The sequence below is a fragment of the Coloeus monedula genome, assembly GCF_965178545.1.
Source record: "Coloeus monedula genome assembly, chromosome: 7".
NCBI classification, from domain to species: Eukaryota; Metazoa; Chordata; class Aves; order Passeriformes; family Corvidae; genus Coloeus; species Coloeus monedula.
The window spans coordinates 33,931,187-34,075,365 of record NC_138787.1 but is presented as its reverse complement, the minus strand read 5'-3'; the positions used below and the strand labels follow the sequence as shown (position 1 = coordinate 34,075,365).

General features: G+C 39.0%; 3 protein-coding genes across 5 annotated transcripts in view; 1 reads left to right on the top strand and 2 right to left on the bottom strand.

Annotated features, from left to right (window-relative positions):
- Positions 1-12,484, bottom strand: part of CCNT2 (cyclin T2) — a 22,966-nt gene extending 10,482 nt beyond the window's left edge. The window contains exons 1-5 of one of the 3 annotated variants that reach the window (XM_082284621.1): positions 12,252-12,484; positions 11,412-11,493; positions 4,834-4,962; positions 4,273-4,333; positions 3,125-3,187 (exon numbers count right to left, since the gene is read on the bottom strand). In XM_082284621.1, the coding sequence (XP_082140747.1) occupies positions 3,125-3,187; positions 4,273-4,333; positions 4,834-4,962; positions 11,412-11,493; positions 12,252-12,451 (535 nt within the window). In that variant the 5' untranslated portion in view covers positions 12,452-12,484. Of the gene's footprint in view, positions 1-3,124; positions 3,188-4,272; positions 4,334-4,833; positions 4,963-6,854; positions 7,040-11,411; positions 11,494-12,251 lie in introns of those variants that run through there. The other 2 variants (XM_082284622.1, XM_082284620.1) reach the window with 2 other exon arrangements.
- A 3,114-nt stretch (positions 12,485-15,598) lies between these two features.
- Positions 15,599-37,627, bottom strand: ACMSD (aminocarboxymuconate semialdehyde decarboxylase; the record flags this gene model as incomplete). The annotated part of the gene is made up of 10 exons (XM_082285581.1): positions 15,599-15,661; positions 15,881-15,979; positions 22,008-22,180; positions 22,648-22,743; positions 24,314-24,407; positions 26,498-26,734; positions 28,047-28,096; positions 31,956-32,052; positions 34,659-34,703; positions 37,571-37,627. The coding sequence occupies 10 exons, from the start codon at positions 37,625-37,627 to the stop codon at positions 15,599-15,601; spliced, it is 1,011 nt and encodes a 336-aa protein (XP_082141707.1).
- Positions 37,628-54,843: 17,216 nt separating this feature from the next.
- Positions 54,844-143,746, top strand: TMEM163 (transmembrane protein 163; the record flags this gene model as incomplete). The annotated part of the gene is made up of 8 exons (XM_082284830.1): positions 54,844-54,997; positions 60,046-60,165; positions 109,557-109,600; positions 110,753-110,844; positions 125,523-125,619; positions 139,212-139,323; positions 142,619-142,760; positions 143,686-143,746. 8 exons carry the CDS (start codon positions 54,844-54,846, stop codon positions 143,744-143,746), a joined length of 822 nt encoding a protein of 273 aa, XP_082140956.1.
- Positions 143,747-144,179: the final 433 nt, after the last annotated feature.

The following is a 144,179-nucleotide window of genomic DNA, read 5'->3' as shown; positions in this document are numbered from 1 at the left end:
GTTTCCCCCCCCTTTTCTTTTTTTCCTTTCTTCTCTTCACTCCTGGAGCATTCTTGGAATGGGCACTGAAGCTTGCTGACAGGCCCTCACATATCCACTGCCTTCAGATTCCTTGGACCTGTGGGATCCTAAGGAATGATGGTCCTGTCTCCTCTTCTCAGTCTCTTGACACTGAGGAAGAATGGTGCAGAAAAAATACTAAGCCCACACCATTTTCCTTGTCTGCTATACTGACCAAACTGCAAAGATGGAACAATTTCATTAACCCATAAGCCTCTGAACACCAGAAGGAATAACTAGATATTGTATGCCTGAACATCATGAGTCATTATGTATCCATCCAGTCACCCCTTCTCTGCAAGGATCTGTGTTGTCTAATAATACCTTCAAAAAGGCTTTCAATCTTAGAGAAGAATTCATTTTTTCTTTAGTTGTATGTTGAAGCAATTATATTTATTTGCACCAATTCCCACTTACTAGTTCATCTTCAGCTTCCAGTAATTGATTCTGCTGTGCCATTGCCAGACTAGACAGTCTTCTGACAAATGACTTGGCTGAATTTTTTGGGCATCATCAACACAACCTGGGTGTTATTTTTATTTTTTTCATTTTGTTTTTAAAGCAGATAGCTTACAGCTTATTAACAGGTAACAGTGACTGCATAAAACACATTACCCTGGATGCAGGACAGCAAAGTGATGGAGAAAATCAGCCATCCTCTGAGGCACTGCAGTTTAGCCAGCAAAAGGGCCCTTTCTCACCATATGACAATGCAGTGCACAAACCCTAAGCCAAATTCTGAAGTACACTCACAGACCTCAGCTAACTTTGCAGCCTCTTTTTTGATACAGTCAGACATTACATTCCTGCCTTCCTCTTCTCCCCAAACACACAGCTGGAGGTTTTAATCCTACCAGTCTTGGTAAAGTTAATCATCCTAATCAAGAAAGGTATCTCTGCCTTCTGAAATGGTGCTTTTTGTCCAAGACGACGTTACAAGAACTGGATGAAGTAACCTTGGATTTCTTTAACTTCTCAGTCAATCCCTTTAGCAGTAAAGGTTTAACACTGAGAAATCTTAGGTGTATTTTGAAAGCTTCAGGACTCAGATATCTGAGTGTTGCATCTACTGACACTGAAAACCCACACTGTCCAATAAATAAATAAATGTTCAGGGATAGAGAACTAAACTCCCACCACTGTGTCTTTGAAGATAATCACTGTGCCCACAGGCCCGTATCTTTGTCCTCTCAATACATAAAACCAATGTTCCACGGCAATTATTCTGTCCTTGCTTGACTTGCACGCATGACTTCAGGTGTCATGCCTGATGTTTTAAATGAATTAGTTAATTAGTTTCCTTTTTCTTATTTTAATATAAGATACTCAAATCATGTGTTCACAGTCTACACCATTCCTAGGGACACGTGCTCCCAAGGATTCCACTTGCATGCACACACACTAAGGAGCACACCTCCTTGAATGAGCAGTTTTCAAACATCAGAGACATTACATGCACTTTGCACCAGTCCTTGAGCTACATGGATTTTCAGCCCTCACTGAAGTCTTCAGATTTCAAGACTTGATATCACTTTAGACTTCTAAGTATTTTTTCAAGTCTGCTGGCATTAAATATTAGTTTTAAGATGTCAAATTTAAAAATTCACAGTATCTTCAAAGTATGAATTTTGTCAGTACAAAAAATTAGCACACAAAACACAAAGGGAAAAGCTGAACTGCCTTAGACTGGTATCTACCCTTGACTAAAGGAAATCCAGTTTGTGTAGCAGTGTGCCTATAGGCTTGAGTGACACACATTGATGTGGAAATCCTGAGGCAATACAACATTGCCCCCACCCCTCCCCACAGCCCCAAACACCAAGCAGAAGTACAGGGGCTCCCCAAGACAGTAAAACGTGTTCACATTCACAGTGAGCAACAGCTAAGAAAACCCAAAGCAAAGCCCTACAGAGCTGCTGGTGCAGACTCCTGAGACTTCAGGTGCAACTGGACTCATGCACCAAGTCACAACCAAATCTGGGCAGAAAGCAGAGAATCATTACCTTACAGCAAGAATAGCAATAAAACTACTTTATATGCAAATAATTTACAGCAGCAGTCCCACTCAGTGTCTGAAGACACTACACCAGTAAGCTACAGCAAATAAGAGACACTCTTCCTTGAAAGAACACCATTAATTCCAGTATTACTACAAAACAAATCTAGTTAACAGGATTAGGCTGTACCTAACTTTCATATATTTTATAGAGAGAAAAGAAAAACCACCAAAAACTTTGAAGCACTTAACTTTGCATTTTTCACTGCAAAACCAGCTAATGACTAAAGACTAACAACCATGGTCTAATAATTTCAAAACAATTATTGCTTAAGAAACGCAAAGTGAAAAGCTTATTTTAGATGCTTTTACAACTGATTCCTAATGTTTTTCATCCTACATCTTATAAGAGGGTGTTTTAATCTCTTTTTAAAGCTCCAAAAGAAACCAGTTTAAGAATTAAAGACATGCCAAAATGCCACAAAAATATAAAGAACAAATCAGGTTTCTAGCCAGTCACATTAATGAGCTGCATACAAGTTACAGGGTATATTTAACTAAAGGTTTGGGCTTTTGTGCTACCATCCAAAACAAGTAAGCACACACTGCTCCAGAAAAACAATTAGTCACACCTATTTGCATGTGACAGCAGACTTGCTATGCACTCTCTTTATCCCTCAGTCCATTACCTGAAAAGATTGGCTAAGACAAAAAGCTGGCATTAGCCATAAATCGGCAAAACTACTTCAGAGTGAAAATCAGCAACTCAGAATGATACTGTGTATCTGGCCAATCAGTTTGCAACTGCTGACTGCTTCTGCCATTCCAGAACACATGGAACAGGTATTATTAAATTAAAGCTAACAAGAAAACAAAAAAATTATGAAGGACAGAGGACTGGACTCTTTATGAATCTCTAAAGGTTAAGGTCAAGGTTTTAATAATTAATTTTAAACACACTCCTTAGATAACATCGTTGGTAAAGATCATATTAGACAAAGAACATTACTTTAAAATTTTACTAGAAAGGTAAAAAAGGACTTACAGAAGTGGTTAAAAGTCACTGACCTCTCACTAATTGTGTACATTTCACAACATCTGTGTGTGGATGTTCAATGGTAATCTCAAAACCTGAAGAGTTACAAATACATTTCAGAATTACACATTTGCATCTGTAAAATAAAAAGCAAACCCCTTATGTTTCCCCACAGACCTAAAATACTTGCTAAACCTTTGCACCGCAGAATAAGTAACACTATTTAACTGCCTTTTGTTCTTTACCTTTCCATACTTCTGAATGGCAGATGGTAAACCCACTCTGTGATCCATTATTAAAATATTCCTCCAGTAATCTCAAATCCTGTACATACATAACCTGGGAAATTACTTATTTTTAAAAGCTGAATATATCTGAACAATTTCTAGCGAGTTAATAAGTCAGTAAAAACTGTACTGCAAACACACTGAAATGTGTGTGTGCATGTGTACTTCTACTAATTGATTTCTAGCACTTAAACATGCTGCATGTATGAAAATACAAATTAAGTCAATTTGTAGATCAGTGACTTAAGAAACCTTTCTTGGCTTATGACATTGTTTTAAGAATTAGGTCACTACTGTGAGCTTTTTTTTTTTAACAATATACCCCAAGTGGTATTTAAGAATATCTGAGCAAGTCACTGTTCTCAGGCCTGCTGGCTGTAATTGTCTCCACAGTATTTTAAAGCCAGAAGAGTTTCTTGACAGAACATTCCACTTCAAATTTTGGAATCATCTGAATCCATTAAATGGTTACATACAACTTGTGTTGTTCAGACTCACACCTGCTCAATTATGTAATGTTTTTCTACAGAAAGGCATTTGGTACAAAGCTCTTTCCAACTGCTTCACGACACACAGAGCCAGCCTACTACACCATGTTACCTTATGGAAGAAATGTCAATGTAATTACTACTCAGAGCAAAATCAGTTTGGAAGCCTACACATTTCGAACTCAAACTGTCAGAAACATCTCTTTCACAAGTACAGACACACCTTTTTTCTCCACAGTGAACACAGCAGAACTGCTAACACGAAACTAAGTTCACAGGTCAGAAGTTATACATGGAAACAGTTAAATTCTAGTGTACCAATAGCACATCAAAAATCCAGTTACTTGGGTCCCACTACCTCTTCATGTCAAGTTGGCTGCACAGCAGGTATTTAGAAATACATACCTAAAGTCTGAAGCATTATTGTTTCAAGTATAACCAGCTCTTGGGCTTGTTGAAGGTATGCCTGAAACAAACAAGCAGACAGGTGAAGACACAGAAATCAATTGCCTCAGAACTTTATTCACACACTGCCTCTTTGACACCAGCACTGGCAACACAAGACCAGTACGCAAGCCAGTGAGCACTGACAATTCTTAACACTTCACAGTGGGGTTACTATCTTCCTCCAATACAAGCATTGCTACAAAATTCAGTTACAGCTGCCTGTCACTCACAGGAAGATTAACTTAGTCTGGATCTCACACAATCTATTGCAGCAAAGCATTTTTGGGAAGTCAGGTGGGTGCTATAAGAATTTCAAGATGGAGCAATCTCTTCAAGTTTCATAACAAATAAGTGAGTCTAAGAAATTACATTAAGCAACAGAAAGATTTAAATGGCGTAAAAACAAAGGCTTTTTTCTAGGCTGCAGACAGCAAAAACCCAGTAAGACAGTGTAACAAATCATTAGATGAAATGTCATCTTTCAAGCCATGTATCTTTGAAACCATAACTTCCACCTACATCACTCTTTGTATCCAGTTGTGGCTCTTGAGGATGAAGACAGGCATTTGCTACTTTAATAACATGTTCAAGTTTCCGTGGCTGTTCTTCCACTTTTGCAGCCAAAAACAATGCCGTGGGAGACATTATCTGAAGAAGAAAAACATGTGTACTTTTAAACTTTTTACAAGCAGGACTCAAATTTTTATGGAGTCTAAACTAGCACAGAAAAGGTTTAAAAAGTTGGATTTGTGGCTTTTTTTTCAGTTTTGAAGTCATGTGAAGCAACAAAAATGTAACTAGTCATGTTTTATTTTCTAACTGATGCAATCCTCTCAGCAGCACAGGGAAAGAGCAGCATAATGTTAAATTACATTTGTGAGTAAAATGTCTGAGGTCAAACTAATTCTAGTTCAACATAAAAAAAAAATATTTTGGCCCAGAAGACTTAGTCACAGTAGAACAGGCTGTTTCAAGTTAAATATACTTTGTGAGAAGGTTCATCCAATTTCTTGCACAGAGCGAGTCACTACACCATCTTTTCAGTAAAACAGCTGATCACAAGTTCTGCTAGCATTTGATTCTCCCAAAGAGTGAGAAACTTCGCAGAGAACTTTAATAAAAACAGCTTGTTATATAAACATAGGCTCTATAAGTAAAAGAAACTTTACCCTATATATACATATATATTCTTAGAAACTTTACTATAAGCCCAGCAGTATCTGGAGAACAAAGCATAAGGATTTGTAAAACACCATTTATATCAAATGTTAGTAAAGGCTACATATTACATTTAAAGATGAAAATTTATATAAAGCTCTATGTGTCATAAGGTGGCAGTTTGGTATCACCTAAGAGTTAGCTGTGAATTAGAATTTTGTTGCCTTTTGTCAGCTAGAATGACTGATGTGTGCAGACAGAACACAGCAAACAACAAATCACTGATGAATTAGGTCCTCTTTGCATGCAAAAACTGCCCATGTTAACCAGGAATTAAAATGGCACTAGAAATCATCTAGACATAATCTGATTAAAATGGTTAAAATTAAGCCAGCATAAAGTATTTACTCAGAGACTGAAATACATGCTTGCTGAGTACTTAATTAATGCATGGTGCAAATAGTGCAAGTATTAGATTTCCCTTTCAATGCCCAAACAGAACTAGACTAAACAGGAGGCATAGCCCCCTAAAGTCAGGTTTGCTTTTTTTTTGTCAGTTAGCAGCCCTTTCTTAGGCAAAAATAAAACACTTGGTATAAAAATTTGCAATATATGCAAAACTGCAACAAACTAATAAGAATTAAACATTTAAGGGATTAAATTTCAAATGTACTGAAGGAGTACTTTTTGCATCCTTAAATCACTTCAAAATGTCTACTTGGATCTTAAGTAAAACTTTAAAGTTGGCAGACTTGAAAACTGACACCCTGGGAAAGCAATACCCTTTGATGAGTAGAAGTGTGCCATGAGAAATCTAGCAAAAACCTCAATCTAAAAAACCAACTACCCAAAACAAGTCAAGGGGAGCAAATTCTTTTACAAGGGAGACAAAATCCCATTTTCTTTTTAAGAATCTTGTAACCTAAGCCTGATGAACAAATGAAATAAAAACCCAAAGTGAAGTGTTGCTGAACAAGGCCGTATTAGCACGTCATTTAATACTTCTGATGATTCTGTAGAAGTTCCTGTACCCACAGCTTGATGTAACAACTGGAAATTCTGGAAGGAATTTCCTTTGCCAGGGACATACGACTTGAAATGTCTCATACTGGGAGATAAAACTTTTAAATAGTAAATGTAATGGAAAGACTTCCTGGAGCTCAGAAAGTGAGAGTATCAACAACTCTGAAGTGGCAGAAAACACCGAAGATGTCAGGCAGCACACACATGTATAACCCAACACACACATCATATAAGGGTATTTTACAGAACTCAATTTCCAACAGCTGCTATGGCTGAAAACATTTCCATTCCACAGAGGCTTTCTTTGAACCAAGGCACCAATGACCACACAATTAAATCATCAGCAAATTCTCACTCACTGTTACTCTCTGTCTGACTGCACCAAAGTTCTACTTCTTTCCAAAAAAGCACCATCAGGCTGACTTCAGGATATCTTCTCATTTACTGAAACAGATCAGACCTGGTCAAGAAGTCTCCACACAACTCCTGATCTCCCAACACCTTACACGAAACACAGTTGTGGAAGCTGATTAAGTCAAGCTGATTAACTGTCATTTAACTCTGGTTCATCAGAAATCTATGTCCAGCCCAATTAACTGTTTCCTTCAAAAAGAAGTGCTGGCTTCTGGCCAAAGAACTTCAGGTCCTTCCATCTAGGACAAGGGTTCTCCCTCCCAGTTTAGAGTAGGTCAGTATTTTTAGCTCCCTTGGTATTGATTCAGAAAAATAGACATCCTAGTAAAATTCCAGACTTGGCACACATGTAGTCTTCAGTGAACATACCCTGCTAAGTGTATAACTGGCAAAGTTACTCAAATGCTTTCATTCATTTCCAATTACCAAAAATGGCAAAAAACCCAAGCAAAGTAGAACAAAAAAGCAAAATTAAAGAAACATACGTGACAAAGCAATAAGCTTCCTATATATATCTTAATTTGATATCAACCAAAATAATTTAGAGCAATTACATACTATGCATCCAAAATAGTCTTAAAGACTTTGAGAAATCTTCAGAACACCTGTGATACATGACATTAAACCCCACTTTATTACTAGCTGAGAAGCTCAGAAACCAAGTCCTATGGAAATACAAAAAAAACCCCCAAAACATAAGAGCCCTGTTAACACAATCCAAAAACATTACACAGCAAGTTTCACTGGGAAATGTGGTACAAGTCCTTTTTCACTTAAAAAGTGCAAGACAGTGTAAAGACAAAGGCATTCAGAAAAATCTCAGAACACATAGGCAGCATGCACGTAGTTTTCTGAGATCTCCCTCTCTTCTAATGCCAATATTAGTATGTTTTTAGATTTGATACAGTTTAGGCTAAGACATTAAGTGCTTCCAGTCTATGAGAGGGTTTTCAAGTTTGAACACAAAGAGCTATGGGGAATTTTTTCTTATTATAACCAGGAGCTCACATTGCATAAAAGCAGCAAATATGTTAAATTGCAATATTAAAACCAGAACTGAAGTACCCAAAACAGCCTCACTAGAGCTTGAAGCGTATTATGAAAGTTTTAAGAACTTCGCAAAACTGCAAAGTCAACTGTTTAATACTGTGATTTGGACAAGGCATAAGGAAGGGAATGCAGAAGGACTGAAAACAAAATACCCTCCACACAACTCACCTACCTTGCACTAGAAGGAAAAAAATTCCTCATGCAGGTTCTTTAGGTTCTTCACTAAGTTCCACTGCATGTAACAAAAACCCCTTGATATCATCATGTCTATTTTCAACTGGTTGTTTGGTATTCCACATGGCGTTTCTACGGATTCTATTTAAAAACTACAGCTACCATTTGGATGCCTTACCTCTCATTGCCAGCATATGAAGGATTTTTCCCCCTTTCTGTTCTTCGAATCAGAGTGTACTGAAGAGTAAGCACCTTAAAGAACTATTTGCTATGTAACAATGTAACACACCAAGTACTATAGAAACAGTATTTGCAGAAGAATTTTAATTTGGAAGATATTTTAAAGTGTAATAGTGAGGCTAGTACTGCCTATAAAAAGCCAGCAAGCTCCCTCCCCATCCCAATATTAGCACAGACTAATTTTATACTCAGCAACCCAAAGTTCCCATGCCCTGGTCAGCAACGTAGAAAGAATAATTTGTACTGAGGAGAACCACAGTAGCTCCAGTCATTTGCACAGCCAGGGAAATTAGTAGTCAGGGCATCCAACTCTGCTTCCCAGAATTGGTGAAGCAAGTTTCCATCCTCACTGGGGCACTGCAACCTTGCAAGGACTTAACCTGCCTTGACTGCAACATCAAAACCTCAATACTTTCTTCTTTGTACCTAAACGTATGTACTCTGCAGGTAATCCAGAGCAACTCATGAGTGACTTGCTAGCTCACAGTAACTCCACCAAAAAAGGTATTTGGCCACTTGGGTAGTATGTGTAATATATTCCCAACGAACCAAGACTACATGAACTGGTACATGCCACCCCCGTGGCTCTACAGATTGAAGATACTGTTGGGAATTCTGTTCCCTACTCACAGATAACTCAAACTCCTGAAAGCCTATAAAACTGTTTAGCAGCAACTTTTACTTAAGAAAAAAAAAAAATTAAGGCAACATCTATTCAGCAACTGAGCTTCCACTAGAAGCCCTGTTTATTAACAATTAAGCGCATGTGACATACATGACATACATGTATATTTGTATAACCTGGCAGTTATACATGATCATAAATGTGCAAGTGCTTATTACCAGACTAAAAACATTAATCTACCAATAAAACAAGACAACACAGGCCACATTTTTTCAGCTGAAGATTGTAAGGCATTCTGATTAATGGCCATCTAATTTTCTAGCCCCAGCCTTCAGATTCCTTCCTGCCATGGATAAACAGCACCACGTGCACACAACAAAGAAATATTAGAGATATTAGAGATATAGCATATGCTGTAGGACAGCTTATCTAGGTCTTAGCTTTAAGACTGCCTCTACTATTCATTTCTAAGGGTCACTTTCTTCTTGCAGTGATGAATACTGCTACATTTTTTAGCTTGCCAAGCACTCTGGAGATTTGATATTAAGTATTTACTAGAGTTCACTGCTTTTGCTTTCTCTACAGAGAACCTAATGGATGGTATTTTAAAAGTCCATTCACTGAGACCCTCTTTACCCTACAGAACTGTAATAAGAAAATGCTCTTGCCCGTGAGCCCACATACAAAGCCAATCTCTGGCCTTACACTCGTTAAGGAATTCAGCAAAAATCAGTATTACTGAGGTACAACCTGCAGTGGACTTGCCTTTAACTTTGAACACTATTACCTGAGAATTAATTAAACAGTACACTCCCCTCCCCTGTAAGAGCTGCAGTGTCCATGGCATTCTGCCCTTACATAGCTAACTTGTGAATTTTAAGATTCATAACTTAAGCCATAGTTTTCATATAAAGAGCAATATACATTCAAACACTACTGTGCTGCCAGTTCCAAGTGACTGTCATTTGCCAGTATCCAGTGAAAACCCAAACACAGCAGCTGAAGCTTCTTGCTGCCTAAACCTAGCCTAGATTACAGCTGACAGTACAAACAGTACTCCAGCAGGTGATATAACAGGTATGTGGGTCTATATATAAATACAGCAGCTCTACACTGAGCCATCTCTCCATTCCAAGCAGCTCTAGTTTATCAAGCCCACAACCCATCCACAGTCCCAGAACACTTTGGATGCCTCACCAGCTCCTCTTCCACCAGCTACAGATTACTGCTACATGGGCAGAATAGCAGCAGGAGGGGAGAAAGAGGAACTTGTATGGATGAACACTGCAGTTTTGGTAACAAGCTGCTGGAAGTTTATCTCAGGTTTTGCACAAAAAATAATAAAATACACTTCTGAAATATACCTACAAACAAGTACATATTTCCAGCCAAATAGGCACCAAATAAGATGCCCATTTGCTTAGCCAACAATAATAAACAAACTCGTGACAGAAAGAAGAGTTGGCTCTCCCTGTACCCCACTGTACACCTCCCCCAAATGCAGTGCAAGGTTTGCAAGATTCTACCCCTTGGTAGATCAAGGTCTACTCTGGCCTAGACTTAACATCTGTCACAGTCTCAATCTGTTTGTCATTAAAAGATCTAAGAAAACCCATCCTTAACATTTAGTGACAAACTACCATCACTATTAACTGCTCTTGCTTAAAACAAACAAGCAAACCCCAAGAATACCTAGACTATTATGTTATTATTTTCCCACCTATTGCATCCAGTAGTGGACATAAAAAACAAACAAACTGACATTTCCATGTTGTTATCTCCAGCTCCATACCTGTTCCAATATTCCTCAATAACAGCTAGCATTTTTACTGAAAATTTCTGTTCTTAACAACACATTCCGTGTTCAGAGTCAGCATGATCAGGTTATTAGGTAAAACAAGATTTACCTCATCAGATGGAAAAATTTTTCTTGTCTCATATGACTTACCACACCACTTAAGACTAGACTAGCTAGAAAATTTACACTGCTTCAGGAACAGCTACATAATCCATATGGAAACACACATAACCACACTATCACTGTCAGACACACCATGCCAGAACTTCCACTGACTTCACCAAGAAAAATGTGTGTTCCTACACATTAGCCTTTCAAACTACAGCACATAAGCACCAGCCACATTTGAAACATCTAAATGTATTCCTCACACATCTGAGATGTGCTTGCTCATGGTGCCTATTTATTTATTTCTATGGCAGAAGACAAAATCTAATTGCCTCTAGTTAAAGTAATCCAAAGTTGAAAACAAGTATCATTAAAGCTTCTAAACCACTGATAAGAAGCTAGAATTCCTAAAAACAAATCGCACTTCACATTGCTGCATGTAACACTTCTCAGCCAGAAGTGACAAAATTATGGGCATATTATTACCACACATAAAATCATACTTACATTTCGATTAAATTTTGTGAAGGAATGATGCATATAAAACCTGTGCATGTAAACAATTGCAGTATTTATGGTAAGCTGAGATCTGGAAGATTAAATGAAGGAAACACTACATATTAAGAAAATTGCCTACAAGAACTGAAAGCAATGCGCTTTCCACATCAATCACTGCTCTACACATCCCATCTTCAGCCGAAAATGGATTAGGGACGTGACACTTCAGAACTTAGCTGATATTAACACATCCTTAACTGATATTAACACGTATCGTTCCCATCTGTTTCGCAGACCATGTGGAGATTCCTACGCCAGGCTCCCCACAGTCACCCACGGAATGAAAACTCCTCAATGGGCGACATACAGTGTAACATTCTCTCAAGTGCTTTTGTTTTGTTCCAATTCAACTATTTCAGTAGGGGATTTGAGGGTTTGGCCTTGCTCTGACCTATTTTTTTTTTTTCCCTTTAAAAAAAATCACATTAAAGAATGACTAAAGAGGAGTTGCCCGTTTCGGGAAAAACGGGTCTGCGGGGAACTGGGATTTTCTTTAGAAGTGCCCCAAGCCGCAGCTACGGACACAAACGCGGCTGAAAGGGCAGGTGGGAACCCGAGTCCCTCACCCGCCGACAAAGAGCGCGGCGCGGGGGCTTCGCCAGGCTCCTCCTCCCATTCTGTGCCTCCAGGCCACGGCTCCATCCCGCGGGAGCGCCGGCTGCGGAGGAGCGGGAGGGGTCCCGGGGAGCGTTCCCACACGGGGGAAAGGATCTCCCGCCGCCCCTCCACACGCGGCCCCCGCCGCCCTCATGCCCGTCCCGCCCGGCCCCGCCGGCCCCTCTCGGATACACGTTGAGGCGCTGGCCCATGTCTTGGATGAGGTTGGCCGCCTGCTGCCGGTACGAGAGCTCCTTGTCGGCCTCCACGCCGCAGCGCCGAGAGGGCGTGTTCTCCAGCTGCTCGCGGCTGAAGAACCAGCGCGACGCGGCCGAGGAGCCGCCGCCGCCCCGCGCCGCGGACCCCGCGGAGCCCGCGCCCGCCGCCGCCATGACACCTCCTCCTCCTCCGGCACCTCCTCCCGCCGCCTCCATCGCGGCTCTCGCGAGAGCTCCCGGGCCCGCGCGCGCCCTCCGCCATAGAGTCTCGCGGCGGGGCGGCCGCGCGCCGGGTGGGGTCACGTGGCCTGCAGGGGAGGTGGGGGTGTGGCCATGGCGGCGGCGGCTGTGGGCTCCTGAGGGGTGGACTCGTGGAGCCGTGGAGTCATGGAGCCGTGGAGGCTGCAAGGGACCTCTGAGGTCATGCAGTCCGACCGTCAGCCCAGCACCGCCACCGTAACCGCTAGAAACCACTAAACCCCATCGCCCAGTGCCAGATCCAAATGTCCCTTGAACACCTCCAGGGATGCTGACTCCACCACCTCCCTGGAAGACCTATCCCAATGCCTGACCACCATTTAACTGGGTTTCTATTTCATAAGATAGTTAAAATATCTAATCTGAGTCTGGATACCTCTATACTTAAAACAACGAAGTGTAAAAAAGATTAAAAAAATGATAGAAGTAAGGATTCCTTTCTTAATGTAAGCAAATTGCCGAACAGCATACTTGGAGGAGGATGTGGAAAGGGAGAAAAGGAGGAAAGGTTTAGAATGCACAACTAGTTCTTAGAAAATTCCTGTCTGCTGGCAGTATCACCATGTAGACACTTGAGAAATGCACAAGAAAGTGACGGACCTTGTGTCCTTCCAGATGAGCAGCTCCAGCATGGGAGTGATTCTCCTGCAGTGTTCAGGTTGTTCTCACTGCACACTCCAAACTCAGTTATGGATTTTCAGCAGCGGCCTGAGCTTATGGATTCAGGGTTCAAAGGGAGCAAAAAGGTAAAGTTCTGATCATCACGGATGAAAATGACAGCTCCAAGTGTTCTGCTCCTATTCAGTACATGCCACTACCAGTCTGCAGTGGTTTTGTTCACCTGATGTTACATCACAATGAGTTCTTTTACACCTTCAGTGCCAATTTTATAGCAGTTGTAATTTTATAACTAGACCCAACAGAATACTGATGAAATATACAGATGTAATGCAGCACAGTCACAAATTACTTGCCTGATCTTCCAAAATGTACATCATCTTTAAGATCCTGCATGTGCAGAGGAAATTTAACCTCAAAGACTTCTCATGTAATTAGCTATCTTTGACTTCATATTTTTCTGTCTGTAACAATCGAGGTACAGTGTTTTACCTCATGGTTTAAATCACTGTGTAAAGCTCATGGAGTTTGGGTGTTCAACTTAGATTTTTTATTCCTGCAGTAATTGGTGGAGGAGTATTAAGAATGTTCTCGTCTGACTGCAATTAGAATTTTACATTAGCTTTGTTAATGAAATGTAAAGGAAGATGGAGGGAAGATTATATATATCCCTCTTTAAAATCTTAACATATCAAGAATAGGTAGACTATCATTACATAATGACAGTGCATAATGAATATGATTTATGCAGGGTATGCACATTAATTAACTCCCATGCAGAGTACTGCAATCACCCATTTAGTCACAGGTTAAGGTAATTAAATACTGTTCTTGCTATTGGAGAGATTCCAGACCTTGGTCCCCAAAGATGTGACATTGCATTTGCACTAATTTAACTGGTTTCATTCATAAAAAATTGAAGAATTAGTCCAATTAAAATGTATTGGAGGAATCACAATGTATTTTCCTCTTAAATCCATTTAAACATCTGTGAGAATCACGTATGCTGAAGGGAAATATATGAGAATGAAGTTGCCTTTCAACTTTGAAATTTAATTAAAACAATCTGGTTGAAAAATTATACATGCTCAAAACTCAATACTTCCAATGTGGATATTGAAATAAAAAAGATTAACAGAAGTCTTGGAAACTGAGGACAATAAATATTGTTAAAGCTATTTTCTGTCTCTTCATTTCCTCTTACATAAAAACTTGATATTCTAAACCTCTTGAGCTGCTGACTGCTTCAGCTCCAACTACTGCACAGACCACTTTTCTTTTTTTTTTTTTTTGGGCGAGTTTGACTCTGTAAAGAAGGACAGAGCTTTCTTTGTAGTCCAATGGAGGCTGGGATCATCAGGAACTGCTGATGCTCAACATCCTTCAGGTTCAGTTTGTGACAGCTATGGCCAGAGCTAAAAACAACTTCTGTCTAATACTGTTTGGCCTGGAATGTTCCAAGACTGAACAGAAGAATGGTGACACCACACATAGCCAGCAAATGTTCCCATGAGAACAAAGACTGTAAATGCTAATCTGCATTTTTCTGACTGGTACAAAATCCTCTCGGGAGGAGGATGCCTTTGCACTCACTGGATAATAATGAAAACTTGTTTCAATCAATAGTCTATAAAGCAAACCATCTTTCCATTCCTATAGCAGGACTCAAGCTAGATAGGGCATTAACACTTCAACATTTAAAGTATCCAACCTTACTTTTAGGAAGCATTATGTAAGGAATGGAACATTAACCCCTACTGTTGGTAAACACTAGTATTTATTGTGACAGTGACACACCAAGTATTACCCACACAAATACATTATTTCTGCACCTACAACCATATTGCTCAAATTGTTTCTGATGAATAAGTTCCCAGTGGTGTAGGTGGCAGCTAAAATGTAAAGTCCCGACACAGACCTTCTCCATCCTATCACAACATTGACAAAGCATGAGTGCACCTGCAGTGCTGAGCTGTGTGGTGTGCTGCATTTTCCAGCAGTAGATAAAGGTGAATGTTGCCTTTTATTGGGCATCAACATTGTTTAAATTCTGTTTTAAGATTCTTTCAAATTCTGTTTGTCTGTTATAACAAAGACAGAAATATAGTGGGTATATAATTTTCTCAGTTCTTTCCTTCCTAAGAATCAAGTCCTAGTAACATGGCATTAATTATAATTCAGAGATTCTTATTACAACTGCAAAAGATGAAATCTCTCCTTTGTTATGAAAGCAGGGATTTCAGAATTGTTTAAAGACAGCCTAAATCCTCAGGCAATACCTGTGCATACTCATTTCCAGTATCCTGGCTTTTGTTTTGGAAATAACAGGAGACCGTCAGATAATTGTCGGTTTTATTTTTCATGTGTACAATTGCCCATGCCAGTAGAAATATCCCAAAGGATTCAGTGTTATTTCCGAAGTTTAGCCTCTTTAGGACTTCATGATTATTCAAATTGTTTTCTGCTAAGACCCAAAAATTCCAGAGCATTTCCAGCCTTGAGTTTCTCCTGTAAAAACAAAACATGTATATATGTTTGCGCTTAACTCATATTTAACTCAAATGCATTTACTCGTGCTTTAAAAGGAACTACTGCAAAGACTCTAAAGGGTCTCTTCCAGTCTTTGCAGAAATCAGTGTACTACATCGATTTTTCAGTGTTTGACCTCATGTCTCAATCCAGAGACTTAAAAAGGAGGGAAAACCCCCTCAAATATAAAAACCATACCTTCAGTTTATGGTCAAAATCATCCATTGAATCAATTAATTTTCCAGGTTCCAGTTCCCCAAGTGGAAAAGGGTAATCTGTCCCCAAAATAACTTTGTCCTGGCAACAAAAAAAATTGTACATTTTTAGTAACATTAAACAATACCATTTAAATAATATTAATATTAACACGATACAATATTAAGTTAACATGAATATTATATTTTAAACTCGTAAATGTTAATTTTTTCAGATTTTAAATTTTTTAAAAATTAATGTTAAACAATAGAGCACATGCTTTTTGAAATGTATAATGAACTACAAGAAGTTGTATGTCTGTATTGGACTGATTAATTATGAAAGTGAATACAAAGATAATATTTTCCACTAGGAAAAGAACAAAGCTTGAAAACAAAGACTCAAGAGTTTATTGGATGAATTTGTGTTGAGTATCTATTGCTTGGGTGAATAAAGCACAATTAGGATTTTTGTACTCTGATTTTCTGTACTGTGGTCCTGGTTTGAAAGGTAACAGCCCCTGCAAGTGGTCTGCCTAAAATGCAGTGATTAATCTTGGTTAAGTGTTGCCATAATTAAATGGCCAATAAAGGATACACAGAATTCTTCCTTCTGAGTTTTGATTTACTCATTCCATGCTCTGCACTGGTGTGTGGAGTACAAAATTTGTATAAGACTTTTTGGATACATTTCTTTAAGAATCTCAGGAAGTTCTCCACCAAACTCAGAAAAGATGCTTGGATTTGCAGTCCTGAATTTGAAATTTTTGGCTAAATACATGCACACAAATTAAAGTTATCTATGGGTGAGAATAATGTAATAAGTGTAATAAGAAATAGAAAACAATAAAAATTATCTTCCCTGTGATACTTTCAAAGATGTAATAATGGCAACAGGGGACTACTGAAAACCTGATACAGTGTAGAATTACTACAAACACTGATTTTTTTTCTTTAAGAATTTAATTTAATTTAATTTAACTGATATTCAACTTCGGATAACAAAACCTAGATCTTATTTACAAAATTTCATATATTTCTGAAAGTCTGCAGCTTTTTTAAAATGTCATTGTCTTTGAGTGGGACTGGATATTAACTGCGGGTTTGAAACACGTACCTGAAGATCTGGGTGACATGATATGCCTTGTTTCTGAATGCAAGCCAGTGAAAAGAAAATTCAATAAAAATCTGTGTGCAGAATCCCTGTTATCAGAGATGAAAAGAAATGGGCAGATCCTCAATAGGACCACATTGTTTATAGGCTCATTTTCTCTCTGGAAGGATATTTCCCCATTTTATCTGCCTTGGAGAGTGCATACTGCCAACTCTCTCGATTTTATCAAAAGTCTGTTTTCTTTTAGGCGTCATCTCCTGCAGACAGGAGTATTTGAAAACCCACAGTTTTCATTCAAAATGTATGTTTTTAAATGTCTCATGGATTTGAAGTCAAAATGATGAATTTTGGGCACTTGTTATAATGTTTGAGCTCAGTTACCAGAGTTCAATACTGAAACAGGGTGAAGGAAACACCATTCATTTATTTTCTGAAATGGTTTGTTTTTCTTAGTTGTCAAATGCTTTTAAAATTTTTTTTTTATCTCCACTAGATGTCACCCAAAAGTCTCTGAAAGAACCTACACAAACCTTTAGCCAAAATCTAAACAGAAGAGACACATTCTATTGTTCTATCCCATACTGTTGTGTTCTAATTTATTATAGAAGACTTGCCACAAGATTAGCATAGGAGAATTTATACCCTCTGTCTAATAAATCGACTTCTAAGCATAGATTAAACAAAATAGATTTGGATGTGTGCACTTCTGAGCAGCTAAATATTTTCTTTTATTTATAATATTCAATTAAATGCCAAGATGCTTTATTCAGGTAAGAAAAACAAATGTCATATATTTTATGATTAAAAAAACCCAACTGAAAAACATACCAGGTTTACATGAGAAAATGGATTTTTAAGTAAAGCAGAAGAAAACAGAATTTGTCCAGCTGTTTACTAGGGAAAGTCAGGAAAATCAGGTAAGAAAGGTTTGTACATCCTTATTTACATCTCTTGTATACTAAACCAGAAAGAAATCCCACACCCTCACAGGAAAAATATAGATACATTTTTCTTTCCCTCTATGTGGAAGTATTTCACAGCTAATCATGGGCTCTATTCATTAGTAGTAAAAAGCTGTAAATCAGTAAGAAAAATTTGGGAGCAGCATTCTTGCTGTGCTCCCAGTGATCTTAGGCTGTTCATTTGTACTCTTTGAGCTTCAGTTTTGCACCCATCTGTAAAATGGGGGTTGCAATATCTGTCTTTAGCAATCAGCTAAAGAGAATCAGCTTCAGAGAAGTGCTGTGAAGCCTCTGCAGATGAATAATGCTCCTAGCATAAGGGATGTACTGTTATATTATTCCAAAGAATATCAACAAAGTCAATTTTCCCTGGAAGACTTGGAGATCGATTCCTTAATTAGCACATCTCTCCTATTAGAGAGGTACATGGGGCTAATGATTAACCTCAGTGGACCCTGCTACTCAGCACAACTTTTTTCACAGTAATAGGGACCAAAATCTGAAAATGAATCTCAAAAAGCTTTAAGTATGACTTCATCCTCTTACATAAGGAAAAATTGTATTTGCCTTGAATTTCACCTTCTTTCCTACTACCATGATACACCTGAAAAAAAGTCCAGAAGACTATAACCAGTTCAGCTCCAACTGCTGGCCAGAGAGTGCTTTGCCTTTGGCTGATGGCTCTGGAGGAATCACCATGGGGAAGTTTTTGCAGAGATGCACTGAATCATTTAATCCCATGTCAACCCAGTTCTTCACTTTTTATAGCCAGCAACGTTGGGGATTTTGTGTTTATTTGTATTCCCCTCATGCTACCTCATCACGGGGAGAGCAAAGGACTGCAGTGATTCTGCACTCTTACAAAATTCTTTCTCAGAAATGTGTATTTCTGCTTCCATCCCCAGTTAACCTGCACCCCAAACTAAGAAGGGATGAGCTTAAGTGGACACGACTCATCGCAGCTGTCAGTGGATTTTAACATTGATCAGCTCAAGGCCAGCACGCCACACGCTGGTGCCAGGCAGTGGCTGCTCCCCAGGGACCCAAAGCCATGGCCAAGCACATCTTCACACACGCTGATGCCCTTCCTGCACAGCTCTGAGCTGCTCTCTGGAGAGCTGGCCTATTTCAAACCTCCAGCTCACGAAGTTACAGTGTCAGCCTCGAGACTCCATCACATCATTTTTAGCCCAGCATTTATTAATCTTATATGTGTTACTCTGCCAACACATGACTGCACTAAAAGTGCTGAGATATTTGGTGTTTCTTTAAGCATTTGACTCATGGAACGGTGTTACGTGAGAATGTAAACTTTCCTTAGAAAAAGAGGGAACTTTTTAATCTTCGTGGCTATAAAGTAAAGTTTGAGATCGTGATGTGAATGTTTTTATTTTCAAGGATAAGATGCCCTAGGCTATGAAAAAGAGAAAGAAAGTTCTCATGTGTGCTAAAACATGAGTAAAAGGTAAAGATATCTTTTGGGTATCTAACTCATGATTTTTCAGCATTGGGATTCCACCCAATGCCATACTGTTAAGGGCTCAAATATCTCAGAGGAGAATTAAAGAAGATGCCAACATCCTGTGTACTATGCTGGCCAAAGTTATTGTGTTAAGACTCTTAATTTTAAAAGTCTATTGACAAAATAAACAAGACACCAGAGAGGCTAATGCTGAGTGACTTTTAGATTATCAAATTACAGTCCATAATCTCTTTCTCCTCTAAGAACTGAATTCCAGTTGCAAAGACTAATCATGATTAAGGACCAGAGTCTATGTGTAGCTTCTTAGGATGAAAGGTAAAGAAAAACAAAGTGTGGTGCAAAGCCAGCAGCTTTCCCACAACAGCAATAGTTTAGAGCAGCCTTGAGATGCAAAGCTGACTCTAAAGCAGAAGTGCCCTGAGACTTGTGCTCTACACAAGTTCAAACAGAAAAAAAGTTCAATTCTTCAGCAATGGATTCAGCATCCTGTTGTACTTTCTCTCCTGCTTTGCTCTTGACATCTACAGTTCAGCTTAACAGATTCAGATCACAAAATGAATCTGTGGTCTCAGCCAAGCTGAGTCACACAGCTGCTAATTTACCAAGGTCTTTTCAACAATGGCAAAACATGTCTCCCAGCATTTAAAAATGGGTAAAAAGAAACAAGTGAGTGATCTTTTCTCCTTGCACTGGCAATTTAAAATTCAAGAGCTAGACTCATCCTTGTGTACTGGAACTGCATGTGGAACAAAAATATACTTAGAATGAACATGGTCTGGATTTGGGAGATTTCTCAGAAAAGGAGGTAACAGAGACAAATGTTGGACTGTTATTCCATAAGCCTTTGGGTATCTTGTAAAATGAATGTGCACATCACACAGAGAAAAATTTTAAAATCTATTGTAAAAAAACACCTTAAAGCCACTTGCTTACTCTAAGCTACAGTTAGATTCAAAAGATAATGCATAGCAAAAACTCCTGAGCTATGGACCATGATATATTTGCTGTTTAGAGGTTGGCAACAGAAATTAAAAGAAATCAGTATGGGGCTGGAGCCCTAGTCTTTTATTAGCAACCCATTTGGTGCCTAGAACTTCACCCCTGGCACAGAGATGGCCACCTGAGTTAATGTTCTAAGAACTTTCCAATACTAACTGCTTATTAGCAGATCTTTTTAAAGTAAATTGACCTGGGTTTTATCTTACCATTTCTAATGGAATTAGGCTCCATGGCAGTTTCTTTGCACATTTTATGGGGCTCTTCCATAAACCTATTTTTGGTTCAAGGTGGGTTTAAGAAAAGAGATATTCTGTCTCCACTCCTTAGAGCTGCAGTGTTACTGTATTGTACATACATACACACTTCACAAAAGTTTCCATACTATTGTTTCAAGCTGTAGTTTGCTGTCACATGGTTGAATTTTCCATGACTCTTCAAATGCAAAGTTTTCCTAAAAGGCACAAGTCCTGCAGGGGAGCTGCAGGCAGAAGCCCAGCCACAAAGCTACAGACTTCCTGTGCAGCACGAACTGAAAACCCACAGATTTTACAGTGCGATACCTGAGCTCAAAGTACCACAATAAAGAAAGCAATAGTGCTGCACTGTTATTTTTGTCTGGCCTAGGCAAGTCACTTTGTACCAGTTCTAGTACAGGTTTATTGCAGTAACCTTTTCATGGTATTAGAGATGAAAATGGGAAATCAACAGATTCTTTTCTGTAGAAAAAAGCCAATCAGCTGAGTGGTGTTTGTAAACTTCAGTCACACAAGAGGCCTTGATGACAGCAAGAGCTCCATACCATGTGAACCTAGACACTGATGTACAGGAAACAGGACTGCAGCTGTTGAGACAAGAAAATCCCTGTCAGAGCTTGTATTTCTGATTTGACATCTGGAAGGTATCTGCCTCTGGCTGCAGATACTCCGTGAGGGGCAGAGATCAAAGCACAACAACAGGTCTCATTGATTTGCAGTGATCCATTGGAAGCTGGCATGGTTCCATCTTCAACCCCTTCCTGAGCATTTACTAAATGAGAAGGGATTATTTGAATGTTTTAGGATTTTTCTGCCCCATGTTGTACCTCATTTAAATGGTTTGCTAACCTACAAAGATTTCTCTACAAACAACTAAAATACTTTTGCAAACCCATAATGGTTCTCTCTGACATACTCACAGAAGCTTTCCTTATGACTGATTTTTTTTTTGTCTATAACTTCCCAAGTGGAAATACACTTTGATTTCTTCAAGCATGCACTTGAATTTGAAAATTAAGCCATTTGAAAACCAGGCTCCAAACTGAAGCAGTCTCTGCTTGAAGTCCTGTCCTGAACAAGCTTAGAGAAGGAACCAGCCTCATGGAACTAAGGTTGACAATGCATGATTTCCTGGATTAAACCTACCATTTCAATAAAACCACATAGTAAAAACATTATCACCATGGCAGAAGCCCATCAGTTTATTTCACTGGGTGAAGATGTCTTGTTCCTGCTTTCTTCTTCTCTTCTCCTTTTGCTCTTTCCTAGAAAATTAACTGAAGAATGACTCACCCACTTCTGGAAGCATTAAAACTCACCTCTCCTACTACATTTGTGAGCAGCCTTAGTGCCCCACGGTCATGGACAAGAGAGTCTGTGTAAAATGAGCCAAGGTATTTTCTTGGATCCACCTTATTATCCATGGCGCACAAATCAGGGCGCACATTGAATCCATGGGAGATTCGCCCCACTGTGTATGGAAAAGCTCCACCTGCAAGAAGGAATTTTTCATAACAGCAGCTGAAACTGTGTAGGAGGGGAAAAAAGCCACATTATGACCACAGATCCATAAGTTTTACCATCAGCTCTTTAGAAAGAAAGTGCTCTGCACCAGCAGCTTTTTATTCCTTTACCTTCATTAGCTTCTTTCTCTGTTTTTCTCACTTCTTCACTACTTTGATGCCCAAATTCCTCCTGCTGCTTCCTTGTCCCTTTCCTTAAACCACCTGCTGCCTCCCCTTCCTCCTTGTTTCCCTTAAAGGCTGTTGTACCAGTTCAAACCCTGCAGGCTAGAGAGTGTTCATAAAAGCAGCTGATCTATGAGATTGTCTTCTTTGGGGTAATAGTGCTCAGCTAGTGGCAGGCTTCATATGGTGACCCCATTAGTTGGGATACCAGAAAATACAACTGTGCCATGCTCAGCCGAAGAACAGGAGTTTCACATGGTACATTACTCACCTCCATGTGCAAAGCAAACTTTCAGCCTAGGGAATTTTTCAAAAATTCCTCCCATAATCATGGAGCAAATGGCCATGGTTGTTTCTGTTGGCATGCCTAAGAAGAAAAACAGCTTAATTATATAAAGCTTTACTTTTTAAACTTCCTATTTGATTTTTAAATGTTATTTTAATTTTCTTCCATTAGCCTTGAGCCTACTGAAAAAGTAATAGTTTCAGGGCAGCTGCCAAAGGTTATGCATTATTTCTGCTGGAGGGACACTGAGTTGAACTGTAATTAACTGAAATGAAGACACAGGCCTGGAAGTGAAGATCTTCTGAATTCTAAGTCCAGTTTTTACTCTATACCATTAGGACAGATGACAGGCAGGTTGGGTATGTCCCGAAATACCCAGTACAGGCGTGATTCCTGTTATCCTTGCTCAAAGACGAGTCTGGAATATGCCAGGTTGCCTTCTCACCTGTGCTTGTGGGTTTCTTTTGCGTGTAAAGTGGGGCAGATATGTTGATGGATATTCCAACATGGATTTGGGGTTCAGTTATGATGTGATGCCAGATCCTACAATTTATAAATAACCTGTCTCTCTCTTTGCTACTGGCTGAGTTGGATGCCCAGAGTTAGGAACAGAACAGGAATTTATGTTCCTGTAGCAGGCCTCAGCTTCTGATCACACCCAACATATTTAGAATATCATGCCATTTTAAACACCCAACTTCAGACATCTGGCTTGAAATTAGGAACTGAGTTCCCCTCATTTATGGGGGGAAACAACACCTATCCACCTCTAAAGGTAATTTTTATTGATGTTTTACCATATGCTCAGATGCAAAGCCTTATTAGGCTTAGTGGGAAAGTATTCAATTTACACTTTGTTGAGTAAATGCAGTAATTTTATTTTCTTCTTAAATCTGTGTTGTTGAGCCTGTTCTGATTAAGGCTAACTGATATTGTTGTCAGATAATGCACTGGTGATTGGGACAGCAAGATTTTCCAAGCAGAACGTGCATTATATGTATATTGTGTATGTGTTTCAGAACTGGTGGCAGTATGAAACCATGCAAAACAAACCAATGCAGAATGAAATACATGAGGGTAGAATTATATCTAAGCATTTCTGGGTGGCAGAGTTCTTCTGCTGTTATTCAGTGTTATGATTTGCCGATCAGATGGGGAAAAACCAGAAGCTAGACAATATCCTACATCTACTGAGAGCTTTTAAAGTACACATTGTTTCAGCTACAGTTGAAAGATTTATTTCCTCTCTGATCAACCTGTTTCTAAGAGATAACCCAAGAGATTCTAGGGAGTAATGTTTGGTTTTGCTTACTCCTTCATTTACTCCTGTTATTTTTGAGGAGCTCATTTCTGAGATGATTCACTTCTCCCTAGTTATCTGTTCTTTGTATTTGGGACAAAAGAGAATACTATATTCTGTTGCTAGTGTGAATAATTTTAATTCTAAGTATTTAAAAGAGAAATTAAACAAGTTTAGAAACAAATGGCTGCTGAATTTACACAACAGACTTAATCATAATACTAGATGTAAAAAAAAAGTTTGACAAAAAAAGATGTAATTTTTCTCTCTACTTGCGTTTTACTTGGCAACAATCTCCTGGGCATAATCCAATTCATAAATGTAGGTTAGGAAAAGTAAATAGACACTTACCTATTAGCCAGGGAAACCAATATTTGGACATCCTGCCATCTATCTGCATGTCCCAGGGATGCACAAAGAGACAGCAATTTAATTTCTCAGCAGCCTGCAGCAAAAAGAAAAAGTCTAAATCTTGACTAATCTTACCAAAATGCATCTTAGATCTTAGTCATGCTTTTAAATGACCTGGAAATCTGTACTGAGCAGTAGCACTAGTAATGAAAATAGGCTCACAAGCAAGAACTATAAACAATAGTTGGCTATATTTACTCCTTTGGGCCATATTCTGAACTCCTCACCCAGTTTCACAGCTCTTCCTGTGACTACAGGACTGGAAGCATAGATGATATCATCTGTTTATTAAGCCAAGTGTTTCTCAGAATAATGCAGTACAAAAATGCTTTTCCAGTTATGTTTTTCAGCCATCCTGTAGTATAGAACTCAGTTTAAGCAAACATTCTTTTGTTTACATTACACATATGGGATGAATACTTGTAATGTCTTATAGAATCATTTTAGGCTGGTTTTGCAGAATTGTTCCAGCTGCATTCAGAAATTTTCATTGAGTTGCCCTACATTTGTCTCCTTTGGTCCTCTACCTGACTTAAAAAAAGTAAAAAATATTCCTAATCCTTCCTAAGAGTTCAAAATCTGGCTGTATTCTGAACAATAATCCATCTCTACGCAAGTATGGTAATTTTTACAAAACTACTGACATCTTTGGAAAGGAAAACAGAAGAACAGTGTTGGATGCTGACTCTGACTGTGTAATTTAACTGTATGCTTAAATTTAAATACACAGTCATCAGAGTCATTCATATGCTTAACCAGGATTTAACAGCTTCATTTTGTCAGATGTATTTCTGGACATGCTCTTGTTGCTAAGGAGATTATCACACATTTGAAAAATTTGAGTTTATTTACCCATACATGCATAAATAAAAGCTGCAACTTTCGGATCGTGGAGAATAATTTCCATCTACATTTGTAAAGTAAAAATAGCAATTCAATAACTGGCCTGGTAGTTTGGTGAAGTTCGTTATCCAATATGGCTTAATTTCATAATCTGTATTATCCACAGATATTTCTAAAAATGATAGTGGTTACTTCCTACATGTGTGAATCATAAGCTGAAAGATGTACAGTATAAGAGAGAGATCCCAGAACAAGAGGGGGATCTCAGCAGCAGAGAGACATGGAGTTACTGCAGAGAGTCCAAAGATGATGAAGGGACTGAGCATCTCTCCTGTGAGGAAGGGCAGAGAGAACTGGGACTGTTTGGCCCCGAGAAGAGAAGGTTCGGTGGAGATCAGGAAACATCAGGTTGCCCAGAGGGATTGTGGAGTTTCCATCCTTGGAGGTATTTAAAAGCCACCTGGGCATGGTCCTGGGATCTGGCTGTAGGTGGCCCTGCTTGAGCAAGGGGTTGGTCCAGGTGGCCACCAGAGACCTTTCCCAACCTCAGCCATGCTGTGATTCCATGGATGTGGGCATCTCCAAGAGCAGATGCTGATACCTGACTGTATGTGGCCATAAGAACAAATAATCCAGGTGCTGCACCAACAGAGCTTTTGAATAAATTGAGCATCCTGCAAAATAAGCTCTGTGAATCAATTCCAAGGTGACAGCGCTAATAACTTGAGAAACAGATTCAGAATGTGCATGGATTAAGCCCCTAATTTAGACAAATGACCACCCTCATCTGGACCTCAGGCTATTTAAGAAATGTAATCTATTAATTCATTTGATAATCAATACATTCAGTTTGGAACTTTTGGTCCTGTTTACATAGTTCTGTGTGGTACTTTGGTGTTATAAGTATCTCTGATAATCTCAAGGAGTTTTATCAATTATTTCAATAGGATTGGATACAGTAACTTGAACAAATGCAAACAGTGCAAAAATGCTTTGTTACTGCACTTATCCTCACAAATCAAGAAGGCAGATCTACAGTGAGAACTCATACAATAAACCAAAATTTGTTATTCATTATTTTAAAATATATTCCAGAACGTTTATGTTACATTATTGTCATTATGTTCTATAATGAACTATTATTTACAATTAAAGCTGAGTGTCTCTGATCACTGAGCAGATTGGAAGGCTCAAATTATGACTAAATGTGTTCCAAGGTATTTTTAGACAGAATTCCATATCACAGTATTCCCCCAAAGAAGGAAAGCAACAGCTACTCACAGCATAAATATCGTACAGCTCTGGGGCATTCAGGTCCCACTCATTGACATGAGATCCTATCTGCACTCCTGGAAATCCAAGTTCATTCACACAGCGATGCATTTCCTTCACAGCCAGGTCTGGAGCTTGCAGAGGCAACGTGCCCAGCCCAATAAACCTCTTGGGGTACTTTTTTACCGTAGCTGCTAAGTCATTATTTAATATCTGGGCGAGATCTAAAGTATCCTGAGGTTTGGCCTGGTAAGATATGAAGCAGAACAGTACATTTAAATATAGTTCTCAAATGTTATCACCTTTGGAAGACATTGGATAAATGTCACTGCAAACAACTGATAGACAGGGTTTGAACCCAAATTTACTTTACAGTTCTGAATAGCGAAAAACCAGTAGGGCTAAATTCTGCCTCACTTAAAAACCTCTGGGTGCAGTTCTGCTTTTTCTCTTGAATATTTTATCAGCTGCTGTTGCCTTTACTGCTCAGGATGAATGTAATAAAGCCCAGGGTGCTGATGCACATAAGTACCTGGTCTTCTGTGTAAAGCAGTCCCCTGGTTTTGTTTATCCAAGTGCAAAAGCCTCAGTATATAATTTTTTTACATAGCAATGAATATTTACTCTCCTATTACTGGAGCTGAGGAAAAATAAGAAATGTGAGATGCTGGAGCATGCAAATGCTACAGAGAAAGCTTGAGCAAACTTCTCTAGCATTTAGAAGGAGATAACAGCCATAATTCTAATAAGAAACTGCAATATCCACACAATCAATCTCTGGTCTTCCCCCCCCCCCCCCCCCCCCCCCGAATACATATTTAATGGAAAATATTTCCTTAGATACTAGAATAAAATTTTGAAGAGATGTCACTAACAAGAAATTCTGAATATCAATGGTACTTCTTTTATGTGGGCTTAACACAATGGTTCTTAATGCACATATCCATATAAACATCTTGACCTGTACACATTGCTAAATAGTCACATTGAGAATGTATTTAGAACTGCATTTTGCTGTGATTTATCTCCTCAGCCTGTTTTTATTTCTTTGAAGCATTCAAGATCACCATGTGAGGATCATAGGAACTTAAATTTGCTCCTGAATTTTAAGATTCAAAGCATTCTAGGTTAATGAGTCCTACGCCACATTTAAAATAAAGTGGGACAAAGCCAGAAATACATCTTTTATGTCTTTTTTTTTTTATGAGAAAATACTGATTGATGTCTAGCTTTCATGGAATCTGTACATATATGTTTGCCTGCTAACCATGGATAATGGTTATAAATTTTTTTCTCTCCATTTCCAGCTGCCCCCATAAGGCCCCCAAAAGAAATTCAGCTGTTGTCATCTCCTTTCTCACTGCGTGTGCTCCAGTGTGGAGCTTTGCCAGGACATCCTGCATACGTCTTCTCATACCTGCACTCCTTTCTTGCCTTTTCTTTTTCACAGCAGAACAATTCTAGGGACTCCTTCAAACACCTAATTTGTAGGAGGATGCATTTGTGTTTTAAAAATGTTGCCACATATGAATTATGAAATATGTTAGTAGGAACCTACCCAGTAGCTGAACATCACAGGGACTGTGGACAGGACTTGGACTGTGACTCCTGAGTAAGAAAAAGCAAATATTAATGTTTCCTTTTTTGTTGTCTGTTTTTGGTAAAATGTTACAATTTAAAAAGTACTTTGGTTTGAGAGGCAGAATGTAAAGCTTTACTAATGAGAAAGACTGATTTAACAGTGACATGGATCGATTCTTTATCTTTTTAATTAAGGATCATAGCAATGAATCTCATAGTGCATCACTTTATTAGGAGTTGAATATTTTTGCTAAGCAGACAGAAAAAAGCACTTCCATACTCCTGCTAGATTATTTTTGAAATAAAGTTTTTTGATTTTAGAAGTATTTAGTATGCACATGCACAAACAAAATAGCTATTTAACATTATTCTCAAAGTGACATTAAACCAACAGAATTCACTAACTTGAGTTTACTTTGGGGTCACATTTGTCATATATATTAAATAAAGAAATGAATTAGCTCAAAGATAAATAACATTATGTTAACAATGGTTATTAAACAATGCTTTTCTAAGTACTCCCAAAGCTGTATTGTGTTAGGTTTCATTAGTCTTGTGTCTGGACTACTGAGGTTGTAAACATAAGAAAATCTGCCTGTTTTCAGAAATAACTTTGATGTTAAAAATAAAAATAATTAAGTCCATGTTGTTTTGTTTCTGTTCAAACACAAATCTGTACCATAACTTTGTGTGTGACAGGTTACAGGAGTGAAAACAACAAACCTGGCAGACAAACAAAATAAACAATAAACAATAATTAGGGCTTCACAAAATGGTTACATGCAAAAATGTATTTTTGTTTTTAATTTTAGGTCTGTTTGTAGTATTTTTGCACATATCTTGTCATGCTTTAAAAAATTTAACTTGGTTGTTAGTAGTGAAACTACTAGAAAAAAGATGGCAGAAAAAAACTCTAGGAGAATGAACTCTAGGAGAACTCTAAGACAATGACTTGCCAAAGCATTTGAATGATTAACAAAATGTTTTATCCTCCTTCTCAGAAGTTTAAGTAGGAAACAAGAGGAGAGGCTGACTCAAATTGCTACAAGATCTGATTAATTATATTGTGTACAGCAGCAACAGGTTTTAGGGGTAAGGATTAGGCCTGCAAAATTACATAAATACTGAAGTACAGCCCAAGTTGGATTATCCACCAATATGGACACTTGATTAGTCTGTTGAGAACATTCTCCATGTTTTCCACAACAAGCCTTGTATCTGCTTTCAATCCATTTTTACACTTCTGAGCAAACTTAATATAAACCTTAAAGGTACATTTCCAAGGTGACTGTTCCTAGACATTAGCTTTAGGAAGAAGAATCAGCACAGAAAAGCCTGTACTTTTTTACCCTCTTCAGAGGGTTTTACAAAGGAGAAAATAACAAGGAAAGACAGTTAGGGTGAACTGATACATTTTGTCAAACGAAATTGTGATGATTTGTGTCACAGAACTGTGATGTTAATTACTTTTACAGCTTGTTTTATTGAGTTACATGGATAGCTTGTTTTATTGAGTGGATGAAGACAGAAGTATGTACATCAATTAGACCTAGGACATATGATTAGGAGAACTAATTGAGTCTCTTTGGTCCATTGGAGACCATTTCTTATTACTGGCAAGATTTCTTGGGCATTGCACAAACAAAGCCTTTTAGCAACCAAGCTATAAGTTTTCTCTGAGTTAACAATACCTTTCAATGACTGATTCAAATTTTGTTCAGCTGGGAGACTCCTTGCATCTTTGTCCCAAAATTACACCGTGTTTGGAGGTTAAATTTTTGGGTATAATCTATCTCAGCCTGTGTTACAGAAAGCAGTCTCTGGACTAAGTAGCTACAGCTTTCTAAACCAAAAAGGAAAAAATGTGGTCCATAGTCTTTATCATTAGCTGAGCAGTAAGAATAAAAGAATGAAAAACATCAAGGCTTTTTTTCCCCCCCCCCACATAATTAATTGGCTGATGCCTGTATGTCTGGAGTGCTGTAATAAAAAGGGACATTTTTAGGGCACAAGTCACCAGATGGTGCTGTAACATACAGGTTTAGATTTTTTTTTTAACCAAGCGAGCACTGTTTAGTTCATGGAGAAATGTTGCAGTGTTGCTTTTATGATACATTTTCTTTTCTGGAGAGCTGCTGCAAAAATTTGAAAAAAAAAAAAAAAATCCTCCTGTGTTTTCCCTTTGTCTACAACAAATATATGAAGCACAACTGTTTTGTAGAAACTTGCCATTAGTGCTGAGGGAAATATCTGAAAGAGAAAGATGCCCAAAGGCTATTTATGAACCACTCTGTAGTTGAGTAATTCAGTAATCCCCAAAATCCCTGAGCTAACTCAGAGAAACATTGCAGTCTAGTCAAAGCATGATTCTATGATTCTGTGACAAGGCAGCGTATTTCAGAGTTTGCAAAGACTTTCTGGCATTCCCATTAAATGTCTAATGGTTGGAGTTTGAAATACTGCTTTTCCAGGGTGAAAATGAAGTAGGTGAAAATGAAGTAGATGAAAATTATCTAAGTTGTGTTTACATAAATTGCCCACTACCTGGTGAGTTCCCAAGCTGGCCTATGTGTTGCACTAAACCTCCCTAAGAAGAATGACCCAGAGTATCTCCTTACACAGAATACAGAGTAATTTAGGTTGGAAAAGACCTCTAAGATCATTAAGTCCAACCATTAATCCAGCACTGCCAAGCCCACCACTGAACCATGTCCCCAAGTGCCACATCTACACATCTTTTAAATCCCTCCGGGGATGGGGACTCCACAAGGGCTGTTCCAGGGCTTGACAACACTTTTAGTGAAGACATTTTTCCTAATATCCAAACTAAACCTTCCTTGGTACAATTTCAGGCCATTTCTTCTTGTTTATCACTTGTTATCTTGGAGAAGAGACCAACTCCCAGCTGGCTACAACCTCTTTCATGTACTTGTAGAGGGTGATAAGGCCTGAGAGGGGGAAACAATAATCATAAAGATGCTACTTATACAATATCTCCTCTTCTAAGCAATTCAGGTGTTTGTTCCTTATGAAAAGTTGGAGAAGATATTCAAGTTATGTCTACTGATGTAGGAACTATTCAGGCCTCAATCTAAGAAAAAATAATCTTTAGTAACTTAATATTTCTCTTACAAGAGTGATGTGGAGTTACAGTGTTAATAAGAACTAGCAAAAATAATTGAACAGACTAGAAGTTCCTTCCCTCATCCTCAGTCTCCCATCTTACCAGCCTTATTTAGTAATTGCATGTATGTAATTTTAGTAATTGCTTGCATGTAACATGATGGAAAATAAATTTGCAAATTTGGCATCTGGTTAAATTTCTAAATGAGGAAAGCTGCCTTTTCTGACAAGTAATTGTACCAGTTCTCTAGGCTCAGAGTCCTCCAGCAAAAACACAGAATGAAGCTGCAACATGGCTAAACAGAAAAAATGTATTAGAAAAGGAAACAAGAAATACAAGAAATCCTATGTGTAAGAAGAATATTTTTAACATATGGAACAAAAATGAAAGGGTTCCCTCCTCCTTTATGTGAATCACTTTTTAACTATAGGGTATGGTACCTTTTCAAGTCCATGGTCAGTCATCCTTACTTATGCCAGTAAGTTCCTTATGGCCTTAAATCCCACCAAAATTAATAAAGTCATGTGGGGAATAAATTTCTCCTGAAAATGAGGAAAGTTATGGGAACAGGTGCCATCTGAGCATAAAACGTATCAGTTTCCAATGACTTTCAAGAGATTCAAGCTAATGAATCAGTATGCTAACCCTTTTTTTGATATTGTTGTTGAGCTTTCAGATGTTGTTGAGCACTTTCAGATGCACTGACAGAGAAGTTGTTACTCTAAATGATGCACAATGATTTGAATTCCTTCATGGAGGTACCTGACTGGTCCATCTCTTTAATCCGTACTTCTGGGTCCCAGCAGTTCTCTTGAATAACTCTAAAAACCTTTCCATCCTTCATCATCTTTGCCTGTCCCTGTGAAATGACATTTTCATATATTATAATTGTGACAAAGTAGTACCTGCTAATTTACAGTCTCTTGAGTATATTGTGCTCCTTACAGGAATTCAGTGGCAAAATTTTGATCTTTTTTTTTTTCAGTAGGTATTTTTAAACAAAAACTATTTTAAAAATAGACATGAATAAGACAGTCATTTATAGTTCAGATTTAATTCTTCAGAATAATTTTAAAAATCCCCTTTCTTCTGCAATGTACATCACTCTATTTGGAAAAGATATCAGGTACCTTAATCCAAGTTTATCCTCAAACCAAATTGTGACCTCAAAACAATGCTCTAATTAAATCTGTGCTAAATTTTCCCTTTGGGTATGTATGTGTTCTTTTAAAGTCAATAGCACCACAATGATTCCAGTAACTACAGAAATAATTGTGCAACTCAGTTAATTTCAGTCCAGTTATTTCTTATCATCAGTGATACTGAGACAAAAGGGGACCTATTGTGTTGTCTTCAGATTACATTTTCTCCTTCGGAAGAAGAAAAATATTGAAGAATTTGGGGAAAAAATCTCAAACAAAACTTAAACACAGTATAAGCCCATGACCTGAATTAGTGTAAAACCTTTCTCATATGCCACCAATTTCCAGACTTAGGAAGTTCAAAATGTTATCACAGTCATGAAATTTAATACTGTTCCTTTATCAGCATGGACAATTTTAAAATTTCATATTTGCTTGGTGTGTGAATTGTTCAAAGAGACTGAGTAGGCACAGTGTCACCACATTAAGCAAATTGTCTGTTACAATGAGGGGTACCCACATGCTGCTACAGACTTGTAGAGACACAACAGGACTTCTGTTGGCACAAATGGGTGAGATACAATTCACCAACACCTGCCAGCCCTGCGTATTTCTTGTTGTTTTCATCTACTGTAGGGGTAAATGGAAAGTCAGGTGATGCCCTGATGCTGTGCACGTGGAGTGGGTGAGGGCAGTCATGCAGCAGATGCACTGGGCAGAGAACAAACTCCATCTGCAGTTAAAAACTGAAAATCACACGAGAAAACACAGTAGCTCTTCCTTCACCTTCCCAGTAAACAGGAGCTAAGTGAAAGTTTTTGGGCCCTTTGAGAGAGAGAATTTGCTCTCTCTCCAAAGGCCACTTTATTTTTCCTCACAAAATTGGTCTTACTTAGGATTCTGCAATTTTTCTAAAGAAAAGAATCTGTTAAATCAGAATATTTACTACTGGTATGCTCAACCAGAGGGGTTTCTGTCCCCTTCTTCTGAGAACTCAAACTGTTCTTAACCTTGAATTTGTTATTAACTTCATACATCATTCACAAATATACTGCCCTAATGAATATTTTAAAGCCCTCCTCAACAAATCTATGTGTGCTGCCTTGGCAAACTGTCAAGTTACTTGTTAGCTGTATCACAGGCTGTAAAAATTACTTGAAATATTACAACTACAGGGTCCTGATCCCCATGTGAAATACCAGGTTCTTATAAAATTTGTTTTCCAACCTGAGAGAAAGGTTTACTGTAGCCATGCACTCAAATACATTAAGAAAAGTTTAGTGCATTGATGCAGGTTGTCCAATAAACAAAAAATTATTTGGGGTGTGAGAAAAAAGCAGAGTAGAACCAAGCACTACACTACATCACATATGAATAGATTACATGGACTTTACTGTTCCATTCTGTTCTACATTTCTCTATCCTGTTCTAAAAATTATCCAATATTTAATGTTTTAATTAATTTATGTGGAAATTAAGGTTTGGCAAACCACATTTAAAATTCTCCCATCACTAAACTACTCAGTCACATCCCAAATTGCACTTTTCAAACATGCACAAAATTATTTTCTTCCAGTTTGACCCTGATGCTTCTTAACAGAATGATATGAGAAGCCTTTGGGTTTTATTTAATCTTGAGAGTTAACATCCCCAGCTCCATGTCTGAACAGGATTTTATTTTGCCATGCACTTTTTGTTATGCAAAATTTCCAGATGGAAGTAGGCCAGACAGAATTCTCTGCAGAGCATGTAAGGCCATTATTGACCTGCCACAAACTTCCTCTGCAAACTATTTTTAGCACAGAATTTTAGCATCAGACCTGTAACACAATCGCCAGAAATGTGTCCAATCATTGTCTCCCTCCTGCAGCTGCCATGTATCCCAAAAAGCTGTGCCATCCATGCTTTGGTTCCACAGATGGCTTGTTCTTGTTTATTAAAATACCAGCTCCTTTTGGGTTTGCCTCTCATACAGATGACTGCATTTTACTAAAAACAAATCTACATGTAATCTGCTTTAGCCTGACCTATCTTATTGAAAGAAATTCTCAGAGCTATCCATTCCAAGTGTTAAAACGAGATGATGAAGAAGAATGGATGCTGGTTCATACAAGAGAGTGTGAGTTTCATCTTTCAGGCAAAAGGTTCTGCTGAGGTATGGTAGGACTGGATACTACTTCATAGAAAATAGACCTCTAGGGAAATCTGTATCAGAGACTAAGCCAATCTTATTGCCACTTGAATTGCTTCTTAACAGATCTACTGTGAGTTTGTGTTCCTGATGACAACACAAGATCAGCTCTGAGCACCAAACAGCCCAAACCTTGCAGTGATGATCCAGCTGCACCCATCCACCGTACCCATATCTCTGTGGAGGAAAGAAGAGAAAGCCAGTGCTAGTTAGCTCTCTGCAGTAGTAATAGTAATAATAGTAATAATTGCAATAGTAATAATAATAATAATAATAAAAATTGTAGCTCTTACAAAAATACCTAATTCAGGAGAAACACTTATACATGCTCAGCTTTGAGCCATAGTAGCCTCACTGACTTCAGAAGTGCTGAAGTGTAGCTGGACTGGACTAATAGTGTTTGTAGATCTGGAATTTTAGCTCCCAGTTCAACATCATTTTAAAACAACTGCTTTAAAAATGCTTAAAGTTGCTTACTACATTGAGGTTCCAACTGAAATAATTTTGACACAGAAAATATTAAATTAAGCATCTGGCAGTGTGGAAATTGAGCTGATAACTTTCCAATCTGTGATCAGTTAATCATTAGCACAAAGATGCATTGATTCCACTCTTCAGCTTCCATGATTCAGCAGCAGGAGTGAAGGTCAGCCTCTTATCTATTAATATTTAAACAGCAAGAGAAGCTAAAAAGGAGAAGCTTAGATGCTCATTGATTCTTCTAGAGAGATTCAGAATTGTTCATGCAAAAAACACAAAACCTACATAAGAAGCTGATTTCCTTTTACTTTCATAAATTATCCATTAGGACTGAACTCTTGAAATCTCTGAGTGAAAACAATGCTCAGAATTCCCATTCCTCCAAAAAAGAAACATTTAGAAGGAAACTAAGTAAGAGCAGGCATTTCTTTCACTGAAGTGTAAACAATTTGGATACAGTCCTGAATTTCCTGTGATACCAAATCATCACTTAATGCCACTGTGAGCTTTCCTCATGTGGCTGTGCAGAGCCAAACCTCGTGACGTCAGCCAGAGATGCAGCCACTGGGGCTGTGTTCTCTACTTAATTATGTAGCTATGTAGATTTTATTTAAATGTGTACATTTATAGGTTTATACATATATATAAATACTGAAATTTAGGGAAAATTTAATGAGTGACAATTAAAGAGGACTTTAAACTAGAACCATGCTAACTGCAATTGTAAGCTGAGGAGAAAACTAATACCTTAAATGGGTAATGAAGGAGCACATATGCAATAGAGAAACTCAATGGTCTGGTTTTGAACTTATTTTATTCTTTCTTCCCCTCAGGTATTAGTTGTAGGTATTGACAGTTCTTATCTGTTCTTTTCTATGATTTTTTATACTTGTGATAGTTTCCTAGGCTGTTAAACCGGTATCTTGACAATAGAATTTTCTAGGTTGAAGGTCCACTACTTAAAAAGCTGGAAACAACACAGAGAAGTTTAGCACTAACTAAAAGTGTGCATGTTAAGATGCCTCATTGGTTTTCCTTGCATGAAATGGAGAGATCTGTGTTAATGACTTGAATCTCCAGAGGACTCCAGGGAATTCTGAGAGTTGTTTTCTACTCTGAGCCCATTAATAAACCATTGAATCACTCAGAACAGAGGGAAAAAAACCTAGCAGGTGGAAATTAAATTTTAAAAATTTGGTATTTGCCTCTTTATCTGTGTTTAAAGAAATGCAGTGCTGGTCCACAGCATCTAGCATTAGTGAATTTAGAACATCAAGGAATTCTTGGAGTTATTTTATCTCAGTGAATGTATTGCCCTTTAAAAGTACATACAGACAAAGATATTTAAAAACATTTTAAAAACCATATAAAATCAGAATGAAGGAACTTATGGGTGTTTTTATGAAGTTACTGCACAAACAAATACAACAAAATCTGCAACAAGCAAAAGTAACCTGTCTTTGTAGTCTGGATATTTAAACTCCTATCCATTTTAGACAGACATAATTATTCTAAAAGTATCTGTAGCCTATATACATATGCAGTGCATATGTGTTTTTCATCAGGAGCTCTTATTATTACAAATAGAAGGTTCAAATAGATTTTAATAAACACCTTCATAGATAAACAAGGAAACAAACATTCCTTTCCAGGAGGGTTTATGCATAATGATGTTTTTCATGACTAATGAAGAAATAATCCTATGTATATTTTTAATGCCAGGTTTTCTCATTACTTTTTTTCTAATATGCTGTTTATGTTTCCCAGCTGCTCTCTCTATAATATTGACTGAAACGGGACTGCTTAAATCACAGAAGTATAGAGATAATAGATATGAAACCCTTTCAGATTTATTACATTAAAACTTAAATGACATTTTTCATTCTCAAATACATTTCACAGGATCATGAAAAATATTGAGGACAAGAATAAATTTACATCACTGAATACTACTACTACTAAAATAATAATAAGTTAACACTTATAGCTTTAGTATTCTGACAACTGAGGTTTTCTATTTTAAATACAATAAGCTACTTCTTTCCAGTAACTGAAGAAATAACAGATATTAGTAAAATTACCATCATCAATTAGCTGTACTTAGAGTGACCCCACTCCAACTGAAGTTAATGACTCTCATGCCTCTGGGTGTAAGATGGGAATGAATTTGTCTTAGTTAACATTAATCTTGTCTAATATTTGACTATTTATTTTATTTAAAACAAAAGTGAATACCATTTAGAAACAGAACAGCTCTATTTTTATCAAGAAAGTGGAAGTTATACCTTATCATTTGCAAATTTTGGGTCTCAAAAAACCCAAGGAAAATGGTAAGAATTGCTTCAGAATAAATAAAAAGTCCAGTTTTACATCCCTTTCTGACTGGGACTCTTGCTTTGCAAAACAGTGCAATACAAATATTTTACAGCTGGAAAAAAAAAAAAGCCAGACTAAAACCTAGAGATATTTACCACAGAAACCTTCATTCATTTTCCTTTCAAAAATCACATTGGTAGAAATGGTTGCTGATAACATAAGGCACTGAATATCTAAACTCTTATTACCTTTTTTAGGTCAGGCCATTCCTTAGGTAGAATGTGGCTATGAATATCAATTTTCATTTTTGAAGTGCCAGAGGAGAAATACTCCTTCAATGCTAATGTTTTCTGTGTCAGTGCTGCAATCATTCCTGTCCCTGGGTCACAGGTTATTAGCTTTGGCTGCTGTCCAGATCCACCTGCTGTCCTATCAGGAGAACGAGGTACAGTGGCCAACCAAGAAGCCTAATTCCAGAGGGGTGGTTCCCCAAAAGAACAAAGATTTCGAGCAGAAGAGTCCCTGTTAATGCATAAACTGCAGCTGACCGAGGGCAAAGGGAAAATACTTGTTTATATTGGCACCATGAAGGGATTTATTTCACACTGAATCTAAAATGTTGAAAGTAATTCAATAAAATTGAGCTAGAATAAATACATTAAAAGTTCTGATTTGAATTTCCTTCTTTCTCCATCTTAGGTTGTGAAATAATTTGTAGAGGGGATATAATATGCCCTTGGCAGAGTCACACATCCTCATCTATTCTTTTTCTCTTGCATTTTCTTTAAAGTTGTATTAAGCCCCCTCCAAAATACTGAATTGTAGCCAAATCTATGCTCTGCATTTTATATTCCCCCTCCTCATCACTGGTTCACTCAGGATATTTACACAAGCTACTGCATAATGGTGCTTACAGCCTCTCAAGATGCCTCAATTATAGATACATAGATGTATTTCAAATATAACAGCTTCTGCATCCTAAGTTAAGCTTAACTGGAGCTATTTCAGATTTCCTGTGAAACTACATCTCATCTTTTGCCCTTTACTCAATTTAGAATTACACTTCTTTGCTCAAGATACCCTTGCTCTTTATTTTTGCTGTATTTTTGTCTGTAATTTATTCCCCCTGTAGTTTTATTTCAGTGTATGTTACTCACACAACGTCCTCTTGTGAGTGTTTGTTACCATTCCCTGATTATTTTTTTTGTGAAAAATGCTGATTTTTTTCCCAAAATGAAATGCTGTTGCAAATCTTTCAACTTGAAATCAAGTATCTTGAAAAATAAGTGGCCCTTTTTGTGTTATCCTTTTCCTGACTTCCCTATTTTATTTGGGCTTGACAGAAACCCCCAGACCCTTGTATTTCTGCACTTGTTCAATCATTAAGCAAGTCTGCTTTGGATTTGGTCAGATAACTTTCTTAAGAGTTATTTTTCGTGCCAGCTTCTTGTGCCAGGGTTGGTTGGTTGATCTTGTACTTCTCTGCAGCAAGAGGTCACTGAAGACTGAATGTTCGAAAGAAATAGGAAGCAGCAGTTTTGGGGAAGTATTCCCCAAATAAAGCAAGACAGCCAACAATTTACTTTAACAGATCAAAACTCTGGGATTGAAAATAGCTATTATTTCTGTGTCAAAACCAAAATCAATCTGTTCGTGACCAGGCTGCCAGGTTAAGCAGCAAATTTGCTCTCCTGCTCCCAAATGTGACAGCCACGCTGTGTGATGTGGCACTGCAATGTCAGCCTGTTGACAGCAGTGTTCCTGCATGGACTAGAGCTGACAGAAGAAAGAAATATTGATTCAGCTCTGGGAACTCCGCATCACGAATCCATGGATGGGAGGCAAACGCCTAAAGTGAGTCCTCCAATAAAGGGATGTCTGGAAGACAATTCCCTGCTTTAGCATAGAAAGCAGAGTGAAGTGAAGGAGAGGGGCAGGGAGAGATTTGTGCACCTGACTAGTCTAAGACACCAACATTCTTCAGTCACCAAAGCTGCAGGATTCCATGCAGAGCTCAGCTGCATTTCTTCAACATTGAGCTTAATTTTCCTCAGCTCTAAAAAAAGCCTTAGTTGTTAGTTAGTGCTCCCAAGACACAGCTTAGCTTGCAAACACTGTAGTACTCCCACGCTGCATTTCGTTTAACAAAACACATCGTTTGGAAACCATACCAGTTGAAGGCAAAATGTGGATCCATGTCACTTGATCGAAGGGCACTGAGATAGCTGTCTATATCCAACATGATCCATTGGGTCAGCAGCAGAAAGACCTTCACTGGCTAGGAACAAAAACCTCTTCAGCTACGCAGGCATCCAACCTACTCTAAACTGAAAAACATGACTAACAACTCTTTCAAGGACAATCCAGCTATAGACTGTTCAGCCAAGGCTGATTTCAGATACACACACACAAGCCTAGCGGATCTGTAGGGTTCTATTTCACTGAAGGGACAAGCACTAAAGTGAAAATTGTGTTAATTTTAGGGCATTAAGTGCTTTTTTCTGAAGCTATTTAGCTGCTTTTCTGAAACAAGTGCAGAATCTGAGATTTGGAGTCTTTAGGATGGAAATTTGTTGTCCAGTTCTGGCCTTTGTTTATCGGGGTGAAAAGTATTTTCTTGTATCAGTGAGAAAACCCTGACGTCTTCAAAAGAGGCTGCATCAACAAACACTGGTAAGCTCTGCAGAGAGCTCTGCCACATCCATGCTCTGAGGCAGCCCATTTTCAAGTAGGATGAACAAAGACACAAAGAGGCAAATTCAGGATGCTGATCTCAGAAAGGGCTAAAGTACTCATGCCAGGTTTTTATACCTTCCATTTTTCATGTTCCTCTCTGGCCCCTGTTCTTGGAATTGCACGTTTGATTGTGCAAATTGGCTGTTTTACACATGTGCACAGCTACAGAAAAACAAGAGGAAAACTCTTTGTGCTTAGTAGCTAAGATGAAGTACTTAAAGAATACGTTCCTTTCCAAATGAAATAAATGTTGAGCAGCACACTTATATTGGTTGCTTAGCAACAGGTTATCCTTTGGCTGTGCTGGGGACTGCACAGGTCCTTTGAGACTGCCATTACAGACCTGCTTGGAAATGTCAGATTTGGAAAGGATGCAAAAGTCAATAATTCTATTTTTTTTTTCCTCTGGTATCAAATAATTAAACCTCTCCTATTAAATTAGCCCGATCACAGAACTTAGACCTCTTCTGGGACTCCAAAGAACACAGACTTCAATGGGAGTGGTGTGGTCTGAGTTCTGTGGGGAGTAACAACAATGGTATGGTTTCCCTCCTAATGAGGAATAACATCATGCAGTTCCCATGCAGCAGTCTCCATGCATAGCTCTCAAGTGCCATCTTTGACAGGAAGACATCATTTCACCAGTAGAGCTACACCAGGAGGACATGTCCAGCTGCAGCTACACCAGTAAAGTCTTTAACCAAGATGTGTTCCAGAGAGTGGGTGGTGTTATGATTCTCCAATGCCATGAACCAAACACTCCAGCTTTTTCTGCCTAAGGTCCTGGTGATTTGCACAGCCAGCTAGACTGCAATGCCAGGGTTTCCTTTATACACATTTATGCAACAGAAAAGGCACCCTCACCTCCAATCCAGAGCCAGCTAAACCAGCTCAAGGCGGCAGCAGTGCAGGTGTAGTCATCATTAAATGCTGAAGAGTAGTAGGTTTTTCACTTTGTTATTAAAAAGCCTTTGCAGAAACAAACAACTGTAAGAGCCTCTGTTTAGACAGACATCAGAGCTGCTGCTCTGTATCTTGAGCCCGTTTAGCCTTGCAGAGAAGTTGGGCTTTTTAGCTCAGGTGTGACTCTGTACTGATGCTTCCAAGATCTCAGCTATTAACTCTGCATAGTGAAGCTTCACAGTTGCACAAACTCAGGGTGATGCTCCTCAGGTGGGCTCTGTATTAGACCTGCCACAGCCTTTTTGTGTCCCTAGAACTTATAGTGGAAAGGTGTCCAAGGTTGCTGACGCCTGTGGCAGCCCCGCACTGCTCTGTGACCACCATCTGAGCAAGAGTTTTGATGAATCACACAGTCGTGAAGGCAAACAGTGTCCTCTGCCAGATTCGTGACCATTACTGTGTGTTCTGCTGCCTAAGTTAAGCCATAAAAGAATCCTTATTTCTAGAACATATTACATTGTTGAAAGTCAACTGCCATTCTAAGAGAATAAAAGAAAATTATGTGCCTATCTTTCAAATAACATAATTATTTTCTTAATACACTACAATTGCAATTCTGCAATTTACACTTACCATGCATTTATCTTGTATAGAAATCTTCTACCAAAAATATTAAATAGATTTTTTTAAAAATGTCAGTATGAGAAAAATAGGACTTTATTTTTTTTTCCATTGTAGAGACTTAAGCAAAAAAAAATATTCTATTTAAGCATGTACCAGGCCAAGTGTCACTCCTGTGCAGTGGGAGTAACCAGACTGATACCACAGCATAAACATAGAAAGAACAGATGGAATGAAGCTTACAGATACCAAGAAGTCATAATTTCCAAGTTAATACCCCATGGTAGCATCTGAAATTTTTTCAATTATTTAGAAAGCTGGTGCCTAAAATAAATAAATAGTAACTCCTGCTATATGTTATCTGAACAACTTTTTTTCCTGTGTACTAGATAGTCAAATCCTCACTTTTCCCTCTTTGCAGAGGCCTCTCTGTGCCACTCTTTGGGTGCATCTGAATTTTGGGGACAAGGACAGTCTTCTCAGAGCTTTCACTGCTTCAGAAAGAAAGTGAGTGCCAAAGCAAAGACCTCTCCAGCTCTGCAGATGTTTACAATGTAAATGTTTGGGGTTTTATTCATTCATCTGGAGGAGGGAGCTTGGCAGAGGAATACTTCCACAGAACATTTCTGGAGCCTGCTTTCACTTGCTGAGTTCAACTATGAACAGGCAGGTACTGCTTTTTCTTTTTTTATTCCGACATTTGGAATTTAATAACATCCTCTGAGGAAGAGCCACCTTCTTCACAATTACTAAAATAGATCCACGATTTCCTGGCTGTGTTTAAATGTGTTTTACTAATTTGCTTGATTTTTTTTTTCTTTATTTGCTGAAAAAGATTAAGAAATTGGCACTTTCTTGGTCACAACTACAGGCAAGACTGTATTGCAGATACATCAAAACATCTGTGTTCATTTCTGAGTGTGGAGATCATAAAAAAAGTCACTCCTAAATAAGATCTGTTTTCTTCTTCAGGACGTTGCCACTCATTCTCATCTAGTGTTTCATGTAAGCTTTTTAATAATATAAAAAAATGCAGGTGTTTTAGAAGAACTCTATGGTAATTAATCATTTCAGACCCAACAGAAAGGCCCCTTAAGTCACCAGGAAACCAAATTGTTGTAGAAGAGATCAATCAAGTGGAGATTCAAAAAGTAATTTTGAGCCCCTGGAAAGACAGACCCATTTCAATGAGGAATCACAAGTAAACCTTGCCTGGAGCTCATTAATTAAACACCAGACTTCTGGTTTTGGGCTAGGTCTGATGGCCCGTGCCAGCTTGGTGCCTCAAAAGAAAGATCTGCATAATAAATTACAGATTTGTTAGTAATGTTTGTGCAGCTCCCTGTGAATAGTGCAGGCTGCAGTTTGTAGAGCAGCAAACAGTGATTGCAGAGTTCACAGAGAGCACTGATCTCCTATTGATGGCCGTGGATTTTGCCTGTGGGAAGTGATGCAGGCTGGCGCTGCCTTGTCGTGGCCGACGCTGCAATGTCAGAGCAGGACTGGGCTGAGCTGCTTCTGAGCACTGTGGTCATTTGTAATCAGTGTTTTACACATTCATGTAATGCACTGGCTGGTGAATGGGTGTTTTAAAATCCCTTTGTCTCTAGTAATTCAGCCTTTTTACGAACAGAAAGAAAACACGTGCCTCCAAATATCCATTTTTCTGACATGCTGGCTCATCTCTGCTCTATATTCTTGAACAACTGGTGTATTAATATCCCTTGGGGGCTTGGGGCACAACCATTAGGATCACAATGTAAAATACACACTTCAAAAACCAGGATCTGGATGTCGATTTTCAGTAAGTGCTCACCATTGACTAAATAATAAAGGAAATTCTTGTCACTAACCTTTTCATATGAAAATCTGTTAATTAGCAGTAAGATTTCATACCATTTGTGAAACTCTCAAGTTTTGGATCCTAGTAATGAAATATGTGTATTTATTAAAATTAGCCAATAATATAATTAACAATAATTAGTGTCTACTAATTTCTAATATTACTAACCAACTAAAAGCTTCATTCAATCTCTTCATCTTAAGTGACAAGAGGCAACCAGTTGCTCTAATTCAGTGGATCTATATCCTACTTCATATCTGCAGTTTGTAGGTACTTGAACAATTTAGTTGAAGGCAGCTCTGATGAGGTATTTTTTGTAGCAGGGTTACAAAAGGGTTGAATCCCATTGACCACCATAGGCAAATACAAACCATAAACATTTCTATGTCAAGGAATCATACACTGCATTATCTACAGCCATGCACTGCACAGAACAATTAAAATTATAGTTTGTTGTAGCTCAGGGGGTAGCATAAGTAAAATAAAGTTTTAAACAGAAAACACAAACAGTTTAACAGCCTGAATTCATGGCAATGTTTTGGTAAATTTTTCAAGCTGGCATTGTGTCCTTTTCACAAAAATCAATTTAGAAACAACCTTAAGCACAAGTTCTACTTTTCTATTATGTGTTCCAACAGCATGAGGATTTAAAGGATCTTTTTAATACTAAGCTAATATTTACTTGATTTTTTGTCCTTTTCTATTACTGGCCCAGGTTAACTGAACTGGTTCATCCAGCTCATATTCTACACCCTTCTTACAGTAAGATGTTGTAATACTGGATTACTGCTTTCCAGCCTGGAGCCTCTTTCATTCTACATGAAGAATAAAGAAAAATCACAGCTCAGAATACAGAATACAGAATACAGGGAAGTGTGCCCTGGGTAACACATATCTGATCAGTTCTTCTGAAGGGATTAGACTTCTGCTCCATCTCAGAGGGTGCTTCACTGGTCAGGACCTTCAGTTCTAGAAGCCTCACTCTTGGGCACCACATAATTTTGTAAGGAAATTGCTAGTAGTTCACTTCACCTGGGTGGAGGAAAAAACCAGCATCTCTATATTTAAACTCGAAGTGATAAATTATTCTGATTACCTATCCTGAATTAGCTACTAAATAAAAAAAAAGCTCATGTGGGGCTCTTTATTTAAAAGCAATCTTCAGCACTGCAGCTTTACTTAGGACACTTCCTATCATTCCAGTTGAATGCAGCCAGAAAGGAAGCAATTTGCAGCATTGAAGTCAGTCTTTAAATGGTAAATGCAGAAATGGTTGGACAAGTTTTATTCTAAAAAGCACATTGCACACATGATCAGATATTGTTGCCATGGCTGACTTCCTTTATTGCTTTGAGTAAATCCATACTTGATGCATTAAGCATGGATTGGGTTGCTGTTAGGTAGAATTAGGTCAAGAGATTTTTAAGCCACAGTTCTAAGCATAGACTAAGAGCAAACACAATAGGTAATTTATTATTTTTTAAATCTTTAGCATGTGCAACTATAGTCAAGCTATAAATTAACTTGCACTTAATGCATAATGCCATCTAGTGGGAAAATCAACAAGTCTACATGCAACAAGTCTGGCTATCCCATGCAATATCAATCCAATTAGTGCTGCAACCACTGGACAGTTTTAATAGGGAAGTAAGTTTAAAGCAAAAGAACTATAACTTAATTTTCCAAACCTCCACAAAAACAGATCTTCACAGATGATCTTTAATGTCCCTTCCAACTCAAATTGTTCTATGATGCCATGAAAATTTAAATATTTTCCAAGCCTGTTTTATCCTAAAAGTTAAGATAAGCAAAAAAATCTCAACGAACATCTATTTAAAATGATTATGGGATGTGAAGCAGACCTTGGTAGCTTCTTGATTTTATTTCCTGATTAAATTTTATTTAGAAATGGAATTTTTGGTCAACACGATTACACAAACTTCAGGCTGATAAAGGAGACAATTCAAAGTTTACTGATACATCAGCCAGAACAACCTGTAATTCCAGAGAGTTTCACAATTAATGATCTTCATAAGTATGGGGTCACTTTTCTGTACCCACAAATAAAAAAGGAAACAAAGTGACCAAAATTCAAAGTTATATAGGGTAAAGGAAATAGGCTTATTGTAAAAAGATAGAGTAGAATAAGGGGCTTAGATAGACTATCAGTATCAGATAAGTAGTTTACTTCATTGACAGCCCTTCTAAAATCAACAGCAAGGGAACAATCTAAGAGAAGTAAGTCATCAATATTTTATCCTCCAGGAAAACACAGCACTTGTCCTTTATTGGTAAATTAACCTGTTCTTAGGCCTGAATTATCACTTTCTCTACCTTGGCACATTTTGTGTCAACCTGCTTTGATATTACTTTATTTATCCTTTACAAAGTTAAACCTTACAGCAACGTGACCCCTGATGTTTATACTGGTTAAATCAAAGAGCTTTGGCCCTGAAGGACCCTGTGGAGATAATTTAGTCCAACTCTTTTCTCTGAGGAGGACCATAAGCACCACTATACCAGGTCAGCTGTGGTTACCTGTGGCTTTTTTGGTAGCTGAACTCAGAAATCCTCCAAGGGGCAAGATTCCACCACCTCTCTCAGTGACCTCTTTTGGTGACACACTAACATCATAGTAAAGAACATTTTCCTAATGTCCCATCTGAACCTCTCATGACACAGTTTGTGACTGGCTCAGGCCATTCATTCTCATTCTTCCTCTCCAGTTTTGAAAAGGCAAGAAGAACAAACGAGATTTTGCACAGGAGAATAATGGAAAAAAAATTATCTTATGTGCATGAACTCACTGTGTCACCCCAATTTCTCAGCCTGCAAGTAAGTCTCAAATGAATAAGCCAAGAAGGTGCTATCCAGAGGAAAGTCAGAGAAGTCAAGAAACACAAAGCAAAAATCCAGATCTATCTTATACCTAAATAACAACTACACCCAAACACTACTAATCTCTTACAAGTATTGTCTGGTGCAAGAAGTGTGCTCAGCTACTCCAAGAGCAGAAACTGGACTCCTTTTGTACATGAAATGTGCAGTGGATCTGTAAGAGTATTTTGAGGCTGTGATTGCTACGATGAGACCTTTATCTGCTTCACAAGTCTGTGTTACAATACTGGTCCACTTGTTTAAAGTCCAACTAATTAAAAAACACATCATCTTGCCTCCATTAGATGAATTTCAAACTTTATATGAAGCTTTTTTTCTTGTGATACACACAAAAAAAATCCTGTCTGACCCAAATATGGCTTGTAGTTGACCTGAAAAACCACTTTGTGATGCATCTCCTGCTAACAAATTATACATTGATATCCTAAATGTGACAAAACCCAGACATGTGAAATGTAGACACTTTGCTACAAAGATAAGGCAGAGTCTGTGGTTAGGTTTTTAATTAAAGAAAAAAGTGAAGAAAGCAGGTACTTTTGGACACACAAACCCTGAAGGCAGGAAGACTGTACACCTAGCTACACTTTCTGAGCATATTAATTGGAAATCAATTAAACCAGTTGGTTTAATAACACGTTTTACTTGTATTTACAGATATTGCCTCTGTTTGCCTAAATACATAACTATAATCAATTTGTACAGTCCAGTATCAGCCGTGCTAATCAGTGGATAGAACAAAATATAATCAAACTATATAAATCCTGTCAGTAAAATACAACCTCTTGAAACACGCATTTCTTATAGAAGAATGTGAAAATTAAGTGAAACTTCTGTGGTTATTAAGGCATCCCAGCCCCCCAACACCAAAAATATCAGTGGTCTTGATGATGTTGATGATGGAGAGGGGGCTGTGTGCATTACTCTGTGACTGCCTGTCCCTTGTTAACTTTTAGGCATCATCAAAAGCTTTAGACAGAATCTGAAAGAGGCAGAAATTGACTTTTATCATAGTCTGATTAAATTATATGACTGACATTGTCATCTTTCTTCTTGGTTACAGGACAATTTTATTGCAGCAGAGGTTCAAAATTTCACTGACATTCTGAGCTTCAAACTTCAATTGCCTTTAAATTTGAATTTTACTGGTTGTTTAAAAAGACATTCATAGGTGAAGTGGGTTTAACACTCTTCATTCTACGGAGGAAAGTTCTTCAATTTCCTAAAGATGCTCCTCTCCCTTGTAAAATTGGCAAATGCTAACAGCCATGCACAACTCTATCACTGCTAATATAATATAAATGTTTTAGTGGGGCTTTTAATCTTATCCATCTTCCATAAATCCAGATCTGACAATGTTCACTATGGATAGACAAATGTCAATATTCACAGCGTATTTCCCTGTGCAAGATCAAAAGGAGCCATTGCTTTTCCTTCTGCTGCACACAGAGAAGGGCCTGGCTTTTGGGTTCAAACTTCTGGGTTTGAATTCCACAAAAAATGGCCCTCATTTATTTTTGAAAGAAGGATGACATGAATTATGTGACTCACTCTAAGAGGATGAGAAACAATCAATATATCATGAGAATAAAGAATGCAGAAATCTGTTATAACTCCTCTATATGTTGACAATACTTCTGCCTCTTCCAAAAATTTATTATCTAAAGAATTTAATTATTTTATCTACACCATCTCCCTTCATTAAAATGAAGTATTCAGACCCAAATTGTACGTCAGGACTCAGGAAACTAACTCTATTTCTTTCAGAAAAAAACCAAAAAACAAACCAGTAACAAAATCAAACAGGCAAAAAACATTAAGTGGGTAACAGATTCCTCTAGGTACTAGAAATCTGATGTCCATCAAGACCTAGCAGAGTTTGATTTAAAGTGTCAAACATCTGCTTGAGAAGGTGTCAAAAAGCCCCCAAAACTGGCACACAGAGAAATATGTATAGTTTCCAGGCTATGAAGAACATGTTTTACAAAATACTCATTTTGGCGGTGGCTATCAGGCTTTTTCCAAATGCTTTCTATAGTAATCCTTGCTAAATTCTCAAGTAGGAATGTGCAGAATCCTAGCTACAGTTCATTTGGCATCAGAAAAGGATAAAATACTCTTCAATAAAAAGCAGAAATATTATCATCTCATAGAGTTTATCAAACAACTTAGAGCAAAAGTGAGCTGTGGAGCAGAGAAGAAGCAATCTAAGTATTATTGCTATAGAGGAGTAGAAGGGTAATTCCCTCAAGCACTCAACACAGGGTCCTTTGATAAAGATAAAAATACAGCAAGAAAAAAAACCCGTGTTGCTGATGACACAAGGAGTAACATACCAACCCAAATCACAAATTAGAGTTTAAAATATCAGGAAAGATGTGAGTTGGGCTCTATTCCCCATAAAACCTATTACATCTCTTTTCTGACACAGGCAAATCCCATTAGGAAATGCAACTACTCCCTTTTCCCATTAGATCTTTACCTTCAAGGTAGGGATTACAACTCTCAATTTTTTAAAAAATGCATAGGGTAAAATTTATAAACTATAAATGTTTCATACATGCATGGGGAGAATCTGAGTAGGAAGTAAATGGGTATCTACCTTTTCAAGCAGCCTTTTTAACAAAACCTGGGTCTGGCATGGTGGGAATTGGGCATGGTAGACAGGTGCATCAGGAGGAATGGACTTAGCAAGAGGAAAATGACCCAATCTGTATATGATAAAAAGGATGTTTTGTGATTTCTATAGTTCACTTACCTCATGTTTAACCATATGAACTTAATGGAAAATTGTGTAGAAATTTTTAGAAGATACGTGAGGAAACATGAAGTTATGCAAATATGTTGGAAGTGTCTGGTTATTCAGATGCCTTAGGATGGGAATTATCATCAAGTAATTATAAGCAATTGGATAAGTTTATTACTAAATTATATTATTTTGCTTCCCAGGAATTTCCTAGCTTCCTTTTTTTCTTTTCTTTGATCAAAAAGGAAATCTCAGCTGCTTAATTCACATCATCCATTAGGCTATGGTTAGAGTTTCATTGGAAGAAGAAAGATCTCTCTGCATAATGTGAAAAACAGATAAAAGTAAAAAAGAGGAAGATTATGACTAAAGTAACAGGTTGCTACCTCTTGAAAATGAATTTTTCCTTCCATTTCTCTTCTATACTTGTGAATATTAACAATTAAATATAACCCCTGTCAAATAAGCCATTTTTGTTCAGTTACATAAAACCTGGAAACAGGATGTCTACAGTGATATAAAGAAATAACGTGTTTTGGAATAGACACATTTAGCCTTGCTTAACTGCAAAATATTTCTCTGAACAAAACAGATTAGTTTTTATGGTTTCCCATATTTACACAGCAGTTTTATCTTGAATTAAGAAGAGCTTTTAAAATAGTTGGAAAATGCTCACTGTAAAGAATCTTTTCCAAGATTTTCTGCTCATTTTTAGATGACTTATTTTGCAGCCTCTGTTTTTATTCCTCCTTTGTTGCCACAATGAAATCTATCAATGCTTGTGGCTCGTGCTGGCTGTGGCATTTTTTGCAAATATGATCCTGCAACAACATTGTGTAGGGAAAGGGTAGGTGCTTATGTGAGGTGTCATCAATTACTTACCAAGGTCACTGCATGCTGTATTCTCTGGGAATTATATTATGGGCACTCTTTCACAGTCTGAAGGAAAAGGTACTGAATTATCATATTCGTTTTCCAAAATAACATTCTGATTATTTTTGACCCAAGTTAATATTCAGTCTAAAAATGCCAAGAAGAGAGACGATTTCAATTTAAACTCTACTTAGCCCAGCGCAAGAGAAAAAGACTACATACATTGGATAATAATTTAAGCATGCTCTGCAGTTTAAAAATTAATGCAGTGTTGTGTACTAACATCAACATTATCTTTTATTTTAAATTAAAAAACCAAGGTGACTAATACTAGGCTTAGAGGTATTTAGACCAGGTTAAAAGAACCTGGTGTCCTCATCCTGTTGACCACTGACAATGCTGTGGGGCTATAGGTGAGCTACAGAACAAGAGCAAGATCTGTGTCTGCCTCTGCCTGCATGCCACCAAATAAACTAGCAAACAAACAGAGTTAAAAAAAACATCCTAACTTGTTTGTAGAAGAAAACTATTTGTTTGTAGGAGAAAAGAAAACTATGGCAGCCAACCTCGCACAAGACAATTAAGGGACTATTGAAAGAAATTATTGGGTTCATGAAAAAAAGTGAAATACAGAATCTAGAGGTTTTCATAACTAAAGAGACATATTTAATCTAGTCATTAGAGGAGGACATGTCTAAATGGCCAAGGATGATCTTACCATCTCATCCACAAACAGACATGACAAGGGAGCTGTAGTGCAAAATTGCAGAACATTTCAGCACCATAAACACTTACTGAAGGTGTTGCTTTCTGGAATATCAGGCTAACTCAAGAGTTGGTCCTAGAGGAGTGACACTGAAGATGAGCTACAGTGACGACCTCTGTGGGACTGATGGCTGCCTATGCCTTTAGAACAGGATGGGTTCTGGGTTGTTTGAGATGTGTCCCCCGAAGAACTGGTCCTGTGGTAGGGCCATGAAAGGCATATTGATCAAGTAAGAAGTGAGCATTTTCTTTTGACTCTCAGCCATGAAATGTCTGATAGACTGAACTAAAAACCATCCTGGCTGACACTTGCACTTCCTGATACTGCAATACAATGCCACTGACAAACACAGTATTTTGTTGCCAAAAAAGGGCAGTTTTGTGTTTAGTATGTGTGTGACATGCAACCCAGCAAACAAAATGGTGAATGACATTATCTTGCTCTTATGCTTTTAAGCATAATAAAAAATAATCACCAGGTCAGCTGACCAGCTCTTTCCAAATACACAGCAGTGCTTTTAGTTTAAGTGCTGTACTTAAGATGTTGGTCAATATGGAACATGGACAAGTTAACATCAATGAAACCAAGCAAAGTTCCTTCTCTGGAGCCTTTGAGTGCACCACTGTGTCCTGCTAATTCAAGTGAAAACATTGCAGTCAGTAGCACTAAAATGAAAAGGAAAACCAGAAATTCAAATCTGATTGATATTATTCATGGGAAAAGAAGGAAGGAAGGAAGGAAGCAAGGAAGCAAGGAAGCAAGGAAGCAAGGAAGGACCACAAGAAAAGCAGACCACAGACAATACAGATAAGGAAGTTCTTTTTGTTGTTGCTCTTTGCTGTGATGCATAAGACTTTCATCTCATCTGAAATCTCCTTTCTCTAAATGTCAAAATATTGTAGAAATTACAGGCAGCTCCAGCTGGGAACAAAGTTCTACAAGTATGTATTAATCTTGCAGCAGCTACAGAAGATAAGATGGTGTCAGTCTAGTTAGACTGCATCCAGAGATACGGCCTTTTTTTTTTTTTTTTTAAATTGATTTTGGCTTTCCATTTTTCATATCCAACAGAGGGAGGTTTGAGGGGCCAAGAAATAAAATCATATGGCTATTAGACTGAGGCCTTTTTTTATTGTCATTGACTTTGCCTACAGGTTTCCTACACAAGAACTCCAACAGGGCTGGAAAACAGGATCCATGTCTATAAAAATCTAGCCCTAAATGTTTATCCAATGGAATACACTTCATGTGAATGAGTGTCATGAGAAATAACAGGCAATGCTGGAAAGCAGCTTCCAGCAGCTATGATGTGACAGTCTTTCTGCTTCTTAGTAGCTAGTCTGTATAGACAATGGTGTGATCTGAAGGGCCCTTCATTGTGGATCTGCTTAATGTTTTGAATTTGTATTTGCTAAATGCAGTGTATGACCCTTCTCATGCGAGGCTGTGTTTGAAAGCACTGAATAGAGACATTTAAAAAACCTATAATACTCTTTGCAGGCTTCATATTCTTTGCTATAGCCTGAACACCACAGCAATTATACAATTAGAGACAGCTCCAGTCCCCGCCACACACAGTTTTATGTAAGAGCAGCAATTGAGGACAACCAAAAAAGGAGAAAGAAACACATTAAAGTTTAAAACTTGTGCTTTGGTGTTCTTAGTTCCTATTTTTCTCTAAATCATTTGGAAACCTACCCCTAGGACCTCCTTTTAAAGAAATGGAATTAGGAATCTACAGACACTTTCCTCTTGGTTTGATTTGTGGAAGTTATAAGAATACCAAAATAGCTTGGAGAGACCAAGAGAAAGGAGGTAGTGTTCAAGGAAAATCACTAGTCAGTTTTCCATTTATGCAAGGAATAAGAAAGTTCTTACTGGAATGGATCAGATACGGATTTATCTCTATAAAAGAGGAGGGATCCTGCAGTAATTGCATTAGGGAACATTGTATCTGTTGCAGCAATTTCAAGGGACTCTTTATGGCTTGTCCTGGCTGCACTCTGCATGGGATGGTGTCTCCCCAACCTGACTCACCAAAGGTTTCTGTATCCTTGCAAGGTCTTGAAAAGTGGTTGGTCCCCATTTCTTGTCTCTGACCAGGTTACAAAACTGATTCTATTCATTTAAGGATTTTCACTTTACAGACACATTTTAAGTTATAGAGACATCTATTTTTATGGTAAACAACAAAAGGTGAGCCTTTTCTACTTTTCATTCACCTCTCATGGGCATACATCCATCTGCTCTAGCATCTCGCAGGTTCAAGGTAACCAGAGCTTAATAAACAGCCTTTAAAAAAAAATCACAGTTTTTTTTTTTTTTTAAATTTGAGTTGCTAGTTTTCAACCCCTCACAACTCAGCCCATACCTCAAAATAACACATCCCTCAAAATAACTCACTTGTGTTAACTTATGCACGTGAGAACAAACCTCTTTTGACATTAATATCAAATAGGCACGTTGTAATTTACTATCCATTTCATCAGGAAAAAGCAATTAATTTTGGCATTGCTTATATTCATATTAATGCTGATCCAACTAGAAGAGAAAGAGCTGTGGGATCGCAAAGCAGGCTAGACTAGCTAGGGGTGAAGGTGAAATTTAGGTGGAAGACATGAAGACATCAAAATATTTCATATAGTAGGTATGACAGACTATACACAAAGAAATCATAAGATTAGGTAAAAACACCAATCCCTCACATTGCAACAGCCATCTTCATTCCACAAGATTGTCAAAATGCCAATCAGTTTCTAAACCAGTATTTTATGCCACTTAACATTTACTTTTACTTATACTTTTTCAAATAATTAATGATTTAAAATTCAGATGAAAAGATTTTGAAGATTAGCACACAGTTGCAAGAAGTATTTTTTAAAATTAAGACATTTTGATAATAACGTTGCACTGACCATTTTTAGACAGATATTACTAAACTGCTACAAAACTTTTTGTAAGGCTGACATCAGCAGGATTCTGACAGTTTATAAACTCATGTCCCTATGTTGGCATAAATATTAATTTCCTGCTGGCCTTTGTAGACTGTCCAAATTCACTAGTTTCTCAAAGGAGAAAGGCAACTTCATCTTCATGTAACTTAAATGGGGATCGTATCCTTATGTATCACCTAAGGACCAGGGCTACAATGTCTTCTGATATTTTCCTAGAAAAATTTTTCAAGTCAAAACATGATGCAGCTTCAAAATATCTGCATGCGAGTAAGCATGCAGCTGGGAGACTGTGCTTGCACAAAGAATGCTTTGTTTGTTTGCACCTCTCCATCTAGTCATTAGAAACCAGCAGAGAAGAAGCAAGCAGCCCTGGCACAGATTTATCTGTAAAATTTTACATTTTAAAAAAACATTTCTGTGCTCCTGAGATTTTAGTTTTGTTCCTATGTTCTTCTGCAGCCCTAAGAAAGGCAGGTGAGCAATCTGAGGACAGCTCTGAACGCCAGCGAGTCTAACCCCATGCTTCAGCATGAGATTGCTGTATGTTCGAGGGCAGTTTTAAGGCAACTCTGAGTGTGTGACAGAACGTTAGTGCTGCGGGGTCTGAGAGGTGCCGGTGTGAGGCGATTCTACTCTGATCCCGGAAAAGGGCAAAGGCAGACGGAGGATGAGCAAATCCCCAGCAAAGGGGAGCTGGGTCTTTACCTGTGTGAGGGGAGGCGAGGCGGACGGGGCCTCGCTGCGCAGGGCCGGCATCCGCAGCCCTCGGGAGCGGCGGGAGCGCTCCTGCTTTGGACAGTCCCTGGACAGCTCTTCCCCCTGAGGCTCGGCTCCGGGAGAAGGAGGAGGCAGAGCTCGCCATGGCGAGGGGAGGCTGAGGAGGCTCCCGCTTCCTGAGCAGCTCCCGCCGCCGGCGGAGCTCGGCGGGGCGGGGAGGGGACGGGCAGCGCCGGGAGGCGGCACCGCGCTCCCACCTGCCCCTCTCCGCCGCGGGCAGTGATGAGGCGGCCGCGGGCAGCGGCTGGCGAGGAGCGCCCGGAGTTTGTTCGCTGTCCGTCCGCGTCTCCCTGATGCTCTGAGCCGAAGTCTCCTCCTCTCCCCGGGCTCGCACCCGGGCTGGATGCTCCGCTCGCTCCTCGCTTCCCTGCCACAGCCGCCGGCCGCTTCCCGCCGCCCCGCAAGAAATGGAGCCGCCCGCTGCCCCCCTGGACACCACTCCGGACCCCGCCATCGTGCAGCCCCCCGGGGCCAACCCGCCGGCGGCTCCCCGGGAGCAGCAGCAGGAGCAGCTGCGGATCGGGGAGAGCGGGCAGTTCAGCGAGGGGCCGGAGGACAGAGGTGAGCGTCCGTCCGTCCGTCCCCCGCCTTCCCGCACGCTGCCCTCCGCTGGGGCGAGCCCCACCACCTCTCCTGCGTCCCGAGGCGCCTGACACCCACCCCGACGGCTCCTCCGACTCCCTCCCGCAGCATCCTCTCACTCGCTCTCCTGGACCCGTACCCTCTCCCTGCCGCCGCAGCAGCCCTGCCCCCTCCCCTCCAGCCCTGGCAGCCGCACACCGGCTCTTGCCGCCCGAACTGCCCCCTCCAGCCCCCCTCGCCTACCCCTCATCCCGCCGCTGGCACCCGCTGAACATTCCCCCGCGCCGCCCTCGAAGCTCTTCCCCGTTTTAGCTCCCGTGCGAGCGCTCCGCGACAGCTTTGAAGTATTTTTATAAACTCTATTCGTGGCTGTTCCCACCTCGCCCGAGAACTTGCCTGCCTGGCGGGGGAACGGCTGCCGGCGGCACATGGCTCCAGAGGCAGCGCCCGGGCGAGGGGCGCGGGTGCCGGCGGGGCTCCCGGGTCCCCCGGGAGGGCCAGGCAGGGCCGGAGGCTTCCTCGGGAGGCCGCTGAGGTGCCCAAGCCGGCGGGGTGGTCGCAGCCGCCCCCCGAGCAGGGGCACATCGGGGCGTTTCTGGGGGGTCCGCCCCAGCCAGGCTGGGGGTTGAAGTCGGGGCACTTGTCTCACGCCTTGTCTCCCTTCCCCCACCGAACTGTGCACTTCCACACCGCTCCTTTTTTTTTTTTTTTTTTTTTTTTTTTTTTTGGTTATTTACTTAAATACCTGACCAGGAATGGAAAGCTGCCTCTTCCAAACCGCCATACGCTTTAGTGCGAAGCACATCCATTTCGGACATCTGTTCAGGGTGTGTGAGGCACTCGCTCACCTGCCGCCCACAAAGGCAGCTGCCATTTTAACCCTCCCCACTGCCCTGTCCTCCACAACGCCTCCAGGCTCCTCTTCCACGCAATTTGTCTCCGTCTTTTAATTTCATGTACTGATTTCCCTTAGCCTCCCTGTTGCCTTTTCTTCCTTTTCCATTTTGTTTTCAGCATCCAGGAGTCCCTTTTGTGCTCTCGGTCTTCATCCACATAACCCGTTTGCATGTACTCTCCTCTATCTCCTGTTCTTTGCCCAGCTTCCCAAAACCTCTGCCTGCTCACAAATCGTAGACACAAAGTAGAGAAGTGGGGGGAAGAGCATTCACCACCTTTCTCACAGGTTCCAGTTGTGTTGGGGCAGGGGACACCCCTTATTCAAGGGGTACCCTCACTGTCACTGCCAGTGGCTGAGGACAGACATTGTGCCTGCCTGACGGCAATCTGAGGCTTCAGCTCTCTTTTAAATGAGTGAGGAATTTTCATTGTTGTTCAAACACAGAAGTTTGATTACAGAAATTTTAATTTCGTGCCCAGTATGACAGAGATAAAGGTGAAAGCTGTCCCTTTTTGGCATTAAGGGTAACTCCAAAGATAGTGTCTGTTGTACCTAACCTATCTCTTTCTATGAGGGAGATGAAGCTAAAGCTGCTGATTTTCTTTTCTTCCTTACCTTCATGCTCTTTCTATGGCCCTTGCAGTGCCTTTCTTTTAGCCTGTCCTGTAGTTACTGATTCCATCTATACCAGGATAATTCCCAGTCATTGTAGAGGGAAATCTGGTATGCTTTTTGCAGGTTGTCCCCGTTGAAAATGTTAACAGTCTGTCCTTTTAGATTGTACTTTTGCCTACAGTCCTTTCCAATGAATCACACCAGATGCAGTTATAGAGATGATGCTTCCATGTTTGCTAAAAATAAATGCTAACCCTAAATTTTGGAATAAGATATTTGCTCTTTAAGAGCCAGATCCAAAATAAGTGATAATTTTGTGGATTGGATCCCTAAATTAACATCCTTAGGTGAACAGGTTTTTTTATTAGCCTTGTCTCTTCCACAATTTCTAACTTGACATTTTAAAATGATCCCTAAGCCAAACAGAAAAGTACTTCTGGTAAGTCAGCATATGGTAAAGAATATCCTAGAATCACTTCACAAATATGCCAAGCTTGTGTTCTGCAACTGTTAGGCAGGTTTTTTTCTCCTTCTGATTTTTTATGGGAAGAAAATCTGTTAATATGTGAAGATACTGAAAGATAAATTAAAAATCCAGTGGATTTAGCCAGTTCATCATGTTTTCTAAACCTTAAGGATATCCATGTGTTAAATAAATTATTGACAATAAAATTACTCAGTATGTTAATTTCAGGGCGGAGGAATTCCATTTGTAGATGCTAGCTTTTTATTTTTGTAGCAGTGCAAAACATTCTGTAACAGATGAAAGATTAACTTTCATCCTCCTGTGGATGCTTAAAACTTGCTTTCTTATGGTCAGTGAAAAAAATATGGAGGTTTACCTTGTGACTTTTGTTCTTGTGTGTAAATTAATGAGCTGTCTTTTCGCCTAAATAATTTTTGTTCTATGGGCTTGGTAGTCATGTGAATGAGTTTGTATTTTTTCCATGCTGGCCCCAGGACACTCATAACAATTTTATGATCTTTCTTGGGGGTGAAAATTTTGAATACAGAGGATGTATTTGAATTATTTCAGGAAGGAGGGGATCACATCGCTGACAGCCAGAATATGCCAGCCATTTTGAGAGACAGAGGAACACACACGCGCACACACACACACACACACACACACACACGGCAGAAGTGGTTGAGTTTTATAGAGATCTCAGTCTCTGTCATACTGGACACGTGCTTGACATGTGAATAGTAATCAGGAGTGCTGCACTAGCTCTGGGGCTTATTATTCATTCCTCAGTTTAATTAGGATATTGCTTGATTTGTAAGTATCAGCTATGTATGTTGGACTTCCCAGGTACTAGTGAGCTGTAGCCATGAATTAAAAGATGTCTTTAAATAAAGAAACAGGTGCGGATATGTGTCATCCTGATCTATGTTTATTTGAGGTTTGAAATATTGAGAACCAAAACTGGCTGAGAAAAACCTTTGCTTTACATTCCAACAAGATGTGGGCCATAATTTAAAATCCTTGGTTTGGGGAGGGGACAGGAGGGGTGAGTACACAAAACATGAGAAGATGTGTTTTCTCTATGGTTATATTAGTAGAAATCCCTCCCATGTTTCAAGATGTGTTGTTAAATTACCTCATACCAGACAGCAATTAAACTGTACATCTTTATATATAGTAGCAGAAGATAGGCCAAACATTTGTGGAAAAAAAAATCACACAAGTGAAAGCAGGCATGTGAGAAATAACTGTGCAGCACTATGAGTAAAAGACTCAAACCTTTTGGAGTTGTCATCTATCAGTTTTCATGTATTAGACAAATAATGCATGTAATAAGAAATAGACATAATAATTTTTGTATAGGGCCTGGTCCATGCAAGTTTGTAGATTCTTTCCCGTTCATAAAGCAGGGAGAATGCAGCAGCACAAAGTGTGATAATATTTTAAATTTTCTAAAAATACGGTACAAGCATGAAATTCTCAGAGTGGCTTTCTGAACTCCTATAAAGAAACCCTCTGTGCTTTATTGTAACTGAGGTGTAAAAAGCAGGCAGAATTTTTCCAAGACAGCATGAATCCCACCAATTATGCCAGGATTAGAACCTGTAATTTTAACAGACTCCAAGTGGCAGAATAAAATCTGATGGCTCAAATTTCACCACCTCTGGATGCCTGCCCCTCTGCTGACACAATGCTGCCCCCAGGGCAGAGATGTCTGATTCAGTTCTGAATTGATTCCAAAACCATTGCAGTTTTCAGCCAGTATATTACAGTCAGTTGAAATTAATATCTGTTAAAGGTTAATAAACTTGGTTAAACATCGTGTGGATTCATGAGAACCAGATCAGATGTCCCTGCCTTGAAAGTGGCAATAGCCATCAGAGGGAAAACTGGGGAAGGTAAGGATAGTAACAGCTTCAACTCTTATGTTTTAATGTGGTGCTGAGTCTTACAGAACCCCTGTTCTCCACCCTTTGTCTAAGACCTCAGACCAGCTACTGAAAGTTGTGCTGTTAAACCTCTGTCTCAGTTCAATGCATTCAGGGCAGGCAAATCTCTCAGAAAAGTGCTCATAATCTGAGAGGAACCACCCACATCTTCTGGAGTAACTCATTAAGAAATTTAAAACCATCAGGTTTTCTCTCCTGTTAAGCAGATTTGAGCTGAAACTTGATGGTAAAAAAGAATGTATGTGTCAAGTTCTATTAAGCATAAAATAATCAGAATGGGATATACAGAATGGAAATACATAAAATTCTGAAGACATTTTAAGAGTGGCTTAAGACTCAGACTGAGAGAATAAAAACCAAAGGATGTCGTTAATTTATGTTTAACCTGCATTCTCTGTGATTTAAGATCAGTGGACAAAAGACTGCCACAGATTGAAAGCATCAAAAAACAGAAAAAGCAATAGCATTTCCTTGTGTTCAACAGACTTCTGCACTGATTGCAGCAAGGGCAGAATTGCTTCTTCAGTTGGTTCTAGATGGGAGTGTGTTCTTAACCCAGATGAGGGACAAGATGCTTCAAGAGGCTTTTTCAGCTGCGATAGCTTTGATTCTGAGGCATGCCTGCTTGTCCTTTGATGATCAATATGTGTGGTGTATCCCTGTGCATTGGGAGGTTATTCCACAGGGACTGGTGAGCACAAGTTTTTCTCCTATGTTAATTATCCCCAGGATCCTCAAGTTCTGAAACAAGTTTTAATCTGAGGGAGTAGAAGACTGAGCCATTTCTTGTGTAAAGGTGCAGGTGGAAGTCATAATGATTTGTGAATTTCCATAACTGGAATGCAGTGCTCTTTTTAAGGGATTCATCTGTGGGTCTTTCTGTGTGGAATCAAAACAGCTTGTGTGTGCTCTTCTTGCTTACTCACATGTTTCTGGTGGCCTCATTCACCTAACCTTAATAATGTGAGCAGTTTTGGGCCTGTATTGCTTCTGTGTGTAACATAGAATGTAAATGTGTTTTCTAGGGCTGAACTAACACAGCTGTTTTTTTAAAAGGGGCAATGCATTGCTCATACATTCTTTGCTTATTGCTTATCAGGTTTACTAGAAAGCAGTACGAGGCTAAAACCTCATGAAGCTCAAAGCTACAGAAAGAAGGCATTGTGGGTTTCCTGGGTCTCCATTATTGTCACACTGGCTCTTGCAGTGGCTGCTTTCAGTGAGTATTGGGAATATTTTCAATCTTCACACCTCTTCCCTTCTGTTTTTCTTTTGGTCTCTTAGAATTTCTTTGTGGAAGCTTTCTCATGTTTTTTTCTTTGCAACTGCTAAAGAGGTTTCTCTCTAGGCTGCCTGTGTCTGCATGGTGCTTATAAATTAGTAAAACTGTTGGGTTTTTTTCTGCAGAACAGAGGGTTGTTGAAGGTCGGAGAAAGAAACAGGAGATGTTGGTTCCTGCTAGCATTTATACATGTGGAACTGTTCATTTTGGAGAGTAGTGTAAAAATCCTTATGCAGTGGGTTGCCTTTTACCAAAGAGGTCAAATAAGCCAAGTTTTAATCTGTTTGGGATTTGTAGTGGGAAGGCTATAATAAAGAATAGTGAATTGTAAGGGAGAAATACATAATTTATCTGTATTACGCTGACAGATAACCTAAGACAATGCTAATCTGGAAGAGATTAGACCAGTGCTTTTCTATAAATTTCATGACATTTTTCTCATTTACCTTTAAACAAAGAATTTGAGCAGGAAAAAAAAAATCCAAACTAAACCCCAAACACTTTTATATGGAAAAAAAAAGGAAATATATTTCTTTTATTTCAAAACGGCAGGAAATGCAACATTGTGTAAATACAAATTTTAGTTCAATGCAAATTTGCAAAATAGAAGCTTTCTATATTGGGCAATTAAGTAAAACATTAAAGACAAAAAGAAAGAAGGAATCTGAAACAAAATCTTTGCAGTGGCACATTCTCTGTTTTAGAGAAAGAAAAAGCAGAACTGATTGAATTTATGCTTTTATACAAACAAAAGGAGGGCTCTGTCTAGGAGATATCAAAGAAGTCTCAAAACACCATTCTTAAGCTTGATAAAGACAGACTTGTATTATTTTTTCCCGTTTTTTTTGGAATCACAGCGGCATGTCTTTTGTTATTCTAATCTCCATTGTATGACCTGCTGCTGGAAGTTGGTGTCAGCTCCCAGGAGAGGTGATTAAAATCTGACCAAATGGTCTCTGAAAACTTAACATATATTACTCAGAGCAGTTTATATGGAAACACAGGTACAATACCTTGGTTCAGAAATAAGAAAAAAGAGAAGGAACACTTAAAAGCAGAATCTGACACTGTAAAGAATTTGAATGTTAACAAGAGAGTGAAACAAGTTTCCATTTTGTTCTGCTTCATGGAAATACAGTGGTCTGTCTTTGCTACTGAAGCAACCTAAAGGTAATGCTATGTTACAGAATAACTTTGTTACCTATTAGCACTATAGTTTTAGGGAGTATTGTGATATGGCTTAATTTTATTTTATGTGTTCATTTGTCAGGGTTGCAAGAATTAAATGTAATAAAGATAACTAAAACTGTGTCTTTTAAAAGGATAATATAAAACATTTTTAAAGATTATTTAGGCTGATTTTTTTTTCTTTCCTTATTTTTGTCACTCTGGTAGTGTTTAGAGAAACAAACAAACAAACAGCAGCAAAAAATGTAGTCCCTGTCTGGATATACTGTGGCTGCATATTCAGCTGGAGGGGACAGGCACTGAAATACTGAAATCAGTAGCAGACTATTTATATGTTTTTGGAATGTATCTTTCCTCATGGTTTGCTGAGGCTAAATTTATAAAGAATGAAAGAGGAATCACCACGCAGATACATATTAAATCTGTATGGAATCTCTTAATAGGTAGCTGGCAGTAAACTTACATGCCACAAAAGCATTGCCAGGGCTTTTCATGTGTTTACTATTACAAATTTTCAATCTTTGAGGAAAATACAGTGACTTCTGGGATCACCTTGCTGTCCCCATGCAAAATCAGAAGTTCTGCTCATTTTATTGTCTCACACTGGCTGCTTCCTCAGTGCTGTCCTTTTAGCAGGTTTCTCTTCCTCAGTGCTGTCCTTTTAGCAGGTTCCTCTAGCCAATCCGTGAGTTGGGAGAGATGCCAGGTGACCAGAGTTTGCTGCCTGTTTGATAGAAATGTCTAATTGTCACTTTGGGGTATCTGACACTGACAATTCTTTGCAAACAACTGCTATTTAAAGCATCCTCCTTCCATTTTACCTCCTGTCTGTAATGGTGAAGTGTTAGAAATACAGCCCTGATGTTCCATTTCAGTGAAAAACGGGGACCTGTTGTGGTAATTGTGGGGCTACACTGACTATTCTCACTGCTCTTCCTGACTCCCCCATAAATTCCTCATTTAAATTTCTGTTTTATTTATAGGTTTCAAAATACTTTCTTACAAGTGTATCCCACATGATATAGTCTGATAACTGATAAATATATCTCTGATGTTATTTGATAACTGTATTTGAAGGAATGGAGGACATGAAAGGTAGGAAAAACACTAAGGGGAATGATGCCCATGTGGAGAATAGGGAAGAGGTGCAGGAGCCTCCTTTTCCAAACAAGTGTTTGTAACAAAACTTCCTTTCCTTTTTTGTGGTCCACTCCCCACCCTTTACTTCAAGGCTAGCAGTTGCCTCCAACACTATATTTTGCCAGCATTAGAGTAAGTTGGAATGGTTTATCTTGACTGGTATGCGGTGTTTTCTTTTGGTGGGATTATGATGCTGCCCTAGTTGAACTCTGACCTTTCACTTGGTAATTTTGAAAGAGATTGAAAAATCTCATGTTGATTTGAATACATAAAGTATCTTCCTTATTAGGTAATGATCTATGGGAAATGAAGCTTGAAATCATAGAATCATAAAATTTTAAGGTAGGCAAAGGTCTCTAGGATCATCGAGTCTGACTGTTAACCCAGCACTGTCAGGTTCATGACTAAACCGTGTCCCTAAGTGCCACATTCACACATTTTTTGAACACTTCCAGAGATGATGATTCCACCACTTCCCTGTGCAGCCTGTTCCAGTGCCTGACCAGACTTTCAGAGATTAAATTTTTTCTAATATCTAATCTAAGCTTCTCCTGGCACAACTTGAGGCCGTCCTCTCATCCTGTCGCTTGTTGCCTGGGAGAAGAGAGTGACTCCCACCTCGCTACAACCTCCTTTCAGGGAACTGTAGAGAGTGATAATGCCCTCAGTGGTCTGAGCTCTGTATGTTAGACTTACTGTTAGAAGGAACCTGTGTATGGGGTATTATAAAAGTGCAGAAATTAGAATTGTGATATGCCTATATCTATATGTCATGTATTTGCTGCAAAACTGGTATGTGATATGTATTGTCTCTGAGATGGGCTCTTTTGTGGCCTGAGATAGTGCAACAGAGGAGATGAAATGCTGATGTGTACACCAGATTGTGTTTGGTGTCTGGGTTTGCAAAGCTGAACCAGGCTAGGCTGGGTATGGAGCAGAATGACTGCTTAAAGGAAAATGAAGTTGTCACCTTCCATTCACTAATATGGACAAGTAGGGCTTAGACCATGAAATCAGCTTTTCCACTTAGCTGAAAGAACAGATCTCTTACTATCATTAGTACTTAATAAACTTAATTTTACTACAGAAATGCTGTATTTGTAAAAGACTGTTTGGAAGTTCCAGCTGCCGTCTCTAACGCAGCTCCTGCACTCTGTGGTAACTACTGTGGTCTCATGGCTCTGCGAGCCGTTGCAGATGTTGCTCTCCAGCATGAAATTGCACAAGGCTTCAGTAAAATCTCTACAGACTTAAATGTGTGAGATTCTTGAGGTCAGTGGAGCCCCATGTATCATCTTTAGTGGCTGAAAATTTGGTGCTCTCAAAATATTCTGGCACTGGTTTTTTTTGTGCAATACTTTTATGATCAAATGCTAATCAATACCTGGTGAGCAAATTCATTTTGCTCTTCATTTAGATGCTGCCTGAAATATGCATGCTTGTAGAATTCTCATCAAGAGTGGATTTACATTATTATAAATATATAGCAATAAACAGAGTCTGAGCATGATAAAGCTTATTAAAATGAACATTAAATTATTCCTTAGCACCCCAAGTAAGTGCCAGAATAATAATTCTAATATAATTGTTTCTGGATTACAGTAATATAAGCAAAGAATGATAACAGAGTAAAGAATGATAACAGGATATGAACATCTTTTTCTTTTTTTGCAGTGTATATCTGTGTAGTATAAGGCTGCAGTCATTTAATAATAACAACTATTGTTTCTTTCTGTAGCTGCAGTATTTTGTGTTCATACTGAGCCTAGTTTAAGAATCATGATAGAGAACAGGTGGAATGGAACTCTGGTGCTTTGAAACCCATTATTCTTATTTTCTTGCCATTTATGTTACTAAAGCATAATTTTGAAAAATATACAAATACAGCTTCTGCTGTTGCAGTTCAGTTTCTACTCAGGCAGCTAATCTCTGATAATATTGTCAAAGCAGAAAACAAGCTCATTCTGTCTGGTATTTTTTGTCCAGTGTAGACTTGTGATTCACAGAAAGCAGCGTGTTCATTCATCTTCCTGATCTGATTAGCCAAAATTGTTTCACAGTGAATGGAGGAGTCACATCAATACATCAAAACAATGTATAGACCAAGTTCTGCACTGAAGGCTTTCTTTGTAGTTGGAGACTGAGAGAAGATTTAGAATGTAAATGTGAGCTTTGTGAAGGGCTGCAGCCAGCCTGTCCCAGCGTGGCCAGGGCAGGTCTGCATCGGCCCTGCTCCCTGGGAGAGGGACAGAGCTGTTTGCAGGGGAAATATTGCAGGCAGGTGGGTGCTCAGGGCTGCTCTGGACATCCCTCCTTTCAGCTCACCACAGGCACAGGTAAGGCTCAGCTGTACAGAAATTAACTGAGTGCAGCAAAAGGTCAGATCCTGGTAAGTGTTTAATCTGGTGTAGTAAGAGGTGCTGGTATTTTGAGAAGGTGAATTCCATTTATCTGTATCAAATCTCAGGTGGAAATTCAATAGGTAGAATTCTGTGAGTGGGAGTCTTTCACAGGATTAGCTGTTGGCCCATGGATAAGATATTAAATGTAAATGCAGACACTGACATTCTGATTTTATATAAAAAACTATTTGTGTTTCAGAATGAATTGCTGAAAAATGATTTATCATAGGGAGCTTCCACACACTGAGAGGCATTTTGTTTGAAATCTATGGTGCATATGCTTAAAAATTTCAGGGTATGTCTTGCTTTCAGATTAATGCTTGATGCTAACTCAGATTCTAACAGTTATAAATGCCAACAAACTTAGAAATTGTGTATCCAGGTCCACTTTTGTTATTGGAATGACTACACTGAGTCATAAAGTCTCAAATGGGTTAGCTGTAGGACATGATTCCTGGTTTTCCTCCACTCTGGTGCATGCAAATGAAGTTACATGGGACAAACATTGAGCAAATGAAGGTGTTGTCCTCTGGATGCTCACACATGGATGTACTGATGTAATCTGTCACTCCTCATCTCAGACCTACTGCTCAGGCAACTGAGATGGGGAGCGACTATATTAATTTATTGACAAATATATAATTTTCTCTGTGGCCCATTCCTATTCATGCTGGAAAAATTAAATATATGCAGGCTTTCCCTGATGTTTGCACAATACTTAGTATACCCTGGGCACAGCTGTGAATCATAATAACACTACTAATAAAAAATGTAGGGGAAGGGTCATGGTTCTGAAGCTCTTTGGTTTGGATATTTAATCCTTTAAAGGTCACTGAATTTCGGACAAATGATGGGCATTCAGCACTCAGGCTGGGTTTACAGTGTCTCATCTGAGAACCTAAACAGAACTCTCCAGGATCACTGAAAATGTGAAAAGTCTTGGTTTTTGTGTTTTGTCTTTCAGGAATTATACAGAATTGCATTTCTCACTCCTAAAGACCTGGGAAGAGATTTTTTTTTTTAGATTTTTTTTTTCTTGAGTAGAGCACATTACATTTATTCAGAAGGTTACATTTCAAGTCCCATGCAAACGCTTAAAACCAAGTAAAGACTAAATACAGAATAAAGCTCCTCCGTGATAGTATGCAGAGCCCTCATTTTGCATGTTTCTCAGGATGTTTAATTACATCAGTTACAAAAAGACAGATGCTTCAGGGCTGTGGTCTCACAGAAGTGTTAATGAAATATGGAACTCAAATTCCCAAGGTAGAGTTCTGATATTGGTGACACTTGTGCTTCCCTGTCATCCTTGTTACAGCTGCACCACTACAGTAGAAAATAGAGTTTGGTCCTAACCGTGTTACAAATAAAATCTAAAGGACAAAAAATCCATTGCTGTGCAGCACTGGCAGAAGACAGCCTTTTGTATAGGTCAATCTGTGCTTAATAACAACAAAATGCAATTTTCATTCACTGGAAATGAAATGAGAGGCCAGAGAGGGCCTATTTTTTTTTTTTCAGGCATTCAGAGCTCTAAGTGACTTTCTTGGGAGGAGAAAATAACATATGGATGTCAAGTTCAAGACTGATAGCTGTTGAGCAGAAGTGTGGGTCTAAAATCTGCAGTGCTTCACACTTCATGAAATCTTTTCCTTAGCTGGCAGGCAAAATGATGGTAGAAGTCTGTGGAATCTAGAACAGGCTAGATAATGATATAATGGATTTGAACAGCAAGAAATTAAAAAATTGTTGCTGTGGTGGAAGTTTGTTAAAACAGCTAAGTTTGTGTTTAAAGGCTAACCTTTAAAACATACTAGCCTGTTGTATTTTTGCATTAGAAAATTGCAATTTAATAATTCCTTTTGTTAAGTACTTATTCTTTCCTCATGAGAGAAGATCATCACAAAGAATTTTGAAATTAAAACAGGGTTCTGATGATGAGGGAAAACTAGCACCATAACACGACTTCATGAAGAATGAGGAACGTGCAAGTACACTGTCTAGGCTACTTAGTGTAATAATCACAGTCACGGTTTCCTTTGTTGTTTTATTTTTTCTTTCCAAGGTTTTGTTGGGGTTTATTTTGTGTGGAAAAGATTGAAATAAGTCTGTGCAGTATTTAGACCAGTAAGAATGGTAATATCCTTCAAATGAATTAACATCTGTGTTATGTAACATATGTAATATCTGTTGTATTTAAACTATAGCAGGGCATTTTAGACACTTGAAATTTGGTTTTCAGTTTTGCCATCAGATCCCTGCTCAGATTCTGTCAAAGGCAACTCTGTGTTTGATGGTTCAGAGGTTCCAACTATGAGAATACAGTTGTGTAGCAAGGTTCAATATACAAATAAGTGTAAATAACTAGGTGTAATTACTGTTGAGTAGTTGTATGTATGTCATGGATCCTACTCCTATCCCTGAGAGAATTCTACTGTGCCATTAGAGACAGGTGTATGTAGAGGGTTAATTTTTCTTATGGGAAAAGAATTGAACTCTGAATGGGGAGGGTTTTAGGCAGACCTCTTGGTGCTAACTGGGTGGTGTGGGAATGATGTGCCCTGCAGCCATCCCTAGCTTGTAATGAGTGAAAAATGTGTATCTTGACTAAAAGCACATGAAAATAGTTAGGGGGAAAAAAAAAGTAATATTGAGTTTATTGCATGTGATTGGTGTTAAGTGTTGTCCATAAAACCCTGCTTGAATTTTATGTATAAAATTGAAAATAAATGATCCTCTAGTACAAGTCTCAGTTGTTGCTCTTGCTGTGTTTGCTGCATCACATAAGTGGATGTACATCTGCCCTTTGAAGGACCATCACTGCAGTCTGAAAAATCAAATGTATTTTCAATCAGTTGCTGTAGTATCAGTTCCATAAAACAGTACCTCAGATGTTGTAGGCTTGTGCAAAGGCATGAATGTGTTAACAGATTTCTTTATGAATGCCTGATATACCAGTAGAATTTGGTTTTCATAGATCATTTCGTATTTTCTCTGCTCTCCCAATTTAAAAATGCACTTTGCTTATTGGCAAAGGTGTAATTCTTTGTATCTGGAGCTGAAAATCAATATTAATGATAGAAAATACATGTTTAATATTCCTTGTGTCGTTTCACTTTATTGTTTGAATTTTCTGAGTTCTTAAATCACTACTGGATTGAAACTTCATGGGCAGCAGTGAAAGTAATGAAAATCAGTGCACAGCTTTCTTCTCCTTAGGTTTTCTGCCAGAAATTAAAAAATTTTAAAGTATTAATGTTTTTTAACTTATTATGCAACAAAATGTAAGCAACAAAATGTAAACTTGTACCTGATTTAATTTTTTTAGTAACATTTATAACTTTTGCTTTACTGGGGAGGTTGATAGTGCCTGGTGTTTCCTTTTTGGCACTTATTTTCTGTGATTTTTCAGTAACATTGTTTGAGTTCCTTTCTTTGAAAGTTAAAATTTGTTAGATTTTAATACTTTCTCAGTACAGAATTTTATTTGTAAATGACTTATTTTGTTAAATCTGCGCTGTAGGAGGACTTAGGAAAATAATCTCATTAAAAATATGTGTTCTTTCACCTACACTCGAGCTCCCAGCAGCTCCATACCTTGCTGCTGGATGTGAAGCCATGCTAATGCTTGGAGAGAAATGGGAGCATCTGGGAGACTGGGGGGGGGATACACAGAGTGTTAGCAGAGAAAATCTACTGCAACAGAGGGTGAGGTGGTGTGAATAGGTGGCACCACCCCTGCTGAGCTCAATAACCCAGTCTGAGCTGAAGGACTCTTTGGTTTCTGAAAATGCCACCAGCAAGAGCATAAACCTCGTGTCCTGGGTCCTCCTACTGGTCACATGCCATGCCACCTTGTGAGGGGAGGTGTATTAACACTCATCGTGTTAAAAATCCAGTTTGATAAATCTAAAGATTGGGAAACTTTGATACATTGTGCTAAAAGGGTGGTACAACCTGGTCAAATTAGTTTGGTACAAATAAACATTACCATAGTCTTTGGCAAAGACTGAAACAAAATGTCTGGAGATTGGGAAAGAAAAGATAACTTTTGATGGACACTCACCTTCATTTGCAAAGCAGTCTTCTTCAGGAAAACCATAAAGAGCTCCTATGTATCTCTTCTGACTTTCATGTATGACCCATTACTGTTCTTTTATCTCTGGATATTGCAGAAGAAGGGACAGAGGAGCTTATCTTCAGAGTTCGAAGAAGCAGATTAGTCAGTGCTTAGTCAAAGAATGACCAGAAATAACCAGCTGGTATTTTGCTAGACAGAAGAACTGCAGAGGAAGTGGGATAGTCTGACAGATACCATAAAAATAGGTAGACCAGAGGCATCTGCCTTCCAGGAACTGTTGCAGGATAAGTGGCTTTTGGCACTTGCACCACAAGCTCTCCTTTCTGGAGAGATCTCTGAGCCATTTTTTTTGCCAGGTGTGATGCTGAGAACGAGTAACGTCTACTGCAGAACAGGATCCTTGGCTGAATCCTAATGAAGTTTTCTCATCAGATATGAGGATTGTTTATCTTCTGCTATTAAAGATTATGCTTCAAGGAATTGCTAAGTACAATGTATCTTCTTGATATGTGAAAGCGAAGAAAATACGCATCTAAGTGCACTGTCCACAGATCACATTCTTTAGTGAAACAATTTAAGGCCAAAGAATGACAGTATTTCCCCAGGCTCTGAAAAAAAAACTTAGAAGAAAGATTTATTATTGTTCAGTGAGAGATTTAATAGGATGGAAATGCAGCCTGCAGTGTCAGCTGGGATGCATAGCTGGGGAAAATAAAAGTATCACCATGCTTTCCCATTTTGGTAGGGAACGATAGACAGATTAAGATATACTTGAAATGTTGATGTTAAATTCACGTTTAGTGTGAATTAAGTGTTGCTAACAGGTCCATGGAAAGCACAGGGCAGAGCCAGCATCATATCTGGCCAACGCCATGGAAGCCAGAGACAAAACTGATGGTGATTGTAGTGGTGGCAGATCACTTCCTAAATACATGGCTCAGGGGTTGTGAGAAAACTGCTCAACAGCTCGAGACAGCCTGTACAGTACTGGTTTATGGGGATCAATTTGCATGTGTGCTGGAGCGTGCTGCCAGGAATAAGAAAGACAGATGTAAGGCATCAGTCTCAGCTTGTTGTGTAAAACAGGGCTGTGTGTAAGCCCAGAGGATTACTGTGTACCTCCCAAATTGATAGACATCACTATTCTCTGACTTGCTGCTGTGGCTAACATATATCAGGCTGTAATGTCTAACTGTGTGGAACTAATAGTACCCAAAAGAGCCAATTCATCTGCTCATTTCTGTGGCACATCGAAAACTCATAGTAAACTGTGTCTCCTTTTCATTTAGCATGACTTGGTATTTCTGCGTGTAATTGCCTGCAACAAGAAAAGGAGAGATTATTTAACAATTCTCTCTAGCTGTGAAAAAATAGGTCAGCAAATTAAATTGTAAAGATTTTTAGTTAAAGAGGTAAAAATCATAGTTACGAGCCCTTTACCATATGAGTTCTGATTGTGGGAAACCCATAGTTACTGCCTGTGAATGTGTCAAAAAACCAAACCCACAAACATCTAATGCTGAGAAGTGGGCAGAAAAAGGATTCCATTTTTGTATTTTGGGTCCTGCCATTTGAGCAAACCCTACTCAAAGGGAAATTTCCTGTTACTCTCCCACTAAGAGACACTCATTGGGTTATCGTGTGTACATTTGCCTGCTGAGAAACATCTGGGGGATGAAAACAAGACTGTGATTTAAGGGATAATGTTGCAAGTAATGTTTAATGGCTTATGGAATCTTTAGGCTTGAAATTGCCTGAATACACTTGAGGTGATTTATAGGGACAGATCTTTAGCTGGAGGCCATAGATTTGTTGACTTCCATGGGTTTGTTTCAATTTGAAACGAATAAGCATCCGTCCCTAAAGCATATGGCAAATGATAGGATGAACTTGTAGTGAGGTGTTTTCAGGACTGCCTCTCTGTTTAGCATTTCCTTGGTTTTTTGGTAGTAACTTGTTTCTCAGTTTGTGAGGAAATATTTGCTTAAGGCAGTCTGTCTTAACTCTTACAAGCATTTTTAAACACGGGAAAAAAGGTGAATTAACAGCAACTCAGATCCTGCTAGGTTCACAGAGGCTGGGCCAAGAATTTGCTCCAGGGACTATTCTAATCCTGGGCATAGCCCAAGCTTTCTTTGCGGCTTTGGGAAAATGATTTTACTGCCATAAGCTTGTTCTCCATCTGCCCACATCAGGCTTTGATAAATGAAAAGGCAACTGATTTTTCTGCCAAAATTTGGAGTGTTTTGCTATATAGTAGCTGACACGTTTATATGCATCCTGAGTGTTTCAGAGTGACAACATGCTCTGAATTTTATATGTGCAGTTGTAGGAGGGCATTGCTGGCTGCTCCATCTCAGTATTAGACCTACTGATTTGGGGGATAGTTTCCAGAGTTTGTTGTGGTTTAACTTGTGAAAGCTGTTTCAAGATCACAGAATTTCTAATGCTGCAATGTACTGAATGCCTTCAGATGTATTTGACTTCTTGATGCCTGTGTGGTGGTAACTTTACAGTTGAGTGATGTGTTTTGGGCTGGTGGGTTTTGAGGAATGTGGTGTTACTCCTAGTGCATTTTGGTGACACTTAATCCAGTTACTGTTTGGCTGGAACAATTTAGAGACAATTTAGAGTAAGAGGAGAGGGTTGGGCAGGTGCATAGAGTGGTGGCTGTTGGTGGAATAGCTTCACTTTTTGAGGCAGGGCCTCTCAAGGTCCCTGAAGTACTTAGGGGCTGGAATCTTGTATTTTTCTGCTTTTTCTTTTTTTTCTTCTCTCTTTTGTAGGTGGTAGAGAAAGGTTAATGTTATTAACATTGGTTTTTCAGTGCTGGCAAGCTTATGTTCATTCTCTCTCTTTGAGTAGCGGTTTTCATTGGTCAGATAGATGTCAGAAAGAGCTTTCACAACTTGAAACTGCTGTCAAATGAATACCACTGAGAAATAAAAAGGACAGGAGAATGCTAGCAAATAACCTGCCTTGAGTTCTAAGTGCATTAAGTTCTTGAGATCGAGGAGGAAATCCTTACAGAGGATGGCAGTTTAAAAAATTTGAAAGTATCTTCAAGCAGCAAGTAAGATGGCTTCAACTACTGACAGTTGTCTGGAACACATTAGTGAGGCCTTGGTTCTCAAGGAAGAACCTATTTTTCCACGTGTCTGTTTGACGTGATGTTATTTTTTGCAAGGCTGTGCTGGGTTTGTTGCATGTACTTTTTTCTCTTTTTGGGAAAAACTGAGCCAGAGGTTTTTGTAACAAAGCTCAGCAGTCCAGAGTTCAAAAGTAAGGTTTGAAAGCTGCATAAAAAGTGCAGTTGGATTCCATGCGGTTACCAAATGTTTTCCTCTATTGTCTTTTCTACTTTTTGGGTTTTTTAAAAAATATTGTCAAGAGTTGAACAGATATTTGAGGTCTGGCTGTCTCAGCTGTGGCAGTCTAAAACTAGGTAAGTTACATTATTCACAGAATATCTAGACAGATTGGTCACTGCATTTACTACTCTGTATGAATCTGCTGGTAATTTGTAACTGAGCTGTGAATATTTTTCAGGGCAGGACAGGGCAAAGTGAAATATATGTCCCTGGACATTGCTATGGTGCTGGAGGATGTCTCCCTAGCCCTTGCAGCTGAAAAAATAAGCAAAAATCCATTTGTGAAGGCTAAGGAAGTCTGTCAATGTGAACACTGTTAAGCAGAATGGTGTCCCTGATGGTTTTTGTAGGTGGCTGGAAGTTTGCATTCATCTATTATAGAATGGAAAAGTCAGTCTTTCCATGTTGTCTTAGAACCATAATGAACAGCTCTCTGCATATGAAGTTTCCCTTTATATCTCCCCCTGGTGTGGTTAGAGTTCACTGTGAAATAAATGCTGTTCTGCAGTGACCGTAAGGCACACTGGAGTTTAGTGAGTTGGTGATTTGTTACCCTGGCTGGGTACTGTGCACATTTTCTGCATAGGCTACCTGCTGCAATGCAGGTTTCTGCTGAGCAGTAAAAGACCTTGCTAAATTTTGCTTTTGCAAAAAACCAAGGCAAAATAATAAGCCAGCTTCTGTAGTACAGGAGAAAAGGTTTCTTAAATATGGTACTGACTTAGACAACATAAAAAAGCACCCCCAGTGCTGTGTTAAGTTTGTTTAAAAATTAGGGTAAGTAGTGCTTATCAGTGATGAAATCAATTTTTCATGGCCAAATGCACCTCACTTGTTTAAAGGACATGTTCCTGTGATGGTGTGTTCTTTTCTGGGCCTCTTATACGTGTTATTCCAGTGCTTAGCATGGAGAGGAACTTCAGGTAGATGATTTGAGGAAGAGCTACAAAAGGATTGTTGTCTTGCCTTATCTTGACAGCTACTGAAGTCCTGTATGACATTTGAAGATGGGGGTGGGAAGTAGGGAAGACACACAGAGGAGTTCTGAGGGATAGAAACGTGCTAACAGTGCATCTGTTGGGTCTACAGGTTAATCCTGGGAAGGTTTCAGTGTCCTGTGTGTCCCTAAGTCCTATTGTCAAGTCTTTGAAACAGACTTTAAAGAGCTGCTTTCAGTCCCAGTGTCTTTGCTATTCTCACATGCACTGGCAAAGCTCAGTGTCCCTGGAATGAGGAAAAGCCAAAGGGTTTTCTAATCATCATATGGGCAGATGACTTGGGTGCTTTTAGAGGTGGGAGTTGTTTTGATGCTTAATTTCCCTTTGTGTATTCTTGCTTTTCCTGTGCTATTGTATAGAGGTGAGCACAATCAGCCTTTCTTTTAATGGCACTCTTAAAAATGTAGTTGGGCCTGGGAATTCCATGACACTCATATAATTGAAGAAAGCAGACATACTCCCAGTTGGAAAGAAGCGATGGAATCCAGTGATGTCAGTGCTAAACACAAGTGGAAGCAGACTCTTAAGTGGATCACCCAGGGTAAAACCCATCAAAGCTGGCAGCAAAGCACTTCATAAACAGGGAGGTGATATTCCGTCATCCTGCCCTACATAGTAGAGGACATGTGGGAAAACAGATTGCACAACTGGGTTGCAAAGAAGCTGCAGGACTAACAAATTGGTTTGGAAATCTAATATAAATGTGTAAACATAAGCATGCATATTCTGTGGTTTAAAGCAAAGGCATAAAACATGGGTCTTGCTAAGTACTATCTAATAAGGAATTGCTTTGAGGGGATGTAGTGCTTCTAAAAGCATATTCTCAGTTCCAGGCCAAGGAAGATCTCAGGAGAGCTGGGAAAGCTGAGGGACAAGGGTTATAAAACCAGGCTTGCACTCCTGTGCACTACTGTCAGTTCCTTGCTGCTTGGCACAGGAAGAAAGGGTGCTTATGGCAGATAATGATACAATACTGGTTTTATTCAGAAGGAGTGTCCTACACTCTGAGGTTTTGAAACACCCAGAAATCTTTGGAGAAAATACACTTTTGAAGGTAAAAAATAGAGTTTTCTGGAGTGTCTGGTGTTCAGCCCTGTGTTGTTTCTTTGTTTTAATTTCTCATACAAGTATAAATAGGCTATTCATGAAAAGTAGAGGTCGTATGAGGAGCTGACCTTTGCTTGTAATGAATCTATTTAACTGTCATTCAGGTGATACATTTTGCAGTTAGTTTAAGAACTTTACAGGGAGTCTCACAGTTACAAAGCAGTTTCATTCCAAAAAGCAGCAGATTTGATCTTCAGTTTGAATGTGTCCATTTCTGGGGTCCAATTAGGAAGGAATGGAAATGGTGTACTTCTCCTTTCCTGGTGGCCTGGGCTTCACATTTGCTGGCAGATAAAACTGCAAGAAATATTAGTTACTGCACAGTGCAAGGACGCCTTTTAGAACTAAGTGTTTACAACCTGTTTTCTCAGCTCTAACTTTTTGTGTGTGTACCCAGTGATTTCACTGGGTTAGGTAAGGTTCAGGGAAATTAATAAAATGTATCCCATTAATGATGCTGTGTAGCTCTCCTGCTCACAGAATGTATCTGCCTTGATTTCACTTCTGTAACTTCCATCAGAATAGATTTTTGCCTTCGTATGTTACCGTGGGTGTCTTGTGATGCTGATGAAATTAAGATAAGGAATGTCAAGGCCCTGGGTCAGCAGAAGATGTTGATAAAGGGATTCTGTTTGGGAGATACTTGGTATTCATTATCTTTACTGCAATCAATAGAAATCCTCTGATGTAGGACATCATCAGTAGCTGGGAAGAATTTGACATGCAAAACAGTGCATGGCTTTAGGAAAATCTGAATTCAGTTTCCAGTTCTGGTGCTGGTAGAGCACATAACTTTTCTGTCACCTCATTGCAGTTAGATTTTGAGGGCTGCACTTGGTTTTAGTAATTCTGATTTAGGATGAATTAGAAATTAAATAGAAATTAGAACTTTAAATGACTGATGTAATTTGTTTTCTTGAGATTATTCACATCGTATTCCTAAGCCTTAGTAAGATCCATGATCTTGAGCTTTGAGATTTTCATGAAAGAATGTACTTTTCTAAGTGTTGATATAGTAGGATATGGTATAGAATTCCTCCAGTTTTAGGCAAAAATTACTGTGCTAGATAGTTATAGAAAGCACAGAAATACAGAAGAAGGTACTTAGGATCTTGAAGGAGGTTTAGAAGCAATTACATGTGGTTTTGTTGAATTTCCTCCTTTTAGCTTCATCTGTTAAAAAAACCCCAAACAAGATTGTTCAGAATTCCAATAGATAGGGACAAACCTGCTGGCCTCAGGGGTGGTTTTGTAGGATTTTTCCTATTTCTTCAGTAGGTTCAGAATTCCATTTGGTAACAGTATTAATGATTGCAAGGCGTATTTGGTTTTCCCCGTTAGAAAACATTTCCCTGGGCTTGGATGGCCCTTCTGGGATGTTTTTTGCCTTTGATTGCTGTGATGAAATCTCCAATGTGAGTATAATTTTCTGTACATGAAACATTTGTTAATCTTGCTGTGTTCATTTCCAGTGGTGGTCAACTCCAAGTGGAAGAACAAAACCTAGTCCTTCATGTACCCCAGTTATATTTAACAATGCTTTATGTCTCTATTGCCTCCTGTGTTCCCATTCTTACTTTAGGAGAAATCTAATGGCTACTTAGAAAAACATTGGTTTTTTGCTTCTTGCTCTCTGGAAGGACAAAAGTTTAGAGCTTAGAAGGACTGTACAGTAGTAGAGGGGCAATTCTATTGTGTTACAGTGTATGAAACCAAGGCTTTTAAAAAGGGAAAAAGCAAATTCAGATTCTGGAGCTGAAGTGAATTCCTGGGCTTTATAACGAGCTGTGATTTTATGGAATTAAATTAAATCTGTATTTTTCATGGAACTGCTAATGATACAGGGTGGAATGCTGCCTGGGGAGGCAATGGGGGTTGATGGGAGAATGATGAGAACAACACCATTGTTGAAAATCTATTTATTCAGTATGAAACAATAATACGTAGATAACAATAAAGACAGGTCCTTTTCCTATCCTATGCACAGTAAGACTGCCTTTCCTACCTGTGGGAAGAAGCATCATGTTTCCACGCTATATTGTACACTGGCATATCCTGCCCTCAGCACTGCATTCAGGCAAATTGCCATTCAAGTGTTGCAAGTGCTGTGGGTCAGTGCATGTAAAATGTAAAAAACAACAACAAAAAAAGGATCCCTGCATGAGCTGGACTGCAGTCACTGTTCAGGTGACACCTGTGACATGTTGGCTTTTTCTGAGGGCTGCTTGTTTTGGGGGAGCTCTGCTGAGAAGGAAGCAGGTTGTCTGTTTTTCTGTGTATGCCTTACTATGTGGTACACAACTTCCCCTGCCACTTAAAATAAATTTATTTTTCAGAAAAATTCAAGTAAAGGCTGTTGTTTCCATCCTGGAAGTTTGCCTTTCTGGTATTTAACTTCTTTTTCTTAAATTAATCGTATTATTCTGGTTAAAAAACATCAGGTCTGTTTTTCTTCTGTGTTTGTTAATGAATGTCAAAGTTTCAGTTACTGTTTTGTGGTAGTAGAAAATTTGACAAGATATAGGCATTATTTATTCTGTTTCCCATATGAAAATAGCTATTTCCGAGTACAATGAGCTTAATTATTTACCTGAAGGAAATTGCAATGCTTTGGTTATATAATTTGCTAGTATAAAGTTTTATTTACAGTACTTAGGAGTGCACTGGGCATATCCTCTGTGCTCCCTGGATACTTTTTCTTAGGCTTTCTATGAAAATCAAAGCCCAAAAATCCATCTGAATGCTGTTTTCAGTGGCAGCAATACAGGGGTGCGGTAACCCTGATTTCCTTCTTACTCCATGCAAACTTTTGTCTATTTGACAGTTGGAAAGAGGAAAGTTTGGGCATTGAGAGTTATTAATCTTCCCAAATTTTCATTCACCACCTTGTTGGCAAGGGCTGTCCTGCTCTGTATTTCATTTCACAGCAGCTGTGGTCCTGAGTCACACGGAAAAGCTCGTATGTAGTGTTTGCCTCTGGTGCTGTGCCCACTTCCACAGACACTGCTGAGGGATGCAGAACATCCTGTTACTTTGCTGTTTTGTGAAATGGTGATTAAATCTGAGCTGCTTTAGAAAATAACAAAGTGATTCATAATGCTGCACGGAGCACATGTTGAATTTGGAGATTAGTAAAAATAGTAGGGATGGCTGCTTTGAGCAACTATCAAGTTTCTGACTCAAAAATTGATTGACAATTTCTTTACTTTCTTCCCTGATTTGGTTGGATTATAGAAAGTGAGACTTCAGCTTTAAGAGATGGGGAAGCAACAGAACCTGGAGACATGAATTCTGTATGCTCTTCCATTATTTTCTACTAAATGAAACCATTATTCAAATAGAAATACTTCTTAGCTTTTAAAATTGTCTAAAAATTTTTTATGGAGAATATAGATGATTTATCAAACAGATCAAGAATATTAGGCAACCTCCTCTCTTCTGTTCTCACTGTAGAAGTAGTGCTGCAATATTTCAGGTATTTCATGATACAGGACTGTTTTGTTGAGGTAGTTCATGTGGTTAATTGCCTTTAGCAGGAGTTAGGTCAGCCTTGAATGTAGTGGACTTCAAAGCAATTTGTTTAAATGGTTTTCAGCCCCTAACAACTGAAGAACTTGTCATCCTAAAAAATTAAATTAGGTTCTCCAGAAGTACTTGAGAAAGCAATTGTTTTGTAATTGAGGTTTAGGATTGAAAAGGAAAGGTTGGAGAGGGGGAAGCAGTCTGATTCTGGAGGGGAAAATTACCCTAAATGCTGTTTGTTGAGTGAGAAATTGAGGGTCCTAAGAAAGACAGAAATTGTGTTTACTTATACTTCAAACCCTGATGGAGTAAACAAGTAGCTCCTGCTCCTTTCCTGCAGATGGACAGAAGGAGAACATGGATGCAGCCCAAAGTCCAGTTTTCTGTTGAGGTGATGCTGACTCTTAAAGGAAGATGAATACAAACTCAGAGTCAGGTCTGGTGGACGTGGTGGGTTGTTGGGATACAAATCAGTTGTCCCCTCTGATAATTCTTCTCTTTAATTTTACCTTTATCTTCTGAAAAATAGGGGAAAATTTTAATTTTCTGAATAAAAAGCCTTTAGAATAAAAACTCCATTAGAATTAAATTACATGCTTAGTAATATAAGATACTATTTTAGAAGTTTTAAAATTCTAAAGAAGTGCATATTCCCTTTCTCTTTGTCCTTTTTCCCCCTATAACTGTTGGTTTTGTGTTTTCTTTTTTCAAGTGCCCATTTGTTTTGAATCTCAAGTTATGCTTTGTTCAAGTGCTTAAACAGTACATTTCAGACCATTCTGATCACTGAAAATGATACTTTCTATTACATTTTAATCATTCTTAGGTAAAAGTATGTGGTCTAGGTTATATATAAAATGGTTACTTACTTCAGGGGCAGGTACCTGTTCTTAGCCTATTACCTGGCTTTAGATAAGATGAACATTGATACCTTTGCTGTGTGGTGTCAAGGGCATTTTAACCAGCTCCTCTTTGTTTCTGTGGTTTCCCTGGCCCTAAGTCTGCTGTTGTTTTGATCATGTCTCAAAAATGCATATTCAGGTCCCAAATCTGTACTGTGTTGCAGTATTTTATGTTTCTGGTTTATTATTTATCACTAAATGCCTGTGAATCGGATCATATTTACAATTTCATGCCACTGGGAAGGTTACATTGAAGAAGAATAATTTGAATACTGATTTTAGAAGCCTAATTTTGACTCTTAGTATCTCAGATCACCTCTTTGAACATTCTCCCAGTGGATAGTTTTGCATTACATGATGTTTTCTTAAAATGTTTAAGAGGAGTTGTTATAGAAACTTTGCAACCTTTTTCCATATCTTCTTCATTTTAAGGGAAATTTGTCTGCAGTATTTTCAGAATGATATTTATGTTTATTAATGCTTAAGGACTCATAGGCCAGGGCACTGGCCTTCCATTGTTTGTTGTTTTCAAGATCTAACCCGTTGCTGTGGATAAGCAACTCAGGATTTCAGATTTAATTGTGTTTGTCATGGCGTGCCCTGTGTTAACAGGCAGCTTTTGAAATTTATCAAGTCAGGGATTGAAGTCGATGAAGTTGTGAAGTTTGAGTCAATTCTCTGTCAGCATTCAGAATTTCAGGAGGAAGCCTGTGCATGCTGATGACTGGGTTGTTTAACAACTGCTTGTGAGGAGTGGTTTTGTAACAAATATCTTTGGGAAACACAGTGTTGGTTGAAGCGCATTTCACTAGAACCAAAGATGAAGAAATGGTTGTGTAGCTGAGAAGTAATGAATTACTGACAATTAATGAATTACTAACAAGTATTTATGTATTGTTGGCATCTGACCTGCAGCCTGACTTGGGCATGTGTTTGGTTTCCATGTGTAACAACACTATAATTATCAGAAAGAGAGCAGAACATGGTAATAGTCCTCATGGGTACTTCCAGTAATAAATATAATTGAGTTCACTGAATAACAGACCTAAATGTGCATTGATTTTTGAAAAGAGAAAGAAATAGCAAAATGATTTCCAATTAAATATTTATTTATTTATTAGAGAAGGAATTCAGAAGGAATCTTCTAAATTTACCACTCTGCTTTGAAGCAATCTACTGGGGGAAATTGTAATTTTAAAAATTGCACCATGAGTTAAATTTATACCACCTCAAAACACCAAACTGTTTTAACAAGCTCTGTGCTGTATAAATGAATAGATTAAAGCTGTGTTTGTGTCAGAAGCTGAAGGTGCTACCACTGTGGAGTTCTACTCCAGCAGCTTTCACACGTCACATGGCAGCTAGGTAGGATGCATTGCTGTTAGACCAGCAAGGCTATCAAAGAAAGGGACTCTGAGATGTCTGGTTTGTTTCATCTGATAATTAAATGGTAATTATGCAGTCAGCCATTCTGGTGTAAAAGTTTGTTTAAGGCAATGTTGGAAATGAAGGTCTTATGTAGAGACAGAGACTTTGGGGGTACTCTGTACTTTTTTGATCCCTAAAATTGAGTGTATCAACAAAAAAATGTTCATGGATTGAGAATAAGAAAGACCACTTAAAGAAATATCAACAAAAAGATGCTAGAAAATTTAATTTAAAAATTACATCCTTTAAAGCATCTTATTGCTTTAAATGGGAATTTTTTTTTTAGCTAAATCAAAAGCCTACTATGAAGTTCCATACCAAGAAAAGTATATGAAACATCTTTCCTGCATAAATATTGGAGCTAGGAGATCTAGTGTGCAAGGACTGAAAGCCCTCCTCACTGAAAAACACTTTATAATCTTGATACTAAATGTATGCTGTGTAACATCTGGGAATAGACCCTCTTTCCCCTCCTGCAATATGAGAATGTTTCCCTCTACAGTAAATTCTGTCTCCCAGATGCAGTATTTTTATTGAATAATTTTTTTAGCCTGTTTTCCATATTTTTTCCTAATACTGACTTATCATCATCATCATCATCATTATCATCGTCATCATCATCATTATCATCTATATATCTATATGTAGTCATTGAAGACCAATTAAATATTGGAATGATTGCACTGTGAGCTTCACTATTGACTTCATAGCATGGGCTTTTTGGTTCTGATTTTGCAAGTTGAAAACATTTGGAGGAACTCGAAAATCTCACTTACATTTTTGGTAGCTAATATTTTGCCTAAGGGGAACAGCTCTTTCCAACTCACGCAGTGATTATTTCTTATCCTGGAATAGTGCCTTCTGATGTCTTAGCATTTGGAAGTACAAGTGATACTGGGTATAAATTATTCAGTGTTCTTGAAATATCATTTATAACATAATACAGTATAGTCTTACTGGTGGCTGCAAGATATACTCGGCCTATGGGCTTATTTTGTGCAGACGTGGACTAAAAGGACTGAAGAGAGCAATGAAACAGCAAATTACTTGGGAAGAGGTGCTTCCTTGTAGCAGTTCTTCAGTTTCCTGCTTATTTTATCCTTTGAACATTCACCATTCACTGCTCTTGAAACAGTGGCCCCTCTCTCAGCTGGGTGGCTGTGTCTGAGCTGAGCTGAGCACCTTACCTTGCAAAGGAGAAGGTTCAAAGCTTCACTGGAAAAAAGAAACTTTCTCAGTGGATCTGTTGAGTTGATCACATGCTTTATTTAGATTTGCAATCAAATGCAGTTCAGCTCTTTATATGTATTTGCTTGTGAAGGTCTCACAGTACATGCAGAGAAGGAGGTGTTTGGGCTCATTTTCTGTGTCTTCAAGGAGTCTTGCAGTAGTTTAATTTCAGGGGTCTGTAGAGGCAACACTAGTTCTCCAGACATGTCTTCAGCAAACCCCAGAAATTAGTGACAGTATCTAAAGTTCTTGCCTTTTACAGAAAAATGTTCTGCTTTGAAGAAAGGAACCTTTGTAAGTTGTTCATCAGTGTTTGATCAGTTTCTGAAGTAGATGTGAATTAAAGCTTAAGCAATGGACTTAGATGGCTGATCTAATCAATCTGGCATGAGGAACCTTTCAGCATTTGCTCTTCTAATGCATTTACAAGCCTAAAAATTGGATGGAGTTGCTTAGGCAGCCCTTAGACTTTTGGGATACAATTTAAGGATCACAACCATCAGAGATCTTTTGATAGCTGGGCTTGATATATTTTGCTGATGGGATAGCATTGGGTAGTGCATTTATATTGAATTGCCCTATTATCATTGGTGGACTCTGCAGAGAAACACAAAGTCCACAAATAAAAATCATAAATACGTCGATAGAATCACTTAAGTGAGGCTCATTTAACCTTGTTTAATATAGAAGAATCACTTATAAAGGGTTATGGGATATTTCATTTATGGTTTGGTACTTTGTTTTTCTTGGAAGAGGCTGCTCTTTGGAAGCACAAACACATTTTCTGCTATAAAAAATGTTTAAAGCTAATAATTGGACATCATCCTTTGCTAACTCCCAAGCGACAGAGTATAGCAGACAGTTTTGTAGGGCTTTGCTGGTGTCTGCTTGAACTGCATGCAGCATGGTTAACTGGACTTAGGACACCACACAAACAAAAACCAGGAAGATTTTCTCTCCCTCGTGTCTTTCACCATTCCTATCCCATTTTCTGCATCCTTGTGGTAATCATGAGTGCACTGGCCTAGCCAAAGTTCACTGTAGGACTTGGTAACACACCCCATCTACTGCTGTCTCCTGAAAGCAGAGAATAGAAATGTCTCTCCCTAGTAGCAGAGAAGATGGATATTGTAGGATACACTGCCTTTCTTCCCTCCTGCTAAGTGTTTTCTTTTGGATCAGGGCGAGTCCCTGTGAGCCATGTAGGTGTGCACCTCATTTGCTCAGATTCGTTTGGGCGTATGACACAAAATGGCATTTTCCCGTCTGTGGCTTCTCAGACGCTTCCTTTTAGCTTTTTATTTAGCTGTTTACCCTGATGGTGTTTTAAGTGGTGTGTTTTTAATTTGACACACCTGAGTGATCAATATCATTAAAATGCATTTTAGGGAGAAGCCACTGAGTGATTTATTGACAAGATGCAGAGCATGGGCAGGAGATAATTGTCCCTTGCCTATATAAAACTCACATTTTAAGCACCAAGTCTAATGACAAATCCCTGAATTTGCAGTTGTAGCTATTAATCCTTCTTAATGAATGTAGGGGGTTTTATACCTTAGCTATGCAAAAAATGTTTTCAGATGGGAAGATTATGAATTATTCATGTTCTAGTCATGCATCAACACATATATGTGTCCCTTGAGAAACCAGTGCTGTGTATTCTACTGTTTGTTGGTTTCGGGTTGGTTTTGTCGATATTTTGTGGGGAGACTGGCAATTAGTAAACCAGTGTAACAGAAAACTGCTCTCATAATGGCAGAAATGGAAAAGATAAGTAATTTGACCCACTGGAGAGGATTATGTTTAAAATATATTTGGATTTTTTTTTCTATTTATTTTTTTACCTCCCTGCTAATTTCATTCTTGTTATCTTTTAAATAAAATCAGCAGTAATAGTATTACAGATCCATTGAAATCCATCTCTGCAGGCTACGTGTGATGGCTGTTGCTATGCAAAAGTGATGTTGTCTCAAACTGAGAAGATTCCAAAGATTCTTGGTGGTACATTGTACTTAAAAAACACTTTTCCCAATGATGACTCCTTCAAAGGTTAGTTTTTTATTTATTAGGGGATGGGCTCTCCCCCAAACATCACAAAGTACTCTATAAATAGGGCACAGAAATACAAATACCTTTAAATAGTTTGCATGCATAATGATTTCCAGCAATCCAATGATAACCTGGATTTCTGTGTGTATTTGGAGAGCACAGCTGTTCTGACTGGAAATGTTGTCTGCCCTGGAGCTCTCCCTCTCTTTTGTGGCCCACCAAGGAATTGCTATTTGGGGACATACAAAATTATTTAGGGTAATTAGTTAGGCAATAGCGACTTCTGGGTTTCTTCCAGCAATGACACTTCATTTGAATGCTGGTTTCTGGGACAAACTGCTCTGATAACATGGATTAAATCAAACGGGATCAAAGTGGTTCACTGATTTATTGATGGCATGTAATTAGCTGGCAATCAGTAAATTGTACATTAAGGATCAATGCCAGCAGTGCAGTGGGTAAACCACAATATTAGACACTTACAAAATGTCTGTTTGCAACATCAAACTGCCAAGTACTCTTGTATAACCAACCCTAATCTCCCCAAGGTTGTATGTGCTCCCCCATCCCTTCATTACAGAAATAAAGAGTTTTGAGCCTTCCTTGGGCGTGTGCTGGATGTGTTGCCACCCCTCCAGTGGTGACAGATGTGGGTGTTCTGTGTGTCCTCTAAGCCACATCCTCGGCGCTCCCTGAGGTCCGTGTGTGTGCTGGGTCCCACCTGTGGTGTTCCTGGTGCTGTCCCATGGCTTGGAGAGCTGGCTCCACAGGGAGCCTGCCAAGGAGGCTGCCCAGCAGCTCCTGGGCACGGGCTGTAGTGCTGCTGGGGGGACTCCAGGTAGTGCCAGGCATGCCTTGGATTGCAGCTGTTCTCCTGCTGTTTCCCTGCTGTTGTTGCAAATGCCTGTGTTTCTTTGCTTCAAAAGTTTCTTCATTCTTCCCCTCATTTCATCCTCTTTAGCACAGCCAGTTTTGGGCAGACACTTTGTTTCTGTCTTCTCACCAATCCTGTAGGGATTACTTGAATCCTGACATTTTGATCTCAGAGACAGGGAATGCTTAATGTTCACCCCCTTTCAAGTAAGCGTTTCAAAGACAGATGGATGTTTCTCATTCTCTCTGTTATGAATTCATAAAGGCAGGCCAAAACTTACTGAGCTGATTGGGCCCTGCAGGGACTGTTAATGTTTTGCATTTTGTATCATTCTCTCTGAATTCACAGCATCAGGCAGCAGCAGAGACCCCAGAGATCAGACTGCCAACTCCTGGCCTAAGTGCTAGAGACATCTTTGCCTTCTTGCCCTGGAATTCCTACCTACTCCAGCCTGCTCAAGTTTTTCTGGAGTTCAAGATAAGCATTTAAGTTATGATGATAATTGGTATTATATCTGTTTCTTATTTGCATTAAAGTCTCCAAGCAATTTTTTTTCCTTTCAGAAATAGCTTGAAGTTTAAAAGGCTTTTTGTGGATATCTATATGATGAGGGACCTGCAAAAATCTGATTGTAGAATCAGATTCGGGCTTTGATTCTTTGTGTTGAGGAGTAAGAATTACAGCCTTCAGCATTTCTGGAAACCTTGGAAGGTGTAAGCGTTGGCTTAGCTAAAGAGCTGAGTAATTCACTCAGAAAACAGTGAACAGTCTGCAGAGTGGGTTTTTTTTTTTCCCTCTGAGCTCTGCCAATGTATGTTATGGAAAAATGGCTAAATGAGGAAACTCATGAAAACATTTCCTCAATTCACACCTCCCACTCAACTGACAGTTCAAAAACTGAGTCAGAAGGCCTAAGAATTGCTCAAAAGTACTGTTGGAATTTGGCAAGGACTTTGGAGCTAGGATTTTATCTCTAATTTTGTAGTAAGCTACCTACTGCTGTCATCAGCTGCCGTAAGTTTTGACCAGTAGAAGTCCTTCACTGAAGATTAATAGTTCCAATTCAATTATTTTTTCTCACCTCTTATTCAGATTTTTGATACTGGGAATCCTTTGAGGCTCTGTTTTGGCAGAGGAGTAGCAAATGGCTGTTGTGTTAAATTCAGCTTCCTGTACTCCCTACATATTTTAATAGATTGTGTTTAGCTGCACTGTCCATGGCTGCAGTTATCTAAAGAATTGAAATGCTGCTGGATTGCCCATGTAATGGTAAAACAAAGTGTTAGTACTGTGAGCACCAGGAGACAGTTTCACTTCAGGGTTCAGGTGTTTTGTAGGCTGATGTCTGTCTAACACACCATTTCCTAGAACCACTGTGGGTTTATGAGGGTCAGGTCCTGCTTGACCAACCTGATCTCCTTCTATGACAAGACAGCCCACTTAGTGGATGAGGGAAAGGCTGGGGATGTCTCTACCTGGACTTTAGTAAAGACACTGTCTCCCACAGCATTTTCCTGGAGAAACTGGCTGCTATGGCAGTGATGGGTGCACTGTTCACTGGGTAAAAACCTGGCTGGATGTCCAGGCCCAGAGAGTGGTGGGGAATGAGTTACATCCAGCGGGGGCCATCACCAGTGGTGCTTCCCAGGGCCCAGCACTGGGGCCAGCCCTGTGTAACATCTTTATTGATGATCTGGACAAGGGGATCGAGGGCACCCTCAGCGAGTTCACAGACAACATCAAGTTGGGCAGGAGTGTGGATCTGCTGGAGGGCAGGAAGGCTCTGCAGAGGGATCTGGAGAAGCTGGATCAAAGGGCTGAGGCCAATCATATGAGGTTCATATGGTGATCATGAGAATTAGGTATAGTGGGGGGCAGAAAGGGCACCTTATTCATACAGCTTTGGTTACTGGGTATTTTTGGCTCCTTCATTGATAAATCCGATGTTTGATGGATTATATTCTTAGAATATCAGACTGGGAGGAAGGGGAGGGATTGAGAAAAATGGTAGTTTCAGAATAAGCAGCAATATTATATATATAATTTATTTACATTTCTTTGTTTGAATTTTTAAAATTTAGTTACCATTGGACACAAATGGAACTGCCTCAGTGCATGTGCTAGAGCTTGAATTGAAACTGTTTCATGGTTGAAATCTGAATTTATTTTCAGCCTAGTTGTGTTAGCCATCTCCAGGATGATTTTAGACTGCAAGTTGTTAATATATAAAGGTTTGTGTGTGACTTCTCAATAAGAGTTGAAAAAACTAAGTTTCTAGGAACTTGGTGTGTGCAGAAGTATTTTCAGCAGCAAAACTGATACTACACTCTACCAGAGCATTGTGAGTTTTGTACTCCCATAGAAATTTTACTCTGGTCTTTTGTGACTGTTTTTTTGAAGTGTAAAATAGAATCTGATCTGTTTGACCATACATGGTTCTTTTTGTTTGGTTAAGCAGAACTGGCATAATGTAAGTGTAGAATTTTAATTCTAAACTCTCTATAACTTAGCTTTGATTTGAGCAACCTCTTGCTCTATATTACAGTTGTATGTCTTGTTTTTCGGAAAGGATTAACTACAATAATACAGTGACTCTAAATCCATTAGAACATCCAGTATTTATGGAGAGATTAATGAGTCTTTCAAAAAAACCCTACTCACAAGGTGAGTATTTAATGTATTTTAGAAAGTGATGTATTCCAGTAGACTGTAGTGGCATGAGTGGTGTTACTAAGTGCATCTGTTTTCCCCACAAACAGACATAAATACAAATTATTTTTGTTGTTGACATTAATATTTATGTTTCAGGGTCTGCATATGTAATAGGAATTCTGCTGGAAAATGAAGTCTGTTCCAGGCTGCTTATTATACATATGAAGCTTTGTACCCGTTGTTTTATTCCAGTTATTTTAAAAATAGAAATCAAACAGATTTCTTTTTTCCCTAATATGCATATTGGATCTGATACAAGGACTTTTAGATTGCAGACAACTGAAGAACATAAGACTGGAGTACCTTTTATTTCATTATTTTAACTTCAAAACTTAGGTGCCTTACTTCTTTACAAAAGCATTTCTCAAGGAAGTATAGGCAGTGCTGTGAGGTGAACATTTAATCCAGATGTTTCTAAAGTGCTCTAAGAAAGCCATCAGCTCTTGTTGAGCAGTTTGTACATTTGTTGTTCTTTTCTTTCCGTCAAACTGAAAAATCTTCTAGTTAGCAGGAGAATGCTATGTACAAGTGCTAGAGGAAAATAATATGAGTTTTCTTGAGTTTACTCTAGCTACGGTAATCCAAAACATCAGCACATTACACCAGAAATGTAACATAGGAAGTATTTATAAATCTATTATAGGTAAGGATTTTACCTTTCCTTTAAATCTCCAAAAGGTAAGGATTTTTTTTAATGTATAGACATGTACACAATATTTTTTTGTTTTGTTTTTCTCCAAATTTCCAATGAATACCCAAGGTACCCAAATTCTTCATAAACCAATGCCTGACTTTGTCTGAATGTCTCTCTTGACTTCGGTGACCCAAGTGCAAATCCAGTAAGTACTTGGAGGGTAATGAACTTGGATGATGTCTTTATTAGGGTTTTTGTGGCTCTGGAGTTGCTGGCAGGATGTTTCCAGGCTGCTGAAACTTAAACACACTTGGCTGCGTCTGCTGCTGTCAAACGTGCTGCAAATTCTTGACTCAGCAGCAAACAAGGCTGTGGTCTGCAGCTGCCAGCATTGATCCATCATTTCTCTGGATAGTTGGCTGAGGTATCATTTTGCTGGTCTCAGTTGCATCAAGCCATGTGCCTGCACATTGCTGCTGAGCTTTTGGGTGTGGGAGATCCTGGAACAGACCTGGCACTTCTATGCCTTGGAAATAATGGAGGAGGGTATGCCAGCCACCAGCTGGAACAGTCAAGAACAGCAGCCAGAGCTCTGTGCCATGTTTTGGTTAGCTGGGAGTAGGTGAAGGAAGAAAACTCTGCTGCTGCTAGGGTAAGTCTGACAGCTCCTTCTTCCTGTTTCATCCTTTCTGGCTGCAGATGTCGAATTTGGGTAAGTAAGTAGCAGTTGGGAGAGATTCACTGCTTATAGATGCAGTCTCTGGGTGGACATGGAGAAACTCAAACCCTGGAACTAGACAGCTCTTATGTCAATTTAACTGTGTGAGGGAAAGAAAGGAAGTGAAAGAAAGTCTGTAAGAATGAATATTTATAATTGCAAGGATGGAAAAATAAGGTTTCTTCGAGCACACAGTCTGACAGTGCTTGTTTATTACCTCATGTCCAGCTCCAATGGAAGCTGTAGTTCAATATTTCTTGTTCAGCCCATTTGACCTGTATATTTACTCATTTTGATACCTTTATTTATGTGGCATTGCAAAAAGCTTGTAGGCAGCATGAGTGTGTAGAAAATGCATGTCCTCCAAACCCCAGAAATACTGATAAAGTTGTAACCTTGCCCAAATACATCAGAATCCTCAAATTTCAATTCATTGCCACAGAGTTTTGATCACATGCAAAAGTTATTGTGCACTTTTTAATGGCAGCAACCATGATGTGTGAAAAGGGATTGTCAAAATACATATTATATACCAGGATATGAGCTGTTCTGGCAGAATGAATCCTGTTAGCATCGTATGACTATATCCTATCCCCATGTTAATACTTTTTAGGTGTGGCAGAAAGGGCTGCATGCTTCAAAAGCACCATCATGTAGCATCCTAAGACTGCCACAAATAGCATTTCATTACTAAGGAAGTGGCAAATATGTCTTGCTTGAATTTCATGTCAGGATGAAATGTTAGAAGTAAAACTGACTGATTAGTTAGTTCTTAGTAGGGAGGTTTATGAGGGAAAATTCTCACCCAGGCAAATGTATCTTTTTAGGAAGAGACTACATGGAAAATAAGCGTCATTTAAGAAATGGTGCTTGGTCATTATAAGTGCAAAAATCCCTCCTGTGTCTATCCTTAGCTCTGCTAGCAGAATGAAAAAGAAGGAAATTCTCACAGCTAATGACGCACAGGTATTAGACATCACACTTACTTTTTGTGTTTGTTTACAAATCTGTCAAGGAGTTGCTTAAACACGCTTTTTAGTGAAATAATCTTATTTTAAAGTCCTGTCTGGTGTTAGATGAGTTTGAAGTCTGACAGACCTTGGGTGCTCTGTTGCCCAGAGCAGTTAAAACAAGTAGGTTGTTACACCTGGCATGTTGTGGTTGAAGGATTCCAGAGCATCTGTGAGGTATTACCATATTGCTCTTCACATAACATTCCAGGTTTCTTAGAGGTCTCAGGATTTCTTTTTTTGTTTTTTAATTTCTTCTATGTATTTTTTCATATGCTGAAAACCTACTGAGGATAATTAGCAAATAATCCTCTGAAAGATTATCTAATTAATGGAAAATTGGAGTCTTGCAGCTTGGCTCTAGAGATGAAAGGAACCTATGTGTCTGTGTGCACAGTGGCCCCGTGTTCATTCCTTAAAGGATTTCAGGGATGTAAAGTGATAGGTTGGGAAGGCTTTAAATCTTTTCATAATTAACCTATAATCCACTAAAATAATGAGAGAGAGTGTGTTACATATAAGAATTTGGGTAATCTTAGCCAATTTAAAGGAGATATTGAACATGGCTGAAATTGCCAGTTTCTGTGGCAGAATCAGGACTTCTACTTGATACTTATTTATTGGTGACATTCATCAGGATCCTTTCTTTAATGCTTATTATGACAAAATGACTTATTTTTTACCATCATATTTAAGATCAGCAAATTTTGCACCATGTCATGTGCCAAAAAACGCTATGCTCATAAGCTTGATATTTTCTACCAAAATTAACTTAATCAGAAAAAAAAATTATATTTCAAGATTTTATTAGTTTGCTTAATCAAATCTTTATTTCAGTGGTAATAACTGATGTGTTAATATAGATTAAGAGTCCTGGGAGAGTAAACTGAAATCTACCTCCCTACCAGCAGCTCCAGCCCTGCACGTGCCTTCTTTTGTGACTTGCAGGTTTGGGGTGGGAGCAGGTTTTCAAATGTAAATGAGATAATCCTCATTAGATGAAAACTGTTCATTTCAATGCGGTTTTGGAATAACCTCTTGGCCTTTTCCTCTCAATCCAAATCACATCATGGCACAGGCAGAGGCTGCCACGCTGTTCAAACAGCAAAGGGCTGAATCTGATGCAGAGGCACATCCTCTCAGAAGGAGCAAGTGTTGATTGAACACATTTGCTGAACATCCCTTGAGCCCTGCAGCTCTGTTTATAGTGCTTGCCTTTGCTCTGGAGGGAACTGATTAACTCTATTTAAATGCTACAGCAGCCGCCAAAAGTGGGCCTGAAAGAAAAATGAGAAGATGAAATATCTATCTGCCTATCTATAAATAAAATGCAGGGAATGATTAAAGATGAGTCTGACCTTATTTAATGCATTTCCTTATAGATCTTTACAACATTGCTGCGTATTTGCCAACAAAAGCACCCTGCTCCCCAGTGTCATCTGATTCTGCAATATATGTGTACAAGTAATAAAAAATATAAATATGTGTTATCAGGCATTAGTAGAAGCTCCATACTCTCTGCATGGAAAGGAGGGGACAGGGTAGAAAGCTCACAAAAGAGGCTGGTTTCTGTAGTGGGTGGTTTTGCATTATAATACCTATGTGGATGTCTTCATAGGCCTTTGCAGTGGAAAACTGTTTTTTTTTAAAGGCCTGGCTGTTCTTTTTTCTCTTTGCTTACATATTTGTTCTTAAACTATTTTAATCAAACCGAAAATTAGGATGATCTAATTTATTTCTAGGTTTGTCTCAAATACTTTTATGAATGTAGCATTAAAAAAAATGGAATCACTGTTACAGGTTTACAAGTACATGCTTTAAAACTCAGATAGAGACAGATGGGAGTGTTATTATCCTGAAAAGCTGTTCAATGTTTATGATTAATATCCTAAAGGAATTAAAAATTATAGTATCCAAAACTGTTAATTGGAACTCTCCACAAAATACTCACTTTAGAATATTGAGACATTTGGAAAAAAAAAATGACTTGACATACCTTAAGTTTCTTAGTTGAAATAAGTTATTGTGAAGGTCTTGCTTTCTGATACGCCTGAATTTTTCAGGACTGAAAATCAGTTGAAACTGCCCTTGTCTGTGCTCAAGATACAGAAGTTTTTACTGTGCTGCTTCTCATAAAAAATATTAACATTTCTCTGGTTTGCACTGTTGAAATTCTTCAATGTTCAATGAATAACAGTATGACTGATCTGTGTAATATTTCTTCCTCTAATAAAACTAAGAGGAATACTGCCCCCATTCCACAAACAATAGCTGCAAGAGATATAGTCAAGATTTATGTTCATTTATGCAATATTTAAAGTAAGAGCACTTTGCAGCATGGGGACATGTCAGTGTTGTCATGGTAACAGATGAAGATGTGGCAGGATGGATGAAGCAGGGCTCAGCCTTGCCCAAGCTGGGGCCAAACAGCCCAGCTGTTATGGTTTGGAGCCTCTCACCTCACGAGCTGAACTGTGCAGCTCTCGCTCTGCTGGGGCAGCAGATGCTGTGGTAGGTGTGAAAAGGAGAAGCTTGGCCTTGGGGGGTGAGTTTGAGGATGTTTTAAGCCTCCACACAATTTCCCTTGTTTTCCCCCACTTGAAGCATTTTGTGCTGGTGACACAAGGCTGGGGCCTTAGAAAGGATCTGCTGGTGATGGGTGCTGACAAGTGTGACTGTTCTTGCCTTTGATGGTTTAGGCCAGCTCTACTTCTTCCATTCTGTGTTCCCACAAGTGTCACAAATGCCAAATCTGTCAGCTCAGTTCGGTTTACCTTCCCTCCTCCCAATGCATGTATAATTGTGCCTACACATACATGGAAAACACATGGGAGCGTTTGTTTAGCACTTTTCCTGAGCTAAACTGTCCTTTTTTTCAGTTGGAAGATGCATACAGGTGGCTAGTTTGCATTTGATTCGATGTGAATTCTGCTTTGTACTTGCATACATCTTCTCATATCCTTTGTAACACCTAGGGGCTGAGGGAGTGGTTTTGGCCAGTTGTTTTAATTGTGTTTTTTCTTTGCTTGAGTAGTTTTGGGGATGGTGCTTGTTCTGCAGTAATTCCAAAAGAAACACAAGGGAAGACAAGAATACATAGTTGTGTAAATTTCATGTTCTGATAATGGAGTTATGTGTCACAAGAAACACATTGCACTAAAACCTGTTACAGAGAGGACCTGCATCTTTAAAGTAACATCAAGGTATATCATTAATTGACCAGACTCTTGAGGAAATCACCTCATCTCCACAGGACTTGCTATGCAGACACTCCACTGTCTTTTAATGTTTATAATAATCTGTAAAAACCTGTGCAATGACATTATACAGGGTTTCCTTTGATGCTGTTTCTAGATATTTTTATTCAGACAATATTTCTGTCTGGTTGTAAAATAAAAGGTGAGTTACATATTGTTCTTCAAGCTACATTAGGAGGTCTTTAAGGAAGAAAGGATATTTTCATTATCCTTGCTGTGATAAACTTTTACATGGATTCTTAAGTAGTTATTTTGAAGTTTAAGGATGGATCAACACCTTACTGATGTGCTTTATTTTGACAGTTATTTTGCCTATGGATCAGAACTTTCTCACAGAGTTAATTTTATAAGGAATTGAAAATGTTCTTGGTATGGAACTGAACAAATTTGAAGTGGTGCTGAGAGGAAACAGATGCTGTACATCCATTTCAGGTCAGCTGCCAGAAATTTTAAAAAAAATTTAGCACAAGCAGATTCTTTTACTTTTCTGAGAATTTGTCTGAACATCATGGAGTATTAAAGGCCCAGCCCCTGGTTATTGTCAGATCCAAATTTGCAAATAATCAAAGTGATTGTAAATGATTAACCTTTTCTTCAGGTGTAAAAATCTGAATCTGTGTATTGCTGGATGCCAATTCAGACTTCTGTCTAAATCTGCCAAACTGTGTGTTTTAGATAGGTGGAACCTGAATTATAAAGGGAAACCAGATTGGCACAAACAGCCAATTTGAATGAATGTTAAATATCTAATTTTACTGAGTATTTATAGAATTGTTTCCATTTGTTTGTGCATATATTCTTCTGGCTGTCTCAATGAACTTTTCTTTCTGAGACTGCTTTCCATGGTACCTGTCATGAAATTAATAATCTGGACTGTGTTCAGCACTGCAGTTCCCAAATGCCAACACCTGTTTTTACAATTTCTTTCACAGTAGAATTTAAGAATGCATTGATTGCATTTGCATCAGTATGAAGCTGCAGACTTTTAATCCTGAATTTGTTAAAGAACATCAAAGATATGGATCAAATAATCACTGTTTCTTGTTGTTCCATGACATAAAATAATAGCAGAAACAATTGAGAGAATAATGTGTATTAATGTACAGAATGAACAAAAATCATTCACAATTTTGTTTAAAGTTCTTGCCAGCATATTTACTTGACAAGTCCTGATAAGCACCTTTTACTCCTTTATTGTATTTTCTTTTGAGTAAATGCTTCAGTTGCAGCAAAAGCAATAATTGGTCAAAAATCATTACCCAATTCTTAAGGAAGTGGCTTATTTTGGACCCTACTTCATCAGTATAAAACACCAACAAGTCATTGTCTATTGAGACTCTGATATTGAAAATATTTCCAATTAAATTAGTGTTAATGAAAGTGTTCTGTAAATGCATGTGAGTCAGTAATTATCAGATCTCTGTGCTCGGATATCCAGCAAGGTTCCAGCTGTGGTGCTGTGTCACTGTGAGATGAGCTCTGGGCCAGTCCAGCACTGGGGACCAAACTTGGGACAGTGTGGATGCAAGCCAGAGTCATGGGGAGGAGATATTTGAGCTACTAATGGGCAAGATTAATTTTATAAATAATTTTAGTTGTACAAGAACAGGCAAACACAGGTACTTCCCTTCTAGTCTGGAAATGAGAAGAATATTAAAAGCCATGCCAGTAATGAGTTTGCTCATAATTCCCATTGTAAGGTTTGTTACCTGTTGATCTGGTTGACCAGAAACACATCTCCAACAGTGAAATCAGGTAGGAATCACTGTTGGCTTTAACACACAGCTGGCCAGGTAGGGGTCTGTCATTTTGTTCCTGTTATGGCTTATGGCAAAAGCAGATTCCAAAGAAGTCCTTTGTACAAAAGAGGGATGCTTTTGCTATGCCTTCCTGGGAAGATCATGCATCTGAAGCAAACAAATGAAAGAAAGTAAATAAATGGAATCTTTAGAGTATGATTTAGGCTTTTGATCCTTCTGAATTTTCCTTGTTGTGACTGGGATCCATCAAACAGCATTCAGGATCTTGATTACATCAGTTTGGAATGTCTGTTGAAAGTGAACTGCCATTCCAAGAGGCCATTTGTGTACCAGAGTTTTGGATAACACAGCTGGGAGAGTTGTGCCCTAAGATCCCTCCTGGATAGTTTGTACAGTCTTGTGGCTGATAACTCAAAATACAGTGCCAGTGCTAAATGCCATAGAAAGTGGACTTGTAATGTACCTGGTGACTGATCCTGAACCATGGCTCTTCTTTTTTTTGTCATATATTTATGAAAAAATGCAAAGGAGGCCAGAAATTAAATAAGTATTTTCTTTGAAATGACAAGCCCATAGATATATGCATATTATAAAGATGGGTTTCTGTGCCATCAGAGCTTTCTGACACATGGGAGATTGCAAATCCATTTTACAAACGTTGTTAGGGTTAACTGTCTGCAGCGTGTATGTTCAGAATTATCCCCTCCTTTCCTGCACAAGGATACATTCTTGCTGCAGAAGAAATTTCAGAATTGTTCTAAAGCCCTTTCAAGACTTTATGTGTGAACTGTGACTAATCTCATGGCTTCCATCTGAAGCAGCTGTGTCATTCCTACTTCCTACCCCAGAGGAGTCTCAGCTCTAGCTCTGAATTAACTTTTTTCTCTCTGGAGATTTCTTTCAGTTGCCTTTTCTTAATTTTCTTTTTTGGCAAAAGGAAATAGTGTATGGCAGCATATTTTTTAAGAGATAGTATGCAAAAGGAAGTAATCAGGATACTTAAGAAGCTGTTAAAAATTCTCATTTGAAGAAAAGATATTATCTTTCAGCATTTCAAACATATGTTTGCAAAATAATGTTTTCACTTGTAAGTATTCTTTTATCCAGCACTGTCATTGATCAAGTTATCTCAATAATTTCCATGGAAATTTTTGGACTTCTTTACTACACTCTATTCAAAATGGGAAATTTTAAATTTTGGTGGAGTGTTACAAACACAGACAATTGTATGATGGGAAGATAATCAAGTAGTATAAATAACAAGCATGTCTGAGGAACTTGGTGTAAATTTACACAGTCTGAGACTCTGTGTATGCATAGAGTCCTATGTATGCAATCACCTCCTATGTATGCAGTCAAGTTACCATGAAATAGACCGTGAGGTGAATTTAGAGTACTCTGAAACTCACTGTAATTCTCTTTGCACAGGTGACAAAAAGTAACTTGTTCCTTCTGCTTTCCAAAAGTAAGCGACTATTAACATGATAATATAATTGACTTGTTTGCATGTTGCAATATCTCCTGAGCTGGTATGCTTGGGGGTAAAGGGAAAGTACTTGTTAGCCTCTTCTATAACAAGAGTACAATGATAACTAACTCATGTGCTTGCACACATTACCTTCAGATCATTTACATTCATTTTACACTGCTGATTTTTTTTTCTTGATTTTTCTCTTAAAGTGGCTGCATGAACTTGCTGCAGTCTCTTTTGTGCTGCTGCAAAGCAGAGTTAGCATTGTTTTATGGTCCTGACCACCAGGCAGCTGGAAGGATGAGTAAGAGCAACCCAGGGAAAACAGTACAGTAATTTGTAAACTTAAAAGGATGTCTCATCTGTGGGGGAGGCTTTGAGGTCATCCAGAGCAGTGGCTGAGCTAACACAATTAGAGCTGTCATTGAATATGAAATACCTGCTCTGGCTTGGAAGGCTTTGCAGAAGGAACACGTTTCCCTCACCAGGCAGCAGGTGAGGGAAATGAAGAGTGGAATCACAAGTGAATGCACCTGGGGCAGCGGGGCTTGCATCATTCAGGGACCCAGGCTGGGGCTGCACCGGTGCGTCAGGCCAAGGAAGTTAAAGCCTCGCCTTGCCAAGGAAGGAAAACACCAACTCTGCCACAGTGGGAATAGTGAGCAAGGCATGGTTGGTCTATCTGCAGTGCTACAGTAGTGTTACAATTCTCAGGCATCACAAAACCCACCACTTCTACTAAATTAATCTCAGGTTAAGGGTCAGGATTGGTGACTGCAAATCCAGACCCACTGGATTTTTTAAGTACAAGACCAGCATTCTGGTGTTAGTAACTCTAGGTTTCTGCTTTTTTAAACCAGCAAGTATTCTCAACATAAATAATTTACAAATGAATAAAGAAAACCAGCACAAACCCATCATTACTGAGATATGGAGCCAGAGAATGAGTAGATACTGGCTGATCTCTAAAAGGAGAGCAGATGAAGATCTAAGAATGATAAAACTGTGTGCGCATGTTTGGGTTTTTTGCTTTGAATAACCTGAAAAAATGTTTTAAAAAATATAGTGCTGCCAAAAATTTTAAAAACTTTTGCTGTGTCATATTGTCGGAGACATTTTAACCCATTTAAAGTTAGATCCATTTTCAGAAGGGCAACTGCAGAGATCTTGAAACTGGATTTTCAGAGACTATGCTTATCATTTCAGAAAAATTAAGTCAGGATATTTTAGATGATTCCATGGATTGTTGGTGCTTAGTGTCTTCCACTGAAAAGTAATTTGGATTCCAAGTGAAGTGCCTATCAACTCTGCTTTAAACATTCCCTGTATACTGGCACATAAAATTTTCTTCTTAGTTTTGAAGGCTGCGTAACAGGAAAGAAAAGCAAAAAGATCAACAGCAGAAATTCTTTGTTTGTTAAAAAAATATATATGTGTTGCCTGACATAATAGGTTTTATGCTGGGAATATGTTTGCAAGGCTTTTCAAGGGCTTACTCCTTGGAGTAGTTGTGCATGGAACGGAAAAAAACAATTGATGGGGTTTGAGTTTTATTGACCTGATTATGTGTTGTAAATAGCAGTGTACAACTTTGTAATATCCCCCTATCTTATCATCCCATTTTTTATGATATTATCTGGACTGCTATCTGTCCAGATAAATTAAGCTCATATCATCAGAGATGATTGCAAGTCTTCTGTTAACTTTGATCAGAATTAGCAGAAGATATGTCAAGCCAATTACTCTAAAATTGGACAGATGCAGAGCAGTGTGGTATGTCAGTCACTTGGTGGGTTTTCTTTTAGTTTTACAACTCTGCATCCATCAGGGAAGCTCTTCCCAGTCTTTGAATTGCTGGATGTGATTCCCTTTTGCTGGCTGTTGTCAAGACTGTGCAACTGGAAGAAAACTGCCAAAAGTTTTTAAATGTTTTTGTTAGAAAATGTGCATTACAGGTTTGCAAGATAGTTTATTTAGAATTACTGCATTTCAAAGCTACTAACAGGGCTTGTTTTAAAAAACACAGAACAACAGAAATTTGTTAGTAAGGCTCATATTTCATTTTAATTTTTGCTTAATGACTTGGAGCTCACAGCTAACATAATACACTGGGTTTGCTCTCGAGCTGTAGACTAAGCCTGAGTGCAGAGTTATTTTATGTGTGCAGTGTGTCTGTGGTATCCTTGCTGTCAGAGCATCTCCATGCTGCAACACTGAAGGAGGATTGATGACAGGGTTCTTTATTGCAGTCCTTAGCAATAGATTGTTGAGATTAACACATTGTCTGAGGAAGAGATTTGTCTGAAGGGCCTGCAATTCCTCCCTACAGTTACATTCAACAGAGAACCAGCAGAGAGTTGCTTCTCTCCCAGGAAGGTTTGTTTATATTTCAGCTTAGAAAGATAAAAGACAGCACAGACAATTTACTTTTTTTATTTTTCTTCCTGACTTTTTATCTATTTTGCAGAATTGTTTGTGTTCAGAACTTGACTGTTTAATTAAGTTTGTGCAAGAAGGGTGAATTTTCATTGCTTGGTGATTTTTATTAAAGAAGCATAATAATCCACTTCAAATTTGAAGATTTCCTGGCATTCCAGCAGCTGTAGGACAAGGAGAGCCCAGGTCTGCTATCTTTTAGTTAGTGAGCTGAAACCAATCCATTGAACTTGAGTTACCTGGGCTATTTCACTGCTTTGTGCAAATAACATAATCTTACCTATCAGAGAATTAAATGTTATTTTGATCATGACCCATGATAAAATACATGGAAACAGGTGATAAAATCTGCCATTTGGTCTAACTGAATGAACAACGTAATATTTTCAGTCATCTCTTTATTTCCAGTTATCTGACCATAGAAATGAGTTTATAGTGTAACAATCTAAGTGATAAACTGCCACAAATTATTTGACAATACAGCAAATGTAAATAAATATTGATAGGACAGTACTGAGATTAAATTATGAATAAACTTGCTGATTCAGAGAGACTATTGTTGTTTTGGCATTTTGTAGGTTTATTAGCAAAGTGGACCAGTAAAATGTATTGTAATTGTGATAGCTTTCCCAATTTACCCTCAGTTCCAAAATATCTATTACTTTATTCCAGTATAACTCTTCCAGGTGTGAATTTTGGTGCTTTGTCAAATATACCACATAAAGAAATTCTTGAACATACTGACCAGTAGAGAGACTGCAAATGATTTTATGTTTTTAAAACTGCAGATTCTTAGAGTGTGGGAACAGCTCTGGGAGAGATTTACTAGTTTAAGATGTTACATGGTAGGAATGGAACCCTCACTTGTTAAAACTGAAGATTAAATTGAAGGATTTAATGGGGTATGAGGAGCTGTGAAGAAGCATGTATAGGTGTCCTTAGCATGACATGCTGTGTTCTTAACTTCTGAGAATAGGTCCTCACGCTCCTACATGCAAAAATGGGCTGGAGAAGTCTGATCAGGTGTCCTTTCCCACAGCCAGCGGAGGTATCTAAATTTTTTTTACATCAGAAAGCAACTTTAAATTGGAATTCCGTTTAGATGTGTATGTAAACCCAGGTTTTAAAGTTTCTGCTGTAAGTCACTGAGGTGCCTGGGATGGCGCATTCCTAATCTCCCTTTATAAAAGGAAAAGTCTCTAAGATTGTGCTATATGCTGGCAGCTAGCTTAATTGTACTTGGCAGCTTGTTTTGGCTCTGGAGCTGCTCACTAGCCTTCTAATTAAATAGGGGTGCCCTGATACGTGTCTTGTCTCTGAAATCCATAGGGATGATGAAAAAGGCTGTGAAGGCAACTAATTATCTTTCAACAACCAATGCTTTTCAGTTTGGATCTTCCCTGGTTTTCATATTTCCAAGTTCATTAAAATGCTCAGAGAACAAACATTTCATATGAGATGAAATGTCATGAGTGTGAATTTCTTCTGGTCTTGTGCTCACACACACCTTGTTCCATTCTTGGCACGTTCAGGAGAGCCATGCGTAGAGAAATGAATATAAATCTCCAGTTTTGGTTTTGGTCAGATGTGGATGGGCTCCAACCAGAGCAGCAGCCTTAGGTTTCTAAATCTCAAATGTAGAAGTGAAGAGATTTTTTTCTATTTCTGTTTATCCCCCTCAAGAACAGCATTGCAAGAAAACCACCTGTGAGTTAAGGGAGGAACCAGACAAAAATATCAAGGACAATGCCAAGCAAATATCTTCTTTTACCTTCATAAAAAAATGTAACACAGATAAGTGGTTATACTAGAAATAGTTTTTTAAAAAAAGTTTCAGCCTGCGTCTATGCTCTCAGGTACCTGAGTTTGAATGTAATTTTTTAACAGCTCTTTCTTATAATTTTTTAGGGCGTATTCATTATTTGGTGTCCAGCTGACAGTTTTGTATGGACACATTTTTCTCCGTTACAAATTCAGAACTTTTCAAAGGAAGCTAAAATGAAGGATGCTTAAAATAGTCACCTTTGCATTCATGGCTCCCACTGCATTTGTGGGAAAATAGACATTTTTCAGCAGGACAAAAATGAGCTTTAAAAACCTATCACTGGAGTTGCACTAGTCACATCAGTGTCAGTAATTACAATTACGTTATCCTAGTGCAAATTAAAGGACAATGCAAAATTATTTTGAAAATGATTTTTTTTTCAGCACTTGATACACTTCTGAAGATGTGCTGTATTTCTCTGTAGAAGGAAATCTGCTTTGATTTTCAGAAGTCTGTTCAAATACGTTTAGTATAAAAATAGTCTCTCACAACTGTGGAGCTGTGGGAATGCCATAAAGCTCCTACAGATCGTTTCTAATTGGGTACTGTTTTCCATGGGTAAAGTTTGCAGGTCTAAAAGTTAAGGCAGTGCTTTGAGAATGTGAAATATCATAAAAGGCAGGACATAGCACTACGCAGTTTATTTGAATAGAGAAGATATTCATGGTGCCTGCTGTCAGTCTTTGCAGAATTACTCCATCCTTTCATACAGCAAAATGATTTTCTCTGCGTAACATCCTGGGCTGTGGAAGTACTTGCATCCCATTTCAGAGATAATACTAGGAAAGGAAAAGTTTAAGGGTTGGCAGTATGGTGTGAGAAACTGTGCCAGCCACCTGGATCTACCTGCCTTTCCATACAGTTACACTCTCCAGAGTCCACTTCTTCTGGGTTATTAAACTTACTCTGTATCTCTGATCTTCAAATATCTCCTGTGGCCCCTGATCCAGTTCTGTTTCCTTTCCTCTGAAATAAGAAAACTACTGTAATTGTTCAGTTTGTTTTATTTTTGAGGTAATTGTAAATAGAGTTACATGTCTATGATGACCTCAAAACCCGTAACTTCCTCCATACACATAGTGAAAACTTAAAATCCATGCAATGAAATAGATTTTAATTTGTTGGAAAACCTCTCATGGTAAATACAAACTTTTGCTATGCATTTCTTCATCTGATTAGCTGCTTAAAATTTTACTGAAATTCTAGGGAAAATAAAAGAACTTTGTTCAAAAATTTGTATATTTACATGGAATTTCAGTGAAAATACTATTGTCTGGAAGGTTTCTGTTTGTTCATAAGTTGAAAATTCATCTGTGATGTATCATGGATAGCAGATACTAAGAAAGAGTCCTTACAGTCAATGAAGAAAAGTGAGAATTTAGCCAGTGCTTTTGTGAACTGGTTTTAAATGCTTACCATGGCTAAAATGTGTTTATTTTCTCTAAATTTAAAGACTGCTGGGAAGAATTGAACTGGAATAAACTTAACCCATAGATAGCATTTTTCTTTCTTATTTAAGAACTATATTTAAGCTACAGGACAATTGTAATACTTCTAGAAATATAGATACTCTTCTAGAATATATGACAGAGTTAACCAAATCCTCTCTTCATCTGCATCCATGTTGCACTTCTCTCAGCCAGTTTATGTGGAGCAGAGGTTGGATTGCAGTGTGATTCCAGGTATTGAAAACTGGGTTGTGTCTGTCTGTCTGCTGCTCTGAGGATACTTTATTGTTTTTAATTTTTTTTTAACAGCAGCACTGATTTGTTTTAATGCTCTTGATTTCTAAAATAACCCAACTTGCTCACAGTCAAGTTTGAAATAGGAGCATAAAAATAAATAAAAATAAGCAAAAATAAATTAAAAAATACCCTGAGTCTGGAGCTTTGGCTCTTGGACTTTTATGATATATTTCTTTTATTCTAAATTTGTCAAACTTCAAGTTGAGCATCTTTTTAAAATTAAACCAGTTGGCTTCTTTACAGGAATGGAGGCAAATCATCCTGTTGGGGCAGAGGATGCAGTTCTCACTGGTTATGTTCTTTTAAGCGTGCTGTGCTTCTAAATTAGCAATATTTTTTTTTCTTACAGGCACCAATACACAGCCAATAGCACAGCCAATGATATTCATACATTCATTGTTGGTTGTGCTGCAGTTAGCCTGAATCCTTGCATATAAATTCTATGTTAATACATCTGAGCTTTTGTACAATATCTCTCTTTAATTATCTTTTTGAAAGGATCTCTTCATCTTTCTAATGTGACCACAGGACAGGAACTTACCAGAACCTGAGAATAATGGCAGTGTTTCATCTCTTTGATTAACAATTCAAAACCTTCAATGACTGGTAAAAATGTTTAATCTGTGTCCAAGTTGTTACAGGTTTGAGGACACATTTATAAAACATGAGTTCGTTGAATCCCTATGAAGCTTCCAGAAACCCCTTTAGGTCAGACAAGGGTTTTCACCTCAGTGTCCTGGCTTAGTCTGTTAATTTTGTTTTCAGTCAACCGGTCAGACTCCCAAGAACAGTTTTTTTCTTTTGTGCTGAGTATGACTTCAATGCTTCTCTTGCCTCCAGTCAGTAAAATAAAAAAATGGGAGAAATTTTGTGTTTGGAGAGTCTCTCAGGTCATTAAATCTAGATAACCCTTGTCTGGATACAGCAAGTTACAAATCTTGGCCAGAGGGCTTTAGAAACAGCTGTTGGATGTGTCTGATATCACCCAACATTTGTGGTAATTAGTGGCTTTTTCAGCCAAGGCATCACTCCTTCCTTATCCCTGTTCAGGGTCAAACTGCTTCCTTTGGTTTTGGAATCTGGTTCCAGGCTCGAAATTACAAAGCTTGTGGATTGTAGGCATAAGCTGCAAAAAACTCCCTGGTAAATGTGCAGTTACAGGCATTTGCAACATTCTAGGCCATTTCAGTTGTTATATTTGGAGTTGGGGCATCAATAATACATAGTTTCATTAAAAGACAATGTGCTTTAATGTCATTGCAGTGAGTTATTTTGGGTGGTTCAAGTGACCCCATTTGAAATACAACAGAGGAAACTATGCACCTGTATATTCAGTTGCAGAGAGTTTGCACCACATATCTAGCTGTTTTTTTATAGACCTAAAAGTTTCATTATATCTGTTCTTAAATGCCAACATATGCATTTAGCATCCCAGTAAAGCTCAACTGGAGCTGTAACATATGGGCCCTCTTTTAGTTCTGGCCCCCTGGAAAGCCAATACTAAATAAAAAGACCAAGTCCTCCTTTTCTCTGATATTTGTGTTCTTTTTTTCTTGAGATGATCTTGTTTGAAAACAGAAGGTTGGCACCTGAGAGAGGAAGCACGGGAGTGTGTGAAGCAGTGGGATGCCAGACAGGAGGGATCCTGCTCTCTCCTGTGCTTTACAGAGCACTTGCACATGCTGGAATATTGCTGGAATATTGCTCCTGCATGGGCTCTGAGCAGCCCTGGAAATTGCTGCTAACTCTGCCTGATGGGAGTTGCCTTTCCCTAAATAAATGGTTCCTGGTGTTCATCTCTAGCTACGCTGGGAAAGACTGCCATACAAAATTGACAGCTCTGGTATAGTTGGCTGACCATTTATTAGTGCTCTACTCACTGAAGGGTTGCAGGGAAAGCTTGCTGTATACAGAAGATATTTCAGCAGCTGTTAAAAGATATCCCAGGATTCTTTTTTCATTTCCTAAAATCAGGAGCAGATTTACAGTCAGTGTCTCTATCATTCAGGGGCTTTATACCAGGCTTCTTTATATCGCTGTTGTGCTCAGTTTGCTGTGTACTACAGAGAAGCTGGGTCGCTGTGTTCTCCACAAGGGTAATGTTTTCATCATTTGAAAAGTTATACCTTGTTTTCTGCAGTAGGATTATTTCATAGTTCAGGATTGGGCAGTCCTGTGAGTTTGCCCAGGCTGGCCCATTTGTGGGACATGCCAGTGGAGGCCTGGCTGCTCTTCTGGTGGCAAAAGGGAAGGTGAAAGCAAATCAAACAGAAGTGAATCTGCAGCCTAGGTAAGCTTTAGGTCTGGACTGCTTTGCTGTTCTTTGATCTTCGCTACTATTGGTGAGCACCATGGTATAATGAATAATCAGTTTCAAAGGGAAACAAAAAACATGTAAGCAAAGGGAATTGACATTTCTGTCCAAAACCCACAAAAATAGGTTTTTAAAAATTCTAAAATTGAAATATTGAAAAATGAACTACTTAATCTAGAAAATTCTGAAATCAGCAATAACAACAACAGCAACAATAATAATAATAATAAGTAATTTAAAAAATTCTGCTAACGTGAACTGGAAAGAAATGTTTGGATTAAACTCAAAGGAAAACCTTTGCACAAAATCCTGAAACTTCCTTCTTCTAAAATAGTAATTGAGGAATACATTCAACTTACATATGCTGTAGTATTTCACTGAAATAAATGAAGTTATGAAAGTTTGCAGCTGCTAAAGATTTGACCATTGCCAAGAAACAAGCAAAATAATTAACTGCATAATAGACAAGGAAAGACAATTATTCCTGGAAAACTTTACTACTACCAACAGCAAAATTTGTTGTCTTACTGAATCTCCAAATATTTTTGAGTTACCTTGAGGATTTTCTGTGGTTTCTTGGCATGACGATGATGCCCCAGGCAGTGGCAGAGCTGAAGACTTGATATCTGTCTCTAGAGCCTCGTTCACTCAGTTCCCAGAACGGAACTTCCCCAAGGATTGAAGTCTCCTAGGACTCTCCTGCAGTTCATTATGCAAAGTGTTGCTGTGACACCTTTCAGGCAGATGGAAAAATGAACCCTCTTAGGGACTTCTTTACAATTGGTCATAAATTCTAATGAGATGAAGATCCAGGTTTGACGTACATTAAATTTAGGCTTCACTTGGTAGATACATACATGAGTGTAATGCTGCTGAGCAGAAATACGAGTCTTTACCATGTTGATGCAATTATAAACTGAGAAAATGAGCCAAAGATTTTGTATAGATAATGTTGGTACAAGTTTGCCCATTATTTTGGGATAGAAATATGGATCTAGGAGGATGACACTGGTGGATAACTCTGGATCTACCCATGTAGGTGAGATATCCGACAGACTTGTGTCTGAGATAATGAATGTGTTGCAGCCATTTGCAGCTGATTGCAGAAATTTAATGAATGTGCATAAAAATCCTTAAATTTTGTTCAACTAGAATTTTGGGGAAGGGAGAAAGCACCTGAAGAAAGGCATGTGCACCTGTTCATCTGGGTCAGTAGTATTTTTAACAAGTATTAACATTATCAGACATGTCTGTTCTTTGCCTTCAGTTGTTGTGAGGGATTTTTAGAAAATACTGCTTATTTGTTTTTCTCTGCTTGGAATGGATTTATTTTGAAATATTTATTGTAACATTAGTTTTAGATGTTTTATCAACCCTAGGCAATGAAAACAGACTGTATTTCAGTCTCACTTCTGATTCAGCAGAACTTCCAGTTCCTCTTGCTCGTGACTGTACAACCTGCGAGATCTGCATGGTGATATATAGAGACATAAACCCACCACTTCCAGCAGTGTTCAAATTGCCTGACTGATTTCTGCCAAGTGCAGGTCATATGCTTTTGAAGCCTTGCTATTTTATGTGCTGACTTCCAAGAGTGTCTTTCAGAAAGACTAATTTCAAAGCAAACAGGATGGAGTGATTGTCCCATCTAGAGGAGCTGCCTAAAAATAACTTTTCCCTTTCTGAGTAGGTAAGAGGAGACTTTTATTACAGGTGGAGGAGCAGTTTTATGTGCCATCTCTCATTTGTAGTCAGATTCATCCCAAAAATTTTTTGTTTGAGAGACCTGGAGTCAGAGTTAATTTTCTGTCCTACTTCTTGTCTCCTGCCTTTGTGCAAAAAGGTGCCAGGGTGCTCTCCCAGCTCATGGGAGGAAACAAGAGGTCCAGGGTAACTGCAGGGTCCTCAGCCTGGAGCAAATTTGAGCTGGATTAAACCTGCTGGTGCAGAGTAGATGTCTGGAAAGTTAAATTGGAATGATTTTGTGGAGTTAGGGCCCTAGTTACATGATTTTTTTCTGGGGCACATGAGAAGAATAAACCCCTCATTTTGTTGAAGGTAGAATGTGTGGGAAATAGGCTATTTTTAAAATTTGGAATCACTTCGAAATTGGTGGAGGAATTCCAGCAAAACCTGACCTATAGCCTGGCAGACTTTACAAATTGATATTGCTGTGCAGGTGGAGACAGTGGCAGATTTGTTGCTTACTGTGCTGGCTCTATTTTTAGCTTCTGACTGCTTGCAAGTTCTGTTTACAAATGTCAGGAAAATGCATTAGGATTATATGCTTTATTGTAGAGGTAATAAAATGTTGTCCAATTTAGCCAATAAAACAGCTAAAAGCAGGCTCCCACTGTCATGGCAGTGTGGCCTCACAGAGGTTTTAAGCTGCCTGCTCTGTTCTTTCCTCATTACTGGTTTCCCACCACTGTTCTGGCTCAATATGGAGATTAGGAATCTCTGGGGGTTTTTATTCCCATCTGGGAGTAGCTGAAAATGCACTTTGAGAAGAGGAAAGGTGAGGGATTAGCAAAAGCTCGGTGGCCCATCCATGCAGTGCCCTACTTCGCTCCTGGAGCCCAGCAATGATCCTGGAGGCAAAAGTACCGCTGATTATTCCTTTGCCCAGGGCTCTCAAATGCTTGGCTGCTAAGAAATACTTCCCTAAGAGTCCTTTCAGCTTCAGTGTCTGGAGGGGGAGCCAGCTGTTTTTAGTGGATGTGGTTGCTCTGTTGTAACCTGCATTTGCTGATACCTTGTAATCCAGTATTACAGCTGCTTTCACTGCCACAGAGCCTGGATCCATGGACAAACTGTTTAAGCTGGGATGACTTACTGGGGAGCTTTAGGACTGTACTTGCCAGCTAGAAGTATTAATGTGCTTAAGTCAGGGCTGAAGGTGCTTTAACATTGTTATTTGACTCAGAAAGAAAAAGAAAAGGAAATGGGGTGTTTATTCCATTAGAAAACCAGTATGCCAATAAGTAATAAAAAACCACATCTTTGCAGTGCGTAAAAGGTCTTTATTACCTTTATTATGGCCTTCTACCACTACAAGTTAGTGTTGTAGGGTGCCAGTCCTAGTCATATTCACTAATTAGCAAAAAGGTTTGAGCAGACATATGACACTGTTAGTTAATACTTGTTTTTCATTACTGTTTTAGATAGCTCAGGACAGACAGATTGTGTGTTACTGCTGTGATAGAATACATAAAATAAAAATAGTTCTCATGCTAAATTCCCTGTGCTTTAAATACATCAAATATGTCCCCTCAAGCCTCCTTAAGGTGTGGCTATCTGTATGCAGTCCATCACCCAGAGAAATTACATATTCATTTTTAAAGGAACCATACGGTTAGTTTGTTTTAAGTCTGGATCTGAGTTAGGAAAGAGACTGGCAATTTAGTAAAAACTGAGGAGATAATTCCACTAGAGAGGTAAGCTAGAAATAGAAGTAGGAGTAAAAGTGTTGCTTTGAGCTGCATCATATGAAAGCAGCAATGACAGGAACATTGCAAGTTTGTGTGTACCTGTGAATGCCCATATTTTTTTTTTGCAGCTTCTGCAGATTTTGAAATTATATGCCTCTAAGGAGGCAGACAATGTAAATTTGATAGGCAATATATTATTATGCAGTGAAGTGTTGAAATTTGCAGATCACTGGCAAGTCTGACCAAGAAATACAGCTTCTTTTTTTATCTAGGGAATAGAGTGTGGGAAATGATGGTTTAAAAATGACAGGAAGATATAAATCTACACTGTTTCAATATTCTTCAACTTTGAGAAATTTGGAGTCTGGAGAGGAACCTTGATGACTTTTCTTTGTGTTTTGGCTAACTGTAATGATAACATCCAAATATTTGTGACATCTGGCTTGCTCGTGACCACACCTAGGTGTTAGATCCCTAACAAAAGGGTTATTTTTTCCAAGAATTTAGTTCCTGTTTATCCAGATAAGTGCCACAGACCTGCAGCTTGCTGTTACTGAAAAGAACAGTCAAATCATAGTGTCTGTTCTGCCAAGTTGCTCTAAGGAACACTGAGAATTAGATATTGTGTTCATCAGCCTAAGATTGTCAAAGTCATTGATGAGTCTGTTTTGTTTGGTTTATTTAGGGTTTTTTTGTGCAAAAATGTGTCCTTCTTCTTAAGTTAGCTGATATCAGTTCATAAAAGAGTAGTCAAATCAATCTCTTAGGCTTTATTTCAAACCCTCTTAATACTGGACCTAGAGTTCTGTGGGTTTATTCAGGGAGCACAGGTGGTCCTTCAGATGGTCCTTCTACAAAACACAGCAAGAAGGGTGGAGCTGCTCAGTGCCTGAGAGCTTGGCTGGGATTGCTGTCAGCCTGGGAGCTGCAGTTTGATGAAGTCCCATCTCCAGGGGACCCCTCCTCCGTGGCTGCCTGCTTCTTCCCTGGTATTCCTCTGGGCTACTGAACTATTTGTTCTGGCACAGGCTTTCCTAGAATTGGAAACTGAGGTGATGAAATTAGGATGTGAGAAGTAAAATTATAAAATTGGTGGTTTTTTCTAGGTATTAACTCATTTTTAGTCTTGTTTAGCTTTTAGAAGGTACTATGAGGTAAAAACCAGAGCTGGTCAAAAATATCAGTTTCCTACTGATATTTTTCCATTGGGAGCCACAGGAATGATGGGATCTGAAGCATTTCTTGGGGCTGTATGAGTTACCCTTGGGCTTTTTGTCAAAAAGATGGCACTCAGGAAGTCTCAATGGGCCTCTGTAATTTTCTGTCATCCCGATCAGGTGGCCTGAAACTCCTGGCTGGAGCCAGGAGCACTTTGAGATCTGTCAAGTTTTCTGAGAGTTTGATACTGTGATTTCAAAATGTTTTTGCTCAAATCTGCATCCAAAACACAGCTTGTTTCATAAACAGACAGTGAATGCTACTTGATCTCCCCCATTGGAGTTTTGGAAGAAATGTCTGGAGTGGCCTAACCATATCCTGCAGCACAAGGTCTTTATGTAGACATTTTTTAAGTGTCTACATTTTTGGTCAGGTTGTTCTAGTGGGAATTGGGTGAAGGTAAATCCATGTGTTAAAACTGGTTTTGTAGCTCTTGAACAAGAGAAGAAGAAAAAAATGCAAAGAAAATAAAAAGTGATTCTAAATAATATTTTCTTTCCTTCAGCTGTCTCCGTAATGAGATACAGTGCATCATCCTTTGGATTTGCTGTAAGTAGAGATACAATTGAAATATTCTCTACCATTTTTTTCTTTTCCATGAGATTTTTCTGAACATGAAATACTGTGTTTTTTCTTATGGTAAATTCATGGAAAGTTGTGCGAAGTCAATAATGGATTAGAAAAAATATTGTTAAAGTCAAGCATTGGAAAGGATGGCAAAGATACTATAATTATACTTTTTCAATTTCTGCCTGTTAAGTCCTACCCTGGAGTTAATATCCATGCTTATACCTCATTGTTGATAGATATTACCCATCAGATACTGTTTTCTTATACAAAATCTAACATTTAAAAATCAGTTTTGTTGTTGAACTTGGGCTAAATTCTGAAATTCCTTTCTGAACTTTGTGGGACTCTCTTCCCATTGAAGTAGATGGTAAAGCTGCTATTGACTTTGGAATGACAGCTTTCCTCTTTAGTCCTTGCCATGACTTTCTAGATTAGTGGCAGAGCAAAAAATTCCTAACGACAAGCAGTGACTCATATCAAATAATTTATCTTTAGCTTTCAAGTTTGAAGGTTAGATTGACTCTGTAGGAAGTTTGACACAAGAGTGGAAGTTCTTACAGTGGGACAAGCCTGGTGTTCAGTGTTCCTGACACCACGTCTGCATTAATTGGGAATACAAACACAGCAATTTTGCTGACGATACAAAACAATACATTCATATAGGATGAAATCTGGATGGGATTTTGGAGAAAAAGTTAATATTTTCTTGGTTGGAAACAAAAGCTATTGCAGGAAATTAGTGACTGCAGGAAAAAGGAATGCTTGACAGGCATTTTTCTACACTTACTTCTTTACAGTCTCTGCATTAGAATCATATTAGTATTGTAACTCTTGGAGTGCTACACTGGCAGATTGTGATGTTTGTTTTTTCTTAACTTCTTCACAGGTGATAGATTAAAAATTCAAAATTTTTTAATCCCTTGATTGACTTTCTGAGCTCTGAAGTGTATCATTGTGCAATAAACCACGGCAAAAATGTGAAGATCAATTCAATAAACATAAAGCCTTCTTTCATCAAAGTGATTTATTTGGAGCTGCTCTGTGCCTGTGCAGCAGGATGGTAAATGCATTGCTCTTAGTGCAGGGCACACTTAATGGCCCACATAACAATTGACTCTGTATCTCTTTCAGTTTGATGCCACCCTGGATGTTTTGTCATCAGCGATAGTTTTGTGGCGTTACAGCAACGCAGCCGCTGTGCACTCTGCACACAGGGAGTACATGTGAGTACACCTAATTACTTCTGCCTGTGGTAGGGGCCTGCAGAGCTTTGGTTGTCAAGCTGTGAGGCTACAGATTCCAGAGCTTTGACAAAAACCATTTTGTTGTGTCAGCAAGTATTCTTTCCTTCTGCCAGCTTACTGTTTGCTCCCAAACACGCAACCTCTCCTTAGGCAAACCTCCCTGTGACTGTGACTTTCAGTTTCTTTTTAGCCAACATAGCAATGGTTAGGCCTTTGCAATTTGTTTTCCCTTGCAGCACCTGTATCAAATGAAGTGCATTTGCAACCTGGAATAGATTTGTAAATCTTTCATTTTGCATCTTACTGCATTATTCTTACCAGAGTATGTTTTTTGAAATTAATGCTTGTATTATATTTGTACTTCCCTTAGCAAGTTTAAACATGGATACATTTTACTTTTTTTTATAAGTAAGAGTATAGCAGTGCTTGCATGCCTTCTTTGTGCTTACTTTGCAAGCAATTTCTTTTTTCATATTTAATGCTTGCTGTATATATCCTATGGGAAAAAAAAAGTTTTTTCATATGCAGTGTAGTATTGATCACAGTGGGAATTGTGTTCTGCATCATTGTGCAGCATTTCTATGGGTGATTCATGTGGTAGCTGAGAAGATCAGGAGGACATTGACTCAAGAATTTTTCCAACTAGCGCATAAAGAAGATTTTAACCTCCTACACAAATTTTGGGTGCATCTAGGTGGAGATGTACAGTACATTTACCTGTTTTCAGTTCTTCTCTGTACTGCTGGCCACTGCTGGCAGCATCCTGTCTGGCTGGAAAATAGTTCAACTGTCCCCTGGAATGGGCTGCAATTTTACAATAAAGGGGGATAAGGTAGGTTTTGTCCTGAAACACCTCTGATGATGTCCGTTTAATAAAGAGCAGCTTGATGAAACTGAATATTGCATAACTGGTAGGATAAAAAAAAAACACAGAAAACCAGCAAAAAAGTTGTGACAAAAAGCCACACTGGAGGGTCTCAATCTTGTCTTCACAATCTATTTCTAAAAGCTAAGAAAAAGTAAGCAGTATTTTTACATGCATTAACTCAGGCTCATGCAACAGCTTGCCAGGGCTGTGAGTTCCTTTCTGGCAGGGGTCCATACAGAACAGTTTGGAATAAAAGGCCATAAAAGACTGATGTGGCATTGATTCATAAAAATGAATTCAGAAATATGTGATTAAAATTAGTCTTCATGCACAGATTTGGAGATTTTAACAGACATTTCTTTAGTATCTTGCTTTTGTGGGTGTCCACAGAGATTCCTGTCAACATTCAATTAACATATTCTTGAAATTTCCTTCTGTTGGGCTTTTTCAAGTGAACCCTGTAAGGCATTTAAAAGAGAAAATAAATCCCAATACAAAAGAAGAATCAACATATCCCTGTGGCTAAGCCAGTAAAGTGAAAAGAGTAAACATATTTTCCTGGGTTTTATGCTCATTTTTAGTTTGCTTTCATATAATCCCTCTGCTTTACATAAGGCTAAATTAAGTCAGTGAATTACTTGCCATGCCCATTAGTTGAAGAAAGCTAAGGTTACATGATGAGTTCAGTATCAAGTAAAAGAATGTTCCCATATGCTGGGAATATGAATCACCAGATAGTCAGCCTGGTTATCGCTCTGTTTCCAGAGCTGACAGGAGAATCACCCCAGTACTGACAGCAAAGAGATGGTGAAATGGTTGTGCTGCTTAAGGCAATTCCTACTGTGTCAGATTTTTGAGGGGGGCACATTTCTAATTTCCTGTTGTGTTTAATCAATCTCTTGCTTGAAAGACTGCATGTAATTATTTTTCCTCCTCAACGCTGGGGAAATGTTGCAATGACGCCTGCTGGCTGCTTGCTCAGCTTATGAATAATCTTTGTATCCTATCTGCTTATAGCTACACCTGGTCTGTCACAATCCCTGTTTTCCGTGTGCCTCCTCCCTCAGACTCCTGGACAGTCTGGTGCAGATTTGTGTGGGTGCTTAGGGTGTGCTGTGTGTTATTCCTGTTTCAGTGTGCTTGGCCATATTCTGCCTCAGTGCAGGGGCCTGTTTACCAGAATAAGATGTGCCAGAGCGGCTTCAGTTTAGTTCTTTATTTATAGGTCTGTCTTTTATTGATTTAAATATTACATTTGTCTGTGTATCTTAACATACCTGAAAAAATCCTTAGCTCCTTGGCAAAAGCCAAGTGGAATTGCCAATTAATTATGTTTTGCAAATTTATAAAACTTCCTGTTTCATAAACTTGACAGCAAGAATTTGGTCCAAAGTCTATTAAAATTAGTGTAAAGCCTCTCATGGAAAGGCAGTGTTAGATTCAGTCCTAACTCCTGGACATCATTGAGAGAGAACCTAAAGATAGACTGAAAAACACACCTCCAGGAAAAGGCACAGAGAATACAGCCTGACTCATGATGTGCTATGAATTAAATACTGAGAATAAAATGCTAAGATGTAAAAGAAATGCGTAGTCTTACTTCAGATGTAGCCATATGGCAGTTGGAGCTGCAGCATTTTATGGGCTGGCACTCCTAAGAGTACAGAAGTGCTTGCTGTGCCAAGTTCTGCTAAGAGGAACCAATGCATCTCCATTTGACTTCAGGGGAATTGGAGTGCTGAAACCATCATGCAAATGTGTCCTGCTGAGTTTAACTCTGTTCAGTGCCTTTCATTTTTTATTAGATCATTTGATTTCTCTTGTTTACTGGGGTGAGATGAGAAGGTACTTTTTCAGTGTTCATCCCTTCAGTTCATTCCTTCCCTCCAGGGTGTCATCCACAACACACAGCTCAGAAGAGGCTGAACCCCTGGCAGTGGCACCAGTCCTGTAACCATTTGTTTATTCTCCAGATTCAGCCATTTCAAATCTCTTTGCTTTGGCTGGAAGTATTGATGAAAAAACTGCTTGTGCTCCAGAGTCCTTTACTGTCACTTCTAGGGCTCTGTCACCCTTCCTGATGCTGCTCAGACTGCTCCTGGCTGTATCATTGGTGCCCACACGAAATAAAAGCTGTGGCTAAATCATTCACCAAGATCAGGAATTAAATTACTGCAAGATTGTGGGCCCTGAGATACTGCTTAACTCTGGCTCATTAATGAAAGAGTATGTGGGAGTGGGATGAATATTTGATGTTTTTTAGAAGAGTCCTTGAAAGAATTGTAAGTCCCGAGGCAGTGCAAGAATTGGGAAGGACTACAGATATGTGGGAAGAGAGTCAGAGCACATGCATAGTTCATGAGTACTTGATTTCCTCAGTGTGATCTCCTAGGTTGTAAATTAACATGCAGGAAATGTAGAGGTGCTGAACAAGTCATCAAAAAAGCAATGATCAAGGAATTAAGGAAATACAAGAGTGCTGAAATAACTGGAGCAATAATTTTGAATCTCCACTAAAGATGAAAAAACTGTAATAAAATTTTTGCAATACCTTATTTTTTCTTCCTAAGAGGAAAAACTGAGAGGAAGAAATGTACTCTGATGGAGCTGATAAACCTGAGATGGTTAAATACAGCAGGCCCACTGCCTGTGTGCTTTGGGCCAGGGGCAGCTTGGTGGTGAGAGTTTTGTGCAGTGCTGTGCTGCAGAAAGGCTGGAGGTGGCAGGCACCCCTGCAGGTCATCGGTCCAACCCCCTGCTCAAAGCACAGGCCATTAGAGCAGATTGGCAGGGCTGAACCCAATCTTCTGTTTTGTGATTTGAACATTCACTGAGGCAAAAAGATGCAAAAAGAAATGTCAGTGATCCCCCTGGCTCCTCTCCATAACCAGTTTACAAATATCTTGAATATTCTGTCCTTTAGTAAATCTTTAGCAACTTAGTAGCTTGTTGGGTTGGGGAAGCATATCTAAATCTGTTGAAGGAAGAAATTTATTGAAACTGGTTTGGCAACAGTGGTGGTTCACATGCTTAAATAAACTCAGTAAATAGCTGTAGTAGTAATTTCTTAATAGAAGACTGGAAAAATATCTCATGAGATGCTGAACTTGTCACTGACTATACAGCCAAGGGGCAGCTCTTAGCTTCTGTTAAATTCAGGAATGAAGGACTTGGGTTGGAGTGCAAGAGCTCTGTCTGAGGAGAAAGTGAGAAATACCACCCAAAAAGGAAGGATTGGAAAAACAGAATAACAAACTGCATGTACACAGCCTGTGGGAAAGCTTTGGAAAAACAGAGCTTTTTCAGTACAGTTGGTTGGAAAGATCTTGCTTTTCTGTACAATGAAGTACAGGACTGAGTAATTGCCTATGCCTGTGCGATCCATGACTTCTGGGATTTTTTGGCTACTGGGTTCTTTATTGCCAAAATTAACTCTGTACAGCATATTTAAAACAGTGATTCTTGACAGTTGCAGCTGGTGTTTGTTATATATTATTTTGTTGATGTTATCAAGTTAAATTCTGTGTTTCCCAGGAACCAGTCTGTCAACATCTTTCTTAACCCAGTGCCAGAGTAAATAGGAAACCTGAGTCATAATGAACATCCTGGATTATGGCAAGAGCAGAAACCACACATTTCTTACATTTCTTTCACTGTTTTGATGTTGTGGTTTTGTTTGTTTGTTTGTTTGTGTTTTTTAATTACCTATTTCAGACTCTGGCTATTCATTCCTTAATTATGTAATAAGAAAATTAAATTGTATCATCGACTAATCATTTTAAAATTTTGTGGTGCTCTGTGTTGCCATGACATAATACAGAATGGATGCAGATATGTCCATTTTTTCATATATTGGTGAAACTGTTGTCTGAAACATGGGCAGTAATATTAAAATTTCAGGAATTTTATAGAGTCTACAATGTGGCAGACATGGGTGCAGATATTTGTCATGCCTTCACCTGTTTCTGAGAAATCTTTTTGCCAGAAGAAAAGAGTCATTTTGCATTTAGACATTACCTAAATGCTTTGCTACATGCCTGTAACTTGACTTTCATATCTGCACCTCAGCTGTGGCTGTGGATTTGGTACCTTCAGGATGCTGAACCCATTGACCACGTGAAAAATGCTTGTCTTGGGGATTTGCTTCCTTATAGGTTCCGAAATTATGGGGAGGACGAACCGGTGTTCTCACCAGTTTTGACATTCTGAAGAACACAATTGTAAGAGCTTAATCCAAGATTTTCTAATTTAGCTTCAGCTAAATCTCTAAGAAAGATATTTAACTGGTCCTCATCAGACATGACATGAGAAATCACATTAAAAGATGGCATGTGAGACCCTAAGACAGAGTGAGCCTCTCCTTCCAAAGTAATTGTAACCCTTTTTTCTCTCTTGCTCCTGTTCAGGTGACACCACTTGGGAATATTAGCCCTGGCATTTGGTCATGGGGAGCCTTGCAGAAGTTATACTGAATATATGTGCATTACAATGAGGCATATGGGGAATATGGATTGTGACGTATCCTACTTTTGCACTCAAAGCTTGAAAGAGTTAGAAGCCACCTTTTACAAACTGTCATGCTGCAAAGTTAGGTCTGGCTCTTGTCTCTTCCTCTGATTCAAAAAGAAAGCATTTTGATCTGTATGGTTTCTGAGCATATTCTCTCTTCCTTCATAGAATTAAATAAAACCACCCAAATTTTCAGTATTTCTATTGTATTTAAATTTTCATGTGGGGATTGGCTTTGCTGTACTGGTTAACCCAGCTAAATGAGCACTGTCTATTTAGGCAGTGTTGAATGAAAATAATCCTCTGGGTTCAGACCCAACATATCAGTCACATTGAAAAAACTGTGGATAATTTTATCTGTACCATACATACGAAAGAGACTCGAAGCACAGATGGCAAAATCCACACCTACCCACAGTTCAGGGCAAACCTCTGTGGCTGGAGGCAAATCTCTTTTGTGATGAGTGAATGGAATACCTAAGTGATCTGGAAAAATGTCAAATGCATGGAGCTGCAAACAGCTCAGAACCTACCTCTGCAGCTCACGTGTGGTTCTCATCTACCAGGAGCTCAGCCTCACACCACACTTGCATGTCTCTCCCACAGAATGAGGCACAGTGAAGGGTTTTCAAAGGGAATGCTCACCTGTGCTTGGGTATCTGATTTATAGGAGAAGTATCGTTTCTTCTTAACCACACCAAAAATTTCTAAACCATTCTTTCTTCTGAAATATTTGGCCAGAATTCTACATGCAGATACAGTGCTAGATTCAGATTTCAGAGGTGCTTCATTAGGCTGATTTAATAAACATTATAATTTCTCCATAAATTCATTATCCCATATTCAAACAAAAGTAAATCAACCACAAACTTTGCTCTTACCCAGGCAGAAATGCATGTATGCCTACAGTAATGCATGCACATATGAAAAATCATTGCACACACAAGTTATATTAAATATGAAATAGAAAATGTATATATTTATATATTCTAAAATCTGTTTCAAAAACTGTGGCATCTGTAGACTTGGCAATGATTTTACTGGAACTAGATCTGAAATCTATGAAAGCCTTTCCTTTTACTTGACTGGTAGTTGATTAAGCAGTATTTGTGTGTATTGCCTAGTATTTATACATAGGCCTATGTATGTAAAATCAGGGATATGATGTTTTCTGTGCTGGAATTTGAGGATCACCATAAAAATTAATATTACAGAAGTTCTCAAAAGGCTTTAATTTCCAGGTTCAGAGGAATGGCAGAGTCTCTGATCATCTGCTGCAAGTGGAGGAGCAGTGCTGAAGCCAGGAGGGTGGTTGTAAGGCAGGTGTACTCCAAGTGCAGCTGCACAGTCTGTGCAGACCTAGGGACTAGAAAATAGGTCACGAGAGTTTTCAAACTCCCCCAGTTGTAGAAATGTCTGCTAGCTTTTTCTGGCAGATATTCTGTACCTGGAGTATCAAATTATTTATGGAACTGTCACCCCAGTTCAGCTGCATGATATTAAAGTATGTAAATACCATGTTCTGCAGCAACTAGTTGAAATCCTTAGGGATAATAGAAGTTTTAGAAAACCCATAACACTTTCAGCATGAAATGGTTCTGTAGCAGAGCTGATCTGAGTCTCAGTCATAAAGAGCATTTCCCCTCCATGTCTTTTAAGAAGTTAGACCATGTGATAACACACTTCTCTAACATAATAATTGAAAAATTGACTTTCAATGGTGATTTCGACTATTACTTGAATTCTCTTTATTCTGTAACCTAGTTTGGGCTTATGTTTTTTTATGGTGAGAAAACAGGAGTAGCTGTAATGATGCGGATCTGGATCCTGGCAGTTGGGGGTGGATTATGGAACATGTGTGATGAACAGCAAGCCCACTTCGTTCCTTTTAAAGTGCATCTTAAATTGACTCTATCCCTCCTCACCCAGCACCAGGCAGGTGTAAATACTCTGAACAGCTGTGATTCTGTAAAGTTTGGTGTCCAAAACCTCTTCAGGAACTATACCTGGTAAGAAATAAGCTACACCAACAGCTAATATAGCTGCCTAATTGGACACAAGGAAGCTTTAGATTAGCAGCAGAGCATGACAAATAAGCAGGGATCTCAAGCCTGAGGCTGACATTGCATCTTTTGCCTGTGTATTGCCATAATATGTCACAGTGGCTAGTTCTTCTTAGAGAAAGTCTTTTAATGAGTTTAAGAGGCAGATGTTACAGTCTTCAGAGTTTTGGATGTCACCCTGATGAAAAGTGTGACTACAATGGTCTCAGCAATATTGCAGAATGGCAACAAATGTTAGTGAACAGCTGCATTGTAATTTTGATGCCTCTATTTAAAGTGAAGAGCAGCAGACCTGTGGCACAGTGTGCTGTATACTGGACAGGCCCTTCCTGCCACAGAGGTACAGTACCCAAAATAGAGATGAAGCTGTCAGCTGCCCCTGCTGTGTCTGGGCTGTGTGCAGGGGTGGTGTTCCTGTGCTGGCAGACATCTCGAGCACAGCTGCTTAGGGCTTCCCTCTGCTTCTTTACACACCCTTCTTTCATGGCAGGAGTGGTCCTTGCTCAATTCCTCCTATTCCTCACTTGTGTAACAGCAGATTAGGGTGTGTGGAAAGCAAACAGAGGCTGCTGTGGAGCTGCAAGGAGGAGAAGAGCTGTGGGTTTTGGAAAAACATGGATTGCAGTTGAGATGAAGGGAAGAGAAAGCAGAGGCAGAGGCCCACACCTGTAACATCCCCAGCCACCCCTTGGCACTCCAAACAACTGAAAACCAGAGCACTTTCAGCCTGTTCTCTGGAACGTCCTCTCACTTTTTCCCTTTCCATGTCCACTAATCTAGTTCTGAGTCCTGTTGCATTTTCCCTACCATGCCTCTCTTCATCTCCATCAGCCAAATCCCACTGGTTTGCCACCAGAAAACCATTTGTTGGTGACCAAAAATTGAACCTTTTCCTCCCAAAGTCCCATCTTTTGGTTTCCAACATTCAATTTTGCCTATGCTTGAGAAATCCTGTGTGGTGAACATACATCACCAGGGACAGAGAGTTTTCTGTAAGACAAGTCCCTAGTACCACAAGAACCACTTTACATTAGGGTGCCCAGAAAGGCTTCTCCCAGCATGAATTGTTCTGTTATGTTAATCTATCCCAGTTTGGATTCCCCGGTTGCCTGTCAGCCTCTACCCCTCATCACTCCCCCAGAGCTTCTCCATTGGTCCCCATTCCCTGGTCCCGCCTTTTCCCCACCCCCAGATAAAACTGTGAGTTTTGGGATCATGTTGGTATTTGCCTCTGCACCCTTTGACAGGGTAGCAGCAATAAATGCTCCTGCCAGGATGCACCCAAACGCCCTTCTGGACTCTTTGGTATTGACTGTGACACTGAACCCACCCGTGCTTCTGTGGGGGCACACAGGACCCCACGGAGCCGGGCAGGGACAGGGTTAATCCTGGGCTGGCTGTAACTGGCATTTTACACCTGGCTACTGTAAGTAGGCTGTAAGAGCTGCCATAGCACCAGTGTTCAACAAAAGCAGGCCTATCTTTGTTTAAACAGGCTGACAGCCTCTCATGTAGAAGAAATGTGGTGCAGGTTGTTGCAAGTTCCAAGTTATTAATGGAGGAGCAGTCACAGTACATAATTTGTATTTGGTTTTGGGAAGAAAGAATGAAAACAAGAGTATCAGCAAGATAAAGAGATAGTAAAGGGTTCCAGTCATGTGGTTAAACATAGAAGACAATTGAGAAAAATGTACAGATACAGAATTAGAAAGTGAATGAATACTTTATGCTCAAAAATATTTTTTAAATTTCAGACAGCAAAACCTCCTGGGCAATTCCATGTTTTACCATGTGACTTCCCCTGAATGATTCCATACATGATATTCACTCTGTCAGCCACTAATACTAAAATCCCTTCTAATCATAGGGAAACAGGATTTAGCACTTTTACAGTTTTTATTAAAATATTACTTTTAGAATTTTTTTTTCTTACTTAAACTCTAGAGGTTTTATTGGTGGGTTTACTCAGAGATTAAATTTGGTATTCATCATAAAACTGATTTTCTCAGCTTTGCTGAAGAAGCTCACATTACTCCTGGGTTTAGACCTCATATTGCTCTTATTGGCCTGCAGTTCATTTTAATGTGAAGTTACAGTTCCTTGCAAAGTAATATTTTTCATCACTTCAGTGGTGAAAGCAGCCTGCAGAGATTTTAACATTTCCTTTTCTGTGGGCTATTAGGAGTCATTAGTGCTGAAAGATCTTGACAGAGCCTGCAGAGTTAAAGTTTTTGTGAATAAAAATTAACAGGGTCACAGGATAATGCAGGTCGGAAGGGCCTCAGGAGGTCTCTGGCACAGGCTCTTGCTCAGAGCACAGTGAGCTGTGAGATCAGAGTAGGTTACTCAGAACTTCACCCAGTCAGGTCTTGAAAACTTCCAAGGATGGAGACTCCACAGCCTCTCTGGGTAACTGTTCCACTATTAATCCATGGTGGAAATCTCATTTCTCTTAGGAAAATATAACATGGTAAGATTCTTGGCAATCAAGGAAATGTAGATTTAAAATAGAGTAAACCAGCTCTTGTAGGGTAACCAGAGTATATGTAGAGATTAGAAGTATTGTCTTTTATTTACAGCATTGTGTCTGCCAGAGAATTGGATGAGGAGCTGAATCTTGTTTAGATGGCACCTTTGCAAATGTGAGAATAGAGTTTCTATCTCAAGAATATTAATACAAATGCTAGTGATTCATACAATGATTTTTTTCCAGTTCTTTTTGTCATGTTCATCTCTGTGGCTCAGCTGAAATGATCAAAATGTTTTCCATGAATAAGGTAAGTAATCTTGATACCAGAAAGGAAGTTTTTACAGTGAGAAAAAGCAATCACTGGAACAAGCTTCCCAGAGAGGTGGCAGAGCCCTCATTGTGGGAAGTTTTCAAGATGCTGTTGGACAGGGTGCTAGAGAATCTCATCTAGGCTCCCTTTCCCATGAAATGTTAGACCAGATGACATTTCTGTCCCTTCCACCCTGGGCTCTTCTGTTCTGTGAGCCTCTTTACTTTGGTAAAAGTAATGAACTCCCCCTGCCCCCCCTAAACAACCCATATAATCAAAAAAGGTCAACTAATCTGGGATACTGCAATGAATGAAACTAGTGGAAGAATAGTGCAGTATTTGGCAAGAAAGTTAGGTTTTTTATATTGCATTTTAGTTGTATCATATGTTAACAAAATTGGGAAGTAATTAGACTGCTACTGACAAACTTGTTTTATTACACGTGGTGCCATCACATTTCAGGGATTATTTTAATGAACTTCAAGTGTGGTGGTAAAATAGTTTCCAGGATTTAACAAACTACTAAAGTGCTTGAGACCCTTTTCCCTCCCCACTGCCTCAAAACAACTCTGTGAGCTGCTAGGAGAAAGTTAACACGTCTTTGCAGATGGTATGCATATGCATCACTAATTTTTTCTGAATCCTTAATTCTGTTGCACCACCTTTGCTGCACAAGAGCAGATTGACTTGAGAGGAGTAATTACCAAGGGCTTAATTGCAAACCCTCGTTGGTACTGTGTTGCTGTAAAGATTTGCCAGAAAGAGATTGGGTTGATAATTAAGAAGGGAAAGCTCTTGCATTGGCTATTTCATAGCAGTCAGTTGGTATGAGAAAAACTCTGTTTCCAGTCACCTTTGTGTATCTTATCCCAGATCTCTTTTGAGGTGTTTTATAGCAGAGCTTGTTACTCAGCATATATTTGTAATTTCATTACTATTATCTGTTTATTTTTATAACATATTTACCAAACAAGTAGTTGAAAATCTAAACCTGCAGTCTTACATCAGTCTGACTGCTGTTTACCTGGAGGAGCAGCCCCTTTATCTGAAAGGGGTCAACTCATGTGAAGGGTGTTTAATGTGGCAAAACCATGCTAAAGGTAACATTTCTTTATTATGTTGGAGATTAATCACCACAGAAATCTGAGTGAAATTAATCTCTAATTCTGTGTTGGCAATATTACAGAATTTTAGTCTTATCACTACCTGTAGGAAATTATAACAAATAATTGCAAACTATAAGATAGAATTAAGGCTATTTCCATGAATTAGGAGGCTGTTCTCCTGCACCTGCTAAAGGCAAATGAATTGGATCTTTGGACTTATTCTCCTTAGCTAATTAATTTTGTGATTAAATGAGGAAAAAAGTGGAATTTAACTAATAGCAGCTTGAAAATTGACAGTTTGTGGAGATGGAATCCCCTGAATCTCAATGCTTTTCATATCTACCTGCTTAAAAGCCACTGACTTATGCCAAGTAACAAATTTTTGATTAAGAGAAAGAATATCGGGTGCTTACAGTGATTGATTTCCTTCTCTGGTTTCCTCATGAGTTGTGAGAACTTGTCATCAAAATGAAGAATTATGTCTACTAGAGCTCCATACAGGGAATAGGTGATGGAAGAGGTGAGGTGGCAGCTGTGTGTTGTGTAATGCAGTTACACTGGTCTGCTTCTGATGGGCGTGAGTGCAAATATCCAGGGCTGTTGTAATACAAAATGGGTATTTATAGGGCTGTATAAATATAAATGGATTGTATGTGGGTTGTAACACTGCTTTCAAGAGAATATCTTTTGAAAGTTGTCAGGATGTAGCACTCCCGGAATCAAGCTTTAGTTTTTAGGGTTTATGCAGGTGTCTGAATTCCACTAGAAGTGAACTAGCAGTGACTGAAGCTCCAAAGCTGTATAAAGTCTTTGATGGTTTTGAGAGTCTAAATAATTTCACTCTCAATGCCTGAGGCCTCAGTACAACCAATTTAACAGTTTTTCATCTGTGGCAAAATAATACTGGAAATTTGACAGTACTGATGAGATCATTTCTAAGACAATGAATTACACTTTGTATTGTGTTCTGGATTTTCACATACAAATGTTGCATCAAAAACATATCAAGGAGTATCTTGGGTGGATCATGATCAGCTACCAACACCTACAGCAAACTAAAGAAGACTGGGTGGTTTCACTGTTAAATATGTAATATTAAATTCTCTTGTAGTTTTAATTACTCTTGCCATTGCTCTAAGAAAAACATCCAACTTTGGAAGTTTGAGCTGTAGTTGAGTTAAAAGTTGGTTGTTGCCTGAATACCAGAGACATGTCCTCACCTTGTCCTTTCTGAATTAATCTATTATTCTTCAAACCGTACAGCATTCTGAAAGATTCCAGAAAGCTTATTCTTTCTGAAAACCAAATAAAGCTTTTCCATTATGTTTTAAAATGTTTTGACTAAATTTTCTCTCTTCCTCTTTCTTTTTAGAAGCAATATATTACATGGGACTGGAGGAGATTCCAGATTCATGCATTCTTCATTAAAGCTTTTCTATTACCTGTCAAACCTGTAGCAATCAATTATTATTTTGTTTTATAGGTCAATTATAACTATAATTATTTAGTAGCTACTGAGTGGGAACCTCTGACACTAAATCAGGTAGAAATGGCTGTAAAATAAGGAAATGATCTTCAAAAGGTGCTGCAGGTGTGAGTCAAGGGTTAGGACAAGGCCATCAGGGCTGTCTTTAAATTCTTCTCTATGTTATCAGTCAACCCTCACTTCTGTGTAACTCCTCTTTCACCAGTTTTTGTGGGTACTTCTGAGTTGATTTAAATCTGTTTAGAAATGGGAGTTGGCTCATCTAATTTAATGGAATGTTATTAATGAAATTGCATTTGCCAACCACCTTGGCACTAACACCCTTCGTGTGCAGTTGGAAACACTCTCTAGTTACACAGCAGTGATTGTTAGCAGATGGAAGTGAGCTGGCTTGTATTAACATTTTTGTGGTCTAGTACAGTGAAAGTAGAGCATGCTTACAACAACCAATAACAACTTGTTTATTATGTACTACAGTTAGATTAATTTTTGGATGTTTCTTATTTTTTACATTTGCAGTTGAATTTTGCATGATTTGCAGTCTAGTTAGAAGTTAATTCTTTCTAGCAAATGAGATTAAAAGAAGACACTGTGCAGTGTTGTGTTCTAGCAGTTTTGCGGATAAATCAATACACTTAAGAAGACAAAAACCATGTATTTTTTTGCTTAAAGTACTATACTCATGAATTTTGCATGGCTGTGGATTCCAAAAGCCAGCATATAAAGGAGAAGCTAGGGTTGCTAAATATGACTACTGAATGCTGATTTAAACCTCAGACTGCATTTCTGTCTGCTATTAATACCCTTGACACTGTTGTTATCATCTTCTTTTTCTTCTATCTTCTTTAGTTATTTCTGGGTAAGTAGGTGGACGGGAATTCTTTTGCTACAGTAAAACTGAGCTGGAGGATGAGAGAAACAGAAGATTGCTGAAGTTTTTGCATATCTGCTGGCAAATATGCAAAATATTTGCTGTTAGACTTGGGTGGTTGGCAAGTTTACAGAGATAACCCCAAACTCTCTGACTTCTCTGGGAACAAAATCCAGCCAATGGTCAGGGCATTCCCCTTAAGGAATGTTTGCCTGTCTTCCTCAGAAGTGTGCAGGGAATAAAATGTGTGCTAAGGGAAGGGGATGATGCATTCAACAGGCATCCAGTGGTATATATTGCCATGAGGAAATGTGATCCATAGTTTCCAGCTCACATATTTGTGGCTGTGTTGGTTTAAGCCTGTTGGGGATGATAGAAAAGCTTGTCTTTCAGCATTGCTTTCAGATTAAATGTCAGCATATCCTGGCAGGAAGTTTATGTACCTTATGTCAAGCTATCACTGGCTCAGCAAGTGGCCTTAGTCAAGTCCACCAACTTTTGTGGACCAGTTCCCAAATTATGTCATGCCTGGCTGGGGAGGAAACAGTAGTTTCAGGTTCTGTTATGCTACTGACCACATTTACCAAACATCTCTCCTGGTTTGGTAAAGAGAATAAAGTTCCCTTGATTATTTCTAATGGGAGATCCTAGCAAAACAAACAAACAAAGAGAGACAGATCTCTAGAGGACTCTGTGATAGATCATCAGGACAGAAGTGGCAGGTCTTTCTCTCTGAAACATCACAGAGAAAGGAACATCATCTGGTATTCCCTGTCTCCTCATGCATAATCCAGGTTTTAAGAATGGGAGAGGAACTGGATGTTTAATTCTGTTCTTTAATTTAAGCCTCTATCTTTAGCTCCTCAAGACTTTTTTTTATTATTAATATTGCTATCCTCTGTTACCCTGGAAAAGTTGGCAACTTCAAATATATTCTTAACATTTCTTTGTATTTTTATCTATTTTTTCCCCAGGGCTTGTGTTATCTTGGGTGTCATATTCCTCCTGTCATCTATATGTATTGTGATCAAAGCCATCCACGATCTTGCGAAGAGGGTGCTTCCAGAAGTGGTAAGGTGATTCCTCTTCTTTTAAATGTTCTCTTTATTCCTTGCCCTGCCAGTGGGACTGAGAAATGCCAGTGTCTCCTTCCAACAGCCCCACTGAACTCTGTGAAGCTCTAGCAGGTGCATTTCCTGCCTGGATGCCCATACTGGCCCTGGTCTTTCAGCAGTACTTTTTACTTATGTGGCAGAGTCTAGTCTACTTCTGGAGTTTACTTATGGGTTTTTATAGTCTTGACCCCAAATCTCTCTCAGCATAACCACTTAAAGCTTCTACACAGGACTGTGGCAGTTCGTTTACAGGGAGGAGGCCTGTCTGGGCTTAATGACTGTACTAGAACTTTATGAGATGAATGTTTCCACAGTTTACTTCTCCAATGGCTTCAGTATTTTATTTTCAGTGTGGAAAAAAAGTATTTTTGGATTATATTTTAATGTCTTCCAGCTCTTGCCTCCAACTCCAGAGCCATGTACGTATAGCAGGGATGAACCAGGTGAGGGGAGCATGCTGGGTGAAAGAGCTGGCTTTTAGACTGACTCACCATGGAGCATCCCAAAGGGCTTTTCTTCTGCTCTCTGCATTCTTTTGGCTGTGAAAGCAGCCCCTACCTGGCCTGTAGAGCAGCTCTCCCCAGTGGCTTTTCAGCTCTGCTCTGTCCTGTCCTGCTTGCTTCCTTTCAGTACTGGCTATTAACTTCTACTCATCATAACAAGCTGCTCACTGGGAAAACCATTTGTCAGTGGTTCCACGCCACAAGACTCTTTCCAGTATGCTCAAACAAAATGAGGTTTCAGTACAGTTGTTGTGTGCACAACCTGACTTGGGGCTTTGTCTTCAGCCTTTATGAAATTTGGTCTGGTTGTGTGTTCAGCCTTTCACATCGGGGGTTCGCCCTGCCGAGTGCCATTCTCAACACAGCACCACACAGAAACCAAAACTCCTTCCTTTCAACCAGGAGATGGAGGCAGAGCTGGAAAATTAAAAAGCCAAAATGGAATTCCATCTGTTACCCACTGGAAATTTGCAAGAAGCTGGGCAATTCCAGAAGCTTATTTTCAGTAGTTTATCAAAATCTGGGTGAAGATGGGTAGCACAGCCCATGAGTTAGCACGTTACTGAATCTCAGCCAGGTGCATTGTTTGACTGCAGGTGATTCATGTTCTCTTTGCATTTTGCTTGCCCTCTTTTCCAGTCTCCATAATTTACTGCCTCCTCAGCTTTGCCAGCATTAAAGCACGTGTGGTTCACCAGCCTGGTTCTGTCAGAATGATCTGGGTTAGCTTAAACACTTTCAGTAGTCAGTTCTTAAACCCAACCAAAACATTTTGACAGAACTGGGTTGGGGAGTGAGCATGGGGCATGTGCCAGTGAAGCTGAAGAGGAAGGGTGAGGGGAGACCCTACTGTGATGGTCACCTAAGGGATAGCATCTTAATTTGTCTGTACCTAAACAGTGCAGACTGGCTACAGTTTGACTTCTGTTTAGTGAGAAAATGAAATACACAGTCCTGACTCAGAGAAGGAGAAGCGAAAAGGGAGTCTACAACCATAATTAAAACATTCATTTTGATGAATTTCTGGTAGTGTGTATCAGATTAACTTGGATGTCTCAGTCTAATTCATTGTGGGCAAATGCTCTAATAATTCCATCAGTAGAAATAAAAGTTGAAAATCGTGTCATCTGTATCTCACTCTTTCATCATTACAGGTTCTGTCTACAGGAGAGGGCTCTCTTTCTGACATGGGGAGAAATGTCTCATATTTGGATTGTGAACATTTTTTATGATTTGCAGGCATATTGCACTTCCTCATTTTTAATGTTTTTGCAGTAGGAAAAAATATGGAATCAGACCTACAGAAAGGTATCCCTGGAGAGAAGATCGCATTACATTTTCAGTGTCCTATAAGAATGATTTGTACACATCCCTTTTGTCACAGACTGCCTTGGATTCAGTTTCATGTGCTAAATCTGTGTCAAGTAGGTAGAAGTTAAGAGCGGATACTGCTTACATTTGACACAGTATCAGGGTACTGATGGATAATCTTCCTGTGACTGTTCTCACTCGTTTAGGCACTCAAGTACTACCAACAGTTTGAAGGATATATCTGGTAAGGCATGGGCTGTGGATGTCTGGTGGCAGGGTAAAAGCCACATGCACACACCTAAAGGACTTTCGTACCTGGCAATTCTGCCTGGAATGTAGGTTGGAGCATGGGAGGAAAAGAGATGGTATTTTTTGGTTCAATGTCTCTTAAATGACATGGCAAGGATTTTAATTTCAGAGCCTTTGAGTGCGTGTCGCTGTGGGAAACTGATTCAGCGAGGGTTGTGTGACGGGTGAAATATCTCTGTGCAAACTCAGAATACCAGTGAAAAATGGGAAGGCTCAGAGGGCAGCACCACTGCTGCAAGTCATGGCCAGGGAGGTATAATGTCTAAGGGTTACCGACATTAAAAATAACTGGGGGAAGAGGATGTTGTTCAATAGAAACCTTTCCAGTTGCCCTAGCTGTGCCTGAATGTGACACAGATTTTCAGGTTGCTGGTTGCTCCCTTAACTGCTTTGTGTCTAAGCAGAAATTGTCGTTCTTCCCTGTTGTTTGGGTCTTTGTTGATTGACTGTGTTCCCAGCGAAGCTGCAGCTGCCCGGGCCATATCATCAGCATCTGAGCAGAGTGGAAATCTTTCAAATTTCATCAGCAGGAGGGTGAAGTTTCTCCCTCTGCTCCTTTACCTAAGGTGCTGTCTTCTACTTCTTGGGCCACTGATGAACTAATTGCTAATGATACTAATTTCTGTAGTATCTTACCATGTAATTTGGCATTAATGTATGGATATATATCTGGAAAAATAATAGAATAATGCTTTCTGTTAATAGTTTTTTACATAGCAGTGAAGTAACCAGTTCTGCATCAAAACAGTGACTTGAAATATTTTCTGATGGTGATATCTGTGTTGGTGGGATTTGATATTAACTTGCTATTCTGAGACCAGGGAATTATCCTTGTGGTGTGAGCAAGAACAGAACATTAACTCCACTGGTGTCCCAAACTGGTATAAAACTGAGGTGAAGAGCTCAGCACTAGATTAAGAGGATCTCTGCCTCAACAGAAGTTTCACATGTGAGTCAGAGTCGCATGATTTTTTTGGTACAGTTTACATCCTTATTGCTCTTTATCTCAGCAAAGGTCATTGAAGATGTGGGTAATTTTTAAAGTGCCTTGTGAAATTTTAGCTGTGTGACTTCAATCTTAAGGGGGATAATGTGGCAAAAACCCAACTGGAAAATGTTGCTCTTGGTGTTCAGATGCTGAACACAAAGTTAGTACTGTCAGCCCTGCAAATGGAGATGTTTGGAAAGCATTGCTCTATGTAGGGGATTTAAGATTAACCTAATGATAATAATAATGCAAAGACACATGACTGACTGCACTGATCTCAGAGCTATAAAGTCTCTTTTTACATCTTAATTTCTGGTAAATTTCAGCAACTTTGTAATAATTTTTCTGAGTTAATTTTAAATTCCAGAAGTTTTGGAGAAAATAGTATGATACAGACAAGTTTAATTTTAGAAATGAAACAGATTAGATAATTAAGTATGTGCTTCAGTAACTTTTGAATAATTCTGGATCAATTATAGGAAGTTCATTGTATTTTCTGTTGCATATGAGATACACTGGTTATGTGTCTTTCAGTTCTTAATATGCACATAGCAAAAAAAAAAAACTTTCTTGGAAAGATTTTATGAATTCTTTAATGTGGAGATTCTGTTGACCTTCAAGTGGATCTTGGAAGAGTTGCTTTCATGAAAATACTAGCAATAAGAGAAAATATAAAAATCACATGACTAAGGAATAATTTGAGGTCCTTTTCCAAATGTTTTGAACAGATATTCTTTTACTTCTGTGGACATTTAGAAGCAGGAGTCTTCGGTATTGTTGTCATTTCATATGATGATTTCAGGTGCATGTCTGGTAGTCCTCAGCAGGATTCAGAGAAACAGGAAGAGAATGACAGGTTTACTGCACATTAATGGCATTTCCAGCTTGATTTCCCCATTCTGTGAGGGGCTTAAATGTCCACAGATTCTTGTTAGACTGCAGACAGGTGCTACTTAATTTACAGGGCAGGAGCTCAGGTTTAGCTCAGTCATGGATTTTTCCAGTCACCTATTTGAATTATCTTTTATTCCATGCTGAATGCAATTTTGTTGAAACCCTGTGAATGACAGTGCTCCTGATCTGCACTGACAGAGGAGGGAGGACAATTAGAGCTCCTGAATTCCTGTATTTCTTAGTATTGCTTCTGCCTTCCTTTTCTGCTTCTTGTTTGTTTTACCTCTTGCTGTGTCTCAAGTAAAAAGAAACAATAGGTAGTGTTATGTCACAACACAAGCTTTCAGCACAGGCAATGATTTTGTAATTCTTTCGAATGCCTCAAAACCTTGGGAATCACAGAAATAGTGTCTTTCTCCTTTTTGGTTCTCTAGCTTGATATGCTGAGGATTGCAGTTAACTTTGGCATAGCCTGTGAGGCGGGATATGAATGACTAGGTAGATTAATTAGTTTAAAATTAATTGGGTAAGTTTAATGATAAATGTTTGTCTGGAATTTTGACTTTGGTAGTGTGTGTGTTTCCTGTATGCTACAGCAACCATGGCCCTACTGGGTCAGACTAAAGGCCCAGCTCTGGTCTTCAGTGACTTTCATCATGCCTTTCTTTTAAATTTTATCTCCATCTCTAGATGAGGAAGCCTGGAGAGCCCACAGAATTCAAAGGATAAGGGTCACCAGGGATTTATACAATCTGTTCATTTTTGCAAATTACTGTTTAGCACTGAATTGATATTTTTAGAGAGCTTTAACTGTAGATTTCATTTCCTGCAGTTAACAGCAAGTTCAGAAATTGTCATTATTAGGTAAACTTAGGGTTTTCCCTTTGCACAGGACTTTGTATTTATATTATAATTAAAAAGAAGCCTGCCCTGAAAAATTATATTCTGTGTCAGGAGAGTTGGCCAGACAATTAATTATACACTCACTATATAATTCTGCATTTGTATTAATTATACATCTCTTAACTGTGGGGAAAAGTTCATTTTCAAGTAACTGAGATATATATTAATCCTCAGTGTTCAAAACACAATCCCTTGTGCCAGTGTTTTCGGTTTTTGTGAGGTAGAGCAATGTTCTTCAACAGTGATCCATAGGATGGTGTATGTTCTGAAATGAATTAATTAATGAAGTCATTAATTACAGAGTTGATGAAAGGTAGATGTAGGAGAAATATTGCAACAGAAGAGATGTGTTTGTCCAAGAAGGTTGGAAAATTCCAGTATTGAATATGTGCAGTGAGAAGTGGAATGGATCTTTTTTCCTTCCACATTTTTGAAGATTTTTACATTACTTTTTGTGAGCATTAAAAAATGTACTATGGGCCTCTGATTCTTGGACAGAGGAGTAAACGAGGAGAATAGAGTTTTCATGTCACTTTCAGAGGGATTTGTCTGCCATGTACCCTACCTTGGATTTGTAGAGATGCTTCCTTTTCCTTTGGAGGCAAATTTGGGTGTGGGTGTGGAGACAATTTCTGCCTGTGCCAACACGTACACGCCAGTCGCTTTATTGAGCTGTGACCTCTGTTCTCACTTGCCTGAAAATATTTTTAATTAAAGCTTCCTCATTTTGAGAATTTAGAGATGTGGTGACATTTTCCACTTGCCTTGGAACAGGTTGGTTTGGAAGGAAATCTTGCTGTTTCTCTCCTACTCTTATCATATCTCTAGAATGCTTTGGTTTTTGGGTAAGATTCCTGTACTTTTAGAGCCCACACTGTGCCCCCAGCCCTTCCCAGAATTTCTCAGTGACACTATCAAACTTAAAAAAATATCTAAATATTATAAAATCCAATGAGAACAAATTTTATAGAGGAGAGAGAGATGTGCCATTAATGTGTGGGAACCTTACAGCTGCAAATTCCACTTATTTCCGTGTTCTTGTCCTATTCTTTATATAGCTGGGAAGTTTTTTATTTAGCTGAGAATATTTATTCCATACAGGTCTGCTTCAACTGACATGCTGCAGTTATTATTTCAGTTTCATATCCTTGATCCCTAAGGAAATATTTTTTGCCAGCTAGATCTTTGTCTTTTTGTTCTCCCTCCGTCTTTTCCTTCTTTCTTTGTTCCAGCACTTGCTGAAAGTGTTAGATGAAGTAGGCCAGCTGCTCTTCTTTCTGGAGCATTTGGAATTAAAATTTCTGATAATTTTAGCTTGTTCAATACACCTGAATTAAAAAGCTAATCAGTAATTGACATTTGGAAGAGAAAGTCTTCATTTTGTTTACCCTTCAGGTTATTTTAAATGGATATTTCTCAGATCAGGTAATTTAAGCTGGGTTTTTTTCCTACAATGATGAGTGTTGAACCTAAAATAGAATAATTTCTTGCTGGCTCAGAAATAATTTACTAAGGTTTCCTTTCCCCTAGCTATGAGATTCAGAATATTTCCCTTATTGTTACTTTCAGCATTTGTTCTCCAACCTATGTTAGCCTTAATAAGTTAATTCCCAGTAGGGAAAAGAATTACCATTCCTTTATTGATGTTTCAGAGAGCAATATCCACAGCCAGTGCTGTCCCTGAGGATTTGGTACACATACATTTCACTACAAATAAGAATGAATAGAGGTTTTGCATACTGTTGATGACCTCATGCTTGGATTTCTGTGTAAACTTTAGTGATCTTTTTACATTTTATTAATATATTGAGAAAGGAATCTAAAAGTCTTTGAGTGTAGGTTTTGAGCATTGTTTTGTGTTTGCATTTGCTACCGTTAGTGCTTGCCAGCTCTGTGATAAAAAACCCTTCATCATTTGCCCCTTTACTTCATCATGTCAATTATTAGATATTCTTGGTAGTACAAATATCATTTAGATGTGAATGATGTGTTTTATTTTGACCATTGCCACAAAGAATTTGCAGACCTTTTCTTATTTCTTAAAGAAAGCTCTAAAAGCTTGACCCAGCCACACTGGGAAAGACTGTTTTAATTTCACCTGGGGTTGTAAATCAATATCCATTTACTATTCAGTTACTGCTTGCGTTTCCCTGGGTAATAGTATAACACATGTAATGTCAGTGCAGTTTGGCATTTGTCCTCATTAGTATGGCAAAGGACACTTTTTTGCAAGGGTAAGCAAGCATCATGCCATATTTGTGACATTTCCTGCAGAACAAAGGAGGAAAGATGTAATCAGTTTGTGGACGAAGGACGTGCAGCCCATCTGATGTGGGGCCTCCAACACTGAAATGAAATCTCTTGAAAAATTAGGCCATGTGGTATTCCATTGTATGTTATTGATTACAGCTGAAACAGGAAGGTAGGGGTGGCACAGTGTAGCTTTGGGAGTTCTAATTGATTTATTAATTTAATAGTTTAAAATAAATACATCATAAGCATATATTCAATAATGTCAACAATTGAATTATAGGCCATAATGGTAACATAACAAATAATGCTTGGGATTGTATACACATATGTCCTTATACATGTTGCCCTATACATTTCTAACCTCATATATAATTTATTTCTTGCCATTTCAAAGCAAAGTATCATATACACTAATTATACATTAGAATCCTACTTTATAGTTATTATCACCTATGTATGGCTTGGAGTTTGGCCTAAAATTCCAGTGCTTCTTGCAGGTTGTTGAGAATGTTGTGGGTACTTGAACTGAAAAGTAAGCCAGGTTTAGGGCACATGTATCAGCTACACATCATTCTTTGCTCGGGGGATGGTGGAAAGCCTCATTTCCAGATTTTACCACATGCTGATAAGAAAGAAAAGCTGGTGGCTGCTCCCCACTTGGTGGGTGATATGCTGGTCTTGGCTGCCTGCTCATTGGAAAAATCAGTCTCTTCCGAGGGTGGAAAAATACAGTTTTAATTTATGTTTCATAACTTTGATGTTGAAACAACGTAGATGAATTCTGGGAGAACGGGAAGCATGACTGATGTAATAGTTAAGCAGACCCTTTGGAGGAGCCCTAAGGTCACCTAAGAGAGTTCTCTGGAGCTCACAGTCCTTCAGTTCCCGGCCTCTGTGCTGTGCCATGGTATTCAGCACACCCTGTCTTTGTTATCTATTTCTTGAAAAAACATTCTGTGCTGTGGAATTGCTTTGTCACACCAAAGACAAGTTTAAACATTCATAAGTTGGTTTTTTTTTTTGGTACTAATAATAGATCTTTGTATCTCCATGTGAAGAGACTGTCTCCTGATTGAGTCAGAGACTGGGATGTTGGTTTGTTTTCTGACAGTGAAGTGCAATTAAAACTCGTCCCTTTTGAAGTTTGCTGGTGAGAGAGACCCTCTGGCTTCCCAGGAGTTCCCTTTAGACTGATTACATAAACTATTTATTACTTGGGAGAAAGTGTGATAGAGATTTGGACTTTTTTTTTTTTTTAAGTGTTTGTATTAGGAACATCTCTGTTGCTCTCTATATAGTAACAGAATCCTTCAGGGGAGGAAGAGGGAGTCCTTTTTGACTGAGTAACATGCTCTGCAGAGGGCCTTTTAGTGATCCCAGTGTGCCCAGGTGACTTGGCAGCTGTTGAGGGACCTGGAGGAGCAGGAGGCAGTGGGAAGCGTGTGAAGGTAGGGATGGGGAGCAGGGTGGGAGCAGAACCCAGCAGGTGCTGGGGAGGATGGTCACCAATCACCTGGACTGAAGAAGGGTCATTGTTGGGATCCAGGAGACAGATGGTGAGTTGCAGAGATGGGCAAAATTAATATTTAACAATACAAACTCAGCTCAGTTTGGGCCAGCCATGACTTCGCTCCTGCCAACACCATCTGTAGCATTCCAGATACACATCCCTACCTTCTCAGCCAAGAGGAATGAGGCTCAGCAGAGAAGAGGTAAAACACTGTGAGACACCAGGTTCTCTGGAAAGGGAAAAAATGGCATGAAAAAGGCAGTACCAGTAATTCCAGCTCCTGCAGGAGTGTGGAGGAACTTCTGGCTGGTTCACAGAGGAAGCTGAGGAGAGGGCAGAGGAGTGGAAGGAACCCTGCAGCTATTGGGGTGGGAGAAGCAGCTTGTTCTGGGATTGCAGTAGAATGAGTGACGAAGGAAGGACAGAGCTTCGTCCTGTACCACTGAATATCTTTTGACTCAACACTGTACAGTGCAGGTGAAATGAGAACTTCTTACGTCCCAGAGGAGGAAGGACCATAAGTAAAGGGGAGTGGGCAGAGAATAGCTGGTAGAAATAATACATGGAATCAGGGCGAAGTTTTAGGGTCAGAATTAGCAATATGCATTCTAGGGAAAGATTAGGAACACGAATCAGCTGAAACTCAGTTACTAAGCTGGGAATTGGGTTAAAATATTTCTACCTAGTAAACCAAGCACTGAAGAATCTGTTGTGAGATTTTTTTTTTTTTTTTTCCTTTCTACAGTAGATTCAGAAGGAGATCAAAGTTGCAACATCAAAACCAACAAACTTTTTCTTGAGCTGTAAGATTACTGCTGCTTTTGGTAAAATCCTTGAAAGCAGGGACAGAACTGTTGTGACAATTTTGCAACCCCCTCTTCTCAGCTGCACAGCTGGGGACAATGCATTTGGGTAAAGTGGAGGAAAGCTGCCTGCTGACTTCTATTATTCCTTTCTTAGGAATAGTAAAAGAGGAAAAGACTTTTTCCTAGGGAAGCTTTCTTCTGGGAAAGAAAGCATAAAACCACAGTATAAAACCTTGCATAAAATGAATCTTAAGTAGGGACATTTTAGCTATTAAAGTGCTGTGTAATGAGAAGGCAGCCCAGGATGGGCACCTTTCTTTATGCACAGTGCTGGTCTATACATGAAGCCATCAAATCAGATATATGTGTCCTTTAATTAAGGTCTCGTGTACAGTGTAGTAGCAATGAGCAAATATGAAAAGAAATGGAAAAGGAAGGAGCTTTATTTACCTCACTGGGAAGCCGTTATCATATGGAAATGATCAGAATTTAAATTTGTATCATCTGTCACAATTTGCTGCTGCTGTAATTAAAATAACACTAAGGACACGTACAGTGAGCCTGGCTAGACGTGCTCCGTGCTCCTAATGACTGTCAGATGGGAAGGCAAGGGGTACGGAGAGGGCAGGGCTGCGGGAAGATCCGGAGGGAGATGGTGCCAGATGGCCGGGCTTATTTTATTAATTTAGCTCTCCATTATGGCATTTCTTTTCTTCATTTCTCCAAAGGATGAGTTAGTTTAATGGGAACCATTTCACAGCCACGGGATGGCGTGTTTAACCCTCTGGAGCCCACAGCACTGCAGCAGAGCGCGTTTGTCACTCGCGTGTCCCAAAGCCGGACGCCTCTGCTCCAGCCCAGGGCTTGGCCCACAGCAGCCGTCCCTCGGCTAATTCATTGAATCCTGCTGTCCTAAACCAGTTCCAGCTTCTTGGCAGCAAAATAGTGCCAAGGCAGCGTTTTGAGCTGGTTCTCTCCTCTTTCATCCTCACCTGCTCGGGACACAGCCGGGCTGTCCGTGCTGCTGGACATCGCCACTTTGGGCTGATCTGTTACACCCGCAAAAACTTCTTGTTAGCAGCAGATAGCCTCACTCTTCTTCTTCTTCCAGCTCTGGGGTGCCTGGACGCCCAGAAAGCACTGGGTGAGAAGTACTGAGGAAAGAGAGTTTAAAAGATTTTTTCCTCTCGGGTTTGGTCCCCACAGCCGCGCTCAGTTCGTGCGGGATCTGCCGCCTCCCGGTGGCTCCTGCGAGGAGCTGCGCACAACAGGAGCTGCTGAGTTTGGGTGGTGTTTAGAGATAAAACCAGGAATATCGCCTTCTGAAAATCTGTTTGGCACAGCCTAAAGCATCTGCGTCCAGAGCAGGGTTTTTTAATTTCTTCCCTTTCTCGTGTCCACTGTGATAACAAAGGAGCTTTGATTTTTCAGGTCTTCTGCTTTATCAGTGGTTATTGCATTAGTATTGGCAACAAAATGAGCTTGTCTTGTGTGATTTGGTGGAGAAAAAGCCCACTAAACTTAGGAAGACCTTCTCAATCCTGACTATGCATCCTGTATAAAAAGCCTGTTAAACAATTCATGAATTCATTCAGAAATCTGTATCACATTTAGGTCATTCTTGGATTCCAGTAGAGTAGCTAGACTCATTTTGTTTATGACTGAACAAATAGCAAGATGCATTTCCACATACTGTGATTTTAGTGACACATGCAGGAAAAAAACCTGAATTCATCCCAAAAATTTGTGGTACACCGTGGCAGGAAAAAAATAAACAAAAAGCTCCAAATAAAATGCCATGCAGAGGATGAAACCTGACATGATAGCACAAGGAATAAGGCATAGCATTTTCAGGATTCTGAATCAATAACTGGACTTTTGAACATCTCTATGAATACTTTCCAAAATATCTTGTATTGTGATTCCTAGATTTTTTCCAAACTATGCCAATTTGTAATGGTTTTCCAGTGCATCCCCAAGGATTTGACAGGTGGAGGAAAACTGCATTTCATCAGCCCAAGGCTGACAGTGACACAACTTACTTGTTGATAGCAAAGTGATTTGTGCTGTCACCTCTGCTGGGCCTGCAGGGTTCAGCTCTGCTGGTGACAAGGCCTGTGCTTTGCTGAGGGGAAAGGCAAAGATAAGAGGTAGGGATGCCTGGGAGGTATCAGAGAGCCTTTGGAGGGTGTGTGGGGTGATGGAGAATGTGCCAAGTGAGACACAAGCGAAATATTGGTGGAGCACAACATTCTACCTCAGATTATTCTGGAGCCTTATACATATGCTGTATATTAAATATTAGGTAAAATATTAGATGAGATTAGGTTAGATTAAGCATTCAGAACTTGTTAGGCTATCAAAATGAAGTCTTTGGGTACTGAAAACACACATTTTTGAGAAAGATGCATAAAGATTAGAGGTGTGGTTTTGACAAGGATCTCAAATTTTGAAAGATTTTTGCAAAGCTTGTCCAGACTGTTGAAGCTTTGTTGTCATTTCAGACCTTCTGAGAGCTCACAGCTTTCCTTGTTAGACTGACAGTACCCAAATATTGCCACTGCTTCCTTAGTCCTTCCCTAGCACTCCAAAATTGCTGGGTATTTTCCAGGTGTTATGTTAAAATAACTGTATGAATGCTTTTTATCCTACCTTTACCCAGTACTTGAGTTCTGTGTTTTCATTGCTTCTGTTTTATTCTCTTTTCCTCAGTGAATTTTGTCTTAATACTTAATATTGTTAATATTGTACCAGGTCTAGAGAGAATGAGCTCATGACTGAGAGTGAAGTAGACGTTCAAAATTATACAACATACAAAATTGTATAAAAATATTGAATGATTTATTTAGGGATATGAGTACATTACAGCAGTAATCTAATTCCCTGTGTCTTCCTAAGCAGCTTTCAAAAATATTTTTTTATTTCTTTGGGTTTCAAGTTGCTGCTAAAATAATGAAAATGGATGGAGCTGATGACGAATCATCATGACAATGTTTGGTACCAACAGGGACTTTTGCTGGAGTGTTTTAATCAGGAACAGGGTCCCAGCGGCACTGGCCCACTTAGACCTGCAGATACAAATTAAAAAAGAATGCTTGCTATTTCCTTTGTTTGTACTGGTGTTGCAACAGTTTAAATTAACGCTTCTGTAAAGAGTAATAAATGAATCTAACTCAAAGCTCTGTGGTGAGGTGGCAGGCAGGCTGAGAGCTCGCTTGGGTATTTTGCAGCCCGTGGGCTGGTGTTCCTCAGGGGGAAGAAGGCACAGGGCCTCCCTTTAGGCACCTGATTGCAGCATGTCAGCACCCAGGAGTTTCCTCCCAGCCCAACCAAACACAAAACACTCAGCAGGAAGGGGTGGGGGCCTCCAGATGACCTTTAGAGAATGAGTGTTAAACAATAATAACTTACCCTTCTTTGCCCTACACAGACATGCAGCTCTCTCCTGAGGGAGCCTGGGGAACTCATGTTGCATGTGCAAATTAAGCAGTGTGGATGTTTCTGTGAAATGGAAATCCATGAAAAATTTTTCTTCTGAGAAAGAGCTAAACCTTACTTTGCACATCAGTGTCAGAAGTTTTATGGATGTAGCTTGAACCAGACTTTAGAAAAAGGTAATGAAACAAAACCAAAGCAAGCACAGAATCAGAAACAACATTAAATGGTTATTTCTTACAATGAAAATCAATATTGGTCTGGTAAGTGGGTTTCTATTTTCAAGCCTGCCTTCTGCCTGTGGGGACTTCACTACTGCTGGCATTTAGCATTAGATGACCTGGCAGTCTGCATTCAGCCCCACTGGTAAATATAACCTCCTGACTCTGAGGAGCTTGGGTCAATTCACAGTTTGTTGGTTGGAGCTGTCATTAATTACGGCTGCAAAAGCAATTGCAGCTGACAATATAAGCCAAATAAGCACCAGCTGTCTTGGAAGTCATAATGCAGGAAATCTTTATCTCAGGTTGTGTTTCTCAGCAGCACAAATAATTACACATTAATTAGTACTATTTGTCATTTAATACATGGGACATGACCAGAAGACTTACTAATGTCTGACATTTTTTTTTTCAGGATGATTTTCTGTACAGTGTCTCTGTTCTAAGTGGAATCCTTTGCACTGTCTTGGCAGTAATCAAATTTATGCTGGGAAAGGTCCTTACAAGCAGAGCACTGATAACCGATGGTGAGTGTGACATTGATCCTGCTGCTTTCATAGACTCTTCCAGGGAATGTTGTGGACGCAAAGGATAAGAGTGACCCCTGCACAATGACAGCTGTGAAAGAGCATTGAAATTAGGCAGCCACTAGGAAATGGGAAAAACCCCAAACCCTAGAGCAGTCCGTGGTACCACTGGCCTCTAGCACAGACAGCTCAGCTGGAATGACTCTGTCTGATGGAAGTCAAACAGTGAATGTGTGGATAGTAAGCAGTAACAGAGAGTTAGAGGTAGAGCAGATAATGAATTAGAGGTGTATTAGTCAGGGGTTAGGCTGCAGCAGGGGGATATGACAGCAGTTCTCAGAGCTCTGGTTAAGTCACCTCCATCTTCACTGCCTATGCCTGGTGAATGGTAAATCCTGACAGTTTAAATGAAGCAAAGTTTGCTGTAGAAACGCTGCCTGCCTTGAGCAGGGATCGTCACCATCATCCACAGGTACCCCCATAGGTGTCATTTGTCACCACAGTGCTTTCCCTGCCACTCAGCAGAGCTGCTGGAGCATGGCAGGTGTGAAACAAAGCCTTTCCCTGCCCTGCACTCCTCTGGCCCTGCTGGTGTTTGGCACAGGTTGAATCTCCTCCACTGCATCCTTGGAACACCTCACTGCCACCACTGTATTGGCCCAGGTGTGTAGCAGCTGACTGGTTTTGGTTTTAAAGGAAGTTTAAAATCACTCTTTAAAAGTAGCTCCAGATATTCCTCTTACTGACAGGGCTCAAGCTTGTGAATCCTCAGAAATCCTGGGGATCTGTCTTTCAAACGAGTGAGGCCACAGTGATGGCAGAAGTTTCACAGCCCCCTACAAATCTCTCCCAGTTTTTATCTGCCAACACAGGACAATTTGAAATAGTCTGTAAACAGACACTGTAGGGTGTTCATGATTCATGGGTCGTGGTACCTAAATTATTTTATTCTTTGCTAAAGATTTCACTTTGAGGAAATTCAATTCTCAGCTTACTCTAGAGATACATACAATTTATTTTAAGCAAATTAAACATACTCAGCTTTTTTCTTGATGATGTGTGATAACACGTATTACGAGTATCTCTATCATCCCACTTACAGAAATGCTTCATGAGTACTTACATTTTAAATCTAAAAGAAGCAAAAAAGGCATCAGAATAGCAGTGAGGGGGTTACAACTAAGCTACTGCCTCCCTGCATTTGGGATTCTCTCCCAACAGACCTCCAGCTCAGAGATCTTATTCTTTCCAATGGGCTCTGCCACTCTAGACATTTTGAAACAGAAATATCTCCAAAAGGAAAAAGGATTCTGGAAAGGATGCTGGTAACTGCAGCCCAGTGAGTCTGACCTCCTTCACTGCCAGGGTGTAAGTGGGTCATGTTGACCATTTCAGAACTGTGCCTGGGCAGGCAAATGATGAACCCTCCCTTTAAAAAAATGCAGCTGAGTTTTGAAACAGAGCAGTTTATTTAGACAAAATATTAGCTGAAAATTCCTACATAGCTCCAGCTCTGAATTGTTCTCCTTCATGACAGAGAAATCTCTTTCCCCATAATTACATCCTCATGCTAATGATACTGCTTCTGAGCTGGAGACTGCTCATTCTTTGATTAAAAAAAATAGGGAAAAAGGTATAAAATTACCTCAGCCTGGTTTTTATCTCTCTTCTCTCCTTTAGAACTACTTTAGAAAATGTAGGAGGCTGATCTTAACATGTGTGGTTAAATATCTGCTTTCACCAGATATATTTACATATATACTTGATTTATTAACAATCAGGAAGAGACAATGTGATTCAGCAGCTGAGACAGATTTAGCAGTCCCTTGCATATCTTTTTTTAGTGTTTTCTGTTTCCTGCTAATTTACCTCCTGTGATCCCTGGCTCCAGACCAACAAACTGTTTTGAATAAAAGGAGCATGAATTTTTCTTCCTGAAAAATAGGTTTATTTTCAGAACAGCAAATTCTCTCTTATACATGTCAACCTCTATTAACAATTTTTTTTTAGAATAATTTTGTTTTAGAGTAGGGCTTAACAACAATATCACTTTAAAGCCTAGATGTATGAATGCTAATGAGGCAAAATGTCATTTGTACAGTTTGTTTATAGCAAAAGCTCTTGGCCTTTAGGATAATAAAAACAGTGATTTCCTGCTTTGAATTTTGTGACATCTCAGAGGACAACTCTGTGACAGTGATGTCAGCCAACTTTCCTGTAGGTTTTAGGTACCTGTTTCCTACCCAGATTTAGCCACCTGTTTTTTCCTGTGCTGGCCCTACACACAGAACAGTGTCCTGCCACATCAGCAAAGAAAGGTTTGGCTGAATGAGAGCCAGGAAGGGAAAAAAATTTCCTTTGCAAGTAGCTTTTAGATCATTTGGAACCATCAGCCAATAATGGCATGGAAATATTTTATTCTTTTGCATATTGTGCTGATGGATTCTGACTTAAGCTGGAGCAGGGGAAGTAACAGTGGTTTAAATTTCTAATTAATTATTTGTATTTTATATTCTTTATATCTATAGACACAACATGTGCTAGCAGTATAAATTAATAAATAGACAAAGACTGGATGTGAGAGGTGTGGATCAAAGGACATACTCAGGAACAAGTGTCAGGTATATCATTGTTGGCAGTCATGGGGAATTGGAAAAACCTGGCTAAGTCCTGTAAACAGCAGCTGGCTAGAGCTGACTCACCAAGGAATATAGAATATTTCAAGTTTGATATTTCATTTGTTACCTAGGTTAAATAGCATATGGATCTACCATTCTCAGTGACTTTTTTTTTTTTTTGTAGAACAACAGGGGTGTCTTTTGGGTTACTGTGGAAAAAAAATCAGAAAAAGGGAATTTGGAGTTAAAAAACAGAAAACAAGGAATGACTTAAAACCCCCCAATCAATAATCAACCAAGAAGGAGTTGGATGAAAAAGGGCATTAATTTTTCCAAAAGCTCTGTGAGAATTTTGAAGGGACAGGCTTGGAGAAAAAGAGAAAGGGTTTAAAAAAGAAAAAAAAGGAATCTAAAAGGATGTTTATTAAAATTGTGAATAGTAGATAAGAAGCTGCTGTGGTATATCTAAAGCACAAATGGAAAATATTACTAGGATTATCCTTTGTGTCTTCAGCAACGTCTACAGCTCTAAACAAGAGTGCCAAGCACGTAAATAAATATATGGAATGGGGTAAAAAGCTCCAAGAGAGGCTCTTTGACAGGTTACTGTGCAAAACCATTTTCCTTTCCATGAGTTCCTGCTGTTCATCCTTTAATTATTTTTTTTCCCCTTCTAGGTTTCAACTCTCTTGTAGGTGGAATAATGGGCTTTTCCATCCTTCTTAGTGCAGAAGTGTTTAAACACAATTCTTCCGTCTGGTTCCTGGATGGCAGTATAGGAGTGTTAATTGGACTCACAATATCTGCCTATGGAATCAAGTGAGTATCTCCTGGGAGCACACAAGGCAGCGTATCCAGCAGCTGGGCTGGCCCTGAGGTAGGAAGTCACAGTCTTTAAGGGCTTAAGTAATTCCAGTGAAATCAGTCCCTGGAATTTATTAGACTAGCAGCCAATACTGGAGCAGAGTGTGTGGAAAGGGTTATAAAAGACTGTGTCCCCCACATCAGCTGGAAAGCAGCCAGAACTTAGAAATTGGAATAATTTTAGATTTTTGTACACTTGAAATGCAATATATGAAAAATGACCACAAATGATGGATAAAATCAGTCCTCATTACTTTTGGGGCACATTTCTGAGCACTGCTTTTCCACAGGAAGTCTGGATTTAAGCAAAGGTGCTCAAGTTTAAAGAAGGATCTTGCTATTGATTTCTGTCCCAGCCCTACCTTTGGCAACTTCTGAACTGAAGGTTCCTGCTGGTGTTTCAGATGTTGCTTTTCTTGAATTTTAAGATGCTTTCTTGATTCACACCAGAAACAGACTAAAAAAATCAAATTAAACTCTGCCATGCACTTCATTGCTGCCACAATTTCCCTTGACTGCATGGAATCTAACCCGAAGTTTGCACTTCATCCCTTGTTGATTATCTGCCATAAGAGAAAGGGGGAGATGTGGAGTGTCTTAGTTGGAACTGTGCCCGTTGAGAAGCAGCCCTTGGCCAGGCTGCAGTCAGCCCTCACCTGGAAGCTGTGTGGGGTTTTCTTTTTCAACTTGGAAAATTCAATTAACATTTTAATGAGGAATACCACTCTTGAATAAGTCTCTATAATCACAATTTCCACTGTAAAACTAACAGTTCTGGAAAACTGTGGAGGCTGTTACTCCACCTGAGCTGTTTCTTATTAATGAATCTTTATATATTCAGTGCTGTGCCCGTGCCTGACCCCGTGTGCTCTCCCTGCAGGCTGCTCATTGACATGGTGCCGCGGGTGAGGCAAACGCGCCACTACGAGATGTTCGAGTGAAGCTGCCGCCCTCTCCCTGCAAGGACTGTCAAACCACAGCATTCTACGTCTTGGCAAGTGGTGCCAATGGTATTTTCCTGAATATGCAGTTTGTTTCCCGTGGTCTGTTTCTGTTGAAATTTGTTTGAATGGGAAATCTCTCTGTAAATCTGGCATATTGTGCACACTGCTTGCAATTCAGCCAAACAGCAGCGTTTTGGTTTGGTTTTTTATTTATTTCCAGTATGCTATTGATTCCTGTGACAATAGAAAACATGCAGTTCGCAGTTTGAACCCAGCTGCCATGTTGTATATTCCAGAGTGAAAGTGTTCTCAATGGTGTGGTAAGCCTGTGGGTAAAGAAGTGCCAGTTTCAGATTTGAGTTTTGGATTTTTTTTTTCCCCCTGGCCTGTATTTTCACAAACACATGCTGTAACAGGAGTACAATCCTTG